Source organism: Leptonotus elevatus, chromosome 11, assembly GCF_054856555.1.
Source record: "Leptonotus elevatus isolate MCC_2025b chromosome 11, RoL_Lele_1.0, whole genome shotgun sequence".
Lineage (NCBI taxonomy): Eukaryota > Metazoa > Chordata > Actinopteri > Syngnathiformes > Syngnathidae > Leptonotus > Leptonotus elevatus.
This window is the reverse complement of record NC_141249.1, coordinates 12,922,884-13,045,183: the sequence shown is the minus strand read 5'-3', so window position 1 is coordinate 13,045,183 and position 122,300 is coordinate 12,922,884. Positions and strand designations below refer to the sequence as shown.

At 38.9% G+C, this 122,300-nt stretch overlaps 2 protein-coding genes and 2 non-coding genes across 5 annotated transcripts; 3 read left to right on the top strand and 1 right to left on the bottom strand.

Moving 5' to 3' along the window:
* Window positions 1-1,976: 1,976 nt before the first annotated feature.
* On the bottom strand, window positions 1,977-94,260 carry cacna1ea (calcium channel, voltage-dependent, R type, alpha 1E subunit a). The gene is made up of 49 exons (XM_086088801.1): window positions 94,201-94,260; window positions 86,199-86,699; window positions 65,104-65,372; window positions 55,980-56,086; window positions 55,762-55,901; window positions 41,710-41,813; window positions 41,428-41,586; window positions 40,171-40,361; window positions 39,502-39,605; window positions 37,854-37,969; window positions 37,661-37,714; window positions 36,588-36,629; window positions 33,882-33,974; window positions 33,580-33,789; window positions 33,005-33,117; window positions 32,813-32,925; window positions 32,601-32,732; window positions 31,506-31,575; window positions 31,285-31,402; window positions 30,962-31,029; window positions 30,635-30,726; window positions 25,198-26,007; window positions 24,415-24,617; window positions 24,222-24,327; window positions 22,860-22,989; window positions 22,377-22,436; window positions 21,162-21,268; window positions 20,974-20,985; window positions 20,776-20,872; window positions 20,429-20,589; window positions 18,737-18,874; window positions 17,468-17,669; window positions 16,941-17,105; window positions 15,243-15,353; window positions 15,075-15,155; window positions 14,437-14,622; window positions 13,528-13,619; window positions 12,801-12,975; window positions 12,523-12,650; window positions 9,552-9,648; window positions 7,835-7,940; window positions 6,933-7,040; window positions 6,730-6,830; window positions 6,376-6,482; window positions 6,136-6,295; window positions 5,800-5,928; window positions 5,422-5,569; window positions 5,048-5,220; window positions 1,977-3,969 (listed from the first exon to the last, which is right to left on the bottom strand). Exons 2-49 carry the CDS (start codon window positions 86,693-86,695, stop codon window positions 3,466-3,468), a joined length of 7,389 nt encoding a protein of 2,462 aa, XP_085944927.1. The 5' UTR covers window positions 86,696-86,699; window positions 94,201-94,260; the 3' UTR covers window positions 1,977-3,465.
* Window positions 31,790-31,861, top strand: trnap-cgg (transfer RNA proline (anticodon CGG)). The gene has a single exon. It is a non-coding gene; the product is annotated as a tRNA-Pro (tRNA).
* On the top strand, window positions 49,204-49,276 carry trnar-ccu (transfer RNA arginine (anticodon CCU)). The gene has a single exon. It is a non-coding gene; the product is annotated as a tRNA-Arg (tRNA).
* A 1,416-nt stretch (window positions 94,261-95,676) lies between the features above and the next one.
* Window positions 95,677-121,955, top strand: cep350 (centrosomal protein 350). 2 transcript variants are annotated; one of them, XM_086088799.1, is made up of 38 exons: window positions 95,677-96,022; window positions 99,502-99,587; window positions 99,675-99,718; window positions 99,988-100,096; window positions 100,236-100,386; window positions 100,837-101,456; window positions 101,549-101,662; window positions 101,747-101,854; window positions 102,630-102,752; window positions 103,924-104,666; window positions 104,786-104,904; window positions 105,429-106,405; window positions 106,518-106,659; window positions 107,059-107,180; window positions 107,262-107,395; window positions 107,745-107,889; window positions 108,066-108,229; window positions 108,337-108,447; window positions 108,582-108,656; window positions 108,775-108,890; window positions 108,982-109,053; window positions 109,143-109,354; window positions 109,477-109,667; window positions 109,876-110,154; window positions 110,257-110,406; window positions 110,512-110,672; window positions 111,984-112,106; window positions 113,742-113,980; window positions 114,088-114,278; window positions 114,376-114,517; window positions 114,985-115,145; window positions 115,247-115,380; window positions 115,462-115,520; window positions 115,615-117,269; window positions 118,005-118,529; window positions 118,676-118,822; window positions 118,912-119,034; window positions 119,845-121,955. In XM_086088799.1, exons 2-38 carry the CDS (start codon window positions 99,506-99,508, stop codon window positions 119,998-120,000), a joined length of 8,919 nt encoding a protein of 2,972 aa, XP_085944925.1. In that variant the 5' UTR covers window positions 95,677-96,022; window positions 99,502-99,505; the 3' UTR covers window positions 120,001-121,955. The 2 variants fall into 2 exon arrangements, with proteins under 2 accessions (XP_085944925.1, XP_085944926.1); XM_086088800.1 differs by lacking the exon at window positions 111,984-112,106.
* Window positions 121,956-122,300: the final 345 nt, after the last annotated feature.

The window sequence follows — 122,300 nt, the reverse complement described above, 5'->3', positions numbered from 1 at the left end:
TAGATAACTAAAACAAATACAGTTCTATTTCAAAAGCAGTAAATGTTGTAATAGTTAGGCAGACAGACGACAGACTTACAAAGGTCAGGAACAGTAGCATCACCGCCTGCATGGCTTCTGATGGAGGCTCCCTCATGGCCCCCTTGGACTTATAGCTTGGCTCACGAGGACTCCTGTGGAAGCCCTGGGCATGGCACACACACATGCACACGCGGATTACAGAACAGTGACCTCTGACAAGGGCCAAACAATCAAAATTTGGAACATCACCGAAGTAAACACCACTGATTATGCTTTAGATTATTCAAGTAAAATCATGTGTCCAGGATAACTCACAAGGAAAAATAACTACCAGATTTGAATAGATAATTATTGTTCTGAGCTCAACAGTTTAAGTTGTGCAAACAACTAACTTGGAGGGGCTTATAATGTCTGAAATCCAATTTTGAGTGTGGGCCAGTTTTGATGACAGTCTGACTCTCTGGTGTAAAGTCACAGTCAATCAGTAATGAGATTTTCCAATATAAACATCTTTTTTGGCTCTCCTAGTCAGAAGTAACACAAAATAGCAGAAAGTAGATATTCAACTCAATGTGTTCCGATGCCAGGTTTCATTATATTGCCATCAAAAAGTCCAACTTACTAGTGTAGCGGACCTTTATTTATCAATGTCAGAGAGATGACGCCTCTCTTCTTTACCACATCCATGTTTTCCGCTTCGCTTGCCATTGAACCTGACCTTGAACCTTCTCGCATTCATCTTTTGGCTTGACAGGAAGGTCGGAGGGCGAGGACTGTGGCCCAGGTGAGGAATGTCGCATGGGAATCAAGAGAGTGCGCGACTGCTGCCTCGCCGTCGGCTCAAGATGGATCCAATTTACGGTAAAAGATCAGTGGCTGGCTCGACCTTCCATACGCTCTGACACCAGGGGGGCTCAAATGATGGTGCTAGAAGACATAGTGAAAGATAAATATTGAATAAATACTATACAAACAACAGCTCTGATTCCCCCTGTTTATTTAAGACACTCCTGGCCAATAGCAGTGAGCAAAACAATTTTATTAAAGAATACACCCAACAGCTGGATCACTAAAAGGTCACTCCTGGGGCTGGGAGTCAAAAAAAATTCCACTCATTTTTAGAGTAATTAGCATACTGTTGACACTAGCAGACAACTCATAACTGTTTTCAACCATGAAAAGTAAGTATAATACTGCTTTAAATCAATTAACATAGTCAGAAGCTAAAGGGCTAATGGTGAGCCAGCTTTGTCATAAACAGATGCTAATTCTCTTCTCTAAACTATTAATTTGAGAAAAAATTATTACATACATTTAAGTTACAGTACCTTTATCTCTATCCTCATCAGCAATATAGCGAGTGTCCATTTGAATTTGCCCATGCAGAGCAGTTTCGCACATCAACGCAAGCTTTATCACTAAGCTAACACATTTTGACGGCATTAGCACAGCGCTTGGAAACAGTGAAGTTCAAAGTTCACGGCAGAGACTCGAGGTACAGTGAAGTCTGTTGTGGAAAGTAACGGCGGCCTGTTTGAACACTGCTGTCAGTGACGATATGGCGAGCAGAAGTTCTGTAGATACTAGATTCAAAAAGAGCTCTGAAAAGAAAAAAAAAGAAAAAAAGATAGTAGCTTAAAAAAAAAGTAACCGTACAGTTTTCCCCTCACTTTTCGCTAGTTCCAAAACCCCCTGCTTGATGAATTTCCGTGAAGTAGAGGTTAACTGTTTTATTTATTTAATTAATTTCAAAATGATATGCAAAGTGATAATATGCCGTCCTGCAATGGAATAGGTTATCAATAAACTAACTTTTTGGGCACCTGACTGTCTGTGAGAACTGAATTAAAAAGATGATTTTGAGAACATACTAATCATCAATATCACCATGAGAAAAAGTAAACTTTCTTTAATGACCATGTAAACACACTTTAGTCAAAGACGAGCATCGTGACTGAAGTCAAATATGAACAAGTATTTATTGTGTCCACTTAATACAACATATTCAAGACAAAACCTCTCATCAAGGAAATTCTGGCTTGAGAGGCAACTGTTTTGGGCAAATGTTCCCAGGCACAGATGAGGCTGTAATGTATACACTGACATTAGGGCCATGTGCACACATCGGCAGGTACTTTTTTTTAACCTTTAAAAGATACCCCAAAATGCAACTAAACAAATTCTCAAGCTGTCAACCTGCGTAAGCAACAGGTGACACTATTACCACAAAATTTTAGACAACAAGAGCTTCAAAAGTAATTTCTATAAAATACACAAAAAACATGATGGCCAGTTAAGGAAAACAAATGGTCAAAGATGAAAATGCATTCTTGGGCTGGCAAGAGTTTGCCAAAAGCTGCAGCTGGCACATTAACTTGAAAATAGGAGGGAATTTGGGCCAATTAGAAGGCTGCAGACAGTCATTTCCAGAAAAGGCACAGAAAATACTACAAATCAAGCAAAACAACAACAAAAAACCTGTCCATATGAAATACAATGCATTTGAAAATTGTCATGAATAATGCCAAAGAAACAGATGGCGCCATAATTCAAACTGCAAGTCACTTATAGCCAATTGTATTTAAAAAAAAAAAAAAAAAAAAGTAAATGATTAAGTATGGACAAAAAAATGTCATGAACACAAATAGTGGATTATCAAAAATAATTCTTAAAAAAATCGCCACATGAGGGAGTAGTAGGGACACAATTAATAATAATAATAAAAATAATAAAAATAAAATATATCAGGAACACAAAACAGACATTGTACACAAGGCTTGAAAATAGTTTTGGCACAAAAATCCACAAATTGTGTGGACAATAGGCCAAAACAAACAAAAACACACACACACACAATATATATATATACAATATATACAATATATATATATAAAATACCCGCTGTTGGTGTGGACATGGCCCAAGGTTAAGTGGTCAGCTGTTTGCTCTGCTGGCTGAAAATGTACCCTAACGTGTATGCAGCACAAATGTATCATTTATTTTCAGTTCAAGATATTACGGTATGTTTAACGACTCCAGGCAGCCTGTGAATTCTCCTTCTGGCAAAGTCCCGTGTTCACATTTTAGATACAAATTCAAGTTATATTGACCACTACAGAACATGATAACAAATACACAGCTTTTAAACAGTGTCGCATGTGTTAGGAAATGTCAAAATAAAACAAAACCAGCAAACCAGATGTTTTTGCCAGCATGAATACATAAAAGTTATACTGTCTTCAGGCTTTCCCCCAGCGTTTTATTAGCCAGGCAGCGCATGAACACACAGCAAGTAGAGACAGACAGCAAACAATGCTGATAAATGGCAGTGGTGTTTAGTTCCGCCTGTAATGCTACTGGTAGTGACAAGTTGTCATAAAGCAAGGCGAGTGGTGGCGCCGCTACGAGGTCCGCTCCTCCTGTACATGGACTTCCTGTTTGTTTTTAGCAGCGGTCGTCATCATCCGTGTCACTCGGCAGCTCGCTTTCCGGGCTAGCCTGCGCCAAGTTCTTCCGGAAATGTCCGTTCGGGACCTGCCAGGAGTGTCTGAGCTGAGGGGCTGAGCTAATGGCATTGGCACGTCCCAAGCTGGTCACCATGGCGCTCTCAAAAGTGAGGTGTTCTTGCCTCTCGCCCGCCTGGCCTCCCCTGAGGTCCTCGTGAAATGGGAGGTAGGGCTCTGAGATGTAACGGTGGGGAGACGGATGGCTCGGCCCGGACGCCTGGCACGAGGAGGACGGCGTCTGCTTGGAGGGGGCCGGGTTGTCTGAATGCGGGGCGCGTCCCGCGGAGGAGGCTGCTGGTGCGGCGGGGGGGTGGTCTGGGCACACCAGTGGGGAATAGGAGATGTGAGGACGAGGGCGGGAGGGCGTCTGCGGGAGCTGGCGCCGATTACGAGGGGTGCCGGACTCGAAGGTTGAATGGGCGGGACTGCCCGTTGTGTTGACCTGTACACAGAAACAAATTCCAATCCTCACAAATAATTATCAATGTGGTGAGAATTGCTTTCAAATCCTAACCCATGGTTTAATTCCTACTTGAAAGCCTACCCCTAACTTGAAAGCCAATTTTAAACCCTAACCAAAGTTTGAAATACTGCATTAATTTGAAATCCTAACGCTAACTTAAAACCAAATCTGAATTTGAAATTCTCCTTTGAAACCCCTAACCATAGGATGAAATCTTAACTTGAAACAGTAACTTTAATTTGAAACCTTATTTTAAAATTCTAACATTTAATTTGAAAGCCAGACAGTCTACAAACCCTTACTTACAGCCCTAATTTGAAACCCTAACACGAATCCCTATTTTAAAACCCTGAGCTCTGACTTCAGACCCCAACGTTGGCTTTAAACACTAGTTCAAGACCCCAATCCTGGCTTGAACCCCTAACTTCAACCTTTAACCCTGGCTTGAAATCTCAACATGAAACCATTACCGAATCCTAATTTGAAACATTATCTCTGTCTTGAAACCCCAATTTGAAACCCTAAGCTTGGCTTGAAACCCTAATTTCAAAGCCTAACCTTGGTTTTAAACTCCAACTTAGCTTCAAACACTAGTTTTTCCAACAAGGGGTCTTTAACCAGGCTTGAAACCCTTATTTGACTTGACTTGATTTTGAAATACTGAACCTTGCTTCAAAACCTAACCTTGGTTTGCAACACTAACTTCAAAGCCTAATCCTGTCTTGATGCCCTGATTTGAAACCAAAGCCGTGGCTTGAAATCCAAACTTGAAAGCCTAAACCTGGCTCAAAACCCTTATTTTAATCCCTAACTCTTTTATGAAAACCTACTTCGAAACAGTTAACATGTCTTGAAACCACAATTTAAAACCCAAACAGTAGCTCGATAACCTACACCATATCATCTTAACTTATCTTAGGTCAGACTTCAACTAACTTCAACCTAACACTGGTTTTAAACCTCAACTTGGCTTCAAACACTACTTGGAAACCTTAACTCAGACTTGAAACCTTAACCCTGGTTTGAACCCCTAAGGGAGTCCTGTCGTTATTGTTACCTGTCTCTGCAAGGAGTGCGGGCGTCCTTCATTAGGCGAGAGGGAACGTGTCCTCTCACACGACGGATCTCGGCTTCGCTCCTCGGAGTTACAGCGGGACACGTCTGGAGACAGCAGGTGGCGCCGTTCCTTGGACCGCCCCCTCTCATGGCTACTTTGATTGATCCTAGGGCCTAAATATTGTGACGTTCACACATAAAGAAGTTATTCACATTTAACCAAAATCAGATTAAAAAAAAAGTGTCCTATTCCAGGTGACATTGAGCAAGAAATGGTCAGCCAACTGCAGGGCACATAACATGCATGTTTTTGGAGCACCCCAACAAAATTGTTTTTAAATATAAAATTGAGGCAGACATAAAAAAAAAAGTGACCTCTATAGTTCTTCTGTCGAAGTCTGATCGTGTCGTCGGGGCTGACTCGCTCCAGGGAATGTTGTTCTTGCCACATGCGATTTACACATTGGTCTCCGATGGTGGAAAAGGAGCGCTTCATCAGCTTTCTGTCTGCTAACATTCCAGACTGCAATGGCACAGAGGCAGTTGGGAAAGTTGGATTCTCAGGAAAAAAAAATGATCGCGGGTGGTTCCAAGCTGCAAACAGTATACCGCGCACAATCTTGACTATTACAATAAATCAGCAAATTGATTTTTTAATTTCTGGATGATTCTGTAGTCCACCCCAAACATCTGCAATATAACAGGGCAACATAATTGGGGGAACACTATACTATATTATAAATCTTTTCCTACCTGTGGCTCCACAGCCAGTCTGGGCATGGATGACGCTCTGATGGATGACGTGCGCTGAGGTGACCTGACGACTGTTGGCTCTTGCCTTGACTGTTGTGTCACTTGGTTATATTCTACGACATCGGGCACCTACACAAATAGAAGCAATGCAATTATGAGGCCTGGGATGGCGCATTATGTGTTAGGGTGCAGCCCAAGGATGGTCTGATCTATCATCTGAGATCTGTCTCAAATATAAATTTAGGTTCTAGCTGTCATAGCTCAACTATCAGTTAGAGAAAAAAAAAGGGGAAAGATTCCAGGTAAGGCAGCAAAAATTTTAGAAAGAGTCGTTACCAGTGTGTCTAAATGGTGGTGGTGGTGATGAGGGAAGTGATAAGGGTGGTAGGGTGGGTAGTAATCATCGTTCTCTTCTTCCTCCCTGGAGCGAGGCCGCGGCTGCAGGAACATGTCTTGTGGGGAGATGGGACTGAGTGCCACAAAGCCCCCTTTGGTGCTGGAGGGACACATATCGAATATGTGTGTACTACATATGATCACTAGAGTGTGTAATTGGATTGAGTGTTGCATATTTACAGAGCTGATCCTGCATTGTGGCTGAGGAAGGACAGTGATTTGGCATTGCATATGATCTCCTGGGGCAAGGAGGAAGCATCCATACGCTGGAACATGGGAGCATGTTTCTGTGGAAATGAAAAGATTGAATCAGCCTATCAGAAAACCCGTCAACAAATCAACAAGCAAACAGGAAAATGAGTCACAATGACTTTCCTCCACGTCGGTTTATGACTAAACAAAATCTTAATTATTGCAATTGTCCGATTTGTCCAAACGATTACTGCCAAATTAAATATTCCGCCTTTGCCGCTTCAACTCGGCTCAAACAAGTCAACAAAGGAAGGATGAAAACAAAACTAAAACAAAATGTACTTGTTCCTCCAGCTGCTGTCGGAGCTTTTTGGCCTTGCTCTGCTTGTAGTAGTCCATGATCATCATGGCGGCGTAGATCTTTCCTATCGTCATGTCACTAGCTATGAAAATGGAAATCAGATCCTGTCAGATACTTTAATAGGCTAACATGCACTGTTAGCTCACTGATTTCAAAACCAAATCACATTTTATTCAAATGTCACCTTTGTTGAGAGGAACCAGAAGGTCCAGCATTTTCTGAGATAGGTGAGGCCAGATGACACTGATTTCCTTCTGAAGGTCCAAATCCATCTGATTTCGATTCTCTCCTCCTGTACATACAAGCAGTGATGATGCTTGCATTAGGAGCAGTGCGCCACCAGATGGCACTGTTTTTCTTTGTTTTAAAGTAGCACAAAGGAACTTCTCAACCTTAATAAAATATTTTCATAACTCTTGTGATGAAACATGGACTTAAAACTAGTTGAATAGTATCTTTGCCATGGCCTGAGGTAATCTGTATAATTTTTACCGGAACTAAGCAACTTTGAGGAGGATGGTAGGAACACTGCCACACAAAAAACTACAAATGTGCTGACTGCTTTATAGCATACGCCACTTCCACCTTTATTCATTCTTTACAAAAAGACAAGTCAATTTGACCTAAAAAATTATGCAAGTTAAATGTGATCTTCCTTCATAACATTACCACTTTTGTCCATATGGCGTCGCCATAGTCAACATAAACTGAAAGTCCCTTAGTGTTGCTTTAATAAATGTTTTATATTATATATAGAGAGAAAGCAGCAATTCTATTGCAAGATATAAATGTGACACAATCAATTACTATATTCTAGAAACTAAATAAAAGGAATGATGTTGAACTATGATATTATCTCATGGACGTCTGTAGGTGTTGAACCCCTGCTATCCTGACAATATTATGTCCTGCAAATTCTAATATGATGGATGGATGGAAAACAGGAATTAAAATATGTGTAAAAAGTTCCTGTTCCAGTTTATAAAAAAATATTTATATACAAGCACCACTCTTCACAAGACAACTTAACAAGCTATCATCAAATTTCAGCGGATAAATTGGGAACGTTTTGACTTTTCTCCTGACCTCCAGCAAGCTTGACTTCTAGGGCAGTGCGGATGAGGGCCATGAGGGTGGAGGTGAAGTGGACGGACATGTCCTCGTCCACCGGCATGTTCATCAGGACGAGTCGCTGGGGGTTGGAAAGACACACAGCATCATAATCAGCAAAGCTAAGTCACAAAATGAAAATGAAATATATTTATTTGAAAAAGCCCGTGACCCTGACACAGGATAAGAGTTGGAAAGTGAATGAATGAATTAAAAACAACAACAATCCAGAATGACTGTGGTGGCAAAGGAACAAGTAAAATCTTGAAATCATTCCATTGGGTGTTAAATTTACAAACTGAAGCTACTGAGTATAATAATATAATATTAATATATACATAGTCACCACAGCCATTCCAGAGTTTTGAAAAACAGTAAATACGAGTACGTTCACCAGCCACAATAGTAGTTACACTTTCAAATTAAATCCAATTTATATAAACTCTGGCCTTTACAAAGACGGCAATACTAAGTTCTAACTGACACCACCAGAGGTATTAATTAAACAACATGTTTATTATTGTGGTTGCGGTGCACTGGATCATACTGAGGTATGTTTTCTACTAATTAAATTAGTGAGATGGGAAGGGCAAAATTCAAAACAGCTCTAGTATGGAGCCAATGCAGTGCACTGCAACATAAGAACCAACATTGTTAAATCAATACCTCTCAATCAACCAATCAGAACTGAATATCATCAAATAATGTGATAAATGACTCTTTATGGTTCACATTGGATCGGGTTTGATTATGCAGGTGCACCTAATGTTGTGGCAACAACATGTCCACATGCACACTGATGCAATGCTGGACTGTGGCAGAAGACACATGCGCATATGGAAGAAAAATAAGTATGATGATGACAAGATCTAGCATGTGGATGTTTAGCAACTCCCTTAGAAAATAACCCTATTTACAGCCACTAACAGCAAATAAATAATGTGGTATACACATCCCGATAATCACAATTCTCATGAGGAAGATTTTGAGCATTGAGGAGTCTGAATGAAGGAGCGATAATCAAGGGACCTCTCATGCAGTGGTCAACAACGTTTTTGAATAATAAAATAAAATAATTAAAACATTAAAAATAAATAAATAGAAAAAAATAATAATTGAAAAAATTGTGTGCAATCTTTCAACATTTTAACTTTTTCTCACAATTTTTTGAGTGTTTCATTTTTATTAATATCAGCCAAAAACATGCAATGGGCTGCGCTCTGGGATGAGCTAACATTTAGCCTAGCGTCTTCTATTTATTCTCCTACTACTTTTTCTTCTTCATTGTATTTTCCGTCAGTCTGGATGGCACCACGCTGCCTCTTACTGGTCAGTCTTGGTACTACGACATACTTCCTGTTTTTGGGCGGGGACTTGCACTTGCCAGTGGAGATATCATTATTTGTGGGGTGTTCTGTGTTTGTAGAACACAATAATAAGAACAACATATGTAGGGTCTTTCAATTATTATTATTTTTTATGTTAAAAATCGTAATGTGTGTACCTCGCTGTATTTGCCAAAAAGCAATAAAAAACAGGCATTTCATCCGTCAAAGAACAAACATAACTGCTTCAAATGAACAATACAGCATCAAACAGTCAACACAAAATGCTTTCTAAGCAAATAAAACAGAATACTTCATTTTGAACATCTCTTTCCTTCAGATACATGAACAGCCTCTTTGGCGTCTACCTTATAAGCCACCTTGGAAGGGCATTTCTTGCCAAGGCCAAGGGGTGGCGACATGTTGGTCAACATCTCATACATGTCATTGTAATGGATGCGACCACTGCGGACACCGGGTTGTCGTGACGATGGGAGGATGTAATGGAGGGAGAGGAAATGGGGGGGGAAAAAAATCACAAAGAGAGAAGATTATTCCAGTGCATCACATAACAGAAAAGAGAAAAATAGGTTGCATTCTTTCTATGCTGATATGAGGGCATAGAAATTTCTCAAGGAAGGGGAAATATCTTACGCAGAATGTGCAAAGGAATGACAGCCTGGATCTGGTGCAAATGACATACTTGCGCGGTGCATGCGAGTATGTGAGATCTTTAAACCAGATCCAGAAAGCAGAAAGAGACAGGCCTCCCGCAATTGGCTCCACATTTGAGTTACGTTTCCAGTATTAGAAATCACATGTGAATGCTGAGAGATGCTCTTGAAAAAGGTCGCACGGAGAGCAACGATCAAGTTGGAGGGCGGTGCCCTCGTCACAGTGATGATCTGTGTTCACCCAGCCCGCCTCTTTCTAACTGTGTGCGCCGATGAAAACTTCTTTGTACTAGACTTGGCACCAAAATTAGAGCCTTGACATGAGCTGATTATCGGTTTACCGTGATTTTAAAGAGTCAAATTTTAAATTACCGCTACAACTGTCCATCACTAGTAATGAGCTATTCTTTTGTTTGTTTGTTTTTCAGGGGACTTGTAAGCAGCTACAATATGATTGGCTGCTTGCAGACATCACGTAACGAGTCAGAGGCCAGCCACTTTTTTCCTCTTCTCGGCTGAGCAGAGAGCGGAGGGGTGAGTCGTTACAGGGAGGGGGGGGGGGGTGTAACGGAGGGAGACGACAGAGAGAAACTGCGCTACCTAGAGCATACTTACAGATACCTTTTTACGATGTCGATAAATGTGCATTGTCCTAAAAACACACACACACACACACACACACACACACACACACACACACACACACACACACACACACACACACACACACACACACACACACACACACACACACACACACACACACACACACACACACACACACACGCACTCACGGTGCCAGCGGGTACTAGTTAGCCCCAAGAACAACATCAGTAGATTGTTGGTCTGTTTTAAAAATAGCTCAAAAGTAAACTGTGAATTACTAAGAAGGATTAAAACAAAAAAAGAATGTTAATATTTATTTATTTATTTATTTATTTATTTATTTATTTATTTATTTATTTATTTATGTTTTTATGTATTTATTTATACTAGAAATTTGACAAAAAATACAGAAAATACTGCACCCAAGTTGAACCTACGGTGGCCAGATGTGAATTTTGCTGCTGCCAAATAGTGGTAAAATTTAAATCCATTTCTTAAAGATGCTGCTATTAGGTGAGATGAGTAGCAATAATCACATTAAATTAAAATTAGAGAATAAATAATAATTAATGAAATTAGAATATCATATATAGGGCCTAGAGTATACTGGTAAATCAATATGATTTATTTTAGTACCGTTGTTAAATTAAAAAAATGCAATCACATTTTTTAAAATCAAACTTATTGCAGCAAAACACTAAAGAAGGCGAATTCCTGCTTAATTGCTATATTAAAAAAAATATTTAGATCGTTTTTCATGAACTGTAAGTATCAAAATTATATTTAAAAAAATCATGAAATATTTCACTTTGACTTGTACTCCTGAAATAAATGTAGTTTTCTCCAATATTCACATTTATGGAGATGCACCTTTACGTCTCACTGCTCATCTCTCCGCATTCACACAGTGAGGTGTCCACATTTGTTTGTGTGGGCCTGGGGGGGGGGGGGTCCCATCCCTTAGTACCCTGACATTGGACTGTCATCATTCTTTGACCATCACATCGGAAGAACACACTCCTAAACGAGTCAAGCAAGGCGGTGACAGTCAGTGAAGACCAAAGAAGAAGAGGGAAAAGAAAGAAGTCAGCGAGGGTCCCACGCGGCGGAGGCTGAGTGGGTTTTTGTTTGTTTGTTTTAGGGAGAGCAAACCTTGCAAGCCACCCTGTGGGGGCAGTTCTTCCCAAATCCCAGGGGAGGTGAGAGAGAGTGTACAACTTTGTACATGTCCTTATAATGGATCCTACCACTGGAAAGAACATAGGAGTCTTTAGTTTTGCGTCAGTGCAGCCTCACAGGCCATGGGAAGCGTGACATAGGCCTAAAAATGGAGGTTGGTTAAAATACATGTTCAATTCTAAATGGACACTTCATTAGGTACACAGCAGTCAAACATAATACAGTAGTCTACAATAGTGATACCAATGTTTTACATTTGTTTCCCCTTTAGGCCTATATTAATATTATATATTAATGTATATTAATTAATATAATATAATAATTAATGAACTAATATTCTCTATAAACGTGCAGAATTTTCCATACGCGAGGGATAGCAGCCAAGCGCTGCCGTGAAAGTCTGTGAGTAATTGACAAATTGACACTCACCCAAAAGGTTTTGTAAATGCCTATACTTACCACCAGATGGCGGGAAATCACTTTTTCTAATAGACAAGGCTATGGCCTGACTAAATGCAGCTCCTCCTCTGAAGTCAACATGGCTGCTAATATGCCACTAGATGGTGCCAAAGCATTTTTTATATTAAACAGGGCTTTGGCCCAAGAGTAGAACAGCAAATGAATAATGGAGGATAGGTTTTCTCCAAAATCCTGAAAATAGGCGAATGTATGAATGCAAACCCACAAATATGAGGCTGTTCACTGTAAATTGTTGATCTAAATACCTAATGAAGTGACCTGGCAGGGTCTTTCATTCCCAAAATGTTCCTTCATGTTATCACATATTACACTTATTTTATACTATATTGCAAACATGATAATTAACGTACAAGTTTAATAATAAATTTGCACAGTTGAACAACGACTTAGTGACACTGACCAGGCAGCCCGATCGTACTCCCCCCAGATCCTGACAAACTCGTCCAAGTGGTGCGGGCCCAGGATGGACGAGTCTCGAGTCAGGTACTCAAAGTTATCCATGATCACAGCCACAAACAAGTTCAGCATCTGAACAGAAAAAAAGGTTAATATAACACATTATACTAATAAAATGACACAGTTGAATTAATACTGTATATACAGTATATAGATATATCTATATATCTATATATAATGATGTTACATGACAGTATTGAAAGAAAATGTTTCTTTTCTCACCAGGAATGAGCTAAAGAAGATGAAAGACACAAAATAAAAGTAAGCAAACTCTGAGCCACAGCCTCCTTCCTTCTCAGTGTTTAGCACAGGTGAAGGATTGGAAGGGTCCGCCTCACACTGCTGCCGCCCCAGACAGGACAACATGATCTCCTGCCATGACTCCCCTGTGGCACTCCTGTGAAAACAACTCTTTTAAAAAAAAATCACATTTATTCTACCACTTTCTTCCCTCAGTATCACACACAACACTTAAGGAGTTAAGTGCTTCACTGCAGCATCCATCAGCTTCTGACAAAAAGTGGCCCTTTGGGTACTTTTAGAAGCATCGCCTTACCATTGTCACTTAGCAACATCATCCCAACAACATGGAAACGGCACAGTGGAGCAGGGAATGTGAACCAGCGGGTGAAGCACAGTGTTAAATGTCCTTTTGGACTTGTTCCCACATTCCTCTCACATTCATCATCCGAATGGTGTTTTATACCAACAATGTTTAAAATAAATAAATCATACATTTTTTTTTCTTTTTGTATGTTTTAAAAGTCCTTAATCCTTCGCTTAAATAATAATTTTACAAAATGTATCAACCTTTGATTACATACATTTGTGTTATACACTCCGCCTTGCTATTTAAAAGCATGTACAAATGCATTATTTGAGAAGTAGTCTGGAAATAACGGGCATAGTATTAATAAAGTCATTTCGAGGAGGACGCCGTGCTATTTACCTGAAGAGCAGCATCAGAGCGCCAGAGAAGCTTTTGAAGTTGTTGTGCTGGTTAATGTGCGTCTCCTCATTCAGCTTAATGTTGCCAAACACCTGATTCACAAGTTAAAAGTGTTAACAAGTGACAATTGGGGAAATAAACGCAATGCAATCTCCAAAGTCACACAATCATTCTGTGACTCCTATTGACTTTCAACTTGTCCTATTTTCAAAAGTCTCATAAGAAATAATGTAAAGTTTCGAGCTTTTGGAAGTTTACTTGTGGATATTCTCTTTCATCCACATCATTTAATTCTCAGGGCATAGAATCAATCGCAAGTCGCCTCTCATTCCCGAGTAGGCTTCAAATTGGAGGCACGCCCCGCCATCATGAATAGTATCATTCTTTTGAAATTCAAAACAAGTCGTTAAGATGCCTTGCAGAGAGGGGGAGATTTCCTCATTATTAATACATTCAATTGTAAAAAAAAGTAGTAAAGCCGCCTCTGCAATCACTGATGACCGTGTTTTTGTTGTTTGTTAGAAACAAAATCATTGAGTCATGTCAGTCATTATATTGTTGTACAAGTATAATGGGTTGTCCCCATGCAAATATACATGCAAAAACTGCTCAGGTGTTTTGCTAACCCACTTGTTGGGTAGCTGTGGATTTTGTGTGGATTGGATTACTGTTTTGGTATTCTTTTTAACCGCAGTTTAGCGTAGCTTTAATTAATCTGTATGGGTAGTTTTTCACCATTGTTGGATCAAAATCTTGACCCAAAGTGCTAGGTCAAATCCATATCCTACCCTGGGTTTAAATAGCCCAGCACTGGACTCAACACCGGGTTAGCGATTCCACCCAATTGGAGTTACATTTCACCCAGAATTTTTGTAGTCTACCATATCAAGTGAAGCGTGTGAATCTTACCTGCATGCCGATGATGGCGTAGATGAAGAAGAGCATGGCGATGAGCAGACAAACGTAAGGCAAGGCTTTAAAGGACTGCACAAAAGTCCACAGAAGGATCCGGATGGTGTAGCCCTGTCTCAGCAGCTTGATCAGACGCGCTGCTCTGAACAGCTTCAGGAAACTCATGTTGAACGTATCCACGAACTGGGAGTGAAATCAAATTCAAAAGTTCACATTGTGACGTCATTAGAATATCATACAGTATGTTTGAGGTCGGATTAAAACAGTTTCAATTAATTTACACAATTATGGATCAAAAATGGACCGATCCACTTTGTGGGTCAATTTGACCCAACTTTCTGGGTTGTTTTATACAAAATGGCTCAATATTTTCAGCTAAGTAAAGGATCTGACCAATATTTATGAGTTGTTTTACACTCAAAGACCCATTTCTTGACTCAAAGTAGAGGATCGGTCCATTTTTTTACCCATAGTTGGGTTATTTTTTTGACCCAACTGTACAATTAGATCTGACAAAAATCCCCACACATTTAATTACATTTGCCTCACTACAGCTCAAATGAATACTAAGAACGGGAATCAAATGGCCAGCAGAGAGGATCATCATCGCCTCTTACTTCCACTTTTCCATTCACCTGCAAGTCTACTACAATCTCGGTGATGCTGCCCAGGACTGTGATGAAGTCAAAAATGTTCCACGTGTCTCGAAAGTAATTCTGCGAAGACACAAGAGACAGTTGGACTCATTCCGAGACGACCATGGCACGCCACGTCACGTCACGTGTAAGTTTGTCCCTCCTTACCAGAAAGCCGAATGCCATTATCTTGAGAACGCACTCAATGGAGAAGAGAACGGTGAAGGCTGTGTTCAGATGCTTGAGGACAGCCTCATAGGCGGGCGGGGCTGAATAATACTGAACACACACACACACACACACACACGAGCAACAGCATTTAAAACACAAGCAAAAGAATCCTTTGACAGCTACAGGTTGATGGAAGATTCATCCAGAGACAGAAATAGCAGTCTCTTCACCCCTCATCCGTCGCACTATAAAAAGGAGTCATTTCTCCGGGGGCGGCAGCCGCCGTTAATGAGGTCATGCTAAATAGCAGCCCCTGGACGTTAGGGATCAATATTTAATACAGGCTGAGTCACCATGCGTCGGTATGTCTGAGCAGTCCAGGAAAAGAAGACCATTTGAGGAAATAAATAGCAGCGAGAAAGCTCTGGAGGAAATATAGTGCAAAAACATTGTAAAAACATCACAGTCAGGTATGAGGTTTTGTGTACTGTAAAAAATTTGAATAGTAAGGTATTATAAGTATCGTTGTGATTTTATTACTAGTAAGTTTTCCTTAAAATATGAAACAGTATATTATAACTCAATAGGTATAGGTAGTATAAATACAGTACACTAGTTTTAAGACATCTGTACTGTTTTAAGCGATCTTACCAAGTCACATTTTCAGCTTCAGGTATGGACAGATATTTTTTAGAGATGGCCGAATACCGATACCAGTTATCGTATTGGGCCGATACTTATTTCAAGGTATCGGTACTTGCGATGGCTGCCTGCTTGTGACCGTTTTACGATCAGGAACTAGAAATGAGAAGAATGGAAAATTGCTATATTGGGATTTGATCTTACTTTAAAATTAGCAGCTATTTTTTATTTATTTTTTTGGGGGGTCGGGGGGAGTGTGTGTGTGTGTGTGTGTGTTTATTACCTACTTGGGTTTTGTCTTCTTTTTTTTTTTTAACTCATTGACTCTCGGCCATTTTCCCTGCTCCCGCCTGTTTTACTGGATTTTGACTGATTTTGGGCGGCTCACAGAATATTGTGTTCTAGTGCTATAAAAACATGAAAACTACCAAAAGAAAGATTAAAGTCTCTTCTTTCATCGGAGTAAAACAAGTATATTTGTATCTGTTTCCGTTTTGAAGCATTATTAGCATTAGAATATAGCTCAATTTCATCATTATTCACAAATCTGTATAAAACACTGGATTAAAGAGCTTGTTGCAACATGGCCCTGGTTGATCGCTTATACTCTGCTGCCACCTGCTGGCCGTTTTTAGTAATAACTACCATTGCTTTAAGCGACTTCTTCAGGTCAGAGGCTGCATCAAAGCCTTCTGTATGCTCTAGCATAAAAAACAAAACAAAAAATATGTATAAATACGTTCTTGAGACCGTGGCAATATTTAAAATGTTTTTATACATTTTTGGGAGCAAATGAGTTAATGGGTTATGTCTTTTCAGTTGCACCCTTTTAAAGACATCGTTTGAAACATACACATAATTACATGTGCAACGAGCATTCTAGAGCACATTGTGAAGGAACTGAGGAAGTCAAATTGGAGATCAAAGTTGCACAATGTACACAAAATGAGACGCTATATGTTGAGCAAAGAATATTTTGCCACTTCATCTAAAAGTTCATGAAATACAAGAAATTTAAATTTAAATAGTGCAACGTAAAAAAAAATCCCATACCTTCATCATAAGTACGATGGTGTTGAGCGCGATCATGGCAAGGACGGTGTATTCAAAAGAGGGCGAGACCACAAAATGCCACAGCCGGTACTGGAACGTGTGCCGGTTCTGGGGCATGTAACGGGTCAGTGGCTTGGCACTGATGGCAAAGTCAATGCACGCCCTCTAAAGTGCAAAGAACCGAAGGAAGAGCAGGAAAGGCACCGAGGATTAATGCACATTGTTGCTTTCCAAAAGTATATACAGTGGGTATAAAAAGTCTACACACCCCTGTTCAAATGACAAGTTTTTGTGATATAAAAAATGAGGCAAAGATAAAACATTTCAAAACTTTCAACAATAACGTGACCTACATATATAACCTGTACAACTCATTAGAAAAAAAAAATCCACGTACTCGCATATTGCTACATTTTCTGCGGGAACAGCATTCAGTGCTATTAAAATTGCCTGCAAACCTTGTACTACTGAGCCGAATTTTCTAACACCGTGTGATGGATGAATAAAAGATGTCTGCCGTCTCTCACCTCATTCTTCTCCAGGCTGCACTCCTCCATCATCTTATCTCCCTGTTCCTGGAAGGTGATAATGATGAGGGCCACAAAGATGTTAACAAAGAAGAAAGGAAAGACCACAAAGTAGATAACATAGAAGATGGACATTTCCATCCTGTTGCCGTGGCTCGGCCCTCTGTCCTCCTCTGTCACGTCCACCGAGTGCTGTAGGACCCTGCAGGACCACAATGCAACACTTGTTATCATCAATATTAAATAGAGATTTGAAAATGCACTTTATCTCCACTATGTATAGTTATTTACCGTACTCCAAGTTGCCTTATTATGGAATATACATCTAAACTAAGCATTACTGTCTTTATAGGCAGAATTTATGATAGCACTCGTAATTCTAATTTTTCCCTAACGAATTAAATGGAAATGCCATTAATCCTTTCCAGAATCCCCAAAACCCAACATAAGGGCTTTTTAATAAGAAAAGTAGCACTCATTTATATTGTACATTATCAAAACAGTAACGCAGTAATGACACAATTGAAAATAATTTGAAGAGTTAAACAGTTTTATTTTCTTCAGTTCAATGGACATTGTGCTGTTTCTTGTGTTGCTTGCACCTCTGCCAACTCGGGTTAGTATAATACAGACAGCATTAGCATTCATTAGCTGTCAATGGGGTTTTGCAGTGTTTGTTAGCATTAAGCTAAACTAAACAGCTAAAGCAAAGCTATGGGTTGCTTTAAATACACAATGTGTAATTATTTTTTCTATTTAATTTAATAAAAGTGTTGGTGGCAACAAACAGTTCGAAGTCTCTTTTTTGCAGAATTGTTCACTATTTGTCAAACTGCTTCTTGTTGCAAAGTTGACTGCCACCATACTTGCATGTCAAAGAAAAAAAAAAATAGCCGAATGACGGCTTGTATATTTAAAAAATAAAATAAAATAAAAAATACACCTCAAGAGGTCGGGTCGTTTCTCAACGTAGCACAGTATTTAATATCATTTTCCAAAAATGCTGCGAGGTACTAATCTTCTCATCAAAGTCATTCCCTGTTCAAATGTCCCTCTGGTATTTGAAGAATGATATGATTTTAAATGATTAAATGAAACCATTAAATAGCTGTGGTTAATTTACAAGCCTTGCCAGTGAAATATAGTTCAACCTTACAGTTAGATGAATGGCAAAACCTTTCTTAAATGACTTGCATAATCACGTTTTGATCATCAAAAAGGTCCGAAGGTGAAATCGCTCATGAATGGATGGGGCGTGCACACACTCACTGTGGCCAGCCCTCCCCGGTGGACACGGTGAAAAGTGTCAACAGAGCCCAGACGATGTTGTCGTAGTGGAAATCGTGTCTTTTCCAGTCACGTTTCTTCACCTCTTTCTTGTCCTTCCCGTAGTCTATATAGTAACCTCTGTACAAGAGGGCAGAAGATAGAACAAAATGAGCATTTGTAATGGCAAATATTAAACAACCGTGTGAGGTCGTCTGTCATTATGAGGAAACAAATGCCCTTAAATTGAACGAAACTTGGGTTTAAATTGCCTCATGCATTACATCCAGTGAGACTGTTGAGATATCAACGACGAGACCTAATTTCTGCAAACCTCCAAACCACTAACTAACTAACTAACTAACTAACTAACTAACTAACTAACTAACTAACTAACTAACTAACTAACTAACTAACATCTTTATCAATAGTCATTAAAATGAAGAAATAGTATTTTACTGTTTAATTATTTTATACTAGCAGTGGTTAACTTACAAAATAATGTTAAAATAGTACAGTACTTAAAACATAATGGCAATTAGTTTGACAGTGCAACTATATCATTTGTATTGGTGGACCAGCCAGGACACCTGTTATTTTGTGTTAGCGCTAGCATTGATGCTAACCCATACACATACTAAAATTACGTGACATGGTTTAAGAAATACACAATTTACTCTTACCTTAATATGAACTATTAGACAACCACGCAAATGAGGACATGATAAAATACTAATATGCAATGTTATTAAAGGGAAAGTTAAGTTTCAAAGTTTTTATCCATCTTAGGGAGCGGCCATTTTGTCACTTACCGTTGACTGAATATAACGACTGACAATGACATCATGGCTCACCTGTTTTCTGAGTTTGGTCATGTGGCGTTCACAAAATGAACCCTTAGACATTGTGATGTCATTTTCAGTTGACAGCAAGTGGCAAAATGGCCGTCCCCAGAGATGGATACAAACTGGTGGATTTTTCTGCTTAATTCATATTCCACAAAGGCAATATTAATGAGAATACAGTGTTTAGATTAGTGGGTGCACATATAACATATTGTAAAGAATTTTTTTTTGCCTTAATGCAACTAAAAATCCAAATATTTACTTATTTATTCAGCTATGTATAAATACAATTGATTATTTTAGATACATAGCACATTGGTATTGTGGGAGGCAATAAATGTTTTTATTATTATTTATTTATTATTATTACATTTTTAGGTATTTTTAAATCTCCCAGTGTATGAAGGTTTACAACAAATTTCAATAAATTATTTAGTGATTATTAAAGAGAAAATGAACCGCAGTTAAATTTGTACATTTATTTATATCTATTTATTTTTTTTCATCTGGGAAAAGCATTGAAATGAATGATCTTGTGCTATTTTTTTTTTCATCACAAAAACCTGGCATTTAAACAGGGGTGTGTAGACCATTTAAATCCACCGTTTGTGCCTACCAACCTACCAACTGCGCTAAAAATGAGCAGTTATAATGTATAATGTAATGAAAGAGCATCCTGATTCTAATGTTATTTGCATGGCGATGCTATGATATCCTGGAATGTGTCACGCATCGATTACAGACTGATATTCTTAGCATATTACTCGCTTACTGACACTTTAACGATGAAGCGAAGCCACACTGGCAATATGCAAAAGAGCAACAGACTGAGTCGAGCGAGCGTTATTACTGGCAGTCCTTCTCCGTGTCCTTGGAGCTGTCGTTGCAGTAGAAGAACTTCCCCTTGAAGAGCTGCACGGCGATGACAGCGAAGATGAACATGAACAGCTTGTACACGATCAGGATGTTGAAGACGTTTTTCAGGGACGTCACCACGCAGTCAAACACAGCCTGCAAGAAAGAGAAAATAACAGTCCGTTTTTGTGCGTAAAAATGTGTATATGCATCCATTTTTACAGCCCTTGTTATCATACAGCTTAAAATCTAACCCACAACCTCAGAAGTGTAACAACAAGATATTGTTATGATTTCTTTGTTGAGTGGTTAGTCACCAAATTTCAAAGCTGAAGCTCTGACCTTGAGTTTAGGAAGTCTCTTGATGGTCTTCAAGGGTCTGAGCACACGCAACACTCTCAGTGATTTGATGGTTTTAATGTCTCTTCCTTTGTTATTTCTGTGCAAGAAGACACAAGTGTGAGGATTCAAGTTGAGTAGCACACGATTCATGCAACATATTCAACATGACATGACACAATTTCTTCTGAAGAGTATTACCCCATCACATTGCTGCAGGCAGTCCCGCGAGGTCACCATTCGGAGACAGGGGAGACAAAGAGAGGGTCATGTGCGTAAACAGTTACAATGGAATACAGGAGATTTGCAATTTGCAGCACAGGAGCCATCAAGCAGCTTTGACACGAACACGTTTGGACAGAGCAGCCTGAATTAATCATGCAACTGACGTGAGGGCGAAGGCCATCAGCGCTCCTAACACCACGATGAAGTCCAGGATGTTCCACAGGTCTCGGAAGTACGAGCCGTCGTGGAGGAGCAGACCCTGGTCGATCATCTGAGGACCAACAAGGATGTGACATTTCTCAAATATAATTTTAGGAACAATTTCCATTACAAGAGCAATACTAGACATTCAACTATTCTGATTGACACATAGGCTAAGAAACTATCATTATGCAGCGGTACCTTGACTTACGAGTGTCCTAACGTAAAGTTTTTCTATGTAGGAAATGTGCTATTGGCTAATATTAGGAATTTGGTCCATTAAATACAACCTTACTTTCTCATGAAACAGTAAATGCTGTTCAGTAGGTATAGGCAGGAAGTAACACGGCTGACCAAATGTCATCCTGTGTGAATTACATCATTTTCCATTCTCTCATATGTCAATTAAAATGCAATGTATGTAAGTATACTATATGTTTATAAGGTAACATTAGTGTTAAAAATGGTCTCTCTCTCTCTGTGCATCATACATTTCCAATGCAACTCTGCCAAAGATGACATGTTTTGACATGTGAGAAAGGAGTCTCTATAGCTTTAAGTTGTAATTACATCGCAAAGAAAATATTGGAGTAGAAAAAATGTGATTTAATGTTAAAGGGCATCATGCACAAATCATGTTTGCTAGTAACTTCGCTCATTGGGCCATATATGGGTAGAGTTTTGCACTGTTGTGGGATGGAATGCAGCCAACTCCTGGCCAATTGAAGCAGCTCCCCTTATTCTTTTCAGCTGTCAGCTTTCAATCAGCTGATTAATCGGTTATCTGATTTAAAAAACTTATTTTTGGTGTGCCAAATATCGGGATCGGCATCTATATAAGGTAATAAAAAAAGAAAATTGAGTTACAAGCCTGATCAGGGGGGAAAATGAAACTCATAAGTCGAGGTATAACTGTACGGTGAGGCAGACAAGCTAAAGCCATCCAATTCATCATTCATTTTTCTTTTTCAATTTGGGATTCAACTCTTTTTAAATATCGGCTGCTACATATTTCCATATTTTCATGTACTTTTTCGCATTCTGTATAAATCAGTCGTTTCTCCCCACACCTGAAATAAAAATAATTGCCCCCAACTAGATTGCAGCAACCATTCCAGTCTGCCTTCTGGCATCCTTTCTCAGAAAAGGCATCTCTATTTATTTGCACGGTCACTTACCTTAATAATCATTTCAAAGGTGAAGACGCCAGTGAACACATAGTCAAAATAGCGCAGAACCTAAATAAGAAAAGAAAGAAACACAGAAATAGAATTCATCAAAAAGTAAACTTGTGTCGATTTCTTTTTAAGGTAAAGCTCATTTCAAAACTTAAAGGCTCTCATCTTGTGACTTGATATGCAACAATCTCTTCGAAAAACATAATAATCGCTCGGAAAAAGAACCTACTGTCCTAATCACAATTTAATTGTCTCCCCCATTAGTTCTCACAGTAGCATCATTTTGCAAAACAACTTCAGGAAATATATATTTTTCACATTTTTTTTAATACTATTTGAACTGCTATGCAGATCAAGAGAGGCACTGCACCCCGGGGATTATTAAATTGCACCTCAGGATAATGAGTCATGACATGATGGTTAAAAAAAAAGAAGAAGAAAAAAGGCTGCATTGTATAAGACAATTGCCATGAATGCACAAACCTTGTTCCAGTCCGAGGTGGCGGCTACGGGGTCCTCAGCGGCCAGTGCGATGCTACTTGCGGCAATGACCAGCAGGATGGACATTTCGAAGTACCTGAGGTTCACCACATAGTGACACGCTCGACGCACCCTGTGGACAAACAGCACACGGCAAAAAGAGTGAAGAGACAGCAAGACTAAATCGGGACATAAGATGACTAAAACTACATTGTGGGATTAATGCTTTTTGGGTCACTAACCTAATAAAGATTTCACGATGCAACATCAAATTCAATCGATGATTTTTTTCCCCATTTTAGTTCAATACAGTTTTTTTTTTCATTTGTTTACGTGACCTTTAACACTTTTACCGCCAAAGACTTTTAATGACGTATACTAAAAGCCAAATGAATGCCGCCCAAAACGTTAATTGACGTTTACTACGTTTTACTTGTGCCATTAGTGCAACTTGTTGCGCAGCACTGCCTTGTCATTGGGGTTGTAAAATCCCACATCACCCACTAATTATGGTCAGCAGATGGCAGCATTGTATCTCTTTTCAATGGGCTCCCGGAAGTATGAAATTACAATGAAACATGACAAATCTGATGAAATAGAACGTTTTCAAGGACGACGTGAATGATTAAAGCCTTTGTCACATTAAACCTAATTCACAGAGCGTCACTAAATAAAAAATTGTGTCAAAGTCACTGTTGTGCAGAAAATGTATCTTTTCACAAAAAGCTTGTTTTCTCTTTATCGTTTCAATTTTTGCTCAGTGTCACTCAAATCACCTATTTTTAAAAGGTGATTACTAAAGAACGGAATAAGGTAGAAACTGGAGGCGGCCATTTTGCCACTTGCTGTCTACTGAAAATGACATCACAGTTGCTCAGGGCTCAGGTAACGTCCAATCACGGTGATTTACAATCTGTTAATTTCTGTTTCCATTATTCAAGTCAATATTATCAGGAGAATCCCACATATGGGAAGCTGGCAATGAGAACTTATGGCAGAGGTGTCCAAACTATGGCCCGGGGGCCATTTATGGCCCGCCATCCAATATTAAGTGGCCCCTGGCATATACAGTACTAAGAAGGAGATCTGCTCCAAATAAATTTGTCTTATATACCGTAGAGCTTTTCAAATATGCAAATAAACTATTAACAATTAAACAAGTAACATTTCTCTTCATAAGACAAATAAAGATAATTACATTTTACAAGCAAAAATTGTGTTTTCTTACAACAGATTGCTCCTGTTTTGCTTCTGAATGCTCTTCAGTGCAGTGGCTGATATTCAATATTCAATTGCTTGATAGACTGATTTTAGTGTGCTTGATAAAGCCAAAAAAATAAAAATAAATCAACACCCGTGGCTTACGGGTTGTCTGGTTTGAAGATGAACATGCTGTCAGGCGTCACAGTGTTGACTGCTTTGATGTCGTCAGCCTCCTCAGACTTGGACGCTTCAGGGTCCTTGCTGTTAACTACGCAGGCAAAAAGAGGGGATAGGAAATGCGTGTTGACAGTCAAGACAGTCAAACAGGAAACAGCTCGGAACATCTAACCGTTACCAGTAATGGTAGACAGCTCCATCGATGCCTCCATGTCGGGCATTTCGACGATCACGCTGGAGCTGAGCTGAGATTTATCCAAGTCTTCTTGGTTGCTCTCTTCTAAAGCAAGTGGACACATTTCTTCTTCCGGACGGAGCTCTGCCTGCTTTTGGACACTGTCTGGTTGCTCAGTGTCCACTGTTGCACTTTGGTCACTATGCCTGATGACATACTTGGAATGAGCGTCTTATGGATCGAACTTTATTTTTTAACTCTATAAAGCCTGAACCATGAAATATTTGAGAGAAAATTCTGATTCTTTGTAAATAGAGTATTTATTGGTCCTGTTGAACAAAAAAAACAACTTTTTTTTTGAAAATCAACTTCCTCATATGACTTTTGATGTGTCATATTTGATACATCTGGTCACAATGCTTTAAATTCGTAAATTTATAACTGTCAAAAATAGAATAATAAACATATTAGTATTTCCAAAAATCAGAAAGAACATTTCATAATAAGAATTAGGTGTCTCTCCTTTCTCAATTGGGGCGATCTTGCAAGGTCGCTGGAAAAGCCATCAGATGGGTGATACTGCCCTCTAATGGATTATCCATGCAATGCATGTGTCAGATCATATACGTAAAGGTTTTAATGGGGAAAAATAAATGTTGTACTCATGAAATAGAGGGCTCTAAATGTCTTGTATTTAATATGATACGTTTGGCACTATGCTATCAAAGTTGTTACAATTGGTAAAAAAAAAGGTTAAGCGCTATAGAAAAGACTGTCGGTTCTCACCTGTTCTCCAAAGGATTGGATTCCTCTCTCCTCTCACACTCCACCTCTACTTTCGTTGGAACCCTGCTCCTCTCCCCGTTCCTCTCCCTGCTGACCGAGCGACTCCCATTCCGAGAAGATGATCCCTGACTCCTGGCCCCGTTCTGACGATTACGCAGCGCCTTCCTGCCCCTGATCCCGCCGGCGTCACCGTTGTCCGGCGGTCTGAACTTCTTCACGGCCCTGTGCTGACGATCACCGTTCAACCTGGGGCTCCTTCTCTCGCTGATCTTGTTGTCGATGTCAAGGCTGGTCTCTGGGGGATTTTCAGGGGTAATACTCAAGGGGTCCAATATCTCTGGAGGTGGCGCTGACATGGGTGGTTCGGGAATAACACCAGACAGAACAGCTTCAAAAGACATCTTCATGGAGGTCTGGTTCTTGGTTGGTGATGCCAGAGGATCCTCAAGGGGGTCTGTCAGGCACTTCAAACCACCTGGTGGAGTGCTCTGCATAGCCATGCGGTGCAGGGACTGCGGGCGCGAGGCGGCAGATCCGTCCTTCTCCTCGCTGGGGCCGCTGAACAAAATCTCCCGGCTGGACATTTGCCGGTGTCTCCGCAGCTGGCTGGTCCTCTGCTCCCACACGGACATGGTCATCCTCTTTCTCCTCTCTCGCCTGGACATGAAAGAGTTAGACGGGTTGAGTGGTGGGACGGGGCGGCCCTCCCTGAGGCTGCCTTGCGCCTCCTCCAAGGAACGGGAGTAGGTGGGTCGACTGCGGTGGATGGCTCTTTTTCTGTACAGGTAGGGCCGCCTCCTTCGGCTTCCTCTGTGGACACATATACATTGATCACGTTGAGTATCACATTTTAGAAAAGAAAGTGAATTGCAAAGTAGTTCATGTTTTTACTGTAAAGTGTTTTAGTTCCAGATCTAAACAAATGTTGTTTGCATTTACAATGGAACCTCTAAAGTCGAACAGCCCTAAGGTCGTACAAATCTGAATTTGGAATGATGTCACACAAGCGGTAGATTAATCAATTTTGTTGTTTGTTTTTCTTTTGCAAAGCAGCTTTAACATGGGGCGTTAGAGAACAAGAAGAAGGTGAAAAAGGGAAGAAGAAGAATACACACGAGCATCTCAATGAATTAGAATATTGTCGAAAAGTTCGTTCACTTCGGTATTTCAATTCCAGAAGTGAAACGGGAATAGAGACCGCAGAGCAAAAATCTGTAAATAATTGATGGCCATTACAACTGCATAAAAGTTTTTTTTATAGATATTGAAAAAATATGCAAATAGACGAATTCCATGCGCAACAAAACCCTGAATAAACAGGGATCCACCGTATTCAAATGTCTTCAGATGGTGAACTCTTGTTAGATATGAGCTAAAATCACCAAAATATAAAAAATAAAATCAAGCAATATTTCACTGAGTGTAGTGGATTTGTATAATATAGGGTGTTAAAAAAAAAGTCAGTTATATATTTTTTTTACTAACAGATATGTTTGAATGTAGGATAAAATAGATGTTGCACACAATAAAATGTTGTCACATTACGTAATTTAATAACAAACAGGGTTTCTGTATTTCTTGTCATTTGTATTTCAGTTAATATGATGTACCAAAAGGAAACCTTTAAATAATGAGCAGATGCATGTAAATAAATCACAGAAAAATGAACGAGCCACTAGAAGACATGGCATATGTCATGTAGACCAATGGTTGGAATAGTAGTAATGTAAATACAAAATATACAAATAAAATAAAAATATATATGCGACTTTCTCAACACAGTGTATGACTTTTAATTTTTGTATTCAAATTATGTTTCCCACAGTATTCTAACTTATTGAGTAGGCGAACTCATTCAAATGAGTAAGACTATAGCATCACTTTAGTAAAATTAAGAAAAAAATGTAATTAATAAAAGGTGGTTAACTTCTGTTTACACTTGTGCAACAATTAAGATAAAAAAAATAAATAACGTGCTTATGCTACGCCAATCATCTTTGCTTGTCATTAACCCCTTCAGACCCATAGACGGTTGCTGTGGACATGACATATTTGCATGTCGAAACCAATAAAACACATGATTTGGATGATGTCAACACTTCTGGTTCATGATTGGATCTTAACAAGCAAGTTGATTTGCATGATGTTCATGTTAAAAATGTTGCATACAAGTTTGGTAAGTTTACAACGCGTTACAGTCCAATATAACAACTAAAAACATGAGGTCCCCCCCAAATTTTCCATGTTGTTCTTTTGTGGGAAAATAATAAAAATCATCAAAACAAAGAAATTTTGCCAAGCAGCAAAAATGCGGGTCTGAAGGGGCTACGGACTTGCTAGAACGTGTTCAACTTGTTTTTACATTTATTAACATCGCAAATACGGTTTATTTATATTTGCATTATTTCCTATGGGAAAATGTGTTGCTGGGGGCTAAGCAGCATTTCGGCACGGCTTGTGTTCGACTTGAAGAGTTTCCACTGAATTTTATTAATATGAAAAATGATGAAAACTGACGTGCATAGCAGATGCTGTAATCAAATGCTTAAGTAGCAACAGCAAGCCATTTCATTTAAAAAAATGAGACCACTGATTTACTGGTTCAGTGATTATGTTTTTCTGAGAATTGCTGTGTGTGCTTTCAACAGAAAGAGTGAAATGTAGAAGTGAGTCAGAGGCATGAATATATATATATATATATATATATATATATATATATATATATATATATATATATTTAAAAAAAAGATGCGATCTGGAGCATGAAGAGAATGAGGTTGCTGTGTCGAGTCAGTGAAGAAGGGCGAGCGGGTGCGAGTGAGACATTCAGAGAGGTGAACGGTAACTCAGCAGTACGTGTTACTTACTGGGGCTTGGATTCTTGCGCGGTCCGTGTTATCAATGAGCGAGTGGTTGAAAACAAGACATTAGTGCTTTGGTGAGCAGACACGTAACAGGCTGGGAGACACACAGCAAAAGATGCTCGTCCTTGGAAAATGAATATGATTTATTTGTTGGAAAAATTTGGAATCAATAGCTTTACCGGAATGCACAAAGCAAATCACACACTACTACAGTGGTGTCCAAACCGTCCATTTTTAAGCGGCCTGCGGGATATACTAAAAATGCCATTTGCTACTAATGCATATCTTTTATTTACTGAAGAGCTTTTCTAAATATGCAAAGAAGCAAATTAACGTAAGTAGTAACAATATTTATGTTCATAACACTGTGGTGAAGAAAGATAATACATTTTTACAAGCAAAAAGGGTTTCCTCGACTTTTTGCTCTGTCAAGGTCCAAATTGCGAACTATTTCACTTAAAGAAATCTGTTCCCGTAGCAGTTTATAAAAAAACACTGTGATATAGAAACAAATGCAATTGCTTGATTGATTTTGATGTACTTGATAAATAAATAAATAAAAAATCAAAGTGGCTGTTGCACCTCAGAGGAAAAAGTTTGGACACCCCTGCGTGACTATTTCTTAAAAAATATATGTGAATGCTGAGAGATGCTCTCACCAAACTGAATTGCGAAAGAAATACATTGACACCAACTAATGAGAATTAACAAAAGACCTGGAAGTGTTTGCGTGTGCACGGCGATGTTTAGCCGACATTTGGTGTATGAATCTAATATGTACAGTATGAAGACTAACTTTAATATCTGACGAGAAATTCAACTCACACAACAATCAAAATATAACACTGTTAATACTTTGATGTGTGTCTCCACAGCAGCCAAACGACACATTGACACACAAGATGGCTGTCGGATCTGAAAACATTCATAAACATTGAGAGCACATCAATGATCGCAGGGCATTTCAGACTTTCACAATTAACACCATGTGTACACAAAAACACAGTTAAAACAACAACATATAAATGTGATTTTACAACACACAAAAGAAGTAATACTATATGTTTCATTAAAAAGATTTTTACACAAAGCATCTGGATGCAGCTGTAATGACAACAACCACCTCCAAGCATTGATGCATCCTCAGGTCATGCTTGGCCAACTTAATGCGTGAATTCAGGTAGAAGCACAATATTCGGAGGAGGGTGCAGAATGGAGGAGCAATTCAAAGTCTGACAGCGTCTCAGCAAGGCTGTTGCAATTTATGATTTTCTTCCTATTATCATGCCAACCAAACACATGCAGAGAATTTATCTTCAGCCTCCATCCGACATGCCGCAACTTCTTTTTTCTTTTTTTTTATCTCCTGCCGCCATGCAAGTTTGTTCAAGGTCAGCAGTGCGCTGGCTACTGAAATGAGATAAAGTTCAGAGCGCCCTCCGTGCATACAGATGCCGGCAAACTCCTGTCATCTCTCTCTCGCTTGTGACGAGCAGCCGTCACGCTAGCTCAGCTCTAACTAACGCACATTTTTTTCTTTTTCAGCCAGTACCATTTGGTTTTTGGGTGAAAACAAAAGGGAAAGGGAAACATATCTTTCACATGCCCGTACGACAAACGTGTTTCTCGTGCATATCGAGTCAAAGGCAGGCTACGATCCTGTCATGCACATGCGCATCCACCACTGCACGCAACACGCTATGGTCAATCTTGTCACCTGGAAACCTAACCAAGAGGGAACAAGGTCAAGTACATTCCCAAAAGCCCTATGTGACTTCACACAGTGTATATAAAAAAAGTCTACACACCCCTGTTCAAATGCAATATTTTTGTGATATAATATATATATACCAAGCTAAATCCTTTCCAAACCATTTCCACATTAATGTGGCTTATAACCACCTCAACTCAGCTGAATTCAATTTTTTTCCCAATATGTGGTTGCATAATTGTGCACACCCCCTTATAAGTAGGATGTTGCTATGTTCAGCATTAAGCAAACACATTCAAAGTCTTCAAATGGGAGTGAGCACGCACACACTCACGCATATTTATTTTTCTTTCCCCCTGATGGCCCATGCCAGAATTTCCTGGAATTTTGACAAAGTGGATCGGGGGCATGAGATATATACAGACCATAGCCGAAAATTTCTTATTCAAACAATGTCACCGCTCACGGCAACATATCACCAAAATTAAACACTGTCCAGTGTAATTGTCGATAATGGGCCAGGCAGTGCATAATTTTCCACCCACACTTTAGTTACCTTTGAATTACCTAATAGCAACAATATTGACTGACTAATGACCCCGCAGGACATAATAAGTGCACTTGTCTCTATGACAACAATATGAACCTATTATGTTATGAATATCCAAGGAGACAAGGACAAAGAGTGAATGTCAACAAGTCTGTACCAAAGCCTCCATCCATAACTACTTCATCAAACTAGTCAGTCGTGTGACTTAAGTTCTATACGGACGCTCATTGCAGTGGGGGAGGCAGTATAGGGAGAAGATGAGAAGAGAGACAGAGGGAGGCGATGTGAAGGTCAGGCAGAAGAAGGACTTACTCTGAAGACATGAAGGAGGAGAGTGGGCCGACCTCCTTCGCCTTCTGGAGAGCATGCTTCTGGTTGAAAGCAGCTTCAGCTTCCTCCTCGTCCTAAGAGTGAATACAGAGTCAAATGTGATTTTTCTTTTTTTGGCTAATGACTGCAAATCCAAGTGATGGGTGGAGAATATGAGAACCTACACCACTTAATGATATTCATCACAAGCGTTTTAGTTGTGAAATGAATAACAAGTGTCAGAAACGAACAATATTATCTTTAGAACGATCCCTTTTTTTAAATGCTGTTCTTGTATTATTATTATGACCATTGTTTATTGGGCTCTACCTTAGTGAGCTCTTGTGCATTAGCAAGGTTGTCCACAGCAATGGCCAAGAAGACATTTAGCAGAGTGTCTGGTTAAACTTGAGTTAAGGAAAAACGCAATTTGTCTTATTACAGCAACAACAACAACAACGAAAACACTCAGGCCAGTAGCAGCACATTTTGTTGAATTTCCATTATATTCCCATAATAGAGGGAGAAGAGAGTATATTTGTTTGCCACTGAGATAACAAATAAATTGAACCAGAAGCTATCCTGTTGCTTAACGCTGTTGGAACGCCGAAACCTGAGCGAGGAGGAGGCGGAAGAGTAAAGGAAGAGGATACAGTTCCCAAACAACGTGAGGACGATGAAGTATATCGAGGACCACATGCCGGACTCGACTCCCCCCTGAGAGCGAATACCACTGTACATCACCTCATTCCAGTCCTCACCAGTCAGGATCTGACAAAACAAAAACAAAAACACATCAAATGGCAGTACAATTTATTGGCTTATGTTTCCCGGTAATTGGTCTGAATAGCTTTAGCATGACTGACTAGCCAACCTGAAAGACAGTCATGATGGCTGCAGGAAAGGTATCAAAGTTTGTGGGAGTGTAGTCCTCAAAGATGAACCTGTAGAGACGCAGAACATTTTGACAAAATACTTTATTGACAGCTTGAGTATATATTTTGAGGCTATAAAACATAAGAGACATTAAACCTATTCTAAATAAAAGAGTTTACATTCAAACTATTAAAGCACCATTATGTCATCATTTTACCGACAGAAAAATAAAAATTCAAAATTATAACCAATGGGATAAACTGGGGAAACTCTCACTACAGTGGCTCGTTGGTCTAGAGGTATGATTCTCGCTTCGGGTGTGAGAGGTCCCGGGTTCAAATCCCGGACGAGCCCTTACTTTATAGTGAGTTAAATGATTGCTTTGCTGATAATTTACCGCACTTAACAAAATGTGGGTAAAAAGTGAGAAAGCGGCTTCACTGGCGGAAATTGCACTTGACTATCTTGGCTTGTCTTTGGTGCGAGAAGTCCAATGCAAAAAAGATCCTAAGGCGACCCTTGACAACATCATATAATTTGCTGTGCTGCAAATGGCACGTTACTGGCTAAATGTAGTTCTTTAGTCTTGGGTATGATTCTTGCTTTGGATTTGCAGATGAGTGCTTACTTTACTTTAGTTTTTTATATTTTGGCACAGTCCAGCAGCTTAAAAGCTACTGTGAAACGGGATAGTGAAATCAGGTGAAAGAGGTCTGTCTCCCCCCGTTGGTTATTGTTTTTAAAATCTCTTGGACAGATTGTAATCATAAGGGAATTTTGTTGCTCTATACATGAGCAATTATAATTTTTTTTAAAAAAAGTGAAAATTGCACATCAACAGCTAAACATGGTTGGTCGACTCTAGCGGTATGATTCTTTCTTTGGATGTGAGAGAGCTAAGGTTCAAAGAGCCCTTACTTTACACCTAGTTCAAGGCTCTTTTGTTTGCATTTATCACAAAAAAAAATGACGGCAGAAAAAAATGTCTTATTAGTTCTTATTAATTTAGGTGACTTTTTGTGACTGATGTTTGATAAAGATGAATTTCTGAAGAGTAAATCTCTGGAAGCGAAGATGGACTTCTAAGTCTTACCTGCCACCGAAGAGTTGCATGCCCAGAAGAGCAAAGACGACAATGAAGAGAAAAAGGAGAAAGATGAGGGAGATAATGGACTTCATGGAATTCATCAGTGACACCACCAGGTTCCTCAGAGATGCCCAGTACCTTAATTTGAAATCAAACCGTCACGCAAAGTAAGAATGGGTCAAGTTTTGATCTCAATCGCCTTGGAAAGAAGCACAAACTTGGTGATTTTGAAGATCCTTAGCAGACGAAGAGCACGCAGGACGCTGATCCCAAAGGAAGTGCCTGGCCTGAAGACACCCCAAAGCACTTCGAAGATGCTGCCAACAATCACCTGTGGATGTCAAAGGACAGGAAATGAAGATTTTGTAGAAGAAGAGTAGGGATTGAGGAGAAGGAGACGGGGCACTGACGCTGAAGTCGAAGCAGTTGAAAGAGGAGTGGAAGTAGAGGCGAGGGCCCAAGCTGTACATCTTCAGGAACATCTCAGTCAGGAACAGAGCAAGGAACAAGAACTCTGCATAGTCTGGAGCAGCAACAGACACACACAGATTAGCATAATCAAATGATGTAGTCACTTTAAAGGCCTACACTGGCACTTACCTATTTGTAATATAAATATTTTTCCCATGAAATTGTATTCATTTATTTCCAACATAGTATTCTCCTCATTTCATAGTGTTCTTAGCGGCACTGCTTCCAATTATGTATGTAGATGTTTGATTTTCTGCCCTATGAGATTGTGGTATCTTTTGTGCTGCCATGTCACTCTAATCTGCTTAGAGTAGAGCATTAGAAATGTGACTACAACTATATATTAGCAATTTAACCGTTTTTTAACCAATCAGATTTAATATTCATCCTCACAGAGCAGATGAGTTGGCCCATAATTCCATTCTCTGATTGAAGCGGCCTCTGAAAACGTTAATAATTGCCCATAGGTGCCACAAGATGGCAGCAAAGGACTACAACATAAATCTTGACTCACACAGAAAATTGGACAGCCAGAGTGGCTGGTTGTGGTGAACAATAGCCACACATAGCGTGTTGAGAGCCACCAGACCCAGCACCGTCCAGTAGAAAGCATGCGTTTTCACCACGCGGCGGATGGAGATGCGCAGGATGCGTTCCTTGCGGCGGAAATACACGGCGGGACCTCGCCTGCCCCTTCTGAAGCTCTCTCTGGCCATGGGGATACCTAGAGGGAAGGTAGAAAGAAGCGCCGGTGCCCTGCTGCTCAACTTGAGATGAAGACGGTCACCTAAGAAAACCGGCAAGACGTCCACTCACCCACTGAGGAAATGTCGCCATATTGTTCGTCTCCTGGAGCCCGATGTGGCGACTCTATGCCTCTCTTTTTTATAGTGGTGGCCCTCTTCAGCACTTCACATGGAGCAGTTTTAACACAACAAACAGATCAGTAAAACTATTTTATATGCAGGTGCGGAAACAAGCCTGTACGTATTATTACACAAATACAGTAGTGAGTTTACAAATGTAACATTGTAGCCTTTAGAATAATGCTCAGTGAAAAAAAGAGCAACCTTTCTATTCAATGAATTTCACCAACCTTCCATAGATTTCACAATCACATTTTACTTTGCCTTTTAATTGAGAAAATATAGTTGTCTAAAGATTATTCTCAATTTTTTAAAAAAGAGGAGAAAAACACAAAAAATTACATCATATGCATTTAATCAGTTAAAGTGATTAATGAGTGTACTGGTAATAACATTTCATAAATAATGAAAAAGAATGCCCTTTACCATCCAGCACTTTTAGCACTAACAACAAAAACGAGTTGAACAGAACAGAAAAGATTTGTTCAAATGTTCAAAAACAGCACCCACCCCCTGAAAAAAACATCTTCTTTGAACACCTTCATGCAAAACAAGGCACAGGCATTATCAGAAGATGCAACCCGACCACAAACACGAGACAACTGACATTAAGGAACGCATACACGCATGACACCCTAATGCCAGTATAGTTTTAGCTGAAAGGCAAAAGTTCTTTCAAGCTCATTTGCATTGCAGTAGAAGGAGACCAAAACAACAATACTTTAATGTTCACTTAATGATCCAAACAGCTGAATGCCATTTAATGATCTCTCTCATCGCAGACCATGCTCCGAAGGGGCTTGGCAGGCCATGCATGTATTATTCATTCTTTTCGTTTACAATTGGAAATAAGTCAATTAAAAACGAAATAGAGACTCATTATTTTTTGTTATATCTAACACACACATACACACAAAAGAAAAAAAATAATGCTTGATTTTTCACAATTAAAATCTTGTCTCAGAACAAAAATATTTCAAAAGAAAACCCAGTCACAGGAAGGAGTTTGATTTTATTATTTAATTGGTTGTGTTTATATGGACCTAAAGTTTCTTTAGGGGCATTAGCAAAAAATATGTTAGCTTTAGCTATCACAATGAGTTTGGACCATGGCTAGGATCCAACAAATGCATATACACATTCACAGTTTAATCATGAATCTACGATGGCGTATTAGGGCCCCGTATAAATATATATTTTTAGAGGGCGGGGGCAATATTCCGAGAAAAAAACTCGCAAATTGATCACTTTGTAAAGTCACAAATTTGCGAGAAAAAACTCTATATATAAGGCAGGATGGAGATTGATTCATTCTTAATTTAAACTTTATACTTGTCATACACGGCAGCGAGAGCGACAACACTTCCTGATCCCCTATCAGCTGACTAAGCACTAACCAATCAGATGCTAGCATACTTTAGGTAAATGCAAGTGAATGACGGAGAGCAGCAGATTCGACAAACTTAGATACTTGTACAATAAAATTACTAAAACGCATGAATATGTAAATAATATGTAAATAATAATTCTGGTAAAATAAAATTTCACAAATTTAAGATTTTTTTCTTGCAAATTTGCCACTTTATAAAGTGGCAAATTTACGACTTTATAAAGTGGCAAATTTGCGAGTTTTTTTTCTTCTCTTAATATTGCCCCCACCCTCTAAAAAATATCTATATCTATTTGTACGTGGCCCTAATACGCTGTCCTAGATTCATGATTAGACTGTGAATGTGTATATATATTTGTTGGATCCTGGTCATGGTCAGACAGCACAAGCTGAGCATTCTAGCGGTATATTTCCAATGTTACAATGCGTGCACAGCTAGCTTCCACCAGATGTCGGGACCTCGCAAAAAAAAGTTGCATAATAGCGAGTGCATTCACTTGTATAGCACTGTTAAACCAAGATAGCATTTAGCATTAGCGAACAAAAATCAATTGTGCAATCGCTTATCTTTATTGATGCTCATTACCAACTTCCAGATCACATAAACACAACCAAGTCTTGCGGCCCATTTAAAAAAAAAAATTTGGGGGCTCTGCTCAAATCATACGTCTTTTTGGTGCTTGATTTAAAAATAAGCAACAAAATAATGAGTCATTTTTCGATTGTCAACTAAAAATGGAGAAAACGAATGACACACAAATCCATGCACTTGTTTGAAGGTGAGTTCTCATTCAGTTTCACGAGAGTCGACGTGCATGCCTGGGTCAGTGTGATGAGTGCGATTTGACCTTTTGGTGCTGGAGGCGTTTATAATTATATTTCATCCTGTCCTGATGCGCCCTCCTCATTTTCCTTCCTCTATTGCTGAATATACTTCACAATATTTGCTTGGGGACTTTTTTTTAATAGGCCACTAATCAAACACAAGCACACACTGTTTGCTAAAGGTGTGAAACACACACTCGCCATGCACAAGCACTTGCATTCCGCTTATTCTTTCCAGACTGGTGGTTGTCAAGGCAACAGCAGAGCACCACCTTTCTTTTCAATCAAAGCATTCAGAGCAATTGCGTTCATTCTCATCAAAACAGCTGCTCCCACTATCTAACAACGCTGCAAAAGTTGCTCCCACGAATGCGTGCACATGTGGCAAATGGCGTGGTGAAGTTGAAGAGGCAGCGAGCAGATGAGAGGAGGGTTGCTCACCGTAGGCGCCGCCTGTGCTCCACTCAGGGAGCTTCCTGAGAGCTGCCAATCAATCAACATTTAATAAAAGTCCTGCTGCTTCAGTGAGGAGGAAAGGTCACAGTCATGAGAGCAGGGGCCTGGCTTGCCATTGGCTAATGTGCCAAAATGACCAAAGCAAACTTTGTGCCATTGGTGGTCTCGTAATAACACGTAAGTGCTATAAACAACGGCGGCTTAGCATTGGGGGAAGATGACGCGTGTTATCTTCCAGTACATAATGGATTTTACATTTAATACAGAGCAGAATGCCTAAGTAGGGGTGGCTGTCAAGGAGGCTGATAAGTCATATTTGGAGCCGATATTCATTTTCAGTAAAGGGGGGTGGGGGGGGGGGGGGTGGTTGTGGCATAAAAAAAACAAAAAAACTAATTCCATTCTTAAAGCATATGTTTATTGAACACGTTTTCAGATTTATTATTTCTTGCTTCTTTTTTTAATCTTAGGCAATAAAATTTTTTAAAATTCTAGCAAAAAGGTTCATAAGTATGCCTTAAAAAGCTACATGAAAACTTAAACAAGTAAATACGATGGCTCCCTATTTTTGTCTACTGTAAATACATTTTTAGAAAACTTGAGGTAACTGAACTAAACAAAAACAAATGGTGCAGTGGGTTGATCAGCATCTCTTGTAAAAAAAAAAAAAATACTATTTTTAATAAATAGTTCCCGGAGCTTATCGGCCGTCAGATTTTTTTTTCTTATTTAAAAGCCAATACAGTACTGATAGCCACCAAAATGTTGAATATCGGCACCAATAATCGGCAATAATTGGTCTACTATGTAATGCAGTATATGACTTTATGATTTCAACAAGTTATTGAGATGTACAGGTGCATCTCAATAACTACCTGTACGTTGTTTTTGGAGCGTAAATCTTAAAATCACATCAGTAAGTGACAAGACCGTAGTTTCCTGTTTTGCTACTTTTATCCAGGAAATTCATAACAACATATAATTTGACCTGCTTGCAATGTAATCAAATAGAGATCATAAAGAAAGGAAATTAAAAAAAGGCAAAAATGGAGACTTACCATCAAGGGCTGAGGGTCCGGGATTTTTATTTTCCTCTGCAAGCATTACCTCCTCTGGAAAACAAGAACCACAAACAAACAGCTGGTCTTACATGATGAACGTTTCTAATCTTGTTCAATTGGGTTGGTTTGTCTATAATAAAACCTCTAAAACTGCTTTATCTTTGTGATATAAAACTGTGAGCAACGCCACCTGCTCTGTCGATCCAGGCCCGGTAACCGTTGAGCTCTCGCTCGATCTGCTGCTGGCGTCGCAATTTCATGAAGGCCCTGCGGTTTTCCACCCTCTCCCTTTCTTTGGCGAACTCGCTGCAAGATCAAAACACAAAATTACTTCAGTTACTTTTGTTCAGCGAGGACTGAAAAGTATTTGGAGGAGACATAAAGTGATTTTGTAGCAAAGGCACACACATAAACACTCCCCAAGGTTCTTTAGAATTGAACGTTATGTACAGTATTGTTGATCCGTGTGTAGTCGTCACATACAGTGGAACCTCGATTTAACAGAACTGGAACCAACGGACTTTGGATATAACAGAAGTTAGTGTTAGTTACAGAATTGACTGCAATCAACAGAAAGGAGCCGTTTCTCAGTTGGCATTCTTGTCCATTCTTACGTCCTTGTTGTCTTGTGATACATCACCAGTCGAGGCCCAAGTACTGTTCCAATTGAAAGTATGTATAAACCTTGATGTTGTTTTTGCCGGCTAGCTTAAACCCAGCATAAATTGCGGATTAGCTAGGAAATATCCCAAGATTCAATTCGTGCTGCTATCACTTGGGGAAGTAAACAGCCATTCTAATTTACAAAGAGACTCACTTTTAAGGAAGAACTTTTTCGTGTTCGTTCTTAGGAAGACCATACTTAGCGAGTTCACGAAACCGTACTCTGCGTTCATCATATTAAGAGAATAGTCCACGTGGTTCACACATACAGTATACAGAAGACAGGCTCATGTGTCTACATGGCGGCCATATTAGCAGGGGCGAATGTCCCATGAGAGATATTGAAAGCAGACATTAGCTTTAGCTTAGCGTCGCCATAGATACGTAGCTGAAAAGTGTTGTACTCACCATGTAGTACTCTACACATCTCTGCGTAGTCTTGTTTTTTTTTTTTGTCAAGCCCTTATCTATGGAATCCAATTGTAGCGGAGGTGAAAAAAGAAAGCGTGCTAACATGCATGCCATAAGATGCATGCCACGCACCGGCGAGGTAGCCTTTGGATAAACTTTCAAACTTTTCCAACAGTGTCAAGCCTTTTTATATTTACAAATATTGTATACCATAATAGCCATTTTTAGTACAAAGTACAAAACAATATTTTGTACTGTACTGGGTGTTTTTCATGTATGAAACAAGTCCTTCAATTTAACAAACAATTGGCTCAAACATCTCTTTCCTCAAATAACCTGTTAAATCAAGGTTCCACTGCACAATGTCGTTGACTATCCTTGCTGCATTTTGTTCACATTCACATCTGCATATATAGTTTTATTATATATTCGCGTATAGTTGTCACTGCACTGCTGTTAGTTAGCGTTGCTGGTGTTCTCAGTTGCTTACTATAAGATATTTCTTTAAACCTACATTGCCGACTACTCTTATTGTTGTTCTCATTTACTTCTGCATGTATAGTATCTATTCATATACTGTTTGTCATTCACATCCACATATATAGTATTTATTATTCAAGCACAGTTGCCATATGCATTACTGCTGCTCATTCTGCTCAGTCCCATTGTCTGGGGTTGTAATTATGCACATTGATGTTATTATATTTACCATATATATTTACGTACTGGGACACAGTAGAGCAAGAAGTGAAAAGTATGCGTACCCAGAGAGGACTCCAAGCACCAAGTTCAGGACAAAGAAGGAGCCGATGATTATAAGCGGGATGAAGTAGAGCCAGTTCCAACTGGGACCCAAGGCATCGTCGGCCTAAGGCGTAAACACACATCAGAACACAAAAGGTGTTTACATTCATTATTTTTTATTTAGCTGTTTTTGATGCATAATCAATCAGATTTAGCACATTAACAAAACATCATATTGCCAATAAGACAATACTGCACACGTTAGATTGAGGGATCCTATAGCTGAAGAAACTACTGTACTTTTTTTTTTTAATCATTGTTGTTGATGTCCAATTAATAAGTATGCAAGTACTGTTCTTTTTCAAACTCTCTCCCTAAAGAAAAATGAATACAAATGTTTGTATACCGTAGACGACTGATGACAGAATTGGAACCATATCATTATTTTAATTTGTTTTGTTTAATGATTGCGCTATTCTGAAATTCCTTATAGTTCAAGTTGAATCCAATGACAAATGAAATAATCGTGTTTTACTTAATCATTCATTATTTCTCTAAAGAATTGGAGGATGCAGTGCTTGCACACACCCACGCAAACAACACCACTTCCAGTTGAACTTTCTTCCGAAAACAAAAATAGGCAATAACAGAAATAACAGCATGGACTCAAACGTTGGTTCCAGTCTTACATTGTAGAGCACAGTGGTCCATCCCTCCATGGTGATGCACTGGAAGACGGTGAGAACAGCAAAGAGGATGTTGTCAAACTGAGTGATGCCATGATTGGGGCCGATCCACGTGTCGCTGCAGGCGTATTTGGCCGGGCACTGCCGCACACCGCATGGGAACTCGTACTCAGAGGAGTCCACCGTCTCGTTTTCTGTAGAGGTGCAGACGCAAAAAAAAAAGAGACTTAAAAAGTCTACACACCCCTCTTCAAATGCTATATTTCTGTGATTGAAAAAAAAATGAGAGTGATAAATTATTAATGTATTTAATGCGACCTATATTCAGTACATCTCAAAAATAAAAATGATGATCATGTTACATTTAAAGCACCTCTGATTATCCGTATAAACTACAGATTTTCTAGTAGTCTTTTCCTGACGTTTTTTTTTTATGTTTAGTGCTAACATTGACTGCGCTATAGAACTGTTCAAAATTCCCTCCACAGGTAGCTGTTGAATGCATATATGACGCCGTGTGTGCTCATTCATGCGTACATGATTAGAATAATGCTGCTACGACCAAAAGTCTTACGTCAATGTGGGTGACAGAAGGTCACTCATGCATAACACACCCATTACGGCAGCCAAATATAGCTCAGTCATACCTCTTTGCATTTAGGTTGCGCAATGCTGTTTACAGCTAGAAATTGGAAAATGACTTTTTCATCTCTACACGCTGATGAATTATTCATGAATTTTCCAACTACAAATTGCTCCCTTTTGTTTCATTCATTCCATGAGGGCGAGGCAGAAGATGATTTTTTTTTTCCCCACAGCAGCCCAAATTAGTGCTAGACAGAGGAAGAATCTTAAATAACAGTAATATCCGGATGCCACTGCTGGGTTCTCTCACAAAAATGTGCAGCTTGATTTATAGCATCATTGTTCTGTTCGCATAAAACTGGGACATGATGATTCAAGTATGTATTGGTACCACTCAGTGGGAAATGCCTCATAGAATGGTCTGTAACTGTGCAGCTAACATGAAGTTGTGTGTATAGACTCATTGACCACTTCATAAGGCACACCTGAACAAGCAAACACAGGACTTGTTGGCAGTTGCAAAACAAAGATCCGTTCACAATCAGCAGCGTGTGCTCCTTCATTCTGCCACATTGGATCACGTCGGGGTCACCAATGTGGTAGAATGATGTGTTGCTGTATTAGGTAAGATTGTGTAACGTGTGTTTGGGATGTGCGTGTGCTCGAAATGCTAACCCAGAATTCCAGGCTGCGGCGTGCAGGTGTGGTGCAGTTTCCCGCTGTAAAACTCCAAGCCGATGATGGCGAACATGAGGATGGCGAAAAAGAGCAGCAGGCCAATCTGGAGCAGGGGAACCATCGCCTTCATTATGGACTTCAGGACTATCTGCAGACCTGAGAAGAGAGGGAGAATTTTTGCATTTCTATGGACATCAATTGTAGTTGCTATTTTTTACGTCAAGGTCTGACAAAAAAAAAAACTTTCCACACAAAGAAAATTCAATGCTTGCTACTCACTGGGGATGCCCGAAACCAGTTTGAGCGGTCGCAGCACCCGCACTGCCCTCAAAGTCCTCAGGTCCACAGATTTATTCATGTGAGCACCTGCTGCCGCCAGAATCCTTACCAACAGACAGAGAGAGAGAGAAATGTGAAAACAAGTACACAAGGCAGGAATGTTGTGATTTCATACAAAAAGTGGATACCCTCAAGGAAAAGGGCTGCAGTGCTCTAATATGGAGCATGAGGACGTGAGGCTCTGCAGCCGTAAGCAACTGGGAGGTTTTTCGAGGTTGCGTGTAGGAGGATATGCTGTGCCAAGTGCTAGTTTAGGGCACAATAAAGCAAGCGGCTCCGATGAATGCCCGCAGCCTGAAGCCACATGAACCTCACGGACACTGTCACACATACGTACACACAGACAAGGAGGGTTTTTTTTTTTTTACAGCTAGACAATGCCGATTTTTTTTCCTCTCTCTCTCTCTCTGTGACATTTACACCTCACACTAGTGGTTCTCTGTCCACTCTAAATACGAGGGCTGCGCACCAATTGGTGATGACTCAAATTGAGATGTGAATTGGCCGTAAAAACAAATCATGAAGCAACATTTCTTGATTTGGGTTAGAACGAATTATAGCATATTGTCGTTTGTACTAGTGTCACAGTAATGTTTAAATGGAAACGTGTGACGTATGTGGGAAGTGCACTGAGCACTCTTCGAGAGCGACCCCTGGAAATGTTTAGTGAACATTTGGGTTATTATCAACCCAAATAACGCTTTGTTTGTGTTGGGTCACATTTCGAGGTTATTTTGCTGAGAGTCAAGAAGCTGTTGAGTCAAATGAACAATGTATTGGTTAATATGGGTGATATGTGAGTGTAATGACATTTTAGGGTCAAATTAACCCATTGTTGAGTTACCCAAGCGCAGATCTGAAAAATGTGAAATTGTCATACTGTAGTGGTTGAGTCAACAACATAATTTTCAGCATTGTGGAATTCTTCAGTTTATCTCATTATTATGGTATTTTACTACTAATCTTCACCAGTGGCAACCCATAGATTTGGTACCTATATTCAGTGGGGATTTCAACAATCTATGCCTCTTATTACCACAATTCTGGAAACCATTAACACTGGTTAAAAAAATAAAAATAAAAATAAGTTGACTAAGTCAAATAAGTTGAAAAAAAACTTTTGCCAAAAAATCTTTGCCCCGCGGGTTGGCTGTCATCATGTACATAAACTTCTACTCTATTGTAGGCTAAGCTAACTACCCACAGCCTATTTACATCCTTTATTGGTAGAAAGTTGATGTAGTCAATGATGTCTCATTTGCCACAACGATTATGTTTACACCAGATGCCCATCCCGACTCAACCCACCCATTTTTATCCAGATTTTGGACTGCTAGTGGCTGGGAATTGGGGTCTAGCATTACGGGTCATTGTTAGCGGTTAGCCACTCAGTAATCTATCGCATCAATCAGCCGAAAGATAACATAGTTTATAATCCACCACCGCTAGTTGGAACGCACTGTATGGTGTTTGTAGACTAGACATGTTAAGATGAAGAAAGTTGGAAATGTAAAGCAACTTTGTGGTAAAATGCAATAAAGCTAAACTTAGCTTAACATAGCTAAGAGACACGTCTGTTATCAACACATCATTCAGCAGAGATTGAATGTGAGTGCAGTGGAATGATTGTTGTGAGAAAATGTACAAGAAATATAATTTAAGAAATTAAAAAAGAATGTCATTAAAAGAAGACCAGACTGGACTGGGGGTAAAACACATCAGTTCAGCCTGACATAAGTCACACAGGGTGTGAAGGACTGAAATAGCTCATCATCATCATTATCATCATCATCGCCCAAAATATCGAAATGGAATTATCCTCATGAGCTTCACACTTCCAACTATCACCCTGTGGAGTTTCCCCTCAGCCTCATTTGTACCCAAGCTCTTTATCTCCCTCTTGCCTTCCTCCTCATCTTCTTGGTCACGCTTTCCACAACTCCCATTTGTTGTCATGTCATCCGGCACTTGCTGCACATCTCTCTTCTCTCACGCCTTTCTTCACATCATTAGGCTGTCGTATCTGCTCTTTAGTTGTTATGGCGACAAACGGCGAGGGGTTCTAAAAATGTCACCATCGTTTAGTTCAGTCAGTCAGTGGTCGGGTGGATCTGACTTTGAACATCCACCAGGCTAATGAAATCCGTTATCTGCTGTCCTTTATTAAGCAAATATGTTTGTGTACAAGGGAGTTTGTTAGTGCAGGACTGTTGGATATTCTGTGGCAATTTAAAAAAAAAATACGACGAACCTCGCCATTACTTGTGTGCAATCATTAAGTACGACAGCTTTGCCGTCTGGAGCTGGAAGTCTGACAACAGACAGTGCGACATGTAAATAAGCCAAGGGAGTAAAAACACACGCTTGGATTGGCACAAAACAACTTGGCTCACATTTTGTGTCCTCCCTCCTTTCCTCACTCACAGGCTGTTCATTTATTTGTGCACTTTTTGTGTCTGGCAAAATAGAAAGTAAGATCCAACAATGTTTTATCCACAATGAGATAATTACAATAAAATAAAATTGCTGCCTTGTGGTGGTCCTGACTCGCCAACCAACCACCAGTCTGCATTTTCCCCATCAAACTCGTACGCACTTTCCAAAGCCAAAACAGCATCTGTAACTGAAACTATATGATCTTTCAACTGTAATAATGCTCACTTGTGAAAAGTTGCCTTTCTAGTTTAATCCTTGCAACAGAGAAGACTGATTACGCGCATACAGCAATGAATGAGGTCTGAACATGACAGTTACACAGATAAACAAAAAAATCGGTCATTTTAGCTCAAAGCAGCCATTCTGCAAGATTTCCACTTTTAGTTTGTAGCGCTTCATTGTACTGAGACCGGTTCAGTTCGCTCATTATTTCATATTCCCGTGTCAAATTTTACGCGTTGAGTTTAATGAACACTTAATGAAAGCAATTAAGTGTAGACATAAATGGCAGTTGAATACTCGTTGTATTATGATGACCTTTAAAATATTAAATGTCATCGCTTCATTAGTGGTCCCTCACAGACATTTGTGTGAAAAGTTGTGGTAATCAAGCGGGGGTCATGTGCTTCGTGAGGTCTACGGGGCTGCCCACTAATCAGTTCATTCTAGGGTCGAAGTGGATATGTTGGTCAAAACCAAATTAATTTCCTCTCAGCCTATTATGTTTACAAAGCACATCATAAAAAAAGGAATGTAATGTAGTTGATTAATTTGATCCAGGTCAAACTGTCATCATCGTAAAATGATTATAGTACAGGTTTGTTATATAATATATTGTACTTGTTAAACTGAGAGCTATTATTTTATTCCGTTCTTTCAGCTGAAAACGTTCTCATCTTACTCGACTCCCCTCTGCTCTGGTGTTCCCCAGGGCTCAGTCGTTGGTCCCATTCTCTTTATAATTTGCTTCCATACACTTGGCTATATATTCCACAAACACAACATCCACTTCACTGTGAAGCAAAATAGTTATTTAATCCCTACAAATAATATATTTTTGTGCATCTGTGTGCGTACAGAACAATTAAATGCTCTTTCAATAGAATATACAATTAACACATTTACCTGTTTCCATTCATACAACAAAAGCAATAGCTTTGTGTTCAACTAGCATCTTGTGTTTTTTTTATAATGTAAAATCTTTAACCTGGCTCAATAAAAGATGAGCAATACTGGTCTGAAGCAGCACACACTGTGGTAAGCCAGTCGCACCTGCCTGCCGTGACATGTCAGGACTCATGACGCCTCCACACGGCGTAGAGAATCTGTTGGGACAACTGCCAGGCTGTGATAGTGACAACATTGTGACTTGTGCGCTATGTCACTGACAAGATGCAAACCCCGCATATCCACAGTAGGCTGTGCTTACCACCAGTGACGTGCAGTCAGGATAGGCAAGGTAGGCACTGCCTGCCCCAGGTTGAAATGAAATTTAAAACCGTTTGGCTTTTTCTATTTATTTTAATTATTTCTTTCATTTCAGAAAGCCTACACTACCTGCAGGTTTAAAAGTGACGACATTTGGTGATTTTCATACCTCAATTAAAACGGACTCATTAGGCTGTTTTACAGGGAGATATTCCCTTTATTACATTTTTTCCAAGCGTCCGGGCGGGTCCGAAATTGTCTGTTTTTCGTTGTGCGGCAAATGGGAGGCGGAGTGCACTGCAACGTTTACTGTGGCTTGCAGACCGTGCACTGGCTGTGACGGTGGCCCAGAACTTTAGCTGAATGGCAAGTGTTGAGCTGCCGCACCAGAGGCAAAAGGTACGAACAATAAATAATTGCTTTATTTTCTACCCATACAGAGGAGGCATATGTTAAAATAGTTGGCATCTTGTATGGCATCTCGTATCTGAGTATCAAATATCTCGAGGTCGGCTGAGTGTCCTCTTTTTTTTGGAAATGAAAAGATGGTCACCCTAGGATACGTTGTACACTCGCCTGCCGACGCACAAATTTGTAATTGGTGTGTGAGTCTCAATTTGCGACTGCCTGCCTACCCAAACCTAGAGCTCGCTGCCCGTCACTGCTCACCACACACAATATGAAGGTACAACTGCACATGATTTTGTAAGAGCGAAATCAAATACTCTGATAATATTTAGTTTTTAGTGACACTGTTAGAATTATATTTGTCATTATCTGCAACTTAAGTGGTGGAAATAAGTTGGACTAAGTTGGGCACTGTATGTCCTGGGTACTAAAAATACACAGCCCACCACTCAGTAACCCAATAAAACTCAACACAAATTAAATGTATCATTTTTTTATGTGGCAAATGGTGCTCATAACAAAATCCTTGCACCATTTAAATACCCACTGTAAAGCAATACTTCAGTGTGTCATAAAACCATTTCTTGTGGGCAATTACTGTGAGCATTTATAACGTAACCCTGATTAGTTAAGCAGACCTGAGACGATTTATGCTGAAAATCTGCTCCTGAAGTCTCCAAAAACTTTCAACTGCCATTATGCAGAACATCCCACGAGACCTCAGTTGTGCGAGCATCAGAATATAAACACTGTGGGCTACATATTCATGCCGAGTGCAAGTGTAGCGTAAATTGTGGTTTAATAGTGCGCATAGGTGGAGTTTCCTTTCTTTTGGATATTTTAGCAGCTATGTGCAGTTAGAAAGGGGGGCTTGCACCGTTGTGGGCATGAACACAGCCAACTAGCTTCACGGACAATAGACGCAGCTATCATGAACAAATCGTGTCTATTGGGTGAATAATACCTGAAGGCTAATGTGGCTGCTGAGCATATATTAACTTATTTGCTCCCAAAAACGTATGATTACATTCTATTTTAAATGTTTTAAAGTGTCCCAAAAACATATTTATATTTTATATATATATGTTTTTTTTATGCTAGAGCAGGGGTGCTCAAGTTCGGTCCTCGAGAGCCCCTATCCAGCCTGTTTTCCATGTTTCTCTCCACTGACACACCTGATTCATGAGCAGGATCGTTATCAGGCTTCTGCAAAGCTTGCTGATGAGCGGATCATTAGATTCAGCTGTGCTGCAGGAGGGAAACATGGAAAACAGGCTGGATAGGGGCTCTCGAGGACCGAACTTGAGCACGCCTTTGCTAGAGCATATAGAAGGCGTTGATGCAGCTTCTCAACTGCAAGGAACGGTTGAAGAAATTGTAGTTATTACACAAACGGCCAGCAGGTGGCAGCAGAGCAAAAGAGATCAACCAGGGTCATGTTGAAAAAAAGCTAATTTACTCACAATTTTAAATAGATTTGTGACTAATGATGAAACTTAGCTATATTCTATTGCTAATTGCGGCAAAACAGAAACAGATAGAAATATACTTTTTTTCCTGATAAAATAAGAGACTCTAATCTTTCCTTTGGTTGGTTACATGTTTTTATAACAATAGAACACAATATTCTGTGGGCCTTGCAAAATCAGTCAAAATCCAGTAAAACAGCCAGGAGTAAAGGGGATTGCTTCAGTGAAAATGGCTGGGAGTGAATGAGTTAAGCGGTCTAAAATAACCTAAAATACTATGGTTATGAAATTGGGGTGGGTGATAATTTTTTTTTAATCATAATTAATCGCATGACTTCAATAGTTAACTCATGAATTATGATTAATCGCAAATGTTACATTGGTTCTAAATGTACAATAACAATTTTTTCCTAAGTTTTCTCATACTCTTGTTAACATAAAAGTGGAAAAAATGATAAACTAATATAAATATGGCTGCATCTTTTAGTCATTGATACAGTAATTCACAATAATTTCTAAAATTTAGTTAAAATAAAAAGGTGTACTGTACTGTAAAATGTGATATTGATTATTTTTTTTTCTGCCACTAGATGGCATAATTGCACTTGTAAGACATTGATGACAGCTCAGTGCATTTTCTTTTCATATTAAGAGCTATCTAATCTTTAACATAAAGTAACTTGTGAAATTCTGCACATTTTTTAAATTGTAAATTATAACTTGACCCCAGGCCCAGTCTCCACAAATATATGCATTATAAAATAAATGTATTACTGCTAAATATTGACATGGACATTTCTGCTGCGTTGCGACTGGAATTCCCCCAGTACAGGCTTTCCAAGGAAGGGGCGGTCATTAATCGTGTGTGGCGTTAAAGGAACTTACAATTAACTCAAAATTAACGCACTAATTTGGACATACACATGTTTTCTTGCACAGGATAGGCTGGCTTTGTGAATCCTCCAAAATACTAATTTATAGCAGCTATGACCCCCCATTGGCCCACAGCGCAAGGGTGGGGGTGGTGTGTGTCTTGACGGAAAAAGAAACTCTTCGTGAAGTCCTACACTTGCAGCCCTCGAGCTCACTCTGACGTAAACTGAACCCATATTCACATGTTATATTATTTTTGAAAGATGTTATGCAAAACAAAATCGCTACAATACTGGCAACAATACTGTGACTGTAGTTTTTGGGGAGAAAAATAAAATAAAGCAAATGGAGCAAATGAGAGGCACACTGCAATATATATGTTTACTTCCCTGTAATCTATTATGAATTAACAATATGTATTGCAATTGCAATTGATTGATTAGATGTTTATTCGTAAACTTCAATTGGGGGTTGTAACATATTTTGAATTAGTCTTATGTTGCTCCAGGTGATGTCCTTCCATGCTTAACATACTGTTATTGTGCGAGGCCCTGAAAGCTGAATAAGGAACGCGACAGTCTACGGGCAGCACGGGCAGTTTGATTTTCTTTCTCCACATAAAAATACTATAAATATTATAATGGACTGACGAATAAGCAATTTGAAGCAAGCACACTTTGCCCTTTTTTTCTTTTTGCCAAACTACAAAGAATTACCTATAGTAAAATTATGCTGTATCATTTCATTTTTGACCATTTTAATTTGTCCTGTCATATTATGAAAAAATCATGTGTATTTTATTGACATGTTACTGATATGTGCCCCAGTGGCCTAATGGATAAGGCACTGGCCTCCTAAGCCAGGGATTGTGGGTTCGAGTCCCATCTGGGGTGGTAGTTTTGTGGAGAACAGCACAGTGCTTGTAACATAACATTATATTTTCTTCAGCTGCAAACTCAAAATTGTGACTCCATTGCCATCTTGAAAATGCAATCTCTCTCCTTGCTCCTTTCATGTGATAGTGAATGATAAGTGTAAGTGAGATTTCTCTGAGCTGTATATCAATATTGTTGATTGCTATGCAGTAAGAGAGAATAGTTACTACTATAAAAAACAACAAAAACTATATATTGGACTCATGCGTTATTTCTGAAGCATTTCCGGCTTCACTGTATTACAGCAGCTTACTGGTTCACATATACAGTAGTGGTGAATGTCTTCATTGTGTCTGCATGACTGTATTATACTGCCCCCTGGTGGCATTAATGGCATTTCCAACCATTTCAATGGAAAATGATGATTTGAGATAGGAGTGTTTTGAGTTTCAAGGTTGGCTACAGAATTAAACTCATATTTCAAGGCACCGTTATGATCCTGGGTCATCATGCAATAACAGAGACGCAATTGTCCTTAGTGTACTGTCACATCGCTATTAACTCATTCACTGCCATTGACGGCTATAGATGTCAAAATTAATTTCAATTACAATTAGTTTAGCATTTTTTCCCACTTTTTTTTAAACAAGATTATAAAAACCTAGAAAATAAATATTGTACATTTAGAACAGATATATAAAATGTGTGATTCATTGTGAGTTAACTAGTGAATCATGTGATTAATTACGCAAAAAAATTACGCCTCTAATTTTTAATAATCTATTATTTTTCTTTTTTTTAAGAAAAAAAAGAAAAGATTATTAAAAATTAGAGGCGTCAAATGTTTGAATCATAATGAATCGCATGACTTCTCTAGTTAACTCTTGATTAGTTACAAGTTTTATATCTGTTCTAAATGTACAATAAAAAAAAGTCTAGGTTTTCATACTCTTGTTAACAAAAGTGGGAAAAAATGTTAAACTAATAGAAATAGTTCAAATGAATTTTTGACGTCTCTAGCCGTCAATGGCAGTTAATGGGTTAAAGAGTAGAACAATTTATATTGTTGTTTTAATGTAGCAAAAATGAATGCAAATTCAAAGCGCAGTTTCACTGGAATTGAGTTGGCTCCCCGCCTGCATGATGGACACTTTCATCTCACTGCAGCACTTCATCGTCTCTGGTCACAACCAGACGAGACTGACGAGACACGAATGCCTTCGATGAGCTTTTGTTTCATGGCCCACTCAGCCGCTTCATGGTAGCATGAAGAAGAAGGGGGCAAACGGGGACAGCGAGCTTATCAATTTCCTCAATGCCGCCGCCTTCGTTAACAGATTGATTCTGGATCAAAGAAAGCGACGTCACCCACCAGACGCAAACACACACGCCGTTGTTTTTACACCCACGGTTCCACTTGGCAAAGAGGTTGAATGCGATTATGATGGCAAGGCAAGATATGCGAGCACTAAATGTGCATCATATTGAGTAGGGAAGTCAGTGACAGCCTGACCTAGGGCGGGGTCCTCTGTCACCACGGCAACAGCTCTCGGGGACATATGCATCCCTGCTGCAGGCCGCCTATGTCATCAATTGATCCGATGATAAAAGGGGAATACGATTGGTGGAGACAGCTCTCCCTCTCTCCTCTCCCTTTCGCTTTTTGTGTGTGTGTATGTGTGTGTGTGCTACTCAGTGTTACAGGTGTATGACTGCCAAGCCGACAGAAGGCGATGCTGGCTCAAAGTCACGTAGTAGTGCTCCATTTGGCAACACACACTGTATTTTTAACCGTCACACTGTATATTCCTTTTCCTATGTCATCGTGATAGGCGCTTGTCATTAACTGATACAAATCTTTACATTCCTTGGAAATAACATGAAGCGAATTTTTCCACATAGTCTTTTACTCTGTCTTGCACATCCGGGTGACTTAAGCACGCGTTGGGCGTCTCCTACTGCCAGCTGTTATCGTTCTAATGGGGGCCTTGTCACTGAGCAAGACTGCAAAGGTGCCAATTAGCATGTAAGATCACGCATGGACACATTTTTCAGCATTTTCTCTTGCTTAACCTCTTTTTTCCCCTCTTCACATTGATCTCTTTATTCATCTCTTTCCCCCTGCCTCTCGTGATGTCACCTGATTTTTCTTCTGCAGCTTCAACTATTAAAAAAGACATCTCTAAGCGTCGTCTATAATTTTTTGCCTCCCCCTCACTCGCCATCTGTGAAATATACAGCACCCCATAAAGCATGGAGGCATCTTAGAGAGGAAATGGTGTCACCCAGTGTTGATACAGTAAGCAAAGGCTTTTGTCAACACAAATATTGTAATGTGAGTCAGGGGTTTTCCGCTGAGAGAAGGTTTATTTATTTTTTTATGTCTCACTCACGCAGGAATATAAAAATATACTACAATGTTTAATCAGGCTGGGGTTTTGTCTGCACGAGTCATATATTAAACCTTGAATGAAACTAGATTTAGTTCAGATGAGGTAGCTGACATTGGGAGCTGGCAAATTACTTTGCTCACATTACTGTCATCATATTTTCATTATATAAATTAATACTGCGAGTACATTACTAAAATCATCAATTTTTTTAAAGTCATTTTGTACCTCTAATTTGATTTTTTTTTTTTTTATATAAACCATAGCTGAGGAAAAGACAAAAATAAAATGTCTTTCCCTCATTTGCCAACAGACAGAACTACAAAGTTTCAGAAGTGACACAGAATTAGCAACATTTCCAAATGTTCTAAATCCAAAACAATTCAACAATTCATTGTACATAGAAAAAAAAACTTCAACGATTCATTGTACATTCAAAAAACAAATAACAAAAAAAAACTACTTCAAACCAATAACATTAAGTTCATCTATTCCAAATAAGGCGTGCTATTACCATAGCAGCGGTGGCTAACGCTAGCTTAGTATTGCTAGCGCTGCTATTTTGTTGAAACTAGACATCTTTCTCTGAGTCTGTTTATCACAATTAAACACTTTTTATGATTACTTGCTATTATGAGTGGCCATGTTAGTGAGTTAATGGTAATTTGGACAAGACTGAAGAGTGGGGAGGTAATTATTAAAGTGAAGCTATGTTCAGATCTTGCTAGTAGTCTTAACACTGCAAACAGTCTTTTAAGCAGTGTAGAAAGGCTATTGTTTACAATTTTATATGCTGACATAACTTTGCAGGATGCAAAAGCATAGGTGGCTCCTCCTGTTACTTCATTATTTGTTGTTGTTTTTTGTCTGACTTATGCATACTGTGTGGTATGGTTTTTTTTTGTTTCACATTATTATTTTGAAGAAGAAAATTGACCAAGCTGGTACTTTACAGTAGAAAGTAGCAATATTATGTTGCACAGGATTTGAAAAGCTTATTTAAAAAAAAAAATCAGTATTACATGTACTATTTTAACCACGGCACATATTTTAGACGAGAAATCTACTACCAAGCAAAAATAGCACCAAAAGTGCATATACTGAAATAATGACCTCAGCTTAATTCACTCTCAAATGTATTCTTATTCAATGTGAAATTTGAGCCTGTTTAGTTGGACATAAAGTAAAGACTTATTCTTTTGTATGAATGACAACAGGTGGATACACAGGTTAATTGTATATTCTGCTATCTAATGGAAGAGCTTTTAATTGTTCTACGTTGCTGGCATATTATTTGTTGGAAATAAATGTTAAATTTTGGACCAATTAAGTGAAATAATTTCCCGCAGCACATTGAATGATCTCTCAAAATATAATAATAAGCCACAGGACAGTAATCGCTTGCTATAAAACTTTAACCATAAGTTTACATTTCCAGCAATGTGAACATTTGTGTACTTAAAATCCTGTAAAAAAGACTTTCATTAAAAAGTTCTGACTCAATACATTCCCCATATATGTTCAAAACACTGCATAGAAGGGGATCATTTCAGAGCACTCATGAATAATTTATCATTTTCACACACACAAAAAAAAAAGTCATATTTCCACTAATTACATTTTTCCTCTACAAATCCTATTCAATTCTTATGCTGTAAGGACAAGCTCACTTGAAAAAAAAAAAAGGGCAGTCAATTAAATGTCGTATGTGAGCGGGCTTGTTTGAGAGACTGCACCTAATTACTAGCTCCCTGGCAGCATTGCCTGCTCACCTAATATCATCAGCGTATCTCATAAGCGTCATTGGGTGTATAATGAGGCTCTGCACCTCTTGTGACATGTATACGTGTACTGGAATGGTAGGAAAACCAGAAGGCAGAACATTCACATGGCTATATTCTGATTCTCCTCCTGTGCCCACAATGATCACTTGGACAAGCATCTAGCAAACCTCTTCGTGGAAGTGAATGTTAATAAAAAGAAGACCTGGATGATTCTATCACACCTCAGTCATGAATAGTTGATTAACTCTAACACGCATGGTGCAAAAATGGAAAATGTCTGAGAAATTTGAAGTGCCAGTCGGCCATAATGTAGCCCACCAAGTTAATCATGCAACATGCGTCAGGACTGGCTGACTCCAAAATAAAAGTGCATGTTAGTAAACCAACTCAGATCCAAGTCCAAGCCGTGACCGTTGGAAGTCGCATAGCAAGTCTGATTACAACACACGTCACCCCTTGGGAGAGCCTTTGCGGTCTTACTACTTTCCCCATTTGTGCCTGTGCCATTACAATAATCCATTAACGACTGCTTGTCTCGCCGTGTTTTAATTAAGCTTCTAATTCTGGACTAACAGTACCTTCTCCTCAAGCGATGTCAATTGATCATCAGCTATAGCGAGCTCTACCACCCCCCCCCCCCACCAGCCGCCCCCCCTCCTCCTCATTGTCGTCTCCGCTCCGACCTCGCATCCTTCCTCTCTCCTGCTGCGAGAAGAGCCTCCTTGAGCCCAAGCCTCAATTGGAGTCATCAATAATGGAAGACGCCGGAATCATATAGAATTCTCTAAGAACGCCGTCAGATTCCCATCGCACTCGCGTGCGTGTGTGTGCGTGTGAGGCTAATATGTTTCCTAATCAAGCAACTACTTTGATATCAGAAAAAATCGCCTTCTCGTACCTCTTAAGAAGTGTGGATGGTTTGCACACTATAACCACTTCACAGCTCCGGACAACTCTGGAAACAGGTCCAGTGTGAATTACCGGGTGCTAGGATAGCAACCTTTACTATCAAAAGAGCCATTTTAGGCCAAATGAATAACAAAAAAATCTGTCTGGAGCCGCAAAACATTTGAACATTGTGATGAAGATGTATTTGTGTTAGTCTAATGTGCTGAGGGCCCAAGAGATAATTAGAGCTGCACCATAACAGGAAAAATTTGCAGCATCCAATACATTTTCATCTTTTGGATTTTATTTGATCTTTTAGAATTTGTCATACTTTGCTTTTCATAAATTTTTCTCCACCAATGCCCAGATGAGTATGAAGAGCCCTGACTGCTTTACTCTGACTGCACCTATCAGCTTTTATCTTCCCTTTATAGTAGAGTGTGCGGACCCTCACACTCCACAGTTTCTCTGGGGAGGGAAGGGGCGGAGTTTTTCTTACCTCATTTGACGTCATGTCTTTGTTTGTCAACTGTGGCTGTTGCTTTATGGTCGTGCATGCGCACCATGAACGGGCCTGACACAGATGCTGCAGTCACGCTTTGGGCCAGAGGTGGCAGTCACCAGTAAAAAAGTGACAAACTGCACAAAGATCCTTCCGACATTTTGGGCAATTTTATGGACATATTATGGTAATTTTCTGCCCCTCTTCTTATTTTCTTGGACATTTCATGGCTATTTTTTTTCTGCCCTTTTTTCTGCTATCAATTATCTGACATTTTTTGACACTTTTGTGGACATTTTATGGTCATTTTCTGGATTTCTTCATTTGTTTTTGGACATTTTATAGTTACAGTATTTTTTAAATGTTTTCTTAGCTGCTTTTTTTCTAAATAAACTTTCGGACTTTTTTGGAGGGAGGCATTTGTTTACATTTTATGGTAATTTTCAGGAGTTATTTTGTTTTTGGATTTTATAGCTACTTTTTGAACATTGAGATTTTGGGCTATTTCATGGACATTTTATGGTAAATTTGTGCTTTTTGTCTTCCTTTTTGGACATTTTATGGTCACTTTTTGGACATTTTTAGGATTTTTAAAAACTTTTCTTAATTTGACAACTTAAAAAATTTTACTCTGATAATTTTTGAATATTTAATTATTCATTTTTTTTTAAAATCTAAATCATTCATTTTAAAATGGTTTATCTAAGAGATAAAAAATAAATATGTTTAAAAAATATACTAATTTCTACCATTTTTTTAGCAACCACAGGGAGCCACAGGAGAGGGACTAAAGAGCCAAATGTGGCTCCAGAGCCGCAGGTTGCAGACCCCTGCACAAGGGTATTCTTATCTCAAAGACAAGACTATGCAATATGTATCTCGATGCATAGGGTGCCACATGACTCTAACTTCTCATGAGATCATGCCGCATCGACTCACCCACTGAGCACCACAATGAAATCCATGACATTCCATCCATTCCTGAGGTAGGAGCCTTTATGGAATACAAAGCCCAGGGCAATGATCTTTATTCCCGCCTCCAAACAGAACATCCCGATGAAGTAGGGCTCGGTCTTCTCCTATTGGGGCAAAGCAAGAGTGTCTTAATCAACAGTCCTATCATAAAGTGCAATTCAATGTTCATATTATTGTCTTACCAGTCTCTTTGACATTGGCGTTTTGTCCTCTTCGGGTAGGTGTTGCTCAAGAGCCAGGACGATACAGTTGGCAATGATGGTGGCGAGGATCATGTACTCAAACGGAGTGACGGGAGGAAGTTAAGGAATACAAGATAAGTGTCCAGAATGATGGCTTCACGAAGACAACTTGAATAAACCGTCTGAACCGGTTGGTTTAAAAGGTCATGAAGTGTCAGGTGATACTGTCCCATTCCAGTCCTGCAGGGGCAGTAATGAGCACGGCAATGTTGTTTTTGTGTTATCGTGCTAACTCGTGCTCAGTTTTAACACTATCACAGAGGTAGTATTTTAATAAAAAATATCTTCTATATGTATCCATCCATCCACTTTCTATCACGCTCGCCGCCATGGATGCTCATGGATGACCTGGAGCCTATCCCAGCTGACTTTGGGTGAGATACGAGTCATCTTTTCTGCTGAATTAACATGAACATGTTGCTAAAATCTAGTGTTAATAATTTTTTAGTTACTGGGTGTAACTCTACCAATGAGTTAATTTTTTACACTTTTGGAAGTGTAAATTTAACTCGGAAATAGTGAGAACTATATAAACTCAGGGAAAGTGTTAAATTTAACACTATGGGAGTTACATTTACACTTCCAATTTTACTGTGTAGATCAACACTACAGCACATTAAACATGGCCGCAAAGTCATTGTTTATCATACCATCCACAATCATAATTTCACAAACTAAAATGAACACATACCAAATAACTCAAAATATAAGCAGCAACACATCTTAAGAGAAACATTTTAGTATGATTTACCAGACAATGCATTTTACTTTGCCATTTGTTTGCTTTTGTCATTTTGTTCCTTGTCGCGCGCACTGTAGCGCTAGCTAAGCGCTAATATCCAAAATGGCGCCCACCGTTTTGCATATTGAACCTGGCTCATTCATCTAAGTCATATCTAAGAAACATGGTGACTGGGAAATGATAGAAAATGATATAAATTCTCTACATACACAAAGACAGAACTGATCAACTTAATCTAATAGCAAATGCTACAGAATTTGTGACCGGAAATGATAAACGGATGCATTATTTGGGGGAAATTCAAGTAATTTATTTCACGATAAGCGCACAGATAGAAAAATAACTGTTCAATACAATACTTTTTGTCAATATTGGCTGTCATTAATTAATGTGTGCACTGTGCAGGGGTACCTAATATTGTGGGCAATGAGAGGATGAGACCTGGTCAATCTATGAGTGCACTCAGGTGTATGTAACTGGTACCTCACCTTTCATACCACACTTACCAATTATTCCTTGCTCCCTACAGAAACTGACGATTAATTTAGTCAATCACATTGGCACTGCTAAGCTAGAGACAGTAAGGCTATTACTGTTTCTCTGTATAACATATACAAAGAAAACGAACCAACCTTGTTATAAAACCCATTCAGACTGACACCTTATCTCGGCTGCAACCGCATTGAAATCGTGTCCCTCAGACTTCACACTGTGCAGAGGCAGGAGGATGGAGCAAGGCAGCACCAAAGAGATAATAGGGCAAGAAAGACAGATGAGAAAGTGACCGAGAAGGAGGAGACAGGCTGATGCTTGCAAAACAAGCGGGTGAGGAGGAGGAGGAGGAGGAGGAGGAGGAGGAGGAGGAGGAGGAGGAGGAGGAGGAGGAGGAGGAGGAGGAGTGGGAGGCAATGACACCAAATTAGGCTGACACCAGACAGATCGACAGCGCGCGGCTGTTGGTACCCAGTGGGGTTACTCTGGGGCATGTGAGTTATGAGAGGCTGAACAAAAAGAGCAAATATACGAATGTTAACACCCACCAGCTCTAACTTGAACCTGGGCCGTGCTGCAAATTAGCCCAGCGGGCTGCTACACACCTGTGAGGCCATCAACAAGCAGCAGACAAGCAAATGTCTTAATGACATAATAGCTGCATCAGCATGAGGTGCTGCCTTCTTCCTTATTGTATTTTTTTAATTTATATATATATATATATATATATATATATCATGCTGGTAAGATAAATGCTGCCTCCATGTCCTTAAACAGCACTCAACAGGAGGGAAGAAGATGTAATGGAGGGAGGAAGTAAGGCAGAAAAACAAGTTGGAAGGGGGTATCCACGGCAACAGGTTTCTCTTGGCGCCAAAAGTCAATGCTTGGTGGTTACTGGGGCAGCCTCTAATCTTGCGCTTGGGATTAAAAAAACCAAAAAAAAAAACAATCAAAGAGAGTAGATTCCGATACTGTGAAATTAACACCGAAGGCCTTTCAAAAATAGATGAATGAGGCAAATAAATCCTTTTGTGACCACTTTTTGCCTGTTTGCTTTTTTGATCTGCACCCGATCCTTCAATTTCATAACAGCAAAATCGGCACTGTTCATTCAACACCTACAACACTTTTGAAAGTGTTTAAAAAAAAGTACACTGAGATAGAGTTAAAACAACACTGATGATAGTCACTGGTCAGTGTTGATTTTACACTACACTAGTTGTACAAATATTACACCAAGTTAACAACTAGCGTTGTACTTTTTAACACTCAAAACGAGTTGCTCTCATTAACACGAGAAATGTTAATATTAACTAACTATTTAAACAACAATATTTAAACAAAAAGAACGATGTATTTCAACTCAGGGTGTCAGTTTGTGGAACAATCTGGATTATAAAACTAAATCATCTCAGTCCATTCATGTTTTAAAAAATTGTATAAAAGCTCAATTACTGGAAAAGTATAAATAGCACAAAGCAATGCTCTTGAATCATTTTGTTTGTTACCAAATAGCTTCTTGACTGTGTCATTTATTTTGTGTTGACTATTATTACTATTATTGTTTATTTTCTTTCATTTTTATTCTCTTTTATTTATTGATTGATTGATCAGGGGCAGATACCACCCGTTTCACTTCTTTCTGTCCCCTTGCATTTCTTTTTTTAAAGAATGAATATTTTTTTTTTTATTGAATTTAACTCTGGTTGAGAGTCAAAAAATACTACAGTGTCAATTTAAGATCCCAATTATTTCCCTCACACTGTACAATATAATTACATTCTATACATAAAAAAAATACTAAATCAGTGATGGGTTCATGAAGTACTGCCTCCATGAGGGAAAATACGCCCAGGGGCTAGCAGGTTGTAGCCTTTCTTTTTTTTAGGGTCGGGGCTCAACACGCAACCACCACTTGCTCCTCTGTTAATCGACATGGTAACACAATTCTCAGCATTGATCCAGCGGTATATGGGGCAAAAAACGAGAAATGGATCACGAGCATCAACAAGGGCACATAATAAATTCGTATTTTGACAAAAGCGTCGCACAGACTTCTTAGTAACTAAACTAACAGAGACTCAACAAGAGTCTGTAAACGAATCACTCCGGTCCTCCCTGAGTGCTGCGCTCTCACGCCTCGCGCAGATTCATCAGTCCGGCGCCTCGCGAGCGATCCTCTGAGTCACAATGACGCTCGCGCCGCGCTGCAATTCCTCAAAACACACGTGTAAAAATAGACACAAGAGACGGGCTGCCATGCCGTGTGCAACCGCCGATATGCTCATGCTCCACCTCGCATCCACACACTGAAGGTGAAATTGGAGAAGGAATTGATGGCTTGTGAGCCTCGCTTAATGGAATCATGGAAAAATGAAAGAGGCGGACAACACCTTTCGGATAATTATAGTAAGGCTGAGCCATTGAAAAAGTGTGACATTAAGAACGATTGCAACTTAAACGACGTAGCGTTAACTATGTTTGACACAGTCGTCCCCATCCGACGCGTCACCTTCACACTTCAGCAGGTTGCTTCCGAGAATCAATTTTGACGATAAATGCAGTCAGCCATCAGTCAGACAAAGTCAACTCTTAGGTAACTTCTGGCCAAGAAAAAATGGGAAACGGCAACCTTTGATTTGCTCGGATATAGACCCAAATATATTTAGATTTTTGCCATGGGAATAAATGGAAATAGAAACAAGTTACATAGACTAATGGACATAAGAATCCCACTTTGGGTGTCCTTGTCTCCCCATGAACCCAAGATGGGAGCAGGTCTTTGAAAAGAAGCAAGCACAGAGAATTTGTATTTTTTATGTGTTTTGTTTGTTGCGTTTTATGCTGATCCTTCAAAATATTGCTCCAGTCTTGTGCAATGTGTGATGGGTAGCCTACTTTCCCCGAAATCTTCAGAGGTTCCACAACGGCAAGCTGTTAGAAGACAACATGCCCGTTTGTACTACATGAAACCCACCTCCATCGCGGGTTCCGATTTTGCGGTCATGCTATTTAGCAGATTTTCTTGGTACAGTTTATAACCATTTTGTTTCGGCCTCCTCTGTTAGTCGTAACTCCACTGTCGACCACTATTTTGTTTGACACTAAAGAAGAAGAAGAAGCAGGATTCTGCGATTAATCTCAGAATTCTGAGAATAACTGAGAACAAAGTCAGACTTCTGACTTTATTAGTGCTACTGTTATTCTCACTTTAAAGTGAGAATTGTGACAATTCTCACTTTAAAGTCAGAATTCTGAGATTAAAGTTAGAATCCTGCCAAACTTTTTTTCCCTCTCTTCACTGGCCCTAATCCTCTTCTGTACATTTCAGATCAGTTTTTGCTGAAAATTATTGAATCATTGAGTGTATTCCAGAATCTTTTTTTTAATGAAATTGAATGATCATATCAGCTAAACCTAACACACTTAAATATTTAATGTAATGACTTTATATAAAAGTATTGACATGGCACCACATCTGTTGTGTTAGTAGGATGCGATGTGACAGGTTTCACCTTTTATTTTGGCTGCAGTATTTCCCACTATACTGTATTTTCACATGAGAAAACATTGTGTTAACTTTGCTCTTAAGTAAACAAAATATGACATCATCCTTCAAGTGGAACATTTTAAAACAGAGCAAACCTACTCTACACGGTACATTCGGAAAAAAAATAATGAAATTAATCAATCTAAATATCAATTATTTAAAGGTGTAGCCTCTCAATGGGGGCACTTCCTACACCAGGGAGACCCAGGAGGGATCAAAAAAAGAGGAGCAGCTGTCAGTCTTCCCTCAGCCTTCAACGTGAAATTCATTCCGGTTTGTTTGGTTAAAGCTACTTCCTCTCCACATTACCACAAGACACAGACAGATAAGTCGCCATGTATCAGCCCTTGCACACAGACATGCTTGTGTAAAAATACATCAAGCAATCTAATCATGTTCATTGAGCACTCCCAAAAAAAAAAAAAAATCCTCTCACGGAGAGACGAGTGATGCTCGAATGAACGCGCAAGTTGACCTTTAGGAGATTTACTGCAGGGACTGCTGCACGTGTCTGTCAACCATGTACATTTTGACAGGTGACTTCAACTTCCAGTTGAACCAATTATAGTATGACATCGACTTCCTTGTAATAGATGGCATATGCATGAGGGAGATATCTAAAGATCTTACCCATTCATTTAAAGTGTGTATATGTATGTAACTTTGAAAGCAAGCTAACGCGTTTTATAATATAAGGGCCAAAATATTATCACGAAGCTCGTTTTCAGGTGTGGACAAGATGGAGTATGGGTAAGATGGGTGCAAAATACCGCACTGCAAAAAGAAGGCCTTAACCTCTGCGATGGTTCGTAAGCGCATGAGAAGGGAAGTACAAAAAGTAAGTCAACTCAAATTCACAGCAGTAAGATTGTTGCATAAACGACTCACAAAAAGGGTGACATTTCCAGATGACCCTAAAATGCACTTACAGATTAACTGAGTCGGACCTATATGTGAGGCTAAAAAGACTCCATAGTTTACCCCCCAAAAATGGATTTATGTAAAGTGAAGTCTAGAAAGATTGCATTTTTTTTTTTTAAATATAAAAAGTATTTGTGTTAAGTGATTTTACTCATTTATTTTCTACTAAAGTAACATTTAATCTAACTAAATCACTTTTAAAACAAGTAATCTGTAAAAAAAAAAAAATAATAATCAAAAAACATTATTTATTTTTTGTTTTTTTATTCATTTTATTGTTTAAAATTATTTTATTCCTATTTTTAAGGTACCTGGCAACATGGTTTGTGGCTAAAAAGGGAAGTGTGGAGAGTCTCTGCTGCCAAAATGCACGAGTGCAGTCAAGGAATGAGGCTATCATTGCCCTCCCTCTCACCCGAATATAATATCCAATATACGGTGCCTTGCGAAAGTGTTAGCACCCCTCGAACAAGCATAAAGATAAAAATGGGGATTTTTATTTATTATTTTGGGCAGGAAACAAATGTGAAATGGAATGAAATTTGCATGTTTTAAACTTTTTTTGACAAATAAAAAACTGAAAAGTACACCCCAGATACAGAGAGACTGGTAGAGTTACAGAAAGGCAAAATGTATTGGTTGATTCCTGGACTTTCCCTCAAAAGCCAATGATCCCACTTTTAGTTTTCCCAATTTTCCTTTGCTTAGCTAAACTTTCAGTGACTCTTAACTGTGCATTTAGTCAACGAATATATAATGTTACTGCATGTGTGACTTGATTTAAAAGACACATTCAGTTTAGCATCTCCTTGACAATTTCTGTGCCTTCACGTTGATTCACTAACCGGAGCACACCAACATTCAAGCATCTCTCCTCCATAAAATGTATTAGCTAACCATATAATCCAGTGAGTGACGACTTGTTGCAATGGCATATGACACAGTGATCAGATATCCTTACATATAAATCTTCTTAATATCTGTTCATCATCTGCAGGAGAGCGCATTAGATGTAATAGGACACTCCCTCCTAAGCAGCACATTAACCTGCTTCCTGTCACTACAGCGTACATAACACTTTGATTTAAAGCCAATCGTATAGGGATAAAGGTGCAAATACTGCCATTGGTTTATAAAACAATAGCAAGATTTCAACATTGCCTGTTGATTAGATTTCATTCCGACTCTATTTTAATAACGCCAATGAATGGGCAAATGCAAAGGAAACAACAATGGATGACGCTTCACAATAGACTGCTTTCTCTCTCTCTCTCTCTCTCTCTCTCTCGCTCTCTTTTTTTTTTTTTTATCCAGTAGCAGACGATCCAGTTATTCACAAGAGTGCTGTATTCAGCACAACAATAGCAGAGAAAAGGCCACACCTGGCCTGGACACCTGGTGAGTGGGACCACAAACGCACGCACGCACACACACACACACACGCAGGCACCAATGTCTATTAGCAAGTGATCGCAGATGGAATAATAAAGTTGCTTCATTTGGTTGTAAAAAGTAGTAAATAGCTCTAAGCAGAATTAGGAATATATTACATAATATGTTTTTTTCCCCCCTCCTGTTTCATTATGCACACAATGGAAGCATCCACCCCCCCCCCCCCCCCCCTAGAATCATAATGGCACACCCATCTGACCATTTGAAGGGAAAAAGCAGCCTGCTAACATACACAAATACATCAGCTGGATATTTAGATAGATGTTGTAGATGCACAGACAGACAGACAAATATTGACTTTACTAATCACTTGAATTAATGATTGTAGTTTGCATTTGCAGTGGTGAAAAACTGTATTGCGGAGAGTTTTTTTCTATCATTTTTTTGTTCCCTCATATTCAGTAGCTAAATAATATGAACAAAGTATTAGACATTGGTCTGACATGAGAACAATGCAACAGTGCAACTCTACGAGCCTAAAACACGTGTCTTAAAATAAAGTCTGTGAATTATTCTTTGACACTAGAACAGACCTGTGAACCTGCTTGGATTTGCAACTAACCATTCATTTTCTATAACTGTGTCTTCAATTTCACATTTTTGGGGGTGAGGGTGGCTACGTAAACATAACCATTTAAGTTATGTAATTCCATAATTTTGAAACAGACAAGGAAGGCATGTACATATACACCGTGTGGCAAAGTGGAATCTATCATTCGGTAGCATTTTTGTACAAAAACTAAAGTTTTGTATTTTTTATTAGCTAAAGATTTGCAATTTTCCTAGTTCCCTTGCAAAAAACAAAACAGATTAATTTCCCAGCCAATGTGAGTCCAAGGCTTGAATTATGAAAAACAACAACAACAAAACAGGCTGGTTATTTTTCAATATACAGTTTTTATGCCATATGACCTTATAAGGTCATATGACATCAAAACTGTGCCCAAAAAAATCTTGTGAGTGACTCAATGAGTAACCGGTACAGGCAGTTCCCCATCTCTTGCCCATAGTAAGCTGATAGCTTTGTTGTTTTCTGTAGATGTGTGCTTGACATTCTGATTTTGATGTGTTCACCTTAAGTTTACCTCCTAGACTGACACCACCTACTGCACACCACTGCAAACTGCAACCGCAATGATACACGTATTGCTATATTAGTATACATGTTAAACTATTATGTTTAAAAATCATGTTTAACAAGTCCGATTTTTTTTTGTTCCGAGTGGATCCTACCACAGCATGCAGTGTACCTAATGAAGTGTCTTGTGTGATAGGAGTGATCGTGCATGCTATCCATGGGTGTTTCTAGCCTATTTGGGGGCCTACATTGAATCACAGCATCACTACAATGTAGTTTTTTATTATTATTATTAATTTATTCTGTATGTAAAATGTATTTATTTACCTTTTAAAACAAGCTAAACACTGTGTAACCTACTGTGCTTGGCTGAAATGTAATATATTAACAAGGAAAATACAGCAACCCACCCCACTTAAAACCATGATATGTGGGTTTTCCTCATGAGCATGTGTTAATTTTAAAGCCAAGGTGCTACTTAATTAACAAGTTTCACATTACTGTATAACTCCTATTAGGACACAGAGAGAGGGGCGGGTACAATTGCGTTAAAATGTACAAAAGAGTGAAATGTTTTTGCCTGGTCGGGGGTTCAGCACCCTCGAATCTCTGTTTCTAGAATCGCCCTTGAATTGCTATCCATGGTGCTGAATTTTACGCGTTGCTTGTGTCATCTCTTGGGAACACTTTGTCTAAGATTCATATCTCAGTAAAATCTCGCACTCATAGCAATATTACAAGTGTGATTATTTGGTTCAAGTGGATGCCATCAGAAACATGTTTGGACAGCATTAATGCGCAGCTTGTTCAAGAAAAAAAGGATATGGCCACTCAGTGATTTTCTTGGCGTACTTGCGGACCTCGTTGTCCTCCCCAAGGATGAAGAGAGACCTGTTGACGGTGAAGCAGTTCTCCCGGACCGGGATTCGGTTGTACAAGGCCATGGCGCGGGCACGCTGCGCTTTGGTCATCTTGAAGGCTGCGGGGGACACGCCACCTGTAGACGCTGCCGCTCCATCGCGGCTCCTGTTGCGCTCCGAGCCGCCGTCGCCGGTGCTCAACAAGACCGGAACGTCGTCCCCGAAGCGGGCCATTCTGTCCAGGTAAACAAAAAGAAAAATAGAAAGAAAAGAAGAAACGGGCAATGGTGGGTGATGAGAAATCGAGGTGATTAAAAAAAAAAGGGCGCGGTGCTGCGTTCGATTGCTCCCGGTGACCAATCAGTCCATCATTAGTTTTTGCTTAGAAAAACACATGAAAAAGCATGTTCAGCTTTGTCTTTTCGCGTGGTCGAGGGGGGGGGGAAAAAAAGCAGTTGACCACCACTTTGTGCGTAAAACCAAAACGTATCCTCCAAAATCCACACACTCCCTCAAAATCCGCACTGGAGCAGCAACAGGTCACGTCAGTTGAAATAATCCAGCATTCATAGTTAGAGCTTCGTTCCTCGCTGGAAGAGAAATAAACTTTGCCATTGCTCCCTCAAAACAAGAGAGTCGAATTTCAGTGTGAGGGAGACGCTTGCACCTCTCCTCCACTCTTTCCACACACACAAAAAAAAAACGGGAGACGGGACCTGCACGACGTGTCTTCATGCAAATATGTCACGCCCCCTTCCCTGGTCGAAATCCAATTTGGTTTAGCAATGAATATGCAAACAAGTTCTACATCAAATCCAAAGGGATAAGAAATCATTGGATGGCGCATAGCAAGGGAATCAATCGGCGGTTATTATTTACACAACAATGTGAAGGACAACTTCAAGTGCGTGTCTAATTATAGTGTTCATACAGGAGCACGGATATGTTGGTAGAAGGTTGTTTTCACTCGATTATACAGTTATGCCATTAGTTCCATGAAACGTATTATTTCTCAAATGACACTTCCCAATTGCAATGAAGTGAAATGCAATTAATCTGTACCAGCCTCCCAAAACAAAATCAGAAAGAAAAACTGTAAAACAATAAAAACATATTTATTTGTTAAAATGTGGTCTCTTTTATTATTTACTATCATTATTACCTTTCTTTTTGGCAGTTAGCTGATTAGCTTAATGGTGCATTAGCACCACCAACTAATATTGTTCATCTACTAAAATTAATCCAATCTGAGCTATGGGTGACCGGATGTTGTGAAATTTGCTGCCCCATCTAGTGCTGGGGGTCTGAAATACAAGCAACGGCTCTTATCTTAAAAAACATTGAAGTCAAGGCACTCGTATCTCAAGGCAACACCATATGCTATCCATCCATAAGTTCCTGAAAATGCATGCAAACACTACGGGACAATTTATTAGGTACGCTTGTAACCAGTGCAAAAGGTGCATCACGGACATCATCATCATCATAATAATCATAATAGTAATAAATTGGACTTATACAGCACGGTTCCAGGACACCCAAGGATGCTTTACAGATCAGACCAAAACAAAGTTTTTCCACAACAAATTCTTAATTTTGCAGAAAAACTCACCTATTTGCATTGTTGTGCTCATTCTGAAATGCCCTAAAATGGCACAATGTGGTGCCAAACTCCTATCTAAATAGGAAAGTAGTACATTTTGTCTAAGGAAGTATGTTAATAGTGGCAGATCCTAACTTTGTACTGTTCTAGGATCACAGTTTGTGGTATAGACTAGTGATTCCCAACCATAGTAACATAGCACACACCCTCATTTTTTATGAAAACCTGGGCTTAGTAAACTCCTGTATTTTAATGTTAGTCATTAAGATGCTACTTGTAGAGTCAAGTATTTTTTGGGTACATGGTGTAAAAAGAGAACCACTGACTCTCCTTTATATAGAACCTGCAGCTAAAAATAATCCTCATATGGCACCTTATTAAAATCAGACTCTTGTGCGTCACCACAACGGCGTGTGTTTGTGTTAGGCCTCTTCCTAAAAATAGAGTACGACTTTTTCACCGCGGTTAGATGAGAGGATCACCATCTCCAACAGGTTACGCGTGTAATTGAAATGAGAGTAATTGATGGCACTACATTGTCCTCATGTCAGGCTGAGAGTCACAGTTTTTTTTGGCTGAAAGGTGAAGAGGTTATTATGGTAATTAGGTGTTGCCGGCGGATGATTAGGGAGTAAGGATGATGTCGACTTCCTGGTGAAAAAGGCATTGAGCCAAGTATTCGCAGCCTGGAATTCACATGATGGTTGGAGTCTCTATTTTTCCCCACTTGCTCAAACATGGTTTTTTAATATATATATATTTATAGTTGAATGTGACTTCAGTGTATTTAACCCATTGAATGTGAAAAGCAAGTTGTTTAACTCATTCACTCCCAGCCATTTTCACTGAAGCAATCCCGTTCACTCCCGGCTGTTTCACTGGATTCGGACTAATTTTGCAAGCCCCACAGAATATTGTGTTCTATTGCTATAAAACCATGGAACCTGGCAAAAGAAAGATTAGAGTCTCTATTTTTATCAGGGAAAAAAAGTACATTTCTATCTGTTTCTGTTTTGCAGCAATTAGCATTAGAATATAGTTAAGTTTTGTCATTAATCACAAATCAAAGTGGGGAAATTAGCTTTTCTCAACATGGCCCTGGTTGATCTCTCTTGCTCTGCTGCCACCTGCTGGGCGTTTTTGTAATAACTACAATTTCCTCAATCGTTCTCTGCAATTGAGAGGCTGCATCAAAGCATAAAAAAAAATAATAATAATTTTTTAACGTATAAATACTTGTTTGGGACACTTAAAACATTGACACATGAGGTGACTGTTATGAGTAGGTGTCAATAATAAAATATACATACAGTCTCCACACTAATAACCAAAAAAAAAAGGTTACCAGGGTGACCATGTTGCATGTTTGACAACAGGCTGACAGCATCTTCTCTGGTAACAGGACTTAGCGGCACATAGCACTGAGATGCAAAGATTTCCATCCAAAAATAGAACGCGAGAACGCACATATATACCTGGCAGGCTCTTGTCTGAAATCTGGTCATTATCGTTGTTTCTGCCTTACGAAATCAGCCTCTGACTCATGAGAGCAACAGTCAGGAGACAATGCGGCAACTCAAATGTAAAGGGAGAAAACGGAGCATATGGTCGACGTGTCAATAAAACTCCAACAAGAAAAAAGGACACACCACTTGGAAATAACTTTAATATTGAAAGTTCAACAAAGTGGACCATGAAGATTCAGCTCTACAAGGGAGTTTTATTTCCATATGGTTATCTTTGCTGGTAATGAGGAAAAGGGCAATGTATGCGTAAAAAAAAGAAAGAAAAAAGAAACTTGTTGCAACAATTGTACAGTAATAAATGAACTATGTCCGTCATCGTGTTTTGCCAAATGGGTAGTTTTGTACTACCCCCTTCCCCACACACACAAAAAGAAAAAATATATATATAATAAAATACAATAAAAAATAAAGGAAATTGGGTGGTTTTGTACTTTTGTATAATAATAATAATAATAAAAATACAACCCAATTTTATGTGTTGTCCCAATTTTGCATTAACCCCTTTTTGACCCAATTTGGGTTATTTTTGCTATTAAAGAAACTGAAGGTCTTTTCACTTAACTCATTCACTGCCATTGACGGCTATAAACGTCAAAAATTCATTTTAACTATTTATTTTAGTTTAAAATTGTTTTCCCACTTTTGTTAACAAGAGTATGGAAACTTAGAATTGTTTTATTGTACATTTAAACCGACATACAATTTCTGATTAATCGTGAGTTAACTAGTGAAGTCATGCGATTAACTACAATTTAAAAAAAAAATCGGCTCTTGCCCCTAATTTTTAATCTTTTTTTAATTTTTATTTTTTATGAATTTATGGCAGTGAGTTAATTAAACACGATGAGGATTTTACACTAAGCTGTGGTGTCATTAGGGCTTATTTTATTATTTGTTGTGTATAAGTATGTCATTGTTGATAATTTATGTTTTTATGATGTAGTGCTGAAGGCAAGGAAGCCGCTGAAATAAGTTCCATTGTGTACACAATGACAAATAAAAGTTCGATTCAAACAAGAACTATATTTGCATGTGTTTGTGTGCTGCCATCGCTTGTCAACACATTTTCATCTGCGTGGCGGAGGCACTTGATGACAAGCATGGATGAGGATTAGAATGTGCAGGTAAGCAGGGAATTTAGTTACAGTGTTTTTTATGAATCTAATAAAATAATAATAATAATAATAATAATAATTGGTTAACGCACAAGTGGGATGTTTTGAAGCAGTATGTAACAAAGTATTTTATATATTTGAAATACACTTATAATTTTTTTTTTTACCTGACCTGGCTCATCTGTCCATTTTTAAACAAATAATGGCCCCTGAGCACAGATACTAGCTCACCCCTGCATCCGATAGTGTCTTTCAAATGCTTTGACCTCATGACTGATTATTTCTTTCTTGATTTAAACTTGGTCAGTTAAAAAAAAAGAAGGCATTTTTAGCTACATCTCCGCAGAAAAGTTGTTTTCAGCTTCACATTGTTGATATGACATGTCACTGTCAAAATAGTTTCCATAGCGACGGCATGGCGGGAAAAGCGCAAATGTACCCAAGTTCCACAAATTAATATATGGCTCTACAAAGTATCTTGGATGCTTGAACATACACAACAGTAACTTATTCATTCTTTAATGTAGCTTTATCTAACAAATTATCAATCAATATGTAATCAGTTTAATCACTCACCAGACACTTCATTAGGTACACTTGGAAATCTAATGAGATTCGCTACACAAGCTGTTAATTAGCAATGCTCAGGTTTGAAATGATTTGGGATACATTTCTACTTCTACTCCAATGTACTTTGGTTACCATATTTAGCCACACAAGAGCGGCAAAGTATTCCAAAATGGATCTCAATTTGATTCAATTCAAATAATCAATCAAAATTGAACATTATTAAAATCATTAAAGGCAGAATTTTTGACACTGTAAATGTCATATTGGATCTCATCATCTTACGCGGAATATTCATCAAATATTGCTTTCACTTATTGCGAGCTCCAGCTCTCCTTGTCAGCATCTCTCCAAAGAATACACATTTGAATTCAAGCACCATAGTGGCAGTTATAAAGTAGAATGAAAATTGTGATACATTATTGAACTGCAATATAATTTTACATACAAATATAGATACTCAAAATCCCTGGAAAGCGTTATCAGGTTTTTTTTGTTTTATTTTTTTCTAATATTAACAATCTCATTCATTATGGTTTTTTTGGTTTTCTGTTTTTCAGATTTATTTTCTATTTGTGTGAATACTTTCAGTTTTTGTTTTTTTCTGTTTGGGGAAAAATATATTTTGCTTTTGTTAATATTTTTCTGCTATTAAAATAAATAATATTAATTATTAATAATATAAAAGAACAGGAAAAAATATTCCAAAAACATGAAAAGAAAAATATTCAGAAAAGGGGGGCGGGGATTATTCAAAAACAGAGGAAATTATTATATAGAAAAAAATAAATACTCAGAAAAAAATACACCAAAAATTGAAAAGCAGAAATAAAAGAAAATATGTATATTTTTTAAAGCCCCAGACCACCCCCACCCCAAAAAAAATTGTCAGAAAAAAAGAGCTGTATTTTTCAAGGGAATGCAATACCTTTCCGTAATAAAGAATTACTTCTTTGTATTCAATAAAACTATATTAAAAAGGGAAACATGTCATCTACTGAAACTAGCTTCCTATGTTTATCACGGCATAATATATTTCTAATGTTTATCCTCCACAACCCCATAATATCGTCATTTGGCTGAATGTTTCCCCGCCATTAAAAGTTCCCCAATAACTTGTCCAGAATTGGGCATTGACGTGCCAAAGCTTGTCCAAACGCAAGAGTACTGCCGGGGACAAAGGCAGACTTATTGATGTGGCCACATGAAGGGGCTGAGGGTGGGGCACTTGACTATATTTAGCTTAATTGAGATGGTAATGGTAAGGACATGAGAGAACCTTGCAAGTGCAGCTTTGCATAAAAGTGGCTACGTCATAAACGTAACACATCGAGAGATTCTAGAGTTACAACAATTATGTGTTTGGCTTCATTTATTTTTTACAATTGCACAAGACATTATATTATTATTTATTTCCTTGTTATTTCCCCTTTTTTTTCTAGCCACCCCAGAACCCTGCTTCCAACTGTTGTCTTCGTCTTCCATGTTTCCTAGCAACACAACTGACATGCCCTCTATTCCAGCCCCGTGAATCTGCTGCCGTAACACTACATTATAATGAAACAACCTACAGTATATACGATGCCCACGGGATGAAGAATAACGGCCTTTCTACAAGTATGACGCTTTTTACCACACTGCATGCTCAGAGGACAGTTGGTTAATGAATGCAAAACAAACCATGTTGGATGCTCAATTTATTGAGGGATCTTCTGTGGGGGGAATGCACATTTATGAGGTACTTAGTAATGCTGTGCTACACTTTAACCACATTTAGTTATGTCACAGGCTTATTCCAAAAAGAATGTGTGTGTTTAAAAAAATAATAATAATACACTTTGCTTCATTTTGTAGAAAGCATTCATAGATGAGAGGCATCAGGCAAAGGAAATGGGATGCCTCCCTCTAGTGGCAAAATGCAACACTACATTGATATGAGTTAAATTATTTCAGGATTTGAGGTATAACCTAAAAAAATAAGAAGTCGATTTTAAAATGACTATATTTCAATTTAATTGACTAGGGTATATTCACAGACTTTCATGATTGTAGAAATATGATTACAGCTTGAATTATATCAGACACCAATGGAAGTGTTTCTAAAGCACATATTGCATAATAAATGCAAACAAATGTACAATTTATATTTGCATATGAGCAGCTTGAAGACGAATATACAAAATGCTTAACCTCTCACAAGTATTGCACCAGCAACTGAAGTGAAAAAATAACAATATGAATGAAACAATATTAATCTTGTACAACTGCACCAATAAAATAAATCGATAGATGTTTGTGCTAACTGCCTGTGTTTAGCTTTAATGAAGCATACATCTACAACGCAGCCTGAAATCTGTACCAAATGTAAAGTGTGTTGATGGACACACTGACAGCACAGATCGATTGTTCTCATATAAATTCAACCAGCAAGGTTGGTGAAGAAATTTCGTGAGTGTGCGGTCTGCATGGACTAAAGGAGGCCAGATTTTTCCATGTGAAGAGTTTGTTTACATCCGCTCTTCTCTTATGTTTACTTATTGCGTGTTACGTGTACAGATTATAATGGCAAAGGATTGACCCTGAAAGAGACAGTCTCCGTTTCTAATATTTGCAAAAATAGTTTTGAAATCCAAATGAATCAAAGGACAAAAATGAAATAAAATACAAATACCCTCCCCAAAAATAGGTTCCAGGTAAACATTTAAAGGAAGGCCTCTAAATAGACATTTTATTGGTTATTATGTTTATGAGTACAGTTAATTTTTATTACATTTAAAAAAATAATAATTTTCAGTCATTTATTAAAACAAGTCTCTTAATTTTTAGTTGTTTTAGAGCAGGTTTGTTAGTTTTCATTAGTTTTTTCTTTCTTTTCTTTAAAAAAAAATTCATTTTAATTTAGTTTAATTTTAATTTTTTTAAGATTAAAAAATTAAAAGGTCACAAAGAACTGGGGGGCAACTTGCCCTAAAAATATATATTTTTTTAAATAAAGTTTTCTATTGTGGAATGTGTGACATGTCATTGTGGAGTCATCCTCAAAGATTAGTGAATGTTATTTGAAAAATAGTTTTTTATTTGATTTTGAAAATTCGTTTTGTTTTTGAAAATGTGAGTTTGAAAATACCCTTTTAAACTCAAGTTAATGAAAATCAACTTGAGGTCAATCATGTCCCAGGAACGTTAATTCACTGGCCTCAGCTTCAAAAGCGTCAATCACACCGCTGAGAAGCAGATGTCATACAAGGACGTCAGAGACCAATTTGCAGCAAGGACACTTCTGAAATAATTTAACAAACGAATCTTGAACATAAAAGAAAGCAAACACACTGGGACACAAAGCCAAAATGATTCTTTGTATGTGGGTTGGTGGCGGGGTGGGGCGCATTATCATGTGATGACAGTGACGTGATCCATCCTCAAGAGGATTTTTTTTTTTCAATTGATTCCTCTCTGTTACATCAATGCCTAACTGGGAGTTCACATTAAACATACTGACGGGACGTTCACATTTTATAATCAGGCACCAGCATGACTGATCATGAATGGGCTGTGCATTACATCAACAGTTCCCATTGGCGCCAGTAGGGGTCACAACAAAGTCAATAAAGTCCCGTTTTTGCTGCTACGTTGGATATTTATGAGCATGGAGTTTGCTTACCAAGCGCCTCCTTGTCGTTTGTCAAAACTGCCCTCCTCTAAAAGGAACATAAGTCAGGCTGTTGCAATATTTGGACTCCTTCTGGTTAGGACTGCGAGTGATGAATAGCACTGAACTTGGACACACACGCGCGCGCACACTGTAGGATATGTCTCTGGAGTTCTGTGTATTAGTCAGGAGGCAAGTTTAATATGTGGATGCTGATGCTGACCACACACACAAAATCTACGTAAACGTAATGTGAAGCAAAGCCCATGCAAGCGTCTAAAAGGAATCCTGTCACACTACAAAGCACCAATGAGCTAACAGCATTACACTGACAACGGCGCAAGGCTTTGATATTGAAATTTAACCGGTATGAAAGAAGTGTAGACTCTTTCACAGACCTGCTCACATTCAAAACTAAAAAGCATTAGGACACCACACCACATTATGTGGCGTGTTATATTCTAGTTTAAATGGAATATCAATACACAAGCACAGGAGATCGGTGATGTGCTAATAGAGTACAGTAATTGTAGCCACTGTTAGCCATTTTTGCGCTAGCATGTTATTTAGGCTAGTATGCTAGCTCTGACTTCATGTGAAGGTGATTTGTTTCTGTTGAATAATGACTGACATCTGTTTCTAATATCAAGTTACGTTCACCTAAAGAACGAGAAGCAGAATATTTAAAACAGTACAAAATAATACTTTCTCTCAAAACTGAGCACTAGCGTGTCGGTGCACCGAATGTTGTACAACTACAAACATTGAAATCCAGATTTGCTATATTATTCCAGAACCCAAATTAATTTGGTGTGTAATTCGATTTATCGTTTCCTCTCAGATTGCTCAAAGGATCAATGTTTCATGTCTCCAAGCCAACAGTGTTGTCTTTGGAGCTCACGTGCGCTGGGTTAAAGGGTCACATTGCTTCCTGTACTAATTGCTTTCATATCACAGGGCAATGTGAGAGTTCGACACAAAGTGCTGCGGACCGGCTGAACAGAGAAATCTATTTCACCAGGAAGTCTCTCACATGGACGAAGAGCACATCACCTTTCACCCTTTTGAAGTAACATACTATTGTATATTATTCATCTTACAGTGAGCATGAAATGCTTCCCAAATCCATTGCAGTCAATCAAGGATACTTTTGAATGCTCATATTCAGTTTCACTATGTGAGGGCCGTGCATTATGTACCTGGGCTTTCAATGGGGAAAAAAAACTTAATCCAATTCTACCACCACTATCACATTGCAATTTTAGAAAGCAACAAAACTATACAAAAACACAATGCATCTGCACATCATCTGGAGCAGTTCAAAAACAATATTTATAACGTGCAGATTGTTACGGACGTGGTTTTCAAGTGAGTTATCAGCCAATCATTATTAATTAATAATTAACACTGATCTATGCACGTGGTTAGACAACCACGCGCATTTGAACTCATTGCTTATCCGAATGTGCAATGAAGTGAAGTGAAGGCGTGTGCTGCCGTACAGTAGAGAACGCGAGAAGCAATGACCATTATTCACAAAAGCGCATCCTCTGAGGATGTAGGTGTTGTCTGGAAAGCAGGGCATGGGCCCGAGATGCATGGTGCCAACATACTGAGGGCTGGAATTCTAAAAAGGATGGCGATTAAAGGGAATGAGGACACCCAGGTGAGACAAAATCTAGGTCAGCTAGTAATGTTGGCGATCTGATCTGATCTGCGCTTGCATAAACAAAGAGATGGCAGTCAAAGAGAGAGAGGGAGAGAGCGAGAGAGAGAGAGAGAGAGAGAGAGAGGAATATGCTAATTTGAATTTAAATATCACTGATAGATGGATGAATGCATGTAGTTTCTTCTTTACAAAAATACTCAAGTAAAAAAAAAACTCATAGCACGAAAGCTATTCTCACAACAAATACAATTGTGATTTTATGTGACATATTCACAGCACAGTAACACTCACTTCTATAATTTGACTAATATTTACAAAGGCTTAATGCCACTCTTTTTGTGCTTATTCATCTACAAAGCCAGGAAGTGTTGCAATAGGCTACATAGCTCTACTGCATCAACATTTTTTTTTCCTACCAGCGACTTTATGTAAAGTGTCTTGTCACAAACAGAGCGCACACTTCCTTTTGCACCCCCAGGCAATGATTTTGTCTCCATTTTTGTTCCTGACACTTTCTTACATTTTTTTTTAATTTGAGAGCACAAAGACAAAACAAACGAGGAAGTTGCATTGAAACATAGCGTCTGTGAGCAAACAAGCGCGCCTATTCTCAATGAAACTACATCCTCTTATCATGGACATTATTATGTCATTTTGTGGCATGGAAAATGGCTTTTCAGCGTGTCATCATTAATAATTTACCCGTGTCAAACAGGTCTGACATTTACACCACACTGTGTGTCTGTGTGACACTAACAGGATAATTCACTGCGACAGACTCTTTCTCAATCCGCCAGCAAAGTTGAATGAATGAATCAAAGTAAAGTAATTAAAAAAGAAAAAGAAAAAAACTTGAATTGTTAAGAATTGAGTAACTCTTGCTATGGTAGCTGGCATGCCTTGCTGTGCAATTAAGACCTCGGAAGCAATTTCACACGCACGTCCTCGGCTTTCAAATGTAAATAGGCAATTGAAGAACTTTATAAAGCTGCCGAATATCTGTCAGGTTTGAGGATCAACAGGCAGCGGGCCTGAGTGCCAGAGCAGATGCTAATAAGTTGGGGGCAAACAAACAGAGAGAGACTGAAACTAATAAGGTGCTACGGTAACACTTTTGGCCAAAATAAAGAACATCACTTTGAACTGTACATGATCAATTGTTGAGGAAAAACTAAAGTTCCGTTTATAATGGTAAACACTGGCTTGCTAATTGCTGCATCATTATAGTGCTTTCAGTGTCACCCACAAATTCAGTTGACAAAGAGCAACAATAACATAATGAAGGCATTTTGTATTCTTTCTGCAGTGCTGTTTATACATTTGTACTTTTGATGTAATGAATGTTGTTTCCATGTTTATTTACATCCAGGGAATTTTGTTTTTAAAACATTTTTAGCATGATATCCCCTTTTATTTTTTTCTGATTCCCAAAGACCATAAATGTGGTTTTCTTGAGACAATTTATTTGCATAAAAGCACAACCTAAGAATTTCTAACTTTCTTCCAATGCCACGCAATAATTCTTTTACATACATTTTTACCAGAACAAAGAATATTGATGTAATTTGCAAAAATTATGAATAAAAAAAATAATCTGTTAACACAAATTCCATTTATGTAAAATATAAATAGTTTTGGACAAATAACTGAACCTTGTGGTACTCCACAGGAAAATCTGACACACTATTATACATTTTTGCACATTACTGTCTATTTCCCAAATAGATTTTTACCCATGAATAGGCAACACACCTTGGCCCGTACTTCTCCAATTTCCCAAATTTTTGTCTTTGATCTATCGTATCAAATATTTTCTGTAGATTGAGATACCAACGGAATTTTCATCGATGTATGGTCCAATTTTCTCAAAAACCATACTGGTTTTCACATTTTATTTGTATTCATTCAATCTAATAAACACATCTAATAGTTTCATTAAAAACATTTAAAACATTTTGAATTTGAAAATACTAGTTTTCGATTCGATGCTTATCTCCATTTTAAAAGATTATAATGACTTTCGCCACTTTTATCTTATTAGGAAAAACTCCCTTTGGAAATAACAGATTACATACTGTATATATGTCAGATTTTTTTACAATCCAACCAATAAACTTTTAAATAATTTCGATATCAATATGGTTTATGTCGGTTGATCTTTTGTCTGACATTTTTCTTACAATTTCGACTATATTTTTATCTACCACACTAAGAAAACTAGAAGTTGGATCATTATTAAGTTTTTAAACGCCTTTTTTTTATCATCAGAAAAAAGCTAACGATGAGCCAACCTCCACAAAATAGCCATTGAATTCCTGAGCAATGTCATCTAACTCGCTCATTATTTTATCACGACTATTTATAAAAGAAGTTGGATATTCAGTCAACTTACATCTATTCTGAATGACATGATTTCTTTTATCCCCTTCCATATCCTTTGAAAAATCGTTTTACACTCCTCCAGTGTTTTACTATAATAGCTCTTTTTGTTGTGCCCTTACGATATCGTGCTCGTATAATGTTCATGCTTATACTTTTCTTCACTGTCACTTATAAAAAAAAATCCTATACTGATCTTCATCTAAAACAATGGATTATTTTACATCTAACTTTTTGTACGATTACAAAAACAGGAAGGTGACAGCACTCACATTCACTGATAAGTGAACCACTTGTTTCTTGATGATGATTTGTAAGAAGAAAAAAAATATCAGGAAGTGTGGCGCTTCCTCTAGTTATTCGACCAAAGACCCAAACTAAACATTACAATGAGAAAGTGAGATGTCGGAGTATGTTGATTCCATTTCATCAAAAAGTCGCCACAAACAAATGATAGTTTCTCGTCACATACACTTATTATATTACAAATAATACAGTATTAACAACAATACAAGAACCAGGTATTCTTTAAACACAAAAAAAAATTAACAATACTCACAATAGTCCTCTCCGTAATCTCTTCTATGACTGTACTATCAAAAACTTAACAGTGAAAATCGTTCTGTACATAAAATGCCACAACGCCACCCCTTTTTACACTTCCTGTTGTGCCTCGGCTTGCACTTTTACATTTCGAGTGCTGTTCATTTGAGTCATTTTATAAAAGTGACGATGCAGATTGTAATTCTAAAAGAAATAGTGTTGGTTTTGATTTACACATTTTTTTTGTTCACGATCAAGACATTTTATTCACTGCTATTGCATTATTGAGGAGAATGAACAAAATCAATGTCCTCTTCAACTTCGCATTCCAAAATTGCAGACTCCAGGGTTAGATAACATGGTAGATACGCCACGTTTGATAAATTGATACACTATCATATCAGTTACATCAATGCAACCCTTCTAATCGCTGTAAGAATAAACTGACAGGCATATCCTAACTGACTTTTATCAACAGTGCGTGACTAAAAAGGCGACATGGTACAGTTATATTCATTGAACCAGCATACAAACGTCCTCCATGTTAGTGGACAGATAATGAGGTCTGTGGTTCAGCCTCCGGAGATGGAAAAACGGGCAGTGACTGGAGGACGCTTTATGGATGACCAGCAGCACAGTCAGAGTGATCCAATCACATTGTGATCAGAAGACACGAAGATCACACACGCCCCCCCCCCCCCCCTCCAAGACTGCGAACACCCCTGCCGAGAATAGCTGCCACAAAGGACAAACAGCCTGAAAAGATAACTAATGAAAAGCCAACACACACATATACTGTATTGTACAATATCATGGCAACAGCATTTATAATGTGCTGGTTTCAACACCAATTCTTTGCCACTATGTATTATTGCACAAAATGTTGATTTGACATATCAGTATGTTTGCAGTATGAACCGGTAGCACTGATTTTATGTTTTTTTTTTCCTGCAGAATCAACACTTGAAACAATAATTGGATTTTTAGTGTGAAGCACAAAACTGCAGGGTTGTTTTCCTTGTGTGGCCATCAATTACTACGACTTCCTTGTAAAATGCGGAGAAATAACAGGAGCAGCAACCAGGGGCGGAGCAACGCTCTCTGGCCACCCCATTGGCCACCCCGATGTCTTACGTAAAGGAATTTTTCATAACAGTGACATATTTGATATTCGTAGTGATCATTAATCAAGATTGTTCTTTTCATGGCATATTCAACAGAAGTCATTGTTTATCATTCCATCCACAGTCAGGGTTTCATGGGAAAAAATGCACACATACAGTATTGTTACAGTATACCGATCTCACCCAGCTCACTAATTATACAAACAGGGACAAAATCGAAGTAATTTTTTTGACAAATTAAAAGATTGTTTTGTCATTGTGCTTCTTAAACTGAGCTGTCGATCACCGTTATTCAAAATGGCGTCGGACGTCGGTGACAATCATCGCGCAACTCTGATTGGCTGTTAGCTAGCAAATCAGAAACAAAGGCAAAGAAGCGGCAAAGCAAAAGGCAATGTCTCGTTAGAGTAAATTGATTTAAGCATAACGTTGCTTTCATTTAGATTTGAGACCAAGGGGAGCTGACAGGGCCAGAAGTTGTCAAGTTTGCTAGCGCTATCTAGCAGTGGCGGACTGAAGCACACTCGTATTTCAAATTTTTGTTCGTAACTCAAGGGAAAATATATATATTTATGAGATACTGTGTTCCGCTTTAGAGGAGCACAGACTGGGCCTTGTTTTTTTCTTCTTCCTCATGTCTTCTTTTTCCCGTCTGAGAAACTCGGGGTGCTAACTAACTAGCGACCCATCAAGCTTCCCGTTCGATCTCCCTCTGTTGGTCATTGATATTTTTCGTGTTTCTCGGACAGTTTGAGACAGTGAAGACAAATTCCTTGAGTATTTTACATATTTGGCCAATAAATCTGATTGTGATTCTGATTCTGATCGAATAGAAGCATGTGATGATTCAGATGGTTTGATGCATGCTGTTGTCATATTTATGACATATTCTGTCTGCCTACACCTCGATCAAATTCACCAAAATCGTGTTACTATGTGCCAATAGTTAGACGTGGTCTTCTTTCAGCCACAATATTGGTAAATCTCAAAAAGGAAACACCTTCGGTACGCCGAAAGCGTTAGCATGGCGGAGTGAGCTGAGACAAATTCCCAAACAAGCACATTGAGGCTTACGTTGGCGCGAAAATCAGGATACGACAGTTTTTATGCTGGAGCGCACATGTGGAAGCCCACGGAGAATCTGTCATGGAAGCTAGCATAGCATGAGCACTGTACTGTCTATTTAAGTAAGCTAAGATAGGAAAGTCAACCGGTTGGTGGGTAGTGTTTGATAAGGAAGTAGAGACATAGAGAGAAATTATATCAAAAAAAGTAGAGACAGGGGTTGTAGACGGTGAAATTGAGCAGGTAAGTACTAAAGTATAAATACAGTAGGTTGCATAGACAGACAAACCCACCGTGAACAAACACAAAGGTCAGAAGTCAAACAGAGTTCAACATATTGTTATTGTTCCCAGCTGCTTATAGCTACTGTCCAGTCGGGCTGTTGCTCAAATGCCAGTTTAATCACTGACATTAAAACAGGACAACACTAAGCACTGTTATTATCCGGTGCAATGAAAAGATGCCATTAACGTTTGTAATGTTGCACATGCAGTGTAACAAGCGACAATCACAACGACACAAAAATTCAAGGATTTAAATGTGCTTTTACAGTATTTTAGGTGTAGGTTTAGTAATGATCTTTTCATATTTTTATTGCTTTTGCTCATTTATTCATGATTTCCGTTTCTACTCGAGTCTCTAGTGTTTCTCCACTAGTGATTGACGACAGCTTGGTCATGTAATATTATTCAGCTCTAAAGTCTTGTCGACGTACAAGTCTGGTATGCAAAGTGGGTAAATAAAATCATTTGATTGATGAATTAATTTTTCTGGCAGGGAGCCTTTAATAAATCAAATTAAATTCTCTGCTGGGCAAGGATCCAAATCACCTCACGTTATCATAACCTATTTGTTGGTCTGAAATCATCCTGGAAAGAAAACAGATGCACATGTTGGCTCAGGTGCAACGATTCTAATCCAATCCGCCATGAGAATGTGGCTTTGGCTCTCAGCAGACCTGAGAGGTGGACGTTCACGGTCGTAACGCGTAACGCGTTGTGACTCACTCACTCGGGTCTGCAGCGGCGTCCATTTGACATGAACGGATCATTTTAATTACAGCAGGCGGGCCAGAGGACTGTTACCTGCTCCATGACCGAACATCTCTACAGGCTTCACAATCAAGCCATTGCCCACCCAATCATTCATTTGTCACACAGACTTATTACATTTATTAACACAAGTGGAGAGGCTGCATTGGATGACTACCGGTACATCATGAGTTATATTTAACGCAGAGCAGTGCCACAAAAGGGAAAATCAGAGAACATTTTCTTGGCTAATTTTGTGTTTTCCTGATTTCTGTCAACGGGCATGGCATCATCTGCCCCGACTTTGCCATTCCAACAGCCTCGTCGTGGCTGGCATGATTAAATATCAGAACATTTGAGTCCCTCAGTTCAACAGTTATGTGTTGCTTGTTTTATTCATCTTCTCTTTTTGTCTCCCTCTGAACGCGTTTTAAAGTGCACATTTTAAAAGCTGTTGTAATGGTATTAGTACTCAAACATTTACTTCTCCCTACTTAAGCGTTGGACCAGTTAAAAGAACTGATATAATTGCGACATATGGCATTTAATTTATCGTCATCACACAGGTCAAGTACTGCGCAACGAAATTCACTTAACAGTTACAACCAAAAGCAGTGCCCTGATTTCTCAGATGGAAAATAAAAACATAAACGAAAAAAGCCCTAGACTATGCTAATGTGAGAGAGGAGTCTAGTATGGACTGGGTGGGTGGGGGGGGGGGGGGGGATTATCGGTATTGTAGTGGGGTATCGGGCAGGGGACATTACAGCCCATATCACATAAATCTGACATTTCTGCATGACTAAAGTCATTCTTTTTCTAGAATTAAAGGCGGATTAACACAAAAATTAATTAAGTAGTAAAGGAGAAAAAGCTTAATTTGTCCTATTTTTAGAGCATAAAGGCATCAATTCCAGAATAAAGGTATACTATTTTGGAAATAAAAATTAGGGGTGGGAATCTTTGAATGGCTCACGATTCGAATCAATTCCAATTTTTTGGTATGCGGTTCGATTCAGAATTGATTTTTGATTAAGAACGATTTTTGCTTCAAAATTATTTGATTGACAATGATTTTTGCTTCAATCTATAGATGTGCAAGGAATTGTAATGATCTACTCCAGTCTGATTCGCTAATGCTACGAGCTACTTGCGGCACTTTTATCACTCAAAAGAATGGCTCCACACTGAAAAAAAACCCCTTTTTTATTGGAATAACTTGATCGTGACTTTTTCCTTCTACTCTCTAATGTGGCTACAATTTAACAGTGTATTAGACCGCGTGGAACCACACTGCCCCTAAGTGGTCAAATCGGGTACAACATGAACACCGCTCTAAATAAAGGCACACACAAACAAAGGCAAGACAGTATAAAATAATTTAAATAAAATAGATTTTGGGACATTTAAAATCAATTCTGAATCATACTAAATGAGAATCGTGATTCTTATGAGAATCGATTTTTTGGCACAGCCCTAATAAAAATATATATTTTTAAATGTACGTATAGTATGTTTCTTCCTTTGTTTGTCTTTAATATTACTATTAATATAATAATATTACGACTTTATCTTGAAAAGACATAACTTTAATCTTGTCAGATTACAACTTTTTATCCCAATAAAATACGTCTACAATTTACAACTTTTTTTTCCTTGACTACAACTTTATTATGACATGATTCTGACTTTTCCTCTCTAAGAAATATAAATTGATTGGTTATCCACCGTAAAACAGTCAACTTTTAATTCTATGGCATTTAGTTTACAGTAATTGGTGTTAGGATTGTGATAGGGTCTTTGTAAACGTATTTGCCCTCTTTGGGGTCTCTGGACCCAAAAAAGTCCCAATGCAAAAAATTGCCCTTTTCCATGCAACATTGATCTCAACTATTAAATAGAATTGTTCTTTTAATGTCCAATTCATCCATTTTGCATCGACACCACCTCCCCATAAGCTTTCTCCACCCAGTGATGTAAGCTTCAGACATCAACTCAGCATGGACTGTGGCATCCTGAGCCTGTGGTGAGGAAGGTGAGATGGGCACCGTGGGGGTCAGCCCCAGCTTCAGCAGGGAAACCGAAGGGGCGGGGCATCAATCCCTACCATTCAGTTTGAGATTTCACATCTCCACAGGGCAGGAACCTAGTGAAAACATACACAGTATGTGCACGCATGTGGATGTAGAGTAAATCCAATTAAGCGTACAGTGCAACCTCGGGGTTTGAACGTCTCGGAACTCGTACAATTCGGACTTCAACCAAAAAATCGGAGTAAAAAATGCCTCGGAGTTTGAACTCATTTTCGGAGTGCCAGTGGCAGCACAGAAAAACATACAGTGCTAAGAACTACAGTGGAATTAGGAAGGGGATTATCGCGCAGTTGTAACTACCGTCACTACTTCTGTAAATACTGGCACGAAGACCTCCCTTAGCTGTTCAACAACGTGCCTGACGTTAAACAACGCACGCAAGGATCGCTTAGTAGCTTAACAATATGCCCAATGTAAAATACACAAACTCAGCACTGAACTAAAGCAAGCATTAACATAGCATTTATCATCCACTGATGCCATCACACCACAACAAAGGTAAGGTATTTTTTATTGTTTAAATACTTTACTGTACTGTAAATGTAAAAAAAAAACATAAATAGAAATTAAAATAGGAATTTTCTGTTTTTGGAGCTTGGGAACGGATTAATTGCATTTACATCATTTCCTATGGAAAAAAAAAATTCGGAGGTTGAACAATTCGGCGTTTGAACACTTCACAGGAACGAATTATGTTCAAACTTTGAGGTACCACTGTACACTATACTGACAAAAAAACCTACTGATTGTATATAAATAAACAGAAATCGCATTACAGTCGTGGCTGGGACAAACGAGCATGACACATTTGCTTGGATGACACTCGAATGGCAATCGCTTGTTTCCAACTAACATCGCATGATTACAAAATGGCAGCAAACAGACAAACTAACACTAATCCATACTTTAGTGGTATCCAGGGAGCCACAAAGTCTTCTCAGACCAATTAGAGCCAAGCATTGACTGAGATATTAAATATCTACAAGTCCAGGACAACGTGCATACACGCACAAACACGCACGCACGCACGCACGCACGCACGCAGTCGAACAGGCACAATCAATAACTAGAAAATTTACAGAGTTTGGGGACATGTGGATGGGTGTGTTTTACTAGAACGGGTTTTTATATACTGTATATGTCTGATTTTTTTTGTCATTACCTCTGCCAAGGGCAAACAACTGTAATTAGGCCACGTCAACGAACCCAACTATACGTGAGGAATCAGGATAGAGGCCGAACCTTACCCCCTGAAAGGTTGATGCTCTCCTGTAATTCCCTATAGATGCCACCTGATGGCAGCAACGCATACATTTTGTTGAAATGAAACTCCTCAACTTACTGCAACAGATGTCTTGCACCAAAGTAACACAAAGTAACAGCAAATCGGTGAGATTTTCGGTTGATAACGGAAAAAAAAATACAGTGAGTAGGTGAATATGAGGCGCTTGTCTGAATGATGTCATTACCTCTGCCAAGGCCAAACTATTCAAATTTGAGCTAGATACTGAACCAACTGCCAAGGAGGTCTGTATATTGCCTCGATTACACAACTGTGAAGTACAGTGTGACTTCTTAATTAAATTTTTACAGCAGATTTGTTCCTTTTTATTTCCAAAACTTGTCAATGATGCATGAATCTAAATGACAAACTGTCTATGAAGGTATCAAATTTGGCACTGTGTGTGCGCTCTTCCCGGCCATTAGTCACAAACATGAGTGTTTATAACTATTTTTACAGCTCCAGTCAATGATTGATAAACCGATTGCGGTTTAATAGGAATATAAAATTGTGTCCTCTTCTCCAGTCTTGACTCTAACATCTAACATGTTTATTTTCAAAACACAGCAATCCATCATCCATATGATTGCCTGTTAAATGGCATCTGAAGTCTCTCACTGCATAAATCCAATGCAGACAAACCTTGTTTTCCCATCTCGCTGCAATCAACCCATAAATAGGTCGCTGTGCACCGAGCAAACATTTGACTCACTGAAGATTGTTGTAAATGATGAAAACCATATGAATAAGCAAAAATAAAAATAATAATAATAATAATAATGGATCTGATTTATATAGCGCTTTTTCGGACACTCAAAGGCAAAGTCAACCATAAACATTTCTTGACAATAATTTGTTATATGCGACCTCACTCGTCTAAACATTCAGATTAATATTACATTTGTGGAATATGAGTTATGAAGCAAAATCCAGCCCTTTTTATTCATCTCAGGGGGCGGCCATTTTGCCACTTGCTGTCGACTGAAGATGACGTCACAGTTGCTCAGGGCTCACGCAACGACCAATCACAGCTCACCTATTTTCTGAAGCTGAGCTGTGATTGGTTGTTACCTGAGACCTGAGCAACTGTGTTGTCATTTTCACTCGACAGCAAGTGGCAAAATGGCCGCCTTCTGATATAGATCAAAACTGCTGGATTTTGCTGCTTAACTTATATTCCACTAACGCAATATTAACCAGAATATCATATTTAGACTAGTGGGGCTGCATTGAACATATTTTTGTCAATCATTTTTGGGGGGGCTAACTTCACCTTTGATGAAATGGCTAGCAATGTATATTACTGTAATAGAGGTTGTGTGGGTAATATAGCGATCATTGCCTAGCCGCTAGCGCAGGAAAATGGCGTTGTAGAGAGACGCTGGACTTACTACAGTCTCTGGTATGATACTTACTCCCACTCCTTGCGACGTGCTTGTGGTGTGCTGTGGATCTTATGAGCCTGGTGGGCCTTCACTATGTCCTTCTGCTCGATTATGCCCCCTCGACGTCTCTTGATCACATTGGGGCTAATGGGCAAATCTCCATCAAGCACCAGCATGCTACCTCCAACATCAAAAGATGGCGTCACATCCAGAGTGAGGCCAATTCTGTTTCGGTGAGAAGGCGGGCTGTGGCCCATCATGTGGGAAAGGTAGAGGGTGTCGCGGCTGCTCGAGAGACTGTGGGGCTCCAGGAGAGAAGGGGAGCCAGAACGCAGGTTGGAACCTCCAGCCAGGCCTGTTCGATGCTTCTGCCAGCTTTCACAGTCTGTGTGGGATGGGGGAAGAATGTGGTGTCTGCGGGTGCTGTTGCCAAATATGGGCTCCAGAGCAAGACCCAAAGCATCTTCTGGGCAATGGAGTCCTCTTGGAGGTCTGGGTAGGCCCAATGTGTTATGGTCCCCTGTCATACTGCTGCAGGGACGAGGAGAAAACAGAAAGTGAGTACAACAAATGAGGAAATAACTTTTAGAGAAATACTATAACTTCAAATTCATTCAAATTAGGGGTGTAAAAAATTGGTGAGTTAATTTAAAGTTCCTTTAATGACACTCATTTTTTTGACGCACGATTAATGACTGCCCCTTAATTAATCTCAAAGCCTGTACTGGGGAAATTCCAGTCGCAACGCAGCAGAAACATCCATGTCAAAATTTTGCAGTAATAAATTTAATAATAATGCATATATTTGTGGAGACTGGGGTCAAGTTGTGTTTTACAATTTTAAAAATGTACAGAACTTCAAAACTTAGTTCATTTGAAAGATGAGATAGTTCTTAATATGAAAAGAAAACTGAGCTGTTGCCAAAATCTTACAAATACAATAATGCCATCTAGTGGCAGAAAAATTACCTCAACACAAATCAATATCACATTTTTTTTTTTTACAATACAATACATCTTTTTAATTTTAACTAATGCTGTCAAAGGTACAAAAAAATCACATTAATCATGTATTAACGCAGATTAATCGCACTATTAATTTTGACCACAGATTATCCTTTATCTTGACAGCGGATGGTTATGTTAAAGGTAGCACAGGTTGTATTTCAGCAATAAACAAAACTACATACATTAAAGCATTTAATAAATGTTTGCATATGATATTCAGAATTTTTGTTCATGTTAAACTACTGGGATAATTTTTTATCATTTTGAATTATGCAAGTTAAAAACTGATTAGAAAAAGAAGAGCATGAGAGTGTGCAATGAATCAAAAAATGTTGAAGACGTCCTTCATAATATTAAATGTCGACATGTGCTCTTCAAATTTGGCGGGCAAAAGATGTTGATGAAAAGCTTTTTTAATTAAGGGATTAATTGTGATTAATCAAAAGTCTAAAATGTGATTAAACTGATTTTAAAAAATGTATCGTTTGACAGCTCTAATTTCAACTCAATTTTATGAATTATTATGAAATTACTGTATCAATGACTAAAATATACAGCCATATTAGTTTAACCTTTTTCCCCACTTTTACTTTAACAAGAGTATGAAAACTTTTTTAAAGTATTTTATTGTACATTTAGAAGAGATATAAAATTTGCGATCAATCGTGAGTTAACCGTTGAAGTCATGCGATTAATTACGATTAAACATTTTAATCGCCTGACACTCCTAATTCAAATACAATTTGTCCTTTATGTGGGAATTCTATTGTGTGTAATAAAAACTGTGAATTATTTAGTATCAACATGAGCAATCACAAAATCGGAAAGCCATGATTGGTCGTTACCTGAGCCCTGAGCAATTGTGATGTCATTTTAAGTCGACAGCGAGTGGCAAAATGGCCGCCCTCTAAGCTCAATAAGAATGGGTGGATTTTACTGCTTAACTTATATACCACAAACAATATTAATCAGAATACTGATGATGATGATTGTTGATTTTCGGTTTAATAATAGAAAGGAGTGGAAATCAATAGTATCATAAATCAATCTGTGAAACTCGCGTTTTGCTATTTCAGCCGCACATTCTGCTGCTGTAGTTTCTGACGGATGAAGTCCATTACTTCTTACACTTTCAATATCTTGCTCTCTAATAATGGCAGATAAGGACATTGTTACTGCTATGGAACCCATAGAGTAATAACGCTATATGCAAAGTGGCTTTAGTTGTGACGGGATAAAAATGTGCACAACAATGACAAAGGTCTTTTGGCCCAATGCGTCTCTCTCCGAGCAGAAACGTTGTCACAACATTGATCTTTTGAGGCCATTTTGTAAATTGCGTCTTCAAACTTACTGGACAGTGGCGCCAACACAATCAGCTGACATATCAGGATGCTGGATTTCACGGAGTTTGGTCTCACTAAGATCTGAATTACTTCCACTAATGCATCACTTTGTTGATGACACATACTCAGCTTTTGTTTGCCTCTCTTCACATAAACAATGAAAGCATTAGAGTGGAGCAAGGCACTGAAATTGACTGAATATGACCTGCTCAAAGCTTGCAGTTCGCAGTGGTAGCGCACTGTGTATATAACGGTTAACATGCCTGCCTCACAGTCGAGTGCCAATGGCTGTTTGTCTGTACGTGCCCTGTGATTGATTGGCGACCAGTCCAGAGTGTACCCCGCCTCTCGTCCAGTCAGCAGGGATGGCCTCCAGCCCACCTACAACCCTAATGAGGACAAGTGCTACAGAAAATTGATGGAAGGATGGATTGATGGAGAGGTTGCTAGTTGTTAGCGTTGTAGAACTGCACCGCATTGTGTTTCTATTCCAAGAATGCATTTTCGGCCATATCAGTAGGGATGGGCAGTTTTTAAAAACGGTTATTAATACTAGGTTAGGAGGATCATCTCTTTCTGAATGTAATGATCTTCTGTTTCTATTTCATTGTCACATTGAACAGAATATAAATATATTATATTTAACTCATTCACTCCCAGCCATTTTCGCTGAAGCAACCCCCTTCGCTCCCGGCTCTTTTACTGGATTTTGACTGATTTTGCAAGGCCCACTGAGTATTGTGTTCTATTGCTATAAAAACATGGAACCAACCAAAAGAAAGATTAAAGTCTCTTCTTTCATCATGAAAATCTGTTTCCGTTTTGCAGCAATTAGCATAAGAATATTGCTAAGTTTCATCATTATTCATAAATCGGTTTTTAAAAAAGTGGAGAAAATAGATTTTTGCAACATGGCCCTGGTGGATCTCTTATACTCTGCTGCCACCTGCTGTCCGTTTTTGTAATAACTAAAATTGTTTCTCTTCAGTATTCTCTTCAGTTCTGAGGCTGCATCAAAGCCTTCCGTATGCTATAGCATAAATAAAAGAAAAAAATTTAAACAACATATAAATATGTCTTTGGGACCATGGTAATATTTAAAATAGAACGTATGTTTATGGGAGCAAATGGGTTAATAGGGATGTTTGTTACCACTTTTTTTCAGACTGATTCCAATACTGGTATTCACTCTTTGAATACTCACCAATTCTGATTACATCTATTACTTTAGAAAAAAAAAATCATTTAACACAAGGACAAAAATTTGTCAACATAGACCTGTGTTTCTGCCGCATTATAGCGCCAACTACTGCCGAGGAGGACTTACTCTTTCAGTTTTTTTTTATTATTATCAGTGGCTAGTATCAGCACCCTTCATGAGTACCCGCTTAAAATAAGGCCAGTATCTGCCTGATGCCGATACCTGGTGTCTATACTCGCCCATCCCTAATATTTAATCATGTGAGTTTAGTGAATGTAGTTTAACTTCCCTTATCTGTTGTCATGTTTTTCTACTTCTTGTTGTTGTACTTTTTAGTTTTTGATTTTGGTTGACCTAAAAAGCAAAGAAAGATTACAAACGAGTCAGACTTGACTTTTTTATTACAACCTCGTACTGAATGCTAAGAGATTGTGCACATCTAAAAAAAGTGGCAATTACGTCACTCGTATACATAATTGTGATGGTGTATTGGCAAGGACAAACAAATATCATATCCAGTTAGTCTTTATCTTATTTCAGCAGTCCATTAGCAGAACTGTAACCATGCTATGATGTGCAGAAAAAAACATCCCTGGTTGCCTCTGACTCCATTGTGGTTACCGTACTCTTCTAACCAGAACTCAGTCTCAAGTTGACAGTGGTTTGAAATAATTTCTCCTAATTAGCTTTTTAGGAGGCTGGTTGCTGATTATCCTTATTCATAGAGCTTTCCATCCGCCATTACACCACAAAAGTCCATTCAAAAAGGCTCAATGTGTTGTCAAGTTGACATTAGCGGAACCAATTGGTTTTTTTTTTTTATGCTCTCGGCTGTATAGCCAGGTGTCTGAATGGTCGCTAATATGGAGCGATGGAGGTTCTCTGACAAGCGAGAGACCTTTGCGCACCTGCTGTCCACGACAGTCCACGGTACAGCCTCATTACATGTCACATCTCCTCAAATTCAAAAGCAAAGCAACGCGTTTCTCCAACATGAAAAACTGTATGATTTGATTCAATAGAAAGTAGACAAACACCTTGCTGAGCGACAGGTTAGCAAATTACACATTCAAATGTCAATGTTGCCGTAATTGTTAAGAAAACAGATGACTAATATAAAAATTTAATGCATAAAATTGCGTGTGAATATTCATTATTTGAAGGAAAAAACACTCCCGAAGTCGATACTAACTTCCTGTTAGCATTTGAATGGGATCTTCCCTCATTGTCTTTAAGCATTAGCGCTAGGCTAGAGATGTTTTAAAAACGAAGCATGTTTTGTATTTAAATATACAGTGGATGTAATTCTTATTGTTGTGTGTTTAGTTTTACAGTTACCTCCAACTGGGGTGTCAATGAACAGCTTAAAGGATGCTTAGGGACAACAGAATAACCAAAATAACATATGCTACACACTTGCTTGTTGCTAATGCTACGCAAGCAAAATGGTGCATTTAGGGCACTTTTTCTTCGTCGGAAACTTTGGTTTTATTCTATGATAACGTTTTAAGAGTGAAAATAATCGGCCATTTGGCCCAATTGGCCGATTGTTTTAGCCGATGTTTGAAGGGCAATAATCAGCCGATTAATCGGTCTGGCCCTATTAGAAATGTGCCGATTTGGTGTCTAAACAGTATTTAGGCGTTACTACAATACAACTGGGCATGACAATAGTACATTATCCTAACTTTAAGCTTGTTATGACTACAAACTTACTCACTACTCCCGCTACACTTAGCTAGACTTCATACAAATGACTTAATCCCATGCTCAACTGGAACTATATTTGTTTCTGCTGAAGCAAATAATGAACTGTCCAAACAGTTAGTCAGTGTTTTTAAGATGATGAAAGACTCTCTGATTGAATACTAAACACACATTATCAAGTGTCTCAATACTTTTGGCCATAGAGTGCATTTTTAGTAATTCCACACAATTCTTTGTGGTCGCTTCCATTTTCTTCATGTTCCATTAACAACAACCAACTGCTGCTGGGCCTTATTAAAGTTTCATGTCGCTGTTGCCTATTGCATTATAAATACTGAACGGCTTTAGATTTGATGGATCAATTGGTATGAAGCCTGAATAACAGACCTTTGAGGGTGTGAATTCAGTGCAATTTATGGCTAGAACTAAAGTTAATAATTCATTGACAGTTTTAATATCTGTCAGGCAGTCCTTCAGTGTTTAGTTTAAAATATAACAACTGTCAGTACATTCATTTGTCAACAGATGTTGAAGCTCGCTTTCACTCTTGAATCGTCTTAGAAACAGCCTGGAAGTAATTAATTTCATTTAGCGATGAGCCATGGCTGCTCCATGGATTGTCATCAAATGTGGTAGCTGGTGCTAAGTGGATTCACGTGTCATAGCCAATGGTCATGGTTTTCTACTGGGTACGCCCATCAGATGATGAAAAGACATTTCTCAAAGAAACCCTACTGTGGCATTGACCTTCCTGAACTGGAGTCATTATGTAACACCAGGGACACGTCGTATCGCTAATGATCAACACTACTAATAAAAGCATCGCACTGGTACAGCCCAATCACTGGAACCCATGGTGAACAGGAAGGAATTGAATTGTAATACTGTGCTGGTTTCTTGACTTTTGAACAGGATTTTATAGCTTGTTGTGCTTTGTTTGTCTTAAAAAAATACGATGGATGTGTATGCTAATGCTATATTTGATAGATGCTGCTACTGTGTGGGAAATTATGTTCAAATCATGGATATTATACAGTGCGCCCCAAAAATCTATTCGCTTGCTTTGCTTTTATTTATTTTATTTCAGGTATCATTTGGGGAGATGTGAGGCCATTAGCATTAGACAGCGTTGTGGTTTTTGTAAGCATATGCTCATGACTCGCCAACTGAAATTGGAGCATCATTGTAAAACTGCCACCTGGAAGGAAAGTTTTTCTTTCCGCAACTGTCCAGTATAATACAGTTCAGTCCGCCAGATTAAAATGAGTCATTCGTTGATTAATCTGCCTGCCCCTAGTTATCATAAAAGACATTCGTTCACAAGCATTTTACGGCACATCTGTGCAATAAGCATGCTGTGTAATCAGCATCTTGATATGCCCCAGCTGTGTGGCGCATGGATTACCTCTGCAAAGAAGACGTGCTCACTAACAGATTTATGAACAATATTTGAGAGAAATTTCTCTCAAAGGCCTTTTATGTACATGGAAAACAGTCTCAGCTTTGAGTTCAGCTCATGAAAATGGGAGCAAAGACAAAAGTGTTGCATTTATATTCGGACATTTTTGGGTCCATATTCTTACAGGAGGAAATAAGTGGTAATGCCGGGTGTGAGTCAGGAGTGAAGATAGCACCTTTTGAAGGAGTTTGCAATATCCATTTTCTATTTTTTATTACACACAGATAAATGTGTGAACCGCCAATTAATACAGAAAATCAGTTTCGTGTTTTGCCTTCATTGCACTCAATTCAACTCATTTTTAATTGGAAGCAAGACTACAAAGTCAAGTAAAAAGTTGGTTTGATCACTGTAAACAAAGAACCACTGATGATGAATTGGTGGGCATATCAATAAACTCAATTTTCCATAATCAATGCATTTATTTTACATAGCTCCAGTCCTTCTAGCGATGATGTTGTTTCATCTCGACAACCAAACTGCATAGCTAAGAAGAAAAGAATCACTTCACTAGATTGGACTGGAAAATACGAAGTGTTAACGTGATGTAGTCATTAAGCAGTATTGACCCAAGCAATGGTCAATGTGCCTTCAAGTGCAGTGCACCAATAGATCAATGCTGCTACCGATAGTTCTGCTGCTCAGTTCGCATATGTGGAGAATCCGAGAGAATCATCAAAGAATTCACCAAAAATAATTTTAAAAACGCCGTGCAGTGATGGAGGTGTCTTGTGACACTGTTGCCTCTAGCATTCTGCCAACTCCTGCACTTATTATTCAAACTGCCTCTCCCTTTATTGCCACGCTCCCATGGCATGAGAATAAAGGCTGTGCTCGCTCTAATTGATTACTTGAGCTACTGAAAACTAGAATAGGAAGCTTGTGTAGATTTACAAAAAGAAAGACAAGAATTATGCATGCAAAGAAACATAAATTGATTTTTATTTTGAATTATTCAGCTTGGCTTTCAATTATGTCTGAATTTCTTAATTCCTAAGGTCTAACTAGGCGTGTGCCTTCTCGGCAAAGTCACGAGCTGGAGTTATGCTACCATCCATTAAAAAAAAAAAAATTCAAAGCGTTTTACTAGAAGAAAAAAAAACTGTTAATGCCTAATAATTCAGCGTTTAAATAAACAAGTGACTTAATTAACACTCTCTTACTAATACAAATGCTGTAAGTCCTAAAATCTACATTCCTTCCTCCTTGATCCTTTTGAATGCAACTCAGCCAGCCCAAGATTGACGCATACGTACACGAAACTTTTTACTATAACGTCAGTCCAAAATGCAACATGCACATGATTCTTACCTAAAGTCTTGTCCTTTTCGGTAGATGAACGACAAGTGTGGCAGCGTCTTGAACCGCGTCCGTCCGCCTGCAAACGAGAGCGTGGAAGAGGTTTGATGGGGGGCTATGATGAGGTGGGAGGGGGTTGGACCCCTTTTATTCATTCAAAAGAAGACTGCGCAAAATATATATATATATATATATTTATATATATATATATAAATATATATATATATATATATATATATATATATATATATTGAATATATTTTCAGACATTCGTATTTGTTCTTCAAGATTCTTGTTCAGCGCCATCGTGATGCATTTTGTGTGTTTATGAGCCACCTGTAAGCACGCCCTGCCTAATAGTTTTATTAGTGGGGATGTAATAGGAATCTTGACCGCACGATGGCAGTAACGGCACGTAAATCGCTTACAACACAATCAACTATATGCATGGATAAGAGTTATTTTTGGTTTACTTTAGTTTCGTTTTAATTGATCAAAACACAATGGTTCGAATCGCTGCTCTGACTGTCTTCTATGGAAGGGCAAGACACTGAACTGTGATTTGCTCATTTATGGCTTGGACTTGCATGGCTGCTTTTGGAATGGGCTCACCAGTCTTTATTGATGACAAAACTCATGATTGTAGCAGTCGAATAAACTCTGAAGTCTACAAAAACTTTGTCTGGCAGGAGAAGCTTCAACATAAAACAAGACAATAACCCAAAACACACTGCCAGTACATGACTTCATCTGGGGGGAAAGTGGAAGGGCTTTGGCCAAGTAAATCACCGGACCTTAACCAGCATGTATTGTACGTGCTGAAGAGAAGACTGTAGAGCGGAACTCCCAGAAACGAACAAAAACTGATAGTGAAAGAAGTTGCAGTAAAGGCCTGGAAAGGCATTTCAAAGGAAAATGCAGTAGTCTGTTGAAGACAGTGGCTCGCAAGCTTGATAGAGTTATAGCAAGTAAGGGTTATACTACCAAATATTAAATGTTATTCACTTTAAGTTAATTTAATAATGTATGTTCAAGCACTTTTGCGCACTTGAAAAATGGGTGTGGTCAAACAAAAGGTACTCTTTCAGGAATTGTCATTTAGATGTAAATAGCATGAAATAAAAGATGGAATTCTAAACTTTTGTCTAATATTCATCTGAAACCCAAATGTCTTCAGACAGTATATGACAAAAACTAAAGAATCAACCTTGTCGTTCGAATACTTTTGGAGTCGACTGTATATCTTTTGTGACACACTTATGAGTTTCCTTTTTTAAATTCAAATCATTAAAATAAACAAGCATTTCTATGATATTCAAAATTATTGATATGTACTGTACCTATTATGCAATAATAATAATAATAATAATAATAATAATAATAATAATAATACTAATAGTACAGTATATCATTGGCTGCATTTTCCCCGTGTTTTTGACGTGTCCAAAATCTCGCGATATTTGACTGAGACGTCCGTCACAAAGCGCCCCATCTTGGATGTCTAGTTTTCAGTGGTTCCGAAAGGTTTATGACAGTAACCCGGCAAAGATCAACTAAGAAGCGCGTACCCACTTTTTGTTTCTGGAACACTAACTATCTGGACAGAATTTGTTTTTCATCCCCGGGAAGTGTCTCGGACAGCAACAATGGCTGCGCGTGGCTGAAAAACTTGCTAGCTTAGCACAAATGGTAGTCGCTAGCTGCTTGGAGCTAACATTAGCAAAGAGACTACTGGAGCGAGCTGAAGATTTCTGCTGATGCAAGGACTTTTCCTTTCCTGAATTTATCAGCGTAACTATGGACGTCTAAATGATTCGGAACACCATCTTAAAGGGTAAGCATGGTATATTTTTGTTAACCTTTTTTTTTTTTTTAGTTTATTTACGACTTCTTGACGGCTAGCTCGAATGTTAACTCTCGAGTTCTCCGGTAATTTCCTGGGCCGACGAACATATGAGTCATAATAAAGTTAAAGGTCGAAAAGAGTTGGTGCCGTAATAATGTTTGAGGACTTAAACGCTCATCGTTAAATCGTAGGTCATACTATCCCACCTTTCGTTCGTTGACGCCCTAAGAAGATTATCAACAACATGTTTTGAAACCCCTTGATCAAAAGTACAGTCTACAAATTAAAGACTGTAAAAAGAGTATATCAACAAATGTCATAATTCGTATCCTTAAAAACGCAATATTTGAATCCTCACAAAGGATCATTCCTTCCCGCTGCCCTATGTTTGTAACTAAGCAACTTAACATTTGCTAACCTAACGACCACTGTGAGTCCGCAATTGGCTGATTGAGGTGTGGTAGTGTCTTTATCTGATCTACCAATTCTTCAATACTTCTGGATAAAACCTTGATATGATACTTATCCCCCAATACAGGTGTATGCGGAAATCTGCAGGAATGGTCAAAAATACAGTAAAATAGAGTTGTGATTGTCTTATTTATATGTACTGTACACAAAAGTTATAAGTTAAACATTGTGTTGTACAAGTGAGCCACCTTCACTTTAAAATTCAAAACATGCATAAATAAAAGCACTGTATTTACATTTTTGCATTGGATGTCACCTATGTCACCACAGTACTTCTTTACTAGTAGTGCTAAACAATCAGGCAAATTAAAATAGACAACACCATTGTGGTAGAATGCAGTTTTCAAATGCAAAGGTTAAATAGGTTCACTGCTTAAGAAGTGCATTCGACATTTTTACACTTAACTCTTTAGTGAAACATGAAAAGTCGAAGTGATAAATCCACAGATTTCTTGCATTATTGTTTGAATCTAATTTACTGACTTTGGTTTACGCCACACTTGTTTGGTAGAATTTTGTGAAGTTATAATGAACGATTTAAAAGACCAGAACAACTGACGTTAAAAATAAAAATAAATTAAAATCCTATTTTTAATATTAATTAATGGTTCATTGGCCTTTATTTTTAGTGTATACCTAACCAATGGGAACAATAAAATCTGATATTTTTTTATTGTCATTCAAATTAATGTATTTATTTCTTGTGTTTGTTAAAAAGAATACATGGGAGGAGCAACTGAAAAAAATATTACATATTAAATTGTAATTTCAAAGGGGAAAAAATTACTCGTACTTGTTTTTAGACAGTGGTGTGACTAGTATCATTAGGCTTTCTACAGTACCCACCAGAAGTACTGGAACAGCAAGGTCAATTGAAATTACTTTGTTTTTGTTGTATACTTATGAATGAATATATTTGGGTTTCAAATCAAAAGATGAATATGTGACAAAAGTTCAGAATTCCAGCTTTAATTTCACGATATTTACATCTCAATGCGTTATAACAACTCAAGAGAGAGCACCACATTTTGTTTGAACCTGCTCACTTGTCAAGTAAGCAAAATAATTGGAACGGACATAATTAAATTAACTTGAAACGAATAATATTACAGAGTTAGTTCTACATTAAGTATTTTCGGGTGGGCGTCAACTACTGTTGGCCGACCTGTTCGATGTCTGTTGCGCAGTACACCAGTAGTTTCTTAAATTGTTGTATCAAATCTACCCAAGGTTTGTGCGGTAGCTCTGAACAATTTTCCCACTTCCCTCAAATTCAAGCAACATATATTTGAACACTAATGGTAGAGCAACACATGTCAACAGATAATGTAACAATACAGGATGTATTACTTATCCTCTGCGGATAATGTTAAATATTACTGCAGCTTACTGAAGAACTAAGATCGGCTCCATGTACGGTATGGCACAAATGTCTATTGAATTGAAAATAATTTTCCAGTCTTTGTTAGCCATTTCTGAAATTTTGCGCTCACTAGCCCACAAAGCGACACTCCTGGTTTTTGGTATACACCTCATACATGACTAAGCTATAAATATAACTAGATAACTGCTCCCTGTTTGCTGTCAGAAGGGGAGTGTGTTCAGCTCAGGGCAATGTCATGTAATTCATATGACCAAGCTGCATGACTTTTCTTCTTTAAAGTCTCTTTAAAAAAAAAAAAAAGGGCCACTGAGAGGAGAGGGCCCTCAAAGGGTAATTGTGTTTTGAAAATTGTTGCCCAGCTTGGACTCTCTACGGCTGCTACACTCTGGAATTACAGGTCTTTTTAGGTAAACGTCACACACACACACATGACGTCTGATAATCGTCAAGTTTCACCCTCACTCATTGAGACACTTCGAGGAAAGCACAATTGTTGTAAAACCAGTTTTAAATGACAAGTTGACATAACATTGCTCTGTAGAAACTGAGCGTTGTAGCAGAGGGTATATATACAGTCAGAAGGAACCCGCTCATTTTATGCACTTGATTGTGTTCTTTATGAATTGGCATCAAGGGCAGTTTTATCTGTAATTGGCTGTGGCTAACTAATTTCCTTGTTTGAAAGTGCTGACTGTTTGAGTTTTGTTTTGATTTTGGTCTGGGGAAGCCCATTGTTTTTGAGTAATTTCAGTATCACTTTGAAATGGACCCCCGCTCAAAATTAACACTTCCCTAAAACTGATTCTAATTGCCTTTATTAATTAATAGTCAAGCCATTGATACATACTAATCCCCAAATAGTTTGATAGCATTTTCAAATGCTTACAAACATCTATTTTCTGTGCCCCTAAAATTATGCTTAAATCAACAGCTTACAGCTAAGAAAGCACAGACTTAATGTACATGCACGGTATCTGTAGGTACATGTCAACTATTCTGATGAAAATGATGAAGAATTACTCTCCAATATAAAACAAAGAACATTTGAGTGATCAGCAAAGTGCAGGCGTTACATGAATGGTGCAGATGCTGCAAAGGCGCCCTCTGCTATTGCTGAATCCGCACCGCGAACATGAACTGGCAGTCGTACATGGAAACGATTTTCTGCTAAGCAGCTATTTGTAGTTTGGAGAGTGTGGAGCAACATAGACATGGGCACTGCCACTGTCTAACTGAACTTCTACCTTGTGTGGTGCAAGTTTGGTTTAGCGGACAACTAGCTTCAAGATTTAGTGGCGTATTTATGACCGACAGTAACTGTTCGTTTTCATAGTTAAAATGACGCTACAATACAACGAGTGTCCGACTTTATTTTTGTGATGTTACAGAAAATCGTGACTAGGCTACATTTTTCTACACATAACGGATGAGTGGTTCCTAAAATAAATCTGTACATGAGTGAATTCTCAAATCACAAGTCCACTGTTTGTCTGTTTGCCAAAAATAAGTACAAACAACAGTAGTACATACCCAGTACACGAGTTCATCATTCTCCCCTTTCTTTTATCTTATTCTACATCTCAGGTAATCTCATTACTAACCTTGTCTGCAGGTGAATGGGTGAGATGAGGAGTAGTAAAAGGGCTCTGCCCCTTGGTGTCACAGGTCATCAGCACACAGATCACAACGTTGATACAGGTGTGTAATGAAACTGTGTGTTTAATTTTTGATTTGTCCGGTACATCACATTTGATATTCCTTGTCATAATTTATCTTCCTCAACAGATTTAACAACTGCATGGAACAATTTGCCTCAGTCCAAGGCCACTGTAAGTACACAAAGGAACCATTTTGTAATTCAGAACTAAAGATCTTATTTTGTCCACATTAAAGGCATAAAACCATTGTGGTATTTTCAGTGCAGCTTTTGGTTTTACAATAATTAGATTGTTGTTGGTTATTTAATTGATATTCTATATTTACAATATTCAGACAGGTATGGGAATTACTGCTTTTTAATGAAGACAAAGACAAAACTTGAGTCAGTAGACCAATTACATACCACACAGCAAAGTATATGATATTATTGCATGTGTAGCTGCGACGAATCGAAAACCATGTGGAGGCCGTTCCTGGGACAACAGCACTCCTCCTCTCTGTCATGGACCCGCCGAAGAAGAATCTATCTGTATCGGTCCGCAGCAGAGGTTGGTTATGCCAAAATGTTGCTGAATCATGTTACGACAAATAGAGAATTATATTCTCTAAAATGCAAACAAACAAAAAAAAAAACTTGCATATGTTTTATGTTAATGGGATATTAAGTTTGCGTTCTCATCATCACAGATGAGACAAGGGGGTCCTTGAAGTCCAAAGAACGTCAGCGGTCAAGTTCCAAAAAGAGACGCTCCCGCAGCCCGCTAAGAAATGCCACCCAAGACAGCAATGTCAGCCAACACAACAGTATGGCGCTCAGGGAACAGCTGGATTCATACAGGTTGGTATTGACCATTTGAACTAATATTTATGTCTGTGTCTGTCCTGTCAGATGTTGTTTGTGCCTTGTGGTATATTCAAAATGCTAATATATTCTAATTCTATGTTGCATGGTATTAAAATTAATATTACATTTTAGATACCATGAAAAAAGTGGTGAACTGTGAACTGGAAGTTGCATTTGCAATTTAGAAGTTCAATGTAATGTCAACTTATATTCGGCCAAAAAAGAATGGAAGAAACCATATCACAACAAAACTGTCTCTCTTTTAACAATAACACATTATCACATTAAATCTCCACACTGTTTTTTTTGTTTTGTTTTACACATCTATTGTAATATCAGTTAATGGCACAAATGCGAAATCTTAACCTCCATATGTGTGAATGTTGAATTAAGACTAAATCTTGATCCTCTTTGCTGATCCAATGTAATCTGGTTTGTCTCCAGAGAGCCCACCCCTCCATCACAAACCTCATCTCAGCTGGATGCTTACAGACTGCAGTCAATGTCAGGGTCTTTGTCCCCATCCTCAGACGCTCCACTTAGCAAGCCTGTCTACCAGAAAGACTTTTGGGACAAGCAAACGGACGGGCACCAAGACATCACACGCCCCGCAGATAGTACAGAGGTCTGCTCCTTTAATGACCCGCTCACTGTGACAGACACCCTGCAGACCTATGCCAAGCCATCCCATGCGACAAGCTCAGTCCCAACTGAGGAAAACGGCAGTCCCGGGGCACAAGTCACCCAGAACATAGATATTCAAAAATCCAGTCAGTTTCTACCTCCTGCCTCTGACTTATGTAGATGGGAAAGCACTCCTTCCACCAGTCCAGGCTCTGATTCCCAGCGTTTGGAAAACTTGAGGCGACACCAACCAGACGATAAACTGGAAAAGCTCAAAGATCGTATTCGAAAGCAGGTGAAACATCAGGAGGAAGCTGCAGAGAAAGAAAAAGTTTTGGACCGTCTTGATCAGCCCATAATGTCCAGTAAGATTAACCGAGGTGGCACTACAGCCAAAATAAGGAAGGTAGCAGCTGCACCACAAGCGGCCACTTACAAAGGTAACATGGACTCAATGGACTATTATAGTAGAAGTACAGTTACGAAATTATATTATGCGACTAACGATTTAAGTTGTTTGCTTCTTTTTCAGGCTTCAGCAAAACTGAGGCAAGGACACGTACTACCCATGGGAATGCATTCAAAGAGGAAGATCTTAACAGTTTAAACAAGGACACACGGAAAGACCCAATAAAGCAGTTTGCTGGTAAGACGCAACATAAACGTTAGAGGTAAGGAGCGAGACACTTGGGGGCAGATGTCTTACTTGTTTGTTGTGTTTTCTTTTCAGAAAGCTCAGCAGCAAGGTCGCAACGGGAAAAGCATCGTTACGTGGAGAGAGAACCTAAACCAACCAGAAAAATCTACAAAGCTGCCTCTGGCCAAAATGCAAAAACGGGTAGAAAGAAGGATGAATTTGCACTTTGATCAAAATTTACAATGGTTACATATTAAACAGGTCTGATTGTTTGTGTGCTCAACATTTTTTTTATATATATGGACTAATGTAGAGCTGGAGATATCTAATATTTTGGTATTAGGATATCTGAAAATGTTATTGAAAAATCGAGAATGTGGTTAAAATTAAAAAAATAAATTTAAGAATACAGAAGACAAAATAACACTTTGAATGAACGACCAAGTTATTTTCACTTTTAGATAATCAACTTTTTTTTTTCTTTTTTTTTTTGCTTAAACAGTATAGCAGCTGTATTTTCCTGTTTGGAATCATTAGTGAGTATGGAACAAAATGACATCAGAACCCACAGTCTTTTATGTCTGTGTGCACACAGGCATTACAAAAAATCCTCAAATTTTTTTGAATCAAGGTACTCGAATTGGTCGCACGTAGATGTAGGCAGTAGATTTGTGTTGCATACATTTGTCTGCCTCACATCTATGGTATCTATGTTTTTTTGTTACCTCTTCCATCTTGGCTTGTTTGAATTCATTCATGAGGCATGGCGCCATAAATAGCTCCGAAACCCGCAGCCAAGTTCATGTGATTCTTCCGATCAGTTCAGACAAAAGCTTGTTTGTCCACATGTATTTTGATTACCAGGAACTACTTGAATTTGTGTGGGCTTTAAAATGACAGAGCTTTCATCACCTGTTTATTATATCTGTACTACACTAGACAAGCAAACACAGTATTAATTATATTTTTCTTGCAGTGATTACCCCTGCTTCCTGGCGGGAGGGCTTAAAGCTGGTAAACAAGGTACTTGGTACAGCTCCCAAGCAAGCCAGGGAGAAGAGGCACCGTCTCGATGACAAGCTGCAACAAACAGGATTGGGCAAGTGAACTCTTCAATCCATACATTATACCACAAAACCTCTGTTTTTGTTTTTTAACAACACACATCAGGCCATTGCAGTATAGACAGCTGACTCAGCCCAACTGTAATCTTGCCATCTTTGCTGTTTCTCAAATGATCTTCCTGCACCTCTTGGCAGAGTATCATCATGCAGTGTGTCAAACACTAAAAAGAATGCATAGATTTAAAAAAAAAAAAAAAAGGTGATAAATGGTGGAGTGCTTTGAGCAGCCACTCAGAATGTGTCACTCAAGATGTCATAAATGCGCCTTTCCATTATTTACATCTACTAGGTGTCTGACAAGGATTCATCCCTTAAGAGAATTCTCATTTATTTATTTTTTTGTACTCACTGCACTCACTTAATATTCCAATGGTCCAACATTATTGCACAGGGTTTTCATTATCTGTCACGGAGTCCATCCATGAAACTGATACATGTTTTCTTGTCTTTTATGACGTTTGTATGTCTACATGCACAACATCCTATACACCTAAAACAATCCAGCTGTAATCAATTACATAAGCTATAAAGTCGTTGGCTGGCGATATACTGTCACTCACTCATCTTTGCCCTATTAACTTTTTCTTGACTGGCTACCATTGACCGGAAGAAATTGAGGTCGACTGGCAGTTTTGGTTGGGTGAACAATGAGTCGTGGCCTTATTAAATTATGAGGTTGCTCTCACTGCGTGCGGCAAGAACCCTGGGTAGCGGCAGAGTAGGATTGGCGTCCGGTGAAGCTCGGCTCAACATAGCGTGCTTCACAACTGTATGGATTAGATTCTTTCCAATCTAGACTGCGATTTTCTCTTTGGCACGGAATGATTAAAGTTGGCATGGCACCCTCCCACTCTCCACCCCATGTGATGTCTTTGAATGCTAGGCCAAGGAGAGAAACGTAGTTAAGTGTGGGTTTTTTTTCATTTTGTAAAAAATGACCCCTCCCAGCCAATATATTTTAATGGCCGTCAATTATACACTGAATTTATTTATTTGTAGGCTAGTTTGTTCCCTATCCCCTGCAAATAGCTGGTGTCATCAGTATTGTTTTGACATAGACATTCAGTACATCATACGCATTTTGATGCTTTTCATGTTCTCATTATTCAAATGTTTTGACCTCCACCTACTCCCTACTGTTTACAGCTTCCTATCGGCGGTCCAGTGCTGACAAAGGCTCTGAAGCAAACCACCCCTCTCGCCCTAAAAGTACAGACAGGAGTCGCAGTTCATTTCAGGGTCAAGCCAAAAGCCACTCCGCATCCACTTCTAGCCCCGCATCTGCTTGTCAAGACAAGTGCCCAGTGCCTTTAGGCAAAGATCTATTGGCAGCAGACATTCGGGCCATATTTGGTGACCCACAGCTCGATTGTTTAGCAGCTGAGGAGGAGGAGAGATCTCGATCAAAATCTGGGAGAGGTAAGGGTGGTCAGAGGGGGAAAGCAAGATCATTGTCCCATACAAGGACTCCCCTCTCTTTCTGGGGAACTACTGTGCCAACATATGGCCCCTCAAGAGGTTGCCGTAGTGCCAACCCCTCCCCACATCGACCAGGTTCCACAAATGTGGCCGAAACTCAAGAGAAGAAGCGGCACTATGATTCAGACAAAATCCGTCTGTACATTGTTAAGCAAAAAGAGGAGCGAAAAAGACGACAGGCAGAAGAAAATAAATCTTTGAAACAGGAGTCGGAGAAAAAAAACCAGAGGCTTCAGGAGCTCTACAGAAGACAAAAGGAAATGGCTAAAACTGTAGTCACTCCCACTGAGGCAACTTCCACCCCTTGGCAGAAACGATTTCAAGAAGAGACCTACAACCTTTTTACAATGGATGAGACCCATCTTGGAGAGGCCATACAGATGCAATCTTCTGCTGTGTCAAATCAACTGGTATTAATTACAAGCATTGAAGTCATTTATTTCCTTCTTAAATGAATGCCTTATGTCAGATATGTTGCATACAATTTGATTAAGTGGTTGCCTTCTCCTATTTCAACTTTGCACCACAGAGACCAATGTACCAGCCCTCTGGAGAGTCTGATAAGGAGAATAAGAAAATGGAACTACCACAGAGTCCCTCAAGCAGTGATAGGTCTTTGACTGATCAACTACCTCCTCAATTAGCAAGGTAAATGTATGCTAGGTGGCCTGCAACCATCTACTGTAGACAGTAAGAACAATATAGGCATATGCATGCTGCTTTTCTCTGTTTTTAGAAGATTAAGGCTGGTTACAGCACATTTATAATTCATATACAATTTCTTCAGTTACAGTTGAATATTGATACTGTAATCAATTCATGTTTTGTTCTAATGAGATTTGTTTCTCTCTATATGTTCTTCGCCTTTTTGCTTATATGATGATCATATTTAAACTATGGCTGCGACCAACCATTATTTTAATAATCGATCAATTGGATTAAAAAAAAAAAGTTTGGGCCCTCACTATGTTTAAAAACAGGACAATTTCAGAATTGTGAGAATTTGGACAAATAATTATTGATTAATTTTATAATAGATTAGTTGTCAGTTGTAAAATAAACATGTACTTAAAAGGGTTATATTTCAGTGCAGTGTGCAGCAGGAGATCAACTGTACATTTGTAATGACTTGTGGCTAGCTGCTCACATCTGTGTTGTCATTTCTGTTTTAGGAGTGATTTGGATGTTGGAGTTACTTCTAGACATAATCCTGACCTCAGCCCAGCTGTTAAATCTGTCTCCGCCTCCAGCACTGGTGCATTGGGGTGTACTACAAGTTATGACCCTCTCCGTACTTACCCTCTGAGGCTTGAGAACACAGTGGCAGCTGGTGACGCCAAGCCCACTATCGCAGAAAACCCCACCTGGTGTCAGTCAAGGAGGTCCCGTATTGATGCACTCAAGGCCACAGCCATCTCTCTCTCTAACCGAATAGAGAGTGAAGCCCGGCAGATTGCCCGGGTGGGAATAAACTTTGGTGAGGTAACTTCTTTGGATGGGGATATTTTGGTCCCGTGGTCCACTCGGGCTGATCTTGATGAGAGAGGCTTAGCGGCTGGACCTGGCACATTTGAAGATTCCGACTTGACATCAAGAATCCAGAGACTTATAACAAGCGCAGGTCTTAGTCCAAACAGTAGTGCCTCTCTTCCGGGAGCTGGGAATTTGCACACCTTCAAAAAGCAGCCACAACAAATTACTGCTGATCGAACAGAACACTCTCCTATCAGTTGTGAACTAGCAAGGAACCAAGTCGATGGCTTTGAGAGAACACATGACATGCCTTATATCAGTCCCTATATATCTGATGAAGAAAACAGGGAAAATAGGACGGCTTTACATGACTCAAGTGGCAGTTCTATCAGTGAGGGCACCATTCTGAGTGAGGGGAGCTTGAGTAAGGATGAAGTGAGCCCTCCTCACCCTTCCAACAATCAAGTTTCAAGATTAACAGGTTGCTCCAATGACTGTGCTGGTCAAAGAATGGAAGTGCAGCGCCTCACTGACTTCCAGAAGGAGGCTGCTAAGTGCTTGGCCCTCACGTCACCACTAATGCCTCAGAACAGCAATAAAATGCCCTGGGAGGAATTGAACAAAGGAGACCCTTTCAGTGTAATCAACATTTACTTAAAGAACCTCAATGTTAAAGGTTAGTTTACCTCCGCACGACATTGCCTGGTGCCCATTTATGCAAGGATAGGATAGTACTTGAAATGTAGACATAAACACCTGGGCATTTGTCTCTTTTTTTCCTCACACAGTGAATGACAGGAATTCTCCATCTGCTTGCTCTTTTCAACCTGGAGATTCCCCCAGAGACGCAGCTGTCTATGATGATGACTTTGTGTCATTTCATAGCAGCGGTGTTAGCCAACAGTCAAAGAATGGTTCCAGTCCACACAGGTGATTGAATAAATATCTTCTTTTTTTTTTATTTACCACCAGGTGGCATTCATGTCACATTTGAAATTTCTTTGTGGGTTTTTTTGTGCTTTTTTTCTTTGAATAAATGCTAATTTCCAAACTCTATTTTAGACCATTGTTATTTGATAAACAAATCAAAGTGTAGGAGAGACTTTACTGATAATTTGTTAATATCAATGTGTCTATTCTAAGATTAGTTTGTCAAAGCATGAGCAGTCCACTAAAGGTAGTGCCATTGATTTTTGGTCAACCCTTTCCTCTGGAAGAATGTTAAATTTCTTTATACTACCGTTCAACTAAATAGTTGCAAAGATATTTTTGTTCTTTGCATCGCTACATGGATTAATGGTTCTATATGTTTCCGTATTGCACTTCTAGTGTGGCAATAGAGGGTAAAAGATCTCCGCTATCCCGACAAAGCCTGGCTTCTCCTTCAGCCTTCCCTGATTTGGGTTTGTCTCAAGCCGCAGCATCTCTCAAGAATGATTCTCGAAAAAATGGTAGACATTTTTAAACAAAAAAACATTGTGTGTTTTTTTAGATTAGGTGACGTGAACTGTCTCCTCTACCTTTGTGTTCAGGTAAACTCCAATATTCACCTACTGCCCTGCAACAGTATATGGCAGCAGAGCTCAAGTACCAGGAGTCCATAGACGAGTCGTTGAGACAGCTTGGGGATGTAGAGAGGCTGATGGGTCTACCCATGGCTCCGCAGGTCAGTGCACAATTTACCTCAATGCTGAATGTGAAGGAGCATTTTTAGTTCTGTTCAGAAAAGTAATAATTTATGCACTACTATTTATATGTCAATAACCCGGATTTTTTAAATTTGGCTGCTCACAATTACTATTTACATTGTGTGTACCTTATAGGTCACTCATAATAATATTTGGAAGTGTACACTGATTACCTTTTGAGCCCTTTTGGGTCTTTGAAATGAGTTAATAATCTGTGGCTAATTCATAAATACTCTTAATTTCCATTCAATAAATTTCAGGGGTTTACCACCAATCTATTTTAATACCTGCTAGTCATCTCATCAAACCGTTCCCTAAACATTGCAGGCCAAGGAGCAAAGGTCTCCACCATCAAGAGCACGAATGACTTCTCCCTCTGGCTTTCTGGACCCTTCTCCAGCCGCAGATTTTCACTGTGAACTTCCAAGAAATGACTTTAGTGTCGGGCCCTCTAACAGCAACAGGGCCACGGGTAAAGAATCACATATTGCAAACATTTATACAAGATTAAATAGCTTTAATATTTTTGCAGGACTTTTTATTAATAATAAAGCTAGAGAAATTACACTGTTAAGTTTCTGTGTTGTCCCCAGGAACACGAGTCGTCATCATCACACATCTAAAGTTCTCTTCCTCTCCATCTCCCAGGTAATTTTCAGTATTCTCCATCTGCCCTGCATCATCATATGACAGCAGAGCTCCAGTACCAGGAGTCCATAGATGAGTCCTTGAGACATCTTGGGGATGTGGAGAGGCTGATGGATGTGTCTATGGCCCAGCAGGAGAGTGCTTCATTGACACAAATCCTGAAGGTGAGGCAAGGCCTTGGCTTTTTTTATTTTATCCAATACTTTTAACCTCTTTAATTTTGTGTTCAGTGACATCAACTTCACCGTGCATTTCTTTATAAACATTACAGGCCAAGCAGGAAAAATATGAGAATGACCTTTATGAGCAGAAGATCCAGGCAGAAAGAAAAGCTCTGGAGGCTCAGCTGCAACGGGAAGAAGACAGGCAGAGAACAGCTCGGGTACAAATTCACATTCATACCAAATATTTTTATAATATATTTGTTACTGTGTCCTCAGTAAAAAATAAATAAAAAATACCAGTTGACAATATGAAGAGATTCATGTTTAAAGTGGCTGTTTGTTTTTGGGCCAGGCTCATGAGGAATTGCTGGAAAAACTCGTGTTAACTCAAAAAGAGACAGCTGAAGCGGCGCGTCACATAAAAGAGGTTAGCCATTCTTTGACACGACTAATTGTTGAGTCACCATAAATAAATGCAATGCATGATTCCCAGTGTAGACACAAGCACACAAATTGTCATCTGTGTGTGAATTATTGTCTTCCAGTTGACAGATCTGGCGCGGACTCAGATCGAAGGAGCTCTGGCTGTGTCTGTTGCCCCTGAGTCTTCGGTTCTGCCCAAGCACCGTCGGGAAAAGCAGAGCAAATCGGATTCCGACAGGTAAGATTTCAGAAAAAAATCTTAGCTCACTAAAATATTAACGACAATATAATATATAATACTTTCATGGAATTGAATTTTATTCTTCCAGCTTCCAGAGAGAGGAATCAAGTCGAAGCCTCAGCCATACTGATTCACAGCACATGCAAAGATCCAGCCTCATGTACTAGCTATACGTATTTATATAACTCATTGGATCAGAGTGGGCGTGAGAAACAAAGTATAACACGTTTTTTCTCCTTGTTTCTTCAGCGGTCCAGGTGATAGCTGTCCCAATAGCCCCTCGCGCACTTCTACAGAACATATCCAGGAAGTAAACAAAGAAACAGAATTGGTATGGAAGAAAGAAGATGACAAGCAGGCAGACAGGGAAGCAGGCAGCAATTCAATAGAGGAAGAATGTCCCACTGCAGACAACGATTCCATCTGTAGTGAAAGCATCACCTCTGCAGCTGATGACAAAGGTACCACATAAAAAGCATAGCTACAGTGAATTTTAAGATCACAACTCTGTTTTTGTGCAGCATTCTTGCATTTCGCCATGAATTACAATGAACACTGCACTATGCTTGTCTCTTTTTCTCAGAGTACTCTTTCAAGTTTGACTCGTCGAGAACGGAGGATGAGGTGGAAGAGCGCTCCTTCAGCTCTCTGCTGCCATCTAAGGTGCACCGTCGTAGTTCTTTGGAAAACAGGTCACACCCCCATGAAGATTCAGATGATGAAGCCGCTAATGACAGCACAACCTTAGTCTCAGGGTCACATCATGTTGCAAAGGTGAGAGGCCTGTTCTGGCATGCAGTTTTGTGTAACTACTTCCATAGGTACATCTAAGCATCGCGATGAAGCTCCACTGATGAATGTAGTTTAACGTCACGTTTTCACTCACAATGGATTATCTCACTTCCTCTAATTGCCTTTTGTTTTGTATAGATTTTGTTTTCCCCGGCCATAACCTAAAATTATTCGGCTCTTTCTCCCGCAGCATCAGAATCCAAACATGGCCTTTTCCAGTGGAAAGGACAGCTTTTCCCGGTTCACCATGGACATGGTGCGCCAGCACATGAAAGACGAGGACCTACGACTGCAGCATCAGAATGCTCTGCTGCGTCTACGCCAGAAAGCTGTCAAGGAAAAGATCAGAACTGAGCTGGCGTGGTTGGAGCACCAGAAAAAGCAGCTGAGGAACAAGGGCGAGGATGACAAATTGCCGCCTATCAGGAAGAAGCAGAAGGGTCTTTTGTTGAGACTTCAGGAGGAGCAGGTAGTTGACAGTTAACAACACACACGCACACACAATCACACATCCTCATCTAGTGACCCATAACTTTGCGCTTATATATTTTTGACTATTTTGTAACCCCAGGCCGAGATCAAACGTCTTCAAGAAGCAAATAAAGTAGCAAGGAAAGAAAAACAGCTGTTGTTGAAGCAGCAAGAGGAGATTGAGCGAATGAGGACCTCAACACAGAGACTAAAAGAGCGTCTCAAGTCTGTTGGGTGTGAAGCGCCGCCTGTAAGTAGCACAGCAATCGTTAATCACCCACAGAAGAATGGGCAACTTTAATCTCATTGTAGTCGAGAATGTGAACTGAATTCTTAAATTCAATCTGTTCCCCAGGATTCTCCAATGTCAGAAACTCCTGTGTCAGAAGCAGCGCGTTCCAACATGAGACCTACCGATGACAGTCGCACCCCATCGCCATCCCCTTCCATCTCTGCAAGTGAGACCAGCAGCATCATGCAGAAGCTCAAGAAGATGCGTTCTTGCATGGATGAAAAGTAAATGCTCTTGTTCATTAATACAATTTTTGTGAATTGTTTTTTGGGAACCTCCCTCACCCTTGTTGCAACTATTAATGCTGAGTGTTGAGTGCTAAAACCTGATTAGAAACTGATACAATTATTCAATTGCATGTCCTCTTTTTCTTGTTGTGGATCTGAAAACAATCATGCTCCATGTTCCCTTTTAGACTCAGCCAGCTTTCACAGTAATGCACTGCCCCATGTAATTGCTTAATACGGTGTTGATGAAATTTTCAAAAAGGAATGCAGTGATAGCAGTAGTAGTGGTATTTAAAAAAAAATATATATCTTATTTTTAGGGTTTTTGTTAGTCCCCCCCACCCAAACACACACACACACTTTTTTTCGTTGATATTGTGTAATGAATGGTTAGCAGTGTTCTTTTTTTAAACAATATTTTGGGTTTGAAAACATTTATCTATCCATTCAATGTATTTCAATGGACATCAGTTATACACAGATTTTCACTGTTTGCAGGCCGGCTCGATCCATATCCCCGCGAATAGTGGGGGTCGACTGTAATGAAAGTTTAAGAAAAGCCTCTTTTTTGAACAGTACTATTTAATTATATTGTACTTGGTATAGAGTCCTCAAATGTAAGTACTTGTCCTTAGTCTGAAAAGTGGTATGGGTGCATCCCTAATTGTCTTTCTGTTTCTACTTGTTTTTGTTGACCAGTAGCTGCATGTGATTGGAATTAATCAGGCTTTTTTTGTCTTGGCTACCAGCTTAGGTCATGTGATTGCAGAGCTTTTCACAGATTGATTAGAACTGAATAGTTAAAACAGTTGGGTTTATTTGTCTACAATTTAATATTTCACACTTCTGTCATGGTGGTTCTTTTAGCTAGGTGATCGTAGTTGTGCAATTATAGTACAGCATTACGCTACCTTACCTGCATGAATTTATATGTGCTATAATATGTTTAGAAATATAACAGATAAAACAAACATACTGACATTGATCAGCTTTTACTGTGGGGCTTTGTTGTCTACTCTCGCATTGTTTTACGACCATTTGCCCACTTTTGCTACCGTAATTGCCTTCCTCCTAAACGTTTGAAAATTAACTATATTACAGCGGGCAGCTGACTGTCTCCACCAAGACGCACAAAACACATGTTCATGTGGTTCTTTTCTCTCCCTCTCCCTCTCCCTCTCTCTCTACTTGTTTCCTTCCCTTTGTTCCCTTGTTTTGCTTTTTGTTCCTGTCACATTGCGTTTCTCCTACATTTCACATGTCTGTGTGCTTGATACATTTTCTTTGTTGCATGTTTGTGTGTTGTAGAGACTGTTCTCCCGTCCACTGCTTCTTCTCTGTGTTCACGGCCCAGCACTGGGCCTCCCTTACTGTCTGTCTTCCCAACCTTCATTCTAAATTCCAGCTCTTTATCTACAACCATTTGGACAGGTACTGTGCAGTTCTCTCTAAATCTTCTCCCGCACTTGCACCTAGCCTGGGCCCCCACCCTCAACTCACATTCACCCCCTCCTTCTCCCAATTCAACACTGGGCCCTCACAAGGGTGTCGTGGAGAATGATGTCTGATGTGAGGAGTTTGGGGTTTCTGAGGCTTCAAGTCTATTTTATTTGTTTGCAGGATGGCATATGTGGTGAGAGGGGCGTTATAAATTTCCAAGGAAAGATGTGTTGAAATAAGCTAAACTTTTGACGTCACATTGGCTTTAAAATGTTTTCCCAGGACAGCAAATGTAGTCACATTCATTTTCCAAAGTCCAGTTCAGTAATGTGGAGTGGCTGCTTTGAGAAGGTCAAAGGTTATGCATATTTTCATTGTACCTTTCCTTGTTGGATGGGAAATCTTGACTCCATTCTGCAATTTGTACTAACTTCTGTGGTGTTGAATTTAAAACATCTCTCTTCCTTCTCGGCTTACAGGTTTACAAGAGTTGCAGATCCAATTTCTTTGTACTTTGGTGGCAGTCATTAATCCAAAAGGTTTTAAATTAGGCCACACTACCGCATGGAATTAAAAGAATTCGATTTAAAAAGAGTGGCGCAAAAGGTAGTCGCATGTCTCCTTAATTAATCCAGTATATCTTAATTGTCCCTCTTTATTGTGTAACTGCAGCACAGCTTGGGCTGATAAGTAGAAAGCCCCATTTTTCTGCAAGAGAATAGGTCGATGGTTATTTAGTGTCTGATCTATCGTCAGTTTGAATTAGGAAAAGAGGGTCACCTTTAATTTCGATCAAGAATAAATACTGAGGCGTAACAGTGTTTGTCATTGAGACGCCATATTATTATCCAACCTCTGTACCTGACTGGTGGCCTTTATATTGTTTACTGTACGGTATTTTCAATTGGTCAAACAGAAGAAACACTGAAATGAAATTTAGCACTGGTGTTAGGTGGAAACCGTACATCTCTAAAGCAATTACTTTGCCACAGTTGTTGAGCCATTAATATTGCACCGTCAAAGAGCTCAAGCCATTGTCGAATGTTTATAATGGTTAATAATTTGTAAAAAAAAATAATAATAATAATAATAATAATAACCTACCACATGGGGATTGACCACTATTATAGTTTAGTGGAAAAAATAAAAAATAAACTGACCAAATTTTAACGTAGGAAGTTTTGGCCTGACATCAGCGTTACGCAAAAAGAGAGTGTTATATTTTACTAAAAATATATTTAGGAGTACAGTATCTCAGGGATGAAATTTGTTGCTCAAATTAACACTCTTTCTTGCTACTCTGTAATCACTTTTGGTTGATGGAGCTTCCTCACTTGTATGATTAGTTAGAAGTACTTGTAGATCATGTAAAGCATGTCTGAAGTGAGTTTGCTGTGAAAACGGTTGTCTTGGTGATTTGAATCTGCCTGCTTTGAACTTTTTGGCTATGCTAAACATCTTTCTCCAACTTGTGCCTTATTCATTACCATTTTTCCTGGTTTACCTCCCGTTAAACTGCTGTCTTTTAATCACATCTTAATTTTTCTTGTTTCTTACCCTACCCCTCCACACACACACTTCTTCTCTGCATTGTTCTTTTGCATTATTCCTACATCCACCTGTTAGATTCCTGACTAAGCGGGAGCAGCAGTTGATGCAAAGACGTCATCATGCTGAAGAGCTGCTGCAGTGGAAAAAGCGTCTTGATCAAGAGGAGGCAGAAGTCCGGAGGATAGAAAAGCAGGCCCTGGCGAGATGGAGAGAGGACGGTGTCAAATCAGAGAGTCGGAGCAAGGCAATCTCGGAAATTATCCCAAAGTCCAGTCGCCATCGAAACTCAGAAACAAGAGTGATTAGTGAAAAAGGTTGTCAAATTCTTAAATTGTGAAATAAGTGACGTGTGATTAACATCAATAATTTTTCTAATACAAAACCATCTGGTGTTCTTTTTCGTGTGGTTTTGTTTTTTTAGAGTATGTGACTGAGGACGATTATTCCTCAACAACATCGGAGTGCAGTATACACACAGAAGGACACTTCCAGGAACCAAGAAGTCCATCCTCAGCACAACCTGCATCAGTGGCTGAAATGACGCTTGCCTCTAACCTGAGCAGCCCTACAAATTACATTGACGACTTTACTTCCCTTGCACTCAGCAAACAGGTTTGCACACACATGGGATGTCTGTTAACATGAAATGGATTTTGTTGGTACTTGCCGTTGCTCCTAAAGTAATATATCTGTCATGTCCTCTGTTCAGTCTTCTCCAATCAAAGGCAGCCACAATCGTGCCTCTTCCTCTGATATCAGCAGTGCGAGCAAGATGCAGCTTCACGCCTCTTTCCAAATTTCCAAACAGGCCCCAAATAAGCCCACAGAAACATCACTGGCTTCACAGACTGGTGAGTTTGATAACATAACTACCGGTAGGCATGTAAGCATTGAAACCTGAACCCATTAGGGTGTATTTACTGTCACTCCCAAGAAGTGTTGTCAGTTGCAATGTGATGCCGCAAGCAATTTCCACTGTGCAGCAAGAAAATAAATGACAAAGTACCTCACGCAGTACAACAACAACAAAAACATTTGTAAATAAATCTACCAAAGCACCAAATTGATGTGGTTTAATCAACAAATTATTGTAAAGTATGTTACTCCAAATTATTTTCTATTCTTAAATTATGCAGAAATAGTTTGATAAATAGCTTAAAAGTGGACTTTAGACATAAAGAAAACATACTCTAATCCCTAAAGAATTAGATTTAAATTTGAGTGAGGCCCAAGTTGGATTACACTTTGCTAATTCTAATCACAGAGGTCTGATTTTGCTCGCACATTCTCTGATGTATTTTTCGCATTTGCTTTTCAGAACCCATTTCAGAGCAGAGTGACATAGAAAGCCGTATCAGGGCCCTGAAAGAGGAGCTGAGAAAACGCAAGTCAATGGCAAGTCAGCTCAAAAAGGAGCAGAAGATGAGGCATAAGGAGCGCCTGAAAGCACAAGAGGCCAGCCTGCTGAAACAGCTACAGGTAAATATTGTGCACTTTTTTTGGGTGTATTGTTTGTGTGTGTGTGTGTGGTTTTTTTTGTTACATAGCCATATTTCTGTCCTATTTCTTTTTATTTTCAGACCTATGACAACTACATTGGAAAAACTAAAGCAGAACTAAACAAAGAACCTGCGGCAACACCTCTCAGCAAGTCTCAGAAGAAAGATTCCACCTTAGTTGTAGGTCAATCCGGCCTCTTGTCTCCTGTCAAAAGGTACACAAATTTGTAATCAATCAAATCCATTATTATACATTTGTTAGAAAATAAATTAAACTAAATGTGTAATATTTTCAGGTTTGAAAGCAGTGAAATACCGACTGAGGAGCTAAGCAGTAATTCATCACTTTACCAAAGTACGTTTGTGTTTCTCTTAATTCTCATAATTGTTTATTAAAGCTGTGCTGAAGTATTGTGACAATGTTTATGACGTGCCGCTCCTTCATTCAGATCATAACAGATCTACCTCGGCATCTGAAAAGCTTAATGTTGAAGCTGTGCTTCCATCCTCTGCACATGGCGACCCGGATTCCCTGACCTCGGGTCAAGAGGGGTGTCAATCACCAGACTCTACTTTAGGACCATCTACTGAAGATGCCCAATCACAAATAATTGAGTCTGAGAAAGATGACACTGTGTTGGAATCACATTCTGCTGCAGCAGACCTCATCGCACACGCTAATGACAAACCCCCATCCATTGACAATTCCTGTAGGCTGGACTTGGATGAGATCTCCTCAGTGAAGAAGTCAACGATAAGGGATGTCCAAGTTTCTTACCAAGATGACTTTGAGTCATCGGTACCTTCTTCAACCAGGAAGGAACAGCATATTTCCAAGCCGGACTCAATTTGCCATATGGAAATCCAGTTTAGCAGTCAAGAGGAAGAGATTGAAGAGGAGATTGCAGAAGACTCGAGTCACTTGTCTGTTAATAGTGGTGCAAGCCATGAATCTGGTCAACGAGTAGATCTTCAGGAAACTGAAGAATCTAGCAATGATAGTCAGAGCATAAATTCCATCTCCCCAGCGCCCATCTCTCACTCTCATGGCACTCTCCCTTTGACTATAGATGAAATGCCAAATTTCAACATCGGAGACCGTGTTCTTGTTGGAAACGTCCAGCCTGGAACACTAAGATTTAAAGGCTCAACCAGCTTTGCTGGAGGTTTTTGGGCTGGTGTGGAGTTAGACAAGTCCGAGGGAAGCAACTGCGGCACCTACAATGGTGTTGTGTACTTTGAGTGCCAAGAACGTCATGGGATCTTTGCGCCTCCTGAAAAGATCATTCATCTGTCCGACAAATTTGAGATTTTCACAGACGCTGCAGGCCACGACAACTCATATTCTGATGTGTCAGAGCTGTGTGAGGATCAACATAAAAGTGAAGAGGATATATCTGAAAATATACAAAGTCTGGAGAAAAGTGAAGAAACCTCTCAAAGTGATCTAATCTTAGAGTTCACAGATGTAGAAGCTAACCTAGAGCAAAACCTCAATAGCCAAGAACTACCAAAAGATGAAAAAAACCTCGATTCCCAATATCACAACCTATCCATCCCACAGACTGGTCAGAAGATAACGGACATGCTTGAGAAGGAAAATGTGCTAGATCAATACTTGCCACCAAGTAGTCAGGAAATTGCCATAGTTGACAAGGATGACTCTCTTGATCAGTCCACACCAACAAATAGTCAGGAGATTTCTTCAGTAGCTGGGATAGACAATGTGCTAGACCAGTATGTGCCACCAAATAATCAGGAGATTTTTGCAATAGCTGAGAAGGATGAGGTAGGCCCATATAACCAGTTGATACTTTCTGAGGTTACCCATGAAGCTGGTGACCTCAAGGACACGCAGAAGGACCAAATTTCTCCAGACATATTAGCAGACAAACTACTAAGTAACTTTGTGATTGACACCGTTCAAGATTTGGTTCAGATTAAAAGAGCTAAAGATCAGAAAATTAAAGCTTCCAATCAGCTCAACGGAGGAATTGTTGAGTCAGGGGAACAAGGGATTATTTCATTATTGGAATCACAAGATGGTCTATCTTCCTTTTTACCCGAAGAGGAGCCGTCCTCGCCAGAGTTTTGTAACCGACCGGTGAGTCTGATTCTTCATCTCAATAAATCTAAATTTAGAACTAATAGAAATATAGCTGCATCTTTTAGTCATTAATACAGTAATTTCATAATAATTTATAAAATTGTGTTAAAATTAAAAAGATGTACTGTACAAAAATGTGTAATATGGATTTGTGCTGAGGTCATATTCTGCCACTACATGGTATAATTGCATTTGTAAGATGTTGATGACAGCTCAGTGCATTTTTCTTTTCATATTAATAGTAATCTAATCTTTAACATGAAGTAACTTGTGAAATTCTTCACATTTTTAAATTTGTAAAATACAACTTGGCCCCAGTCTCTATCTCTATCTACATATATATATGATCCTTCTTCATTTTGATTAATCAAATGTATATTTAATAATTGTGTTAGTAATGTAGCTATACTCGAAAGGGAAATATTTGAAATGCCTCCTATACAAAGAAAAATGCACTTCAAACACTACTATACAATAATAATGTATTTTTAATTCTTACCATTACTATCTTTGCAAAGGCAGGTAATACATAAAAATTGTGCTTTGATGATTGAATAACAGTTTTATGGAGAAATTTTGAAAGGTAAAGACAACTGACAAACACAACGTGTTGATTTGCCCCTTTCAATTGATTTTTTGCAACCAAAGTCCAATGTTATGCTGACAATCGTGTATCTAATTGAGCAGAAAACGAATAGATGGAAGTATAAAAGCATTTTTCTTTTACAACAGAAAAGTCCAATTTTGGGAGCCAGCGGGCAAGAAGAGCTTGCCAAGCGACTTGCTGAGCTGGAACTGAACCGCGATCTGCTGGACGAGCTTGGCGACGATCAGGATTGGTTCGATGAGGACTTTGGCCTCAGCTCACGTAGGGAACAGCAGAGACTCCAACAGAAACAGAGGGACAAAGAGACGAGGCTGGGAGCAGACGTGGGAAGGTCTGAAGATCCCCTGAGGGGACTGACGCCGAACCGAGATGGAGACCAGTCAGCAAAGACTCCACCGAGACCCGCGCTCCCGCTTCCTCTACCCCCTAAACTGCCAGAACAACCTGCCATGGTGGTGCCCCACTCAGCTGTCGAGGTAGAAAACATGGTCCATGCTGCTATTCAGGAGATCTGGGAGAGTTGTGGCCTTAAAACAGAAGGAAGGGTTTCACTATCACACATGGCCTGCCCCAAACCTTCCCAAGAGTTTTTGGTTGTTGAGGACAGCACGGAAGACCAGGAGGCCCTCTCCATCCGCAGCTACAAACAGGTGATAACACACTATTTGGGGTTCACATTTGATTATTCGCCAGGAAGTCCAAACAAGCAATTGGACACAGTGGACGTATCATTCTATCAAACAAAACTAATATAGTATACAATCAAATAGATGATAAAAGGCCTGTATTCCCACAGGCTGTGTATGACCTGACGTGGGAGATCCTCCAGGAAATCTACGCTGAAGACCCCAACGCCAATCAGCCCGAGTGGGTTAAGCCACAGCGACTCCGGCCCGCCTTTTCCCACCGAGTCAAGACGCCAGGAGACATCAATAAAGTGCAGGTATGATTTGATTGCCTCCAAAACACCGCCACACATCCATAACATTGTCCCTCCCAAAAATCAAATACCTTTTATTGTCTGTTGTTCAGGAATTTGTCACAGAAGAAGTTCTAAAACTTTACGGTTTGGCCAAAAACAAGAGTAAAAAGCCTGACTGCCAGAAGATGCTGAAATTTGGCCGAAAGAAACGAGACAGAGTTGATCAAATACTGGTAAGCGCACACACAATTACATTACAGCACTGTGCAGAATTGGGAGTTTTGTGAGGAAAAACAGTACGGATAATGAATTAATGCATTTCGCATGCATACTGTATTTCATGTTTTTATATCGCTATCAAAATTTTGCACACAAGTACGATTCTGTGTTACATAAACCACGATTCAGTCATAAAAGTATTCAAAACCTTTTGGCATTTCCACACAGTAGAATATTCGGGCTGTTAGTTGCTGCATCCACAGAGAAGCGGAAACATACTTTGAATTTCATTTTGACTGTGCATTATGTGCATTCAAGAACAGTCAACAACACAGGACATCTCCAAACACTATCAATAAATTACACAGAGATTCCACCAGATGGTGGTAGAGTAATACTTTTATTACTTTGGCCAGAGCACAAAGAGAGCAAATAGATGAGATTTTTAGCAAATAAGGGAGAAAAAAAATCAATGAATATGCAAATTTGCCGGTGTTGAACCACAAATATGCAGGGTTTACTGTAGCTAGATTTAATCACAACAAAAAAAGGAGCCATTCCAAAATAAGCAAGGAGGGAAAAATTAAATCAATGCCATCAGGTTTATAAATTAAATAAACTGAATACAAGTGGGAATCACAATTGCAACTCATTGATAATTGTTTATAGTCAATTTTGTTTTTTAAATTCTTATTCTTGCGGCCCAAATAGGTAAAACTAAAACTAAATAAATAATGGTGCCCATGCCCTAATCAGTGGTTTAAGGAGTAATTCTTGAAACTTCAACACACGCCCAACCTCTGCTCTGTGTGTTTGACGTGCAGGTACAGGAGCTCCACGAGGAGGAGGCTCAGTGGGTGTGCTACGAAGAAGATGAGATGTCAGTCAAGATGCAGCTGGCGGACAGCATCTTCGACTTGTTGCTGAAGGACACCGCAAACTTGCTGAGTCTCATCACCAAGAGGACCGCCGTCAGTTGATTGTAATCTTTAAATCTCGTAAATATGTACACGCGTTTGAGAGTGTAATAGAGATAAACAAACAAACAAATTTGTATATATAGCAACTAATGTAGGTGGACAGTTGGTTGATCAGTGGCACATTTCCTTTTGTACAATCTACACTACAATCAGTGATTTAATTAGTCACCTTTTTATTATTAGAAGTTATTGTGTGTCGGGGATGGGACATTTGCCTTAAACACATCTTGCTGTCAGTCATCCTCCCTGCGCAGTGGCTTTTCGTCGTTGGTCGTTTTCTAACAAAACATGTTTGACTTTAAATTTTGACATCTTATGATGTTCTTTTAATTTCAGTAACCGAAATGTGTCACTGATTGATCTGAAACATGTAGACTGCCCTCTATTGGGACATCACAGATATGATGATGTGTAAAACATTATTTATTTTGTAAAAAGAAAAAAATGGATAGAGGAGCAAGTATACTCTGGAGTTGTGTATTATCCTGTCAAAATATAAATGGAGAGTTTTAATGTTTTTCAAAGCAAAACTTTGAGCATACCTAATTGTAAAAGCACAAATAATGTGAACGTGGCAATAGATTTTATGTCAGAGATTTAAGAGAATGAAAAAAGCATTTTTAGTATTTAAGACTCACATTAATAAGAGCCTTCAAGTAAAATACTACTGATTTATTTTTAGGCGATTGTTAGTTGCTTCTGTTTACCAATATACAGCAGGTTTAAGATGCTCTCAAGTAGATACACTGCATCTTAGCATACAGTGTGAAAGTGGGACACAACAAAGGATGACGTACTGTATACTACGGTACTGAAATGCTGGATTTGAGCCTTTCTCCCTCGTGCTTTTCCGTTCTACGACATGAGAGAACCACGTGCTGCACGCTTAGTTAGCGCAGCGTCTCCTCATCCTCAACCCTGCGAAACATTTGAGATGAATGAACGTAGCCAAGAGACGACAGTCAACATTCAGTTCAAGTGCCTCTTTATGTTGTAAGAACACCGTTTGATTGTTCATCATGTTTTGGACCTCCCTTGAATGTCACGTTTTTCACCTGCTGTAAATGATCCTTTTGAAATTCTTCTTCTCTACTTTTAACTGGTTTACCAAGTACAACCTCATGACTTCAGTTTGGGCCTTATCGCTCCTGATATGCCCAAGCGTACTGTTTGTTTTTAACCTTCTCGCGTTGCTGCGCCTCAGCCTGATGTACGTAGACACAGTTGAGTGGTTACTCTGACACAGTCAAGACTTTCCAGTTGATTTTCCATGAACACGTTGTCGCTATCCACTCTACAGGCCTTGGTGTGACCTTATTTTGGTCCTGTCATTTTTTTCTAGCTTATGTACAAGACAGCTCTTTTCTTTCTGACTCTTTATAAGCTGAAGTGACCTTAACTTGAACCTAGTTCTACCCTCAATGTTTTGTTTTGTTTTCTAATTTTATATAGTCGCTGATTAGATAATGTACCAAAAACGTGATGCCAACCTCAACTCTCCCAGATTGTCTTCTTGAATTGATTGTATACTGGAGAAAGTAACCTTCTCTGTTGTAACTATGCAGTGCTTCATGTAGTAGACTGAACACCTTTTCGACCTTTTGTCTGTCTTAATACGTTCTCATCTTCTTGGTGTAGAGGCGAGTCTTCTCTGAAGCAGGAAATGAATCAACTTTAATACCCGGTCCTAGTTAGATTTATTAAATTAACCCCATCCCGCTAATTACCCCCCCCCCCCTTTTATTTGTGTAAAATGGCAATAAATATTTATATTAATGTGCTGTGAGTGTGCACTAAGTGCACATGGCTTGTACGATACTTGTATGGGTGTAAATATACTAGCCTATCAGACCCACTTTTACTCAGTGATTGTTGGTGAATGAACGGTTTCCTTTGCAAACATGTACATATTTGTAGACTTTGGAACTGTAAATAAAGCTTTGTTTGTAAAGCAACGCTCTGAGGCAATGTTTGACTTAAAAAAAAAACGAGACATTTCATTTGATACAATAGCATCATCTAAATAAAGTTTAATGTAAGATTTACATCAATGTCAATGTTTGTCAATCTGACACCATTTACTTGACGGCAAACTACAAGCACAACATAATCACTGTCAAACATATAACAGACAGAGCACTGTTATCTTTGAAAATGCTGAATTTTTGACACTGCTAATGTATTGGATGACGTGCACCTAATGGTGTGGGCAGCTCAGTGGAAATGTGTGTGCATGGCTTGCCTCACCAATGTGATACTTAGTGTACAGGCTGTGAAATTCCTTCACAACTCTGATGGTT

What these genes read in the sequence shown, in the direction of transcription:
- cacna1ea (XM_086088801.1), bottom strand. Translation starts at nt 86,695, where the DNA reads ATGACAGGGGACCATAACACATTGGGCCTACCCAGACCTCCAAGAGGA. An exon ending in GACACGGAGAAGGACTGCCA is followed by an intron (nt 18,875 to 20,428) that starts GTAATAACGCTC and finishes CCTCTTGTACAG; the next exon opens with AGGTTACTATATAGACTACG. An exon ending in TCTTCTTTAGCTCATTCCTG is followed by an intron (nt 12,651 to 12,800) that starts GTGAGAAAAGAA and finishes TTTTCTGTTCAG; the next exon opens with ATGCTGAACTTGTTTGTGGC.
- cep350 (XM_086088799.1), top strand. Translation starts at nt 99,506, where the DNA reads ATGGGTGAGATGAGGAGTAGTAAAAGGGCTCTGCCCCTTGGTGTCACA. An exon ending in CTACCTCCTCAATTAGCAAG is followed by an intron (nt 104,905 to 105,428) that starts GTAAATGTATGC and finishes TTTCTGTTTTAG; the next exon opens with GAGTGATTTGGATGTTGGAG. An exon ending in TAATTCATCACTTTACCAAA is followed by an intron (nt 115,521 to 115,614) that starts GTACGTTTGTGT and finishes TCCTTCATTCAG; the next exon opens with ATCATAACAGATCTACCTCG.